The following is a 144,179-nucleotide window of genomic DNA, read 5'->3' as shown; positions in this document are numbered from 1 at the left end:
GATCCAGTCGGATACATCGTCTCTGGAATAATAAACGTTGGTTACACCTACTTATTAAGACGCGAAGCTGATTTCTTGCTCTATTGAATACAGAATATTATACTGTGTCGATCTGCATTAATATTCCAGGTCTTCAGAAAGCATCCTCAATTAAAGTAATGTCAGGGAATGTGTCTTTGGTTTATTTCTCAAGCAAGTGACAACACTCCAACACAATTAGCCATCCATTCACTCAGATATATATCGTTTCCATTATTTGATTGTATTTGCTTCAAAGCAGATGCAACAAGTACATAATTACGGCTGTAATTAAGCTGCAAAAAAACACAAGCCCTGCCACATGAGCACCTTTGAAACAATGAGTGCTCGATTCATTAGCATCTGTTGTAAGCTTATTAATCATCTAACAGGCAATTAGCAAGCTGTTACCATTGGCGGCTGGTATGTAAATATATTCCTGGGTTCATTTCTTTCTCAGATAATAGAGGAAACATTATGAAAATGAGCTCTTCCACTATGTAAATGATCTACGCCGTTAATTGCGCTGCACTGTTTCAACTTGGATTGGCAAATGGCAGTGTGATGGGCTGGCACTGAGGTTATATGCCAGGCTGTCGGGGGAATGAAACTGGTAGGCATCACGCTGCAGCCTGCATGACAATTTATGGGGTGTTCAAATGCCTTCCGCCAGCCCTTCTGTCAAATAGATAATAAACCTTGGCTAGCAGAGGTGGGCCCAGAGGGACTGGCCATGTGTGAAAGAGTGGGGGAGTAAAAGCAATATATGAAGGGAGGGGGGGTTCTAGACCTCATACGCACCGAATGAGACCACTCCACATGCTCACAACACCAGCATATATTACGCCCAAGATAGATATTGGGGAAAAGACAAAGACAGCTAAAAAAAAAAATACCTAAAAGTGGTAACTCTCACAAATACACCCTATTTTCCATTAACAAATGTGTCTTCACTGCACATGTGCACATGTCCCATGCCATTGCTACACTAACAGGATATCAAGCCATGCTGAGAGGATTTTCTGCCAATCTACTGCCGAATTCACAGCACAACAGCACTAATGACACTCGGGCCCGACATCCATCACGGCAATGTTCATAAAGCCTGTGCCAACATGTAGCTTCCCTTCGGCCCTTGGTGCTAATCTATGCAGTGCAGGCGCGGAGAAGCCATTACAGCTCTGAATACGTGATGAGGCTCACAGCTAATACTCCTCTCCACACCAGGGGGAGGTTGGAGGACGAGAGGCAATATAATTGAGGCCAGGAGGCAGATTGTGATCTATTGACATTAAGCTGCGGCTCTTAATCTGACAGTTGTCCCCTCAGAGATGTTGACAGACAGCTGGGTGGGCAGCCACAGCTTTTAACATGGTTGCGCGCCACGTAGCCCTGACTGTAATATTCACAACACCACCCCCTATCCCCGGTGTCAGTCGTCTTTCTGTTTACCTTGAATGCACCACGGGATTATTGACTGTGCAGCAACAAAAAACAAAGTGTTGAGCAAAAACCTTGACATATGTCTTAGCTTCCTGTGCTTCAAAGATGAGTAAATATATGCTTGAGCTACAAACAATTGATACAAAATACTGTCAATTTTTACACAAAATTCGTTCCAACATGGGGAAAAAACTGTAGTGACCTATTCAGATTAAAAATAGTCTCTAAGTGCAACCGATTGTTTGGAGTAGTTTGCCTTTTTCACTTATACCATTTCACTTTTTCCACTGGATGCTGAATATACTTTTGTCAATAAGTCATCGAGCATTAGAAGTTCTCGACAACACTGCAAGCACTTCATGCTCCAAATGGGCCACGCCCAAAACAGGTGTTGCACTGTAATAAAATGGCTGTATTATACTCTACATACACAGATACTGTATGCAGGCGGTGTGCAATTCATTCATTCTTAAAACTGCACACACACCGCTCTGTAAAAGAAAAAACACAGGTATACTTTCACATAAACCGCTCTGCTGTCTGTGGTGTGCAGCCAATTAGATTACGTCTTTGAGTCACACGCTAAATGGCTTCACCACTTAAGTGTTCCCAAATGGCAGCCATCTTTTCCACTGTCTTGGGTGCACTGCGCAGTGATGTGTGGCCCAATCAGCAGCAACACGGAGCCCTTGTATATTTAAATATCCGTGACTACAGGGCATGTTATTTTCCCCACATGTTCCAGGGTTTGCCTGCAGAGCGAACTGATTTATTGACGCTCAGTGACATGGGGAGGAGATAGCAGATAGCGTAGCGGGAATCCAATGCACCACAACTGATGTGAAAAGCAGCCCAGCGTCTGAAATCATTTGCAGTTGCACTCCCAAGGCCCCAGTGATTTAAAGAGACATACTTCAGAGGGCCTCGGTGCCTGGCAGGGAAATGAAGTCACATCACATTAGAACCAAAGACGGTCCGGTGGAATCAATCCAGGCACATCACTGTTTCAAGGTTTCATTTTCTGTCCAAGATACTTCATAGTGGGCTATTGAGTTTCGCTTTGCGCAGCCCTCACATTTATATCACAGCATGTTCGAACATCATATAATGGCACAAGTACCTTGAACTGTCAGGCTGAACCAGTCCACAGGAAAAATTCCCAATGTATCTAAAAATGGGTTCCTTTGTGACAGCCACATTGACGGAAACTTCGACCTCTCCTTTTAAAATCCTCTACCGTGCAATCAATGTGGAGTTTGAGTAATACCAGGCCCATTAGAGCAAACCAAATTGCTGCGGGAGGCAGGGAAAGAGTGTCATCTATTGTGGGAAACGATTGCTTAATATAGCAGCGGGGGCTTGAAGGAGTGCTTACCAGAGCACAATCCACTAAAATCAATAGCAACAGTCAGGCGATATTGTTTCAAACGAGGAAAAAGTGCGGCTACGATAAAAAGCACTCAATATTGGTGTCTGGACTGGTGAGACGCTGAGTCAGGAGTCAGGAGTAAGTAATGCAGTGCTGGAGGGAAAGATGGAGGGAGGGAGGAGAGGATAAAGGGGTAGAAACACTGTGAGCAAGATCCATCCATCCTGAAGGTCAGTCAACTTTTCAGGTTACAGACATTAAATCCATCCTTTTCAATCCATTTCCCATTAGACAATTAATGAGCTCATGTTTTGAATTATTTCGGATTTTTACGTTTTCAGTTTAGATGGGTGGGCTGACATCAAATACTGAAGCATAACAGGTCTCTAAAAGATAGGAATAGATGATTACCTGTAACAAAAGCAGGCCATTTTTTCTGATGGCTCATATATTGTTCACGTCTTCAAATAATCATGAGAAACTCTATACAGATTTTATTCTGTTAACAACTGCAATCCAATTTTTCTTGACATGAGCGTGTGCCTACAGTCACTCCTGTGTGATGTATTTTCTGGGTATTTTAAAGAAGCACTTATCCTGTGCCTTTAGGTTGTCTAAGCTTTTTGAAGTACAATGTGAGACAGGAGCAATTAGCCTCTACTCATCTCTACGGAAAACCCAGAAAATATGAATCATTTTTTTCCCACCTGTCTCTCCAGCACTGGTTCAGTTTGTAAGTCTAAACTGACTTTAAGTTCCAGGTGTCACAATGAATCTAAATAGTTTTATATTAAGTCTTAGATTAAAATGACAATTGTCATTGTCAACCTAAAAACACTGTATTAACCTGCATTCTTTAGTTTTCTTTTGCCCACTTTGGGGCAGCACAACAAGCTATAAACACAACACTGACATGTCAGCTCATAAAGATTTTATGGCAAACATGTTCACACACAGTAGAGGCAGAAAAGACATGTTTCTAGCCACCTGGCGAATGTCCAACATTCAATTTCCTTTTAGCTCTGGTTTGGTTTCCACCAACTCTTCGGGGAACTATGTCAACTTTGTCCGTCTGCTGTTTGGTGCTGAATAGGTAGCGTGCAGTTGAGTTTTTATTAGAGTTGTTTTTGCTTAAAATAGCTGCCTGTGGGGTGTGGAGGTCTACTTTATAGTAGCCTGACCTTCTTCCAAAGAGCTTTTGCTGAAACATTTGCTATTTCATCATTAGCGACTGAAAGAGGACAATCATTGCTAGCACGACTAAAAGGTTGCTTAACAGAAAACAACCAACTAACAATGTTGTTTTTCTGCCGAGGTCAGTCTTGTTGCCGATGTATAGCATGTCGTTTAAGAAAACTTCAGTACATTTTAATGGTGAAAAACTAGCATTCCTCCAACAATACACACTCTGGTTTGTGTGTTTTGACAGAAGGAGAATCTCTCTTTGAGCTCCAGCCTGGAGTCCAGCTCACCTCATCAGTATGTATGTGCCCTCTTCATCCCCCCCCCCACAACAACAGAGGCAGCAGGATGAAAGGGTGAACGGGATCCCTCAATAAAACAGAGCTGGATGGAGCCTTGTGAAGCCGCATTCCCTTCATTCTGGACCTGATATTTGTTGAGCGCAGACAGCAGGACTCTTCAAAGGCAGGGAACATTCCTGCAGGCCTCCTCAGATCTGAGACTAGCCTGCCCTCACTGCACCCACCATACATATTCACACATATTCACTCACTCACACACACACACACACACACACACACACACACACACACACACACACACACACACACACACACACACACACACACACACACACACACACACACACACACACACACACACACACACACACACACACATCAGTGAAAACAAACCTTCAATCCCTTATTTCCTCTCCGGCTCTGTCAGTTCATTAATGTGCATCATGAATGTGTGTCTTTGTTTAAAAAGACATTAATCTCTGGATGATTGGCAATTAACATTTAAGAATTTCTGCAGATGTGCAACTGTGCGTCTTCACACGACTGTTAATGTACTAGTCACCGACGGTGTTATTTCCTACCACGAAGCAACAAACACATTGATGCTTTTGGTGGCTGCAGTGTTAAAGCAATCACAGGGCTATAATTACACATATACTGTCGAAAGATAATTGTTTCACCACTGAGCATTTACACTTCAAGACATCAAAACAGTGGCCATAACATGTTCTTTGTTCATTGACACATCATCATACTCGATGTTCACAGTTTATTTAGGTTTGCCGTTGTCTGTTACTGTGTTAACGACTGAATCAGGAAACATACTGTACATTGAATGCAAAAAAAGAAGGATTAGAAGAAAAATGAACAGTATTAAAAAGACTCCCTCTGGGCATCAGGGGAGACACAATGTGCATTGTAGAAGATTGAATATAAAAGTAGACCAGACTAACAACAAACAAATACACAAAATACACGAAATGCACTAAAACTAATTTCCATCATTAGATCTGAGTGAACTGAAATACAATACTGTTTTTACCCGGATACCCTTTTAAAGGACTGATTGTCTGACAGGAGGTGCAACCTACAGGTGTTACATGAGCTCATTTTCACATTGACTAAATTCATCCTTGTTGAGTAAGACACCATTTGTGAATGTCATCTGAGTCATTTTCCACTTTTCATCAACTTCAATCATCACTGAGTAATTGTTTTTACACCAGATACTGTAGCTGTACAGTAACAGTGAAAAAATTAAATCTGTGCATAGCCTGAAGGTGCGGGACTACGTGCGGTTCACTTTAAGCAGAGTAGCAGTAGTTCTGCCGGTGCATGGACACGGCACTAACAACATATTAGCCCTGTTGTTTACCTCGAGGCTCAGCTTTCCTGGAGGCTACTAAATTAGCATTGGCCTGTGCAGCAATATGCAATTAAGTCCAGTCTGCGCCATGTCACAGGCGGATCAACACCATGCAAAGTCATGCCAATTGGCTTAGCACTAAGCCTGTTTGAAGTGTGCTAGGTAGTGGCGCTGGCTTGTGACTGATACACAAATCTGGCCACTTCAAAGGGACGCCCGAGCAGCCTAACCTTCGCTTTAGTAGTACATCAGTGATTGATTCATTCAGGAGCTACCCTACAGTTGATTACTGAGGTTTCTCAATGAGGCAGCATCATTGTGGCGGAGGTCTGCTGGTTCAAAATTCCAGCGGAAGAGAAACACTATTCCCTTCCTGAACAACAGCTGCCAAAGTGTCTTCAGGCAAGGCACAAAACTTCTGATCACTGCGGTGATAATTGACAAAAAAACAGCTTACACTGAGGTGTGTACTGCACCAATATGAAGCATTAATTTTATATTATTGGCATACATTCCACCAAACCGCAAGATATAATGCAGCATGAAATGAATGCACTACATTGTTGTCAAATTCAGGCAGCTTGTGGGGCATTTCTCACCCCCCCCCCCCCCCCCCCCCCCCCCCCCCCCTCAGCCTGTTAAGATATTTCAGGAAGACTTTCAAGTACATGAATTTGGATCTGCTTCTGTTTGACTGCCTCTTCTCCTGCTAAATTTGTGTATTACATTCAGCCTTTTTCAGAGACGGCAACACATCTGAATTTATTTGATGGGATGATGTGCACAGGTGTGACTATGGAGAGAGGAAACTCTTGCTTGATCTCCTTCAGTCTGCCAACAGGCTGACAGTGTCTCCCTTTCTAGGAACATATTAGCATTCCTGCAGCGCACACCATTCCCAATACACCGTGTTGGGTCAGAGAAATCAAAGCGGGGCACATCTGAGGAATATCAGAGAGGGGACGCATAGATTAGTGTCCACAGGTTGTATCGCTAATTACAGTATAAGAGGGAAAATGGTGCTTGGCCACTCTGAGGATAAGCTGTTGCCAAGTGATTGGCTGCAGGTAATCAATAGGCTCCCTGGGTGGGAGAGGCAGCGGGACGGGACCCTCACATTAATTTGCTTTACAGGAAAGGAAATGAAGTACTGATCTGAGTTTTGGGGGGTAAGAAATACTCCCAAACTGTTTTAAAAACCGTATAAAGATTTGTATTAATAAATCTTCAGTCTGTAAGTTAAATTGAAGGTTGTCTTTTACTTTACCTTCAAAATAAGGCATCTCAAAACAATCTTTCCATTATTTGATATATTTCCCACAACGATTCATAAACCTAAAAATCAAGAAATGCAGACAGTCCAATATCTGTGAGATGGAAGTAGACAGCTGTGGCAGCCAAAGCTGTGGATGATGACAGGAATGTTTTGTTTACAGACCACCTACTGCAACCACCCATGTCAGAAATGTCTGAGTCCTGTCTGCAGGCATAACAAAGCCTCTCAGACACACAAGCCAGCACCGAGGTAATACAATGGGAGCAGAAAAAGGACTCTTCGTAACCTCGACCCTGTCCTATTTATCCAACAAACCCCTTGCTGTGATCAGTGAACGTGTCCTCGGGGACGCCAGCAACAACAGAGCAGGTAATTCTCCCTCACCCCCCCCTGAGTCCATCATATCCACAGTGCAAAACAAGCCAGAGTCCCAACAGAATTGACCCTGATTTAAACCCAACACTTCAACCCTTTCTTTCCTCTGTAGAAAGGCTCTGTGTATTACCTAACACGCACTGATGGCTCTGCATGAAGGAGGAAATGCTATGCAAGGGCAGACAGGAGTCGAAGGAAAAGGATTAGCGCGTGGGTAAGGATCGGATACAGCCTTATTTACAACTAACAATGTTTTTCTGTGGAGGAGCCAGCCTTAATTTGCTGCTTAATAACTGTCTTCCACCACCATGTTCAAATCCCCCTAAAAGGCTTTTGTGGTTTGAATGCAAGATGTCTCTGCTGCCTGCACTGCAAATTAGCCTTTCGGAAAGGCACCTCACCTTCCGACCACAGTTTGCAACACACAAGGGGGGGGTTCTGTTTTTTTGTTTTTTTTTCGTCCTACCTTGTGCCTTTCTGCCAGTAATAACCTTCAACTAACCTTTAAACCATTGTGAATAATTTAAATCCTATTTTCATATCAATGGAGGAGTCAAGCCAGGCAATTATCTTTTATCTGTGTACTTTGCTGTCGGAACAAAGCATAATAAAGTCTCCCCAAGAGATAAAGGGAAAGGAAAAGAGAAAGAGAAAGAGAGAGAGAGAGAGAGAGAGAGAGAGAGAGAGAGAGAGAGAGAGAGAGTGTAGAAAAGCCATAGGCCATGAGGGCTTACTGGAGAAAAGATAGGAGAGATGGTTGATGAGGAAAAGAAGGCAGTAAGAGAATAACATTAAGAACTGTGTGGATGCTTGTGATGCTATCTAGAAGACTCTAATGAAAAGAATGAATAATTCACTAATGAGCAACAGATCTGTCATGGGAAGAAGTACTGCTTACATCTGCACTGGTTTCCGGGAAGAGGATGTGGCGTGTGCCGCATGTGTGGTTTTTGTGGCTGGTGGAAGACAGTAAAGACAGACGTGACAAATTGGCAGTTCAATTAGGAATTATGGGTCGATGTTTTCTCGGTGCGTACGGTAGCATATGGCCCCATTCTGTGAAACGCTGCTGTCCACGATGAAGACAGACTGTGTAAAAGCTAGGGGTGGGAATCGAGAACCATAAATTGTCCAATCCATTGGAGGATTACATTCGAAGACATGATGATAATGTCATAATTTACCTTTTCCAAATACCAATTTTTACTTAAGAGAGCTTGAACGCATCATAATGAAACTCAATGTAACCTCCGTTAACGTTAGCTTTAACCTTTGCAGGACCCGGTTATGTTATCAGGGGAAAAAATCTGTGCTAGTGTCCCCTAGATGTTCCGAGGCGTTTACTGCTCTCCTGGAATTTCTTCCATGCCCCCGGAACCCCCTCGAGGGTCCGAGGTCCACCCACTACAGTATCGCAAAGTCTTGTGGGAAACACTGAGGACTCATGGCGGAGAGGAAGAATTGGTCCAAAACGTGGCTTCCTCTCACAAAGAAAGATGACAACAGTGCTGCTTGTAATGTCTGTAAATTGATTCTAAATTATTATTATTATTGTTATCAGGCAGATATTCTACACTGTGTTCAGGCTCGGAGGTAATAAAACAGCTGTGTACACACTGAAAACGTGTGTAGGCCTACTTTTTTTTCCCAACACAGAAAATTAATCAGGAATCAATAAGGGAATCGACCGATAAGCAGAATCAATAATGGCATCGGTATCAATACAATCTTAAATGAATCAATTCCCATTCCTAGTAATTTGTGTGACAGGGATTTCGAGCCATGTAGGAGATAGTTGATCCCAGGGAAAAAAATGGAAAGGGAGCATGAATTAAAAAAGATTGTGAAGAAGAAATTCCCCTTGGAACTCATTAAAATTCAGCAGTAGAGCAACACCCCCCTCGCTTCTTCTTTCCCCTCCCTCTCTCCTTTTTTCCCCTCTCGCCTCCATCTGTTCCAACAGCTATCGTCTCGCCTCGTTGCCTCCCTGCATGCCTCCCTGGACTGTCCATGATCATTCTGATGAATTCATAAAACTTGCTGCATTCTTGATTGAGATGGAGCAGTGGAGAAAACAAGAGTGATGGAGAGAAGAAGAAAAAAAAAAAGCAATATCCACAACCCGTGAGGAAGGCAGAGGGGGAGGTGAAGAAGTGAATGTGTTTTGGGAGTGATGGGATGCAGAGATAACAAGAGAAAAGGGAGAGGAGATGAGGGTAGCAGCTATAGGCTTTGCAATATTAATCCATGGTGCAGAGATAAAACAGACAGGTGAGCCCTGCAAAAGAAGAAAGGATTTCCTTTATTTGAGACTGAATGCAGGGCACGTTATTGGAACCAAGACCAAACTTTTTCTGACTTGCATCTGCCTACTTTACCAAAATCCCTGAATAGTAGACCAGAGGCAGAGCTCACAAAACCCAGGATCAGATCACACAAGGGTATTCAGCTATTCCCTGAAGCCCCATGGTGGAGAGATGCAAAAGCACACGGCGTAGTGTCATTTGTGTGTTATACTGCGTGTTCACATGTATGCTAACAATTCAACGATAACAAATCCCAACTGACATCCATCGTACAATTGCTGTAAATCAATGCAATTTGCAGCTTATTTCTGAAATAACGGCATAGTATTCTGCAGAGCGTTGTGGTGGAGGCTAACATCCTTGCGACTCAGCTAACATCAGAAGAAATGATTACCCTTTCATGAAATACATCATAAAGCTGCAGAAGAAATTAGCAGAATGCCACATATCTAATGAGTGGGTGATTGAATAAACTGTCCTCTAGTAATTACATAGACAATGCAGACAATGTCACAAATATTATAATTCAACACAGGTTACAATGATTTATCGAGCACTTTGTACACACGCTTCAAGGAAATGATTGACGGTAGTATGCCGTAACATCATTTTTTTTTTACAAGTTGGTAATTTCGAGTCAAACTGCTCCATCAGGAAAATCTCACCGATGTTTTTGCTGCTCAGATTTAGTTTTTTCATCAATAAATGTGGAGAGTTCATTTTCAATGGATCTCTTCCTGTAGCTGAAATCTGCTATTTTATATAAACATACACACTCTTTTTTCCAGCTGCATTTGGATCGACAGCTTGATGGATCCACCTACAAGCAGCCAAGTGGATGAAGTGTCGGTGGTTCCTGGCAGCTTTGCCATGTTCTGCGTTTATACCCTCATTTTGTGACACTTATAATAAGATGTGACCACATCCCTCTAGTTGTTAAGCCACTTACCAAACACATACATTCTACTTACTGTGAAAATCAGGTTCTTACGAACCATGTAAAAGCTTAAATCTATAGTGTTTACATGAACATACTGAGTGACAGAAGAGCTCAGAGCTCATCTGATTTTGTCGAGCCCATTTCCTCTCAGCTACATCAAGCAGCTGCCACGAGCCCAGAGCAATGGCAAGCAGTTGCTGTCAAGCTTATTTTGTCAGAGAGCGTGCGAGGAGTTATGGGATGATATGAAAATTTCATGTCACGATCATCCTGGTCAAAATAATAGCAATTTACGATAATATCCCGATAATTATCTAAATTTGCTTAAAACTCTTACGGAGGCACTAAAACATGCAGCAATCACTTCATCTTACATTTACATTTTTTATTGCAGGTGATACAAATCCTTTTGTAGTGAACATCCTTTTTTTTGTGAAAAACAAACAATCTTAAATAAGATGATTATAAGTCGAAAGGACTCGCAGGATAAATAACGAGTAAATAATAAAAGAAATGTGTGATTCTGTTCTTTACATGATAACGTTTCATTTCTCAGATTCACTGCTTTGCTCTCTAAGTGCAGGTGCTTGAATCAGTATGTGTGCGCTACATGCTGTGCTGCGTGACATAATTGCATATGTATAATCGTATTCACAGCTTCTCAAATTCATGAATCCTTCTCACGTCCATGAGAAGACACAGGAAGTGTGGGAGTAATCATATAACAAGTGAAGGTCAGGTAAGGCCATGAGAGGTCTATTCTATCCAGGTATATTTTCAATGTAAAGAGATTCTACAGGAGTCTTACGTACGATGGTGCGCCCCTGTCTGATGTAGATTATATAGAAAGGCACACACACCGAATAAGGGATAAAAACATCTGTGTCTTTATAAAATCTACTGTATCAAAGAGAGCTCCTTATGGCCCAATACATTAAGTTGTAAACAATTGTTGAGAACATGTGAGCTCTGTCCTTACATAACAAACCCAAAAGTTCTCCGTTCGGTTACGAGGCTCGGTTCCGAATGTCGCAGAATTGACTTTTCATAAAGAAATAAATTAATTTTTTCGAAAAAAGTCTCCTTAATTTAATCATGTTAACCATTTTACACACTGCAAACACCATTATAAACTATTATACTAACTAACTAAGAAGATCCGCCACAATATCATGTATTTCATGCCACAGCCGGCAAGACAACAACTCAGAGAATGCTTCTTAAACCGGGGCCATTGCTTCTCCCTTAGCATATCACACAGCTAACAACATTAGCTCTTCACACAGATTTCAACGGTATCTTGGGGGCTGACCGCGGCACGGTTTGGGAGTTTTATTGGCTGAAAATTCTGTCAATCACTTCATGGAACACACGATTGTGTTCCAAATAAGCACCCGGATCTAACGAGTGGTCACATGACAAGATCTGCGCAAGACAGCCTGAGCAAGGGCTCCAGACAAACAGACATAGACGAGGAAAATGCATGGAGAGAGATATGAGAGGTCAAAATGGGCCAAAATGATGCCAAAATGATGCCAAACAGCTCTGTTATGATAGATTGTACAATATGAGTGATAAACAAAGTGAAATATAGTGAAATATATAGTTATATAGTATATAAAAGTACAATGGAACAGCTGCAAATTCTGGTTCGAAAATGAGAATTTGGCATGTTTTTCTTTAGATAAACACCTATAACTGGGTTTTGCTTCACTTTATTTACACCAAATCTTTTTGTGAGCCACCTGCACCCTTTGTGCTATGAATTGGGAATGTTTTTAGGCTAGCCAGGGCCTCATTTAATAAATTACAGTGCTTTTTCTTCAGACGAACCTGGGAATTTCCCCTGTTTGCTGTGTTCAGTCTTCAGCTACTATTAACCAGTAACATATACACAATATTTACTCATCTCATCAAATCTCACAATCCCTAGTGTTATTCAAGCATCAACATTTTTAAAATAGACCTTGTAGTTACAGAGTCGTAGTCTCTTTTCGAACAGACAAATGTATGAGCCATCCGTCCATCATCAGTGTTTTACCCACGTATAAATGCATGTACTTCATCATATAAATGTACAGAATACTCTCTAAAAGATAAGTAGTGTACGGTACTGGTCGGCCTATTGTTGTGTGTTTAGATATTTTGCTCATGTTGATACATGACAATCAGAGATTTTGCATATTTCAAGAGGCCAGATGTATTACCTCAAGGCCAAGCAACCATTAATCCCAATCTTTTTTCTTTTTTCTAACCTGCTGCCCCTTCACCACCACAACCACACTCACTCATACAAACACATACACAAAGCAAAAAACACAGTCTCCATTTCCCTCTGGTCGTTTCTCAGCTTTTGAATTACACACGCTGACTAATTGACCAACAGCTTGGTGCAGAATCTATCCCCAGAGAGAGAGCAGCGAGTAGGAGAGAGGAGGCTGGTTAGGCACAATCACAATGGGAGCGGACTTAATGATGTGCTGAACATCAAAAAAGAATTCCTTAATAAGCTGAAAAATTCTCTCCCTTGCAAACAACTTGTCTTCTAAATCATACTGTAGGCCTATACGTTTCTTTAGAATAGCACGATTAGACAATTACACTAAAAAGTATAAATATCATTAAGACATATTCGGAGCTAATTAATTTCGTGGGTGTAGCATTCTAGTGTGGAGAAAGAGATGGAAAATACAGAAACTACAGAGGCAGCAAATCCATTTTATTTTTGTTAATTTGCCGACTTCCCCACTGGGAGAGGTAAAATAACCCCCAGCCAGACTTTTGTCTTTTGCTGTTAATAATAATAGAGCTGCTTTTTCAAGCTAGGCAAACACTGAGCCTGATTTGCATAGCTTAGGATGTGCATCACTGCAGAAAAAAAGGGCCAACATGTCCTTAAAAGCTGCAGCAGCTTTAGTGTGTTTTTGTTTTGTTACCCCTTTTTCACTTTAATGTGCTAATATGTTGTCAGAGGCAGTTCCCTGGATTTTTGGCAGAGCCACATAGACACACTTTCTCATTATTCCTTCATCAGCACTGCCTTTTCACTACTCCTCTCTCTCAGTGCCATTCTCACCTGTCTCTCACCCACAGCCCCCCTCTCGTCTCCCCCTCCGTCTCCCAGGGGAAAGATGCCCAGGCTTCTCTCATGACAGATCTGTTCCCTGCAGATTTGAACTGCACATCCTGCCTCTCTTCAAGGTGACAGACTGTTGTACGCCCAATTCGCCCCTAAAGCACTCCCCGATGTCTTTCTCACAGTGTCTTCAGCACAAAGCACACACAATTCCCACAGATCAAACACCATCTTCTCCCTATAAACTTTATCAAAGAATAGCTGGGAACAAGCATGACGGAGAGAACTTGAAGAGCTGCCACAGGGTGCTGTGTTTAAATGATCATGTAAATATGCAGATGCACCTGTGTACTCCATTTGTATTTGTCAGAGATAAACCGATTGTTTTAAGACTTTAGATAAATGAGAGGTTGTGTTCAGGTTAACCTTAGACTGACTTCAAAATGAAGTCGGGTTGTGCGTTAGTATTTTGAGATGGAAGAGACTTGAATAAACACCCGGACTAGCAGCTCTGTGAAGCAGTACTAAGGCACAGAAGAGCTGCGAGATGAATGTTAACATCAACATGCTAACATGCTCACAATGACAATGCTAACATGCTGATCATCATCTTAGTTTACCGTGTTAGCACGCTAATAATCCCTAATTATAACTAAACACAAAGTACAGGCTAGCTGAGGCTGATGGGAATGTTATTAGTTTTTTCAAGTGGATGAAAAGTTAAGGGATAACCAAAGTTATTACAAATCTTCCATTGCTCTTAATGGCAATCCATCAAATAAATTGTGGAGATATTTCAATCTAGACCAAATTGGTGGACTAACTGACCGACCAACAAGAGTGACATTGTCATCCCTGATACACGGCGCTATCGTGGCTAAAAATGAGTCTGAAAGACAGGATGCCGGGATGTTAATAAGGAACCGTTGACACGGAGTTGTAGCAGTTATTCAGCAATAATTATTAAATAACAAATTAACTCATGTCACACTACAACCTTTTTTTGCTGCTTGATACAAGAGGAAAAGTCCCAGAGTTCTAATTTTCCATGTGTTTTCACCAAATTTAGGGTGAAAATACCTGCATTTCCTCATATCACAATAAAGTCGCAGAAAAGAAAAGTATTTATAAGACAGTTTCTTCCAATATCGTGCAGCCCTACAAGGCATCATCTAACATCTTGTTGGTTAATGATCAGTTAAGAGTCAGCCATCAGTCAGATAGCTTTGAGCTGTACTGTATGAAAGAAAACACCTCACTCAAAAAGGCCATGAGTCATTAACATTAAACGTTTTTGTTGGGAGTGGGGGTTTTATAATTAATGATGACAAATCAGTACACGACGCAACAATAAATAAATCATCTTAGAATAATTGTAATGGAAGAAGATTAAGGGCAACAGAGAGAGAGGGAGCGAGGGAGGAGAGCCTGGTGTTCATGATTTGCACTTGTGTGCATGTACAACTAGACACTTCCAGCAGAATGTCAGAAGAGAAAAAGTCCAATTCACCTGCAAATCAGACACATTTATGTGCCAAATGAGGCGCGCTGACAGCCTCACAATCCTCAGGCGGCGCTACCACCCTCCGAGTTTAACAAGATCTATGAAAGTAGCCGAGGTGTCCACTCTTCCTCTCATCCAATAAGAGGCGAGGCAGCAGAAGCTCAGGATGAGACTCATTTTCTGCCTTTTTCATCTCAAGCTAGTCAGAGCGAGTTAGCGTCCCACCCGATGTGTTCATAATTCAAATGGCAATGCGTCCGTCTGTCTGCCGTACTGACGTGCCATGCATTATTCAGCACAATGCTTTTCTCCCGCAAATAGACAAATAGAGCACTATTATGGCGGCACTAAGGCAAAAGGCAAACAATCAAAATGGCAGACATTAATTGCTTAATTAGGCAAAACAAATGGAGGTTGACAAAGAGGAAGCAGCCACTTTATACTGGCAGCTGTGCATGATTTTATAATTGGCTCAGTTTATCTTACAGGTACAACAGGTCAGGTGCATGTCAAGATTAAACAAATAATCAGACACGGGGCGGCACCTGATGGTTATTTTCATTATCGATTAATCTGAGGAATGTTTTCTCAATATACTGAGTAATTATGTGGTCTAAGAAATGTTTAAAGATAGAGGAATAAAATACACATCACAATTTCTCAGCGCTCCAGGTGACGTTTTCAAATTCTTTTAATGGTCACACCAACAATTCAAAACCTAAATATATTCAATTTAAAACGGAAAAAAAAAAAAACAGAAAAGCTGTTTATCCCTCAGTTTGTGAAGATAGAAAATATTTGGATTTGACTGAACCAGTAAACCGATTGTCAAATGTGTTGCCGTATAGTGTTCAGTTTAACTTAACGTAATCAGGGTTATTGGGAATACCAAAGACTCATGAATGAGAACAAATAGATGATGTTCTATTTATTGATCATTCCGGTCAAATTAGAGAAAAATCCTCGAGTCAAGGCTGAGTTGTTTAGTGTAAACTCAATCCATTGATTAAATCTGATTTACGGCTTAGAGGTCAGCAAAGATCAACTAATGTAATGGCCTGGGTGTGTGCAAAGACCTTTTGTTTGATAATCTGGGTCAATGCTGCCGATACAATCATGGGTAGAGGTATGAGGTGAGACAGAAGGAAGTGGCCTGCGCTCCAGGTTGATTAAAGGCTGACTATAATCCCAGACAGACTCCGAGAGTCTCAGTGGACAAACACCAGAGAATCATCGCTGCTCCACAATGATCAATCAAACAACGATCAAAGAGAGCGGTAGGGGACATTATTTTGCTCCCACGAAACAGGAAGCTTTTCAGCGTAATTTACAAACTGTTGAGCGGCCACATGCTGTGAGAAAGTCTCCTTCTGCCTTCGAAATGAATACACATTTCTTTTAAATCTCACTGCATAAAGCAAAGCAATTGAGTGAGAGCTTCCTGCCCGATAAGCTGGTAAGCATGTCAGTTCGTACCCAGTAGTGTGTGTTCTTGTGTGTGTTCTTGTGCGTGTGTGTGTGTGTGTGAGAAAGCCAGTAGGGAGGAGGGGATGTTGTTCCACCTGACACGGCTCGTCCGCCCACCTGACAAAGCGCTAATTTGGGGAGCGGTTGTTCCTTTGTTTCTCAGAGGAACAGAGCCACCAGGTGGCCGCTGAACCTTTCTGCTCATGTCTCGTCACACAAAACACGACACGGCATGGACGCTTTAGAGCATCTGCACACACGCACACGCACACACACACACACACACACACACACACACACGCACACCTACCAATCCACTTAATGCATTCACCCGCACAGATACGTTGTTGTACATGCAGAAACACACACACACAGACACACACTAGCCACACATGGAGTGAGCAGCAAAAAAAAAGAGACACTTGTTCTATAGACACTGATTTATATTCCAAAGTGCTCGTGTCAGATCCCGCCATGTAAAAAGGGCTCTATTACTAATAAATGAACATACGATAAAAAAGAAAAAAAAGAAAAGAGTCCCTTCAAATCTGCCTGTACAACGTGAATCTTTTATGCAAATGGAATTTCAAATGAGGTGGAGCTATCTTCAGAGACCTTGACTGTTTTTCCACAGCCCTCTATTAAAATTTATGCCACCGCTGATTTATAAATTTTATTAATAGCTCGCTGCTGAGGAAAGAGAAGCAAAAGTGATGAAACAGCTTCACTTCAGTCTTTCTTCTACGCGGTCCCTCTTTCCCATCGCTGGTCCAGCAGGTCCCTCGTCACTCTCTCAATCTTTTATGCTCCCTCTGTTTCTCTCTCTCGCTCTCTCTCTCTCTTACTCCTCTGTGGTGTCTCATAGTGATTTTATAATTGGGCTCTGCTCATTGTTATTCAAAACCCTGTAGAACCAATTAGTGGCAGACCTCCCGACCTTCAGTTGCTATGTAATGGTGGTAACTAAAGACTCTAAGTGAGGCAGCTGAGAGCAAAGGTCTGAATTTTCTTTAGTTCCTGATTAATAATTCTGTCAACCCTATCACATGCAGACATTAAACAGAATTGCTACTTTAAGGCTCTCGTCTTCTTCTTTTTTTCTGGCTTTCTTTTCACTTTTTTTACTGCCTTTTATTAATCTTTAAAGAAGCCCTGGATGCTCCCTCCCTGCTCTCTTGTCAGATAAATGTTGAGATAAAAGGATAATGAGACTTTGCAGGGAACCTGGTGCAGTGAGGGAGGGGTGGCAAGTGACCTCTGGACCATCGGAAAAGTTGATTTCTACTGAGAAATTGTTATTGCTGGTATTGTTAAAAAGCCTGCACTTTCACAGCTGATGTTGACTTATATTTAAACCCATAACAAACAACTATTGGCAGTGACAGATATGTCTGCTTCTCTGCAGTCAGACAGCTGCATAACCATGAACATGTGACTGGATTCAGGGTCACAGATTGCTGACGGGCCGTGAATTATGATGTAATGTTGTGACAAAAAGGGTATTTGGAGCGGTGAGATTTTGCGTGATTACAACAAATTCTAAAAATTCTGTGTACTACTGAGACCCTCATGGATCAAGTGGAACATTTTATTAAAATAAGCTTGCACAAAATGTACCTTAATATTTCAGCAGGATTTACAACACAATTGCCTTACATTAGGCTCGTATATTAGTCTTATGGGAACTGAACTAGGTAGTTAAGTCTGGTTAGTCTGGCTGGTTACAGTTAGCCAACACTAACAGGTGCCATTCAATTTCAGAATTCATAAAACTAAGTCCATACTGATATCACATTAATGTTCTTGTTGCGCTTTTATGTGTCATTATTAGTAGGTGTAAACCTGCCGCTGTGTAATAAAGTACAACATAAAATACTGAGGGATGCCACAATATAAAAATGTGTCTGTTCCCTCTGACATTTTTACAGCTCTTCTTCTCCAAGCTTCAGGTGAGTGGCACGACTCTCACACACAAACAAAGCAAACCGGCACATTCACAGGTAAGGGATGCACCGATACTACTACTACAAAACCCAAGAGGAAGGGCTTGTCACATAAAGGAGAATAGTCCACCTTAAAGGTCAGCCCGCCTTAAGTGTGCCAGAGCAGCCGGAGCTGTTGCTAACTTCGGGGCTAATCCCCTACACTTTAATCAGCAGCTGGCTGACACAGGACACGAGGATTTATCTTGTGCCTCCTCATGAGTCTTGAGGAGTTGAAGTATTTATTCACAGACAAATAAACTGTAAACACTGCACTGCTATGCACACAGCTATTGTGTTATAACAGCTACAACATCAAGGCTACGCTGTATCACCGCTACCAGTTAGTACTTGATATCACGGGCATAATGTTATGATAATAACAAAAATAGGTATCCAAATAGCTTGATCCTATGTGTTTTCGAACGCCAATTTTGGCTAATTCAGACAGCCCTAACCCGCAAGGAGAAGGACACAACAAAACATCTATGACCTGTGATGCATCTGAGCCGTATTACAGAAACTTCATACGTCAGGTTTAACTTAAGATCTGCTGAGCCAACATAAACTTTGAAATGCCTTTTCTTTCACATTTTATAAATTGCAAAATCAGGTCAGAAGTTGAATTCCCACAGTTACTAAATTCAGACTTATTGGTTCCCTGATTCTTATCTCTGTAAGGAACTTCCTCAAGTCAAATCCACTAAGCTGTTATTAAATGTTAGATAATGTGCAAATGCAGAAAAATAAAACAGGGATATGAAAAAGGAAGAGGGGAGGGAGAGAGAGAGAGAGAGAGAGAGAGCATACAAATTCAACTTCACCTCAACACGTCTTGAAAGTTGTCTTTTGACATCCACAGGGAAATGTCTGTATCAGTCGAGTCTAAACAAAGACAACCTGCCACAGTCTATACATGTCTGGCTGGGTTCTGGTCATGCTCCCAACAAACACAACATGAACTTTCTGCAACCTTGTCATCGCTGAGTCACAGTCGGGCAGAGAAGTCTTAGTTCACCTACAACAGTAAATACTGACAAATGTCATCAGACAGTCCGCAGTCACAACAGATAACTCCAATGTAACATTATGCTTAGCCAGATGTCACCCAGTAACACTTAGGCAGCAACTTGACAGTAGGGAAACATCTAACATGCAGAAAGAAAGCCTCAGGAAGTCCCTATAAATATATCAGCAGAGAGACCGACTAACAGATGTAATGCTGACTTATTGATGGACATGCAGAGAGACAGAGGCTGACTGACTGAGCGGTAATACAAAGACAGAAGGTGCACACAGGCTTTGTCTTTTTTCTGTGTTTCCAATGTATGCTTGTCAAGAGTTATGACACAAAATGAGAAATATTACCTTTTTTCACTGGATAAATAAGGGCTGATGTTTTACATCTGGACTCACGTAAGTGTACTAAACTTTAAAGTTGTATATGAGGCTTTTCAAACGTGGAAAAGAGTCCATAGCTGGAGTGCAGAACAGCAGAGTTTTAGCCTATTCACTGTGTAGCCGCAGAGCTATAACCGGTGGTGGTATCCATGCTAGAAGCTGGCATCAATACAGGCCGATATTAGCAGCCTGTTGCCTATCAGCCACCTCTCCAGAGCTTATTACTCACTTTTTAACATTAACAACTTAAACCTCAGAAATATGTTTTTGACATTATCGTTGATGTTAATTAAGGCACTTTGAGGTGGACATACAAATAAAGATAGGGGAAAGTGAGTACATCTATGTAGAAATGCATATCCTGTCAGGAGCACAGGCTATCGGAAAGTAGCAGCCTTATCATCCTGAGATACCTGTCAAACTCCTGCAAGTCCTAATTAACGCCACATATTAAATCCTGATAGACAGGACGGTGTCTACATGTTGACCAGATTGGTCCGAGAACCTGAATTTCACCTTCGTGTGCGCAATGATTGCAGGAGAAGAACCTTGAGCCAGATGGCAAATAAATGCTTTTATAATGTGCATTGATTGACAAGGACCGAAAAGCAAGGACTTTAATAATCTCACTTTAATAAGAATTCATGAGGGCTTTTTGCCTGATGTTCCCCTCTATGGTTGCATCTGTGTTTGTGTGTTTGAGAGAGAGAGAGAGAGAGAGAGAGAGAGAGAGAGAGAGAGAGAGTGTGTGGGTGCACATTTGTATATGTGCATGATTGAGATACTGCAGAGTATGAAAAAAAAGTGACAGAGGAGTGGGTGCAGGAAAGACAGACAGCACAACAACATCAAATATCTTATTTTCACTCGTGGGCTGCCAGACGAGAAAAAAAAAAAAAAAAGCAAACTAATGAAAAGCAGAAAAGACCTACTTTCAGTAATCCTGCGTACAGACATGGAGGGCTGGTGTAAGAGGAACTAATGACACAGATGAGAAAACAGCCCTCTAGTTAGTCCCATTAGCTTTACTAATAACAAACTTTGAGATCTGTTATGCCGCAGTCTAAAGTCTCTTTAGCTCAGGGTGCTAAGGGCCCTTTTCTGTGCATAATGCTAACACATTACGAGTCTACAGCTAGCCTTAATCAGTACTGGTTCCCGGTCTTGTGTAATAAATACTGGATTGTCTGATGCTACCTTTACCAATCAAACCACACACTCAAGTGGATTAATTGCTTCAACGCATGAACGCATGCTTGCACAAACACTAACAAACATGCTCCCACACACGTGCGCATGAAAAACACTTCCCCTGCATAACATCAAGACCGGAACTAATGAGTGCCAGATCAACACGACGAGCCAAAAGAGACGAGCAGGAAAGGGTGTATTGATAATTGGTGGATGTCATTATGTGAAAATGGTCATCTCCATCTCCCAGAATACATGTTGAGGCATCCAAACTTAAGATGCCAAAAATTATCTCTCAACAAGCAATGTCTGGAGCAGCTCCTGCCGGTCGCATTCCAGAATAGTTTACTTATATCTTCGCTGATATCAAACCAACCCATCTACTTTTGGCCTTGCTTTTATTGTAACCCCATCTGTTACAGAGAGATAGACATCAACAATTCCCCTTTTATGAAATTGCAAAAATGCAGCTGGATTCTTCACATGGCAGCCTTGTTTACTCTCTTGTATCACTCTCGGCCTTGTTTCAACGTCTTCTTTTTATCTAAATCGGAGTGCTCGTGTAGCTAGAGGAGGACGGATGAGCAATTTGTTGGCAGGAGAGGAAATGAAGCTTCCTGCTTTTTATTGGGACGCTGGAGGGATCACATGACACTGCAAGGGATGTGGGAAGAAGAAGTTTCTTCAGACAGCTCACTTACAGACATACATGTTTACCGTATGTGCACAATAGAGCTGCCACTTTTCCAGCCATTCACTGCTGTGGTAACACCACTCATGTTGCACATTGTGACACCAGAATTGTCGGGCAGCACTCTGCATTTAGCCGCTGCAAAAGGGTTTCCTGAAAGCCCACAGAACTATGAGAATAGAGTAAATGTTTTTGGAGAGTACGGTGTCACTGTGACCTTTACTTTGAAATGGCTTTTATCGTGGTGTGGTGTGGAGACACCAATGACACATGGTTTTTCACGGGTAATGGTGCTGTCGCAACAGAGCTTGGTTATGTGGCCTAAAGTTGTTGTAAAATGATACGGCAGCAGGCAAGTGGAAAAAAGAAAAAAGAGGGAAGCTGAGGTTTCACTGAGACATTTAGAAATAACTGAAAGTTCAGCGTGAATGACAGAGAAATGATGGAGTAAGGAAAGAGAGCGCAGGGGAGAGAGATGAACTCAAATGAAGCTAATGAGAGGGAAACGTTGAAAAGGGACAAAAACAGAAATAAAAAAAGGGGAAGTAGAAAGATGAGAAAAAAAAGTAGGTGTGAAATGCAACATGAAGTAGTCATTATGTCGGTTATTGGTTTAAGCATCATGTGGTTGTGGTGAGTAGACGGGCATCCGTCCAGCCGTATGGAAAGCAGGTTGTGAAAGACAAATATGCTGACCCAAACCCATCATGTTCCTCAAAAGTTAAGAGCAGTTTCATGTTCACACAAAAGAACATACAAAGGCAAGAGCTGAACAATTCAAGATGGCTGTCTCATGTCCCTTTTTGAACTTCATAAAATGTGCAGTGCCTGTATATAATGGTTTTTCTTCTTTTAAAGCATCTGCATTCCTCTTAAATTTAACTCCGCTAAAAAGCATTAACCTCAAATTTTCAAATTTTCAAATGCATCTATATAAACGTTGACTGGATAGACATGACAACCCATTGTCCTGGGGTTTTCCTCCAAACCCTTTAAACCACTAAACAGATGGCAATCCACAGAAGTGTTTTGCTCACAAGAGAGAAGGCAATGTAGCACAGGGAAATTGGCCCACATCATGATGCAACAACTCAACAGGAATATTAATCCAAACAACAAACCTAATTGCTTTCACACTGGTTGGGTGTGATGTTTGCATCAGTGAATCTTAACACTTATTTCCGTTTCTCAACACCAGCACCGGCCCTCTGTGGAGTATAGAGTGTCTGACACACGGTTCATAAGCCCCCCCCCCCCTCTCCATGACCACTTCTGCAGCCCACCATAAATCCTTAACGACAAACTCTATAAACTTCTCTGGGCTTGAATATTTATGGATGCCTGTGGTTCCCCAGAGGGCCGTTTTCTGTCTGGGGCTCAACACACGACACAAACTTCTCTGGCCTGTTACAGCCCTCATGCTGAAAAGAACTTGCGAATACAGACGTGGTGGTCTGCTCGGCTTGGGTCATAAACAAAATGGCCCCCTGTGGTATAAGAGGAGTAACATATCTGAGTTTATTCAAATCCATAGCACCAGCATAAACCAACCTCTCCAGCTGTCTGTGGCTCAGGCTCTCATTGCTCCTGGTGCTCAGGCTTCCTGACTTTAATCAAGCTGAAGTCTTTTTAATCAAACAAAGAGTTGACAGGCAGTCAAAATCACTTCAGGCTGTATCAACTCATCATCAGATCTTATTCAGAAGTCCAACTTCCTCCATGGTTCAGTGCCAAAACAGCCATTTAAGTCAAATTACTAAGATGAAAACCTGCCATTATTTGTCTACGTTGACACAATTGAAGTGTAGACACTGCTTAGCATCACCTTAAATATGCTTCTAATCTTTTAAATACAGTTCAATTTGAGCCTCTCTGCACCACATGACCTGAGAAAGAGTTTAAAAGTGAAATATTAAATTGCACGTACTGTTGCCAAAAGTTAATTCAAACGTTGTAATTGTTGCTTCAACATTAGACATTATGAAAGAAGTAACCCTGAAAACATCTCCCATTTTGCATAAGATTTTTTTTTTTCTTTGGTCACATCTAGACATATTCTTGCTTTGCTGGGGAAATGATTAACACAAAGTTCGAGACAAAATTACAGTTCAACAGTCATGTTAACTAACCCAACCCGCCTGATGGATCGTTGCACAGAACCATCTGAGAAACCGTCACTGGAAACTGTTTGGAAAAGGGCAAGCTTTTGCAAAAGAATACTTGGCAAGTGATTGGATGAACCATCTGTCAATCAAACTCTTGCCGAAGCGAGGTAGGAGAAGAGCGAAAACATCTTTTAACTTGAGAAAAGCCTTCAGTGCCATTCTTTGCTCTTCTTTAAATGAAGAAATACTCTCGAGTTCTAATATAACTCGTGCTATTGCAGCATCTACGCTAAACTCTTAGGCGCCGCCATTGTTGTTATGAACGAACAGTCGCTGCTAGTAGCTCCTCACAGGATGCTGCAGAATTTCGTGACCTCGCGAGAATCCAGTTGCCGTGCAAGGTAACGTGTTTACGTCCCTAATGCCAATAAACAAGTTTGCATTGAGATGATGAGAAAATGCTTTGTTTCAGGAGCATTGTTGTACCTTGATATGTTTACAGGCAATAAATCAATTCTGGAGGATGTGTTGAGAGAATAAAACTATTCCACGTCCTGTTTTTTCCAGTTACTTTCGCCAGAAATAGTTTTGCATCTGTAATTTACAGTTGGGTCACAACAGGTCAGGTAATTTTTAGTCGGGGGCTTCCCCAGGCTATACTTGGCATGCAAATTCACTACATATACAAACAGAGAGACAGAGAGACAGATTAAGTATTACAGTAAAAAATATGTCCTATACTGTAGACAGAATGTTATATAGCGTGCTGTTTTTCACACCCGAGACCAGGATAGGGATGAGCAACACAGCCTAAAATTTATAACACAGTATTTTGGGGGGGGGGGGGGGGGGGTTGCGGTGTCTGTATTCCATTACGATATTACAAAATGAAAAGCAATACTCCACTTAAGAAAGAGTTCGACACCGGTGACTGTGATGAAAAAAGTACGCCACAAAGCCCAAATATGCAACATCAGCTGTATGCAAACATCAGACAAAAATATACAACCACATGTTATCCAAGGCCCATAACTAAGTCACATGATATAAACTAAACCATCTCCGTGACAAGTGAGCAACTCAATCCACTGAGGAAGGCATCGACATGTAATTGAAAACTTTTTTTGAAAAAGATTTTTCTGTAAATCAATTGAGAAATTGCTAAAAGATAAAATAACCAGATACGAATGTCTGTTTTTTGACCAACCCAGTAAATAAAACACCTGAGATATCAAAGTACTTCATCACATCGATGTAAAAAACATATAAAACACAATATTGCTATAAGTCAGCCCTGTTAATTGATTTTCAACACTTCCCTTTTCCAAAATATTAGTATACGAGTATCAACAGTCTCCCAAAATATTCTGAAAGTATAAAAATGTGTTATATATTATTTATTGTGCTATCGTCCACTCGTATTTTACCATACCCAGTGGAGGTAAATACTGTAGCTGTAATTGTTACATTTTAAGAAATGTTTCATAAATATATTTCAGGGGTATTTTCTTACACCACGGTTCCTTTTCTTTTCAGGAAGTACTACTACTAGCCTACTACTTTACACCACTATGACACCACCTAATTATAATAATGTTCTCAGGTGCGTCGGAGGCATTCAGCGCCTTTGGATCGTTATCAGCACAGGAAGCAGACACCTTGCCATACCTCATGAAACTGTGACACAAAACAGAACCTACACATACCTTGCATTGTGTTCCGTCATGTGTTAGCAGAGGTGTTAACATGTAGTGTAGTGGAGGTGACACAGCCTGTGCTACTGTCTATGTTCTGCTCTTAAAAACAACCTCTGACCTCGGTGAGAAAGCTCAATAGTTTTTACGAGTCTCTTAGCACCCCTTCACAGCGGTAATGTTTCACATTTTACTTTTTCTAATAACTTTCACTCTTTCTAATAACAGTAATTCCTCCCTATGATTCATAAGTAATACGTCTTTAAGGGGAAAACACTTTTCGTGGAGGTCTGCCAAAACCCAGCTGAAGAGAATTAACTTGCATGTAATTTCCCCCCCAGAGTTGGATGTGTTGAACCAATCTGACTATGAATGTTTGTTAGATTTTGAGAGGAGAGTGGGGTGATGGGAGTGCATGTGTGTGTATGCGTGTGTGGGCAGGTGTTAATGTGTTGACATGATTACAATAACAATTACCTAGATGCTGAAAATATATGGCATTCCCTCCCAATATAATGCATTCGTTTCCCATAATATGTGATCGAGTGTTGAGTGACTGAGCTAAACTCTGTTCATTTCCATTTTATTTCTATTTCCCATTTAAAATCTTGCGGTAAGCGTGAAGAGTTCATCAACAGGCAGCGTGTCAGTGTCAGTGGGCAATTATGAAGATCTGCTTCGCTAAGCAAGTGGATTCCACCGACGAATCCATCCACAGACTGCCTGCAGCAACATGCTATATCTGACATCAAGCCCTCAGTGACATTAACCTGAACATTAAAGTGTGAAAGGTGTGATTGTACATTACAACAGGTAGGATATTGGTTGTTTTATAGGACTGCACTAGTTTTAGTAAAATAGCAATACCACAGTGAGACATTTAGAATTGTACTTCAAACACAAAAGTATCTAAAAATACTAAAAGTCAAAGTACTTTTTATGCAGAATGGCCCATTAAAAAGTAAAGTACAATACCTGGAAATCGTACTTAAGTGCAGTACTACTTTATGCTGTTGCATGTATCAAATACATGACTTACACATCTCGCTTAGGTATGATGTACAAAAATGACCTTTGTTTTGTCGTCAACGTCATCAACAGAGCAACTTAAAAGCAAGACATGGATAACAGAAATCTAACAACTAGAGTTACCACAGAGCCATAGATATAAAACAGAGCAAAGAGAGAATAATAGAGATGTATTCTTGACAACACCTACCGATATTTGAAGAAGTCGTCCTTCCCTGGTAGAAAATCCGGGTGACCATGTAACGTTGCAATCATTTCCTGCTGGGCTTCATGTCCTTCACAGGCGAGGATTTAGCTTGACATCTTGGATGACTGTGATGCAAATGAAAACATTTAGAAATATTACATAATATAATAAATACCTTTTTAGTCTTTTTTTTTCTTAAATATACAGAAGTATTATCAGCAAAATGTACTTAAACTACCAAACGTAAGAGTACTCATGCAGAATGGCTCCCTTCAAAGTGGAATATTGTTGTAGAATATTATACTATTCTATTGTTATCACTAATGGTGACACGTAAGATAAGTTTTAGTGTTGTAGTTGATCAATGTGGAGTCAATTTCCATACTGCTGGGTATATTGGTAAAATATCACTGCATCATATTGCGTAAGCATATCATGTGTTTTTATTAAATGTAAAAAATAAGTCACTCTAAATGTAGTGCAGTAAAAAGTCTAGATGCATAAACTTAAGTACAGTACTGTTTCTTGAGTAAATGAACATTCCACCACTGGTTATTTGGAAAAGAAAAGTCATGTCTTTATGACATTGACAGTAAGGAGCTGTATTTAACATACTGAACATGAACAAAGCAACAACTATTATACTATAAAGAGAATGAAGTCGCTCTCCCTCTGTGTGTGTTGTCATCGCCGGGCCGGCCATGCTTGTTTTAGTGCATGTTCATGTATGTGAGCTTGGCCCACTGGTTAGCTAATGGCCGCCGCTCTGCACTGCTCTCATAGGCCCGGTACAGCTGATAATGCCAGGTGGCTTCCAAAAGAAAACACCCCTGCAGCTGAACTCACATGGGATCGCCTAGACCAAAGTGGAGAGCAATTGAGTTAGATTATGATTCATTTAATTTACAGAAAGACAACATGCATGTACCTGGATTGAGCAAAGATGCAATAAAAGAAGATGTGCAACATCATGCGAGACTTAAAATAGTGTCTGCAGGAGCATATTTCAATAGAAAACACAGCTTCTCTCTCCCTTTATCCATGATTGGTCTGATAATGAGCAGCAAAAACCTGGTAACTACTAAAAATCAGTATTCATGAACACACACGTTTTCAAACCCATAAACGTATAATATCACAAAGCTTTACTCATGCATCGCTTACATCTGAGGTTTTCATTAACTTTCCAACAAACCAAACATGCACCGATTGCCTAAACATCAATAGACAGATAGAAAATAAAGGAGCTCCTTTGAAATGCAGCTAGGGTTCAGTACAGTCACAATCGACTTTTCAGCACGGAGGAGATCATCATCGCAGGAGTTTATTAGCAACCAGAGTATCTCTGCTAACAACCAATGGATAAATAATTTATAGCTTTTACCCAACTGCTGCCAAGAGCAAGAATGCAAAACAACTTGGCTAGTCTCTGCAAGGCTCTGGAACAGGGAGCTGTTTACACACCACAACAGCGAGAAAACAAATTTGTACTGAGACAATTTTAACCATCTAATAATCTGCCACGGCGAGGGAAAGGCTGCATCATTATCACATTTTTTTTTAAAGGCTCAAGCTGGAAAGCTGATGGCCATCTCAGGAAGAGCAGCTTCATCTCCCAAACAGTGTTTACTTCCACATATGGACGCTCTGATCCACGTGGTATTGTGAGTGGGGTTTTTTTTAACAATCATTTGAGCAGATGTTGTGGGACAGGAAGCTGAGGCATTGTGCAGTGATTTTATGTGCATGAAAGGCCGACGCAACACTGTGCTGGTAAATCATCAGTCACCTAAAAATCCCAAACAATGATTAGTACGTGGCACTGAACTGTGCACATGGCGATAAGGTGCAGGCAGTTGCAGAAACAGAGCTAATTACAGTTTCTTGAAACTACAAGTAGATGTTTGAAAGAAGCAACAAATAATTCATGTGATAACATGAGGTTGTGGCTGTCTCGATGACCTTTGACCCCTTCACTGTCCTGTTACCTGTTTTGGATTGATGCTTAACAAGCAGCTGATGTTTCCAGTGTTGATTCAGTCTCGTGGTCAGGGTCCTTTACTTTTCACAGATGGTCAAAATACAGTTTCCAAGGTTAAGAATAAACCTCCATGAGTTCACTTTTACCACAATCCACTTAGGAAAATGTAGCTGGAATCCATTCTAGAGAGCATAAACGGGCATAAACGGTACGTACGGTTTATCGGCAGATAAGAAAAGGTTAAGAGCAGCGAAACTGAACCAAGACAATAAAGTCGCAGGCCGGAAAACCAAAACATCGAGGTGAAAGATGCAGAGATGCTCCATAGAGCTGGTGATAATTCTCTGTGGGTTTGTCACCAGTGACCCCTTTCACATACAGTTCGCCTATGTGATCCATTGTTATTGTACAAATATTGATAGTAGCTGCATTAATATGAATTAAAATAGTAAAATATTTAAAGCGCAGAAAGTTGAAATGGTACAAAAGTAAGAGTAACATTCAGACATTTAAAAAATGCAAGAAAAAAAAGCTAAACTTAGTCCAGTAACTGGAGTGGTTTTACAGTAATTAGCTGCTTTCCAGCTTTGCACAGTAGTCTTTAAACACAGAGGTATAACTTCAACAGCTAAGAGTTAAAATACAAATGAGGGATTAAAGAGGCTGCGAAACAAAGGAGGCGAAGAAAGAGAGCCAATCTAATTAAGATCTCAATCACTCAATTAGACTTGAGCGGAGAAACAAATGGCAAATAAATTCTTTCATCATAACAACCGGTTTAATTGCTCCAAGAAGAAGAACTGACATCTGGCATGCCCCCTCCAGACTGCTGACACACACACACACACACACACACACACACACACACACACACACAGAGAGAGAGAAAGAGAGAGAGAGTTTGGTACAACAACATGAAGGGATTGGAAGGGCGGGAGTTCAACGATGAGTGTGCTTCCACTGAGCCCTGACTGCGTTTATGAGCGTGAAACTGCCCGAGTGCAATAGAGCAGCAGCCTGGTTTATCCATCCGCACTTCACCCACATGGTCAGCGGAGAGCGGTTGAATTAATAGGGACCAGGGGGCCGATTTTGTCTCACGAGAGCACAGTTTTTTTTCAGACAGAGAATGAGGCCACTCGCTCTTTGAGAAAGAGGGGATGTGGTTTAGGTCGACACACAAAACATGTCGGCCCGATCGTCGATAAGACAACCCGAGTTCGTGAGACACAAGAGGCGCAGTTGTGGCCGGAGGTGGCGTGCACAAAACAACGAACTCAAAGGGAACGTGCACTTCTCTCTCTCTCTCTCTCTCTCTCTCTCTCTCTCTGCCTCGGTTTCTCAGTACTCAGCTGCACCACGTCTTGTTATGAGTCTGTCTAACCACTTCCTCATGCTGCTGGCAGAGAGGTCAGGGGTCAGGCAGGTCCTCTGACAGGCTGCAATAACAAGAACGCTGCAGACGAGAACTCTCTTTTCATTTTCTCTCTTCAGCTACTACCTCTTTTATTCTGCCCACAGCCCCTCTGCTTCCCTTCCTGTATCCAGTAATCGCATTTTTTCCACTGAATTCGTCACAGGGATGGCCTTGTTATGTACCCCCTCCGTGCACGTCTGTGTCATCCTCATGCTGTCTGATCTCCGTCTGAAGCCTTTAAAAGGTCAAAAACAGCCGTCATCTGAAAGAATTTCTTAAATTAAGCAAAGAGTCATAGATTTTTGAAACCGCACTCATGCAAGAAGCAGGATGTGTTGCACAAAAATGATGAAATCTATGAAAAATGTGGTAAATAAATGAAGGGGGTTTAGTGCCTACAGCAGCACTGATGGATGGTGTTTCCACTGATCTCGACTCACTCATGTTAAAACACAATCTTCTCTGAGGGGAGCGACACCGTTAGTGATGACAGTCTGCTCATTTTGTTGCTTTGAAAGGAATCTTACCTCCGTGCAGCTCTGAACAGATGGGGATATGCTGTCCTCTGCTGGTGAAGACTGATGCTGCAGCTACAATACAATGTCTACAAAAAGCACATGTACATGAACTCGCCAAAATATGAAACTCAACCCACATATATAAAGTACTTAAATGTGCTATTTCTTTCTACATGGTTCATCCAATGTGGATTTGGCCACCCTTATATTGAAGCTGTAAATCGCCACTTTCTCCTCATTGTCACCGTTTCATTTCAAATCCAAGAGTACGGATACAAAACGACACTGTCATCATACTTTAGGGCTGCATTGCATTGGAACAAAATTACAATTTAAACATTCTACAGTTGGAGAGTTTCCACCATTTGAAAATGTAAACTTCAGTTCTGCCAAATAGCTCCTAAATAATAAACATTACTGAAGGTTTAAAATATGTCATCGCTTTGAAATACTGAGCACCAAACTTCAGGTAAAAATGTTAATGTTCCTTTAAACAGTTTCAAAGTTATAAAAAACAATGTTTTCCACGAGTTTTGACAATGTCACAAGTTGTTATAATTTGTATCTGCCAGGTTCATATTTCGTATAATATTTTTAAAAAGAAATCTTTAAATACCACACGAAGTTTTTTTATTATTCAACCTGAATTTACTTTCAAAATGTTGTGATAAGGTGTAGAATAACAAAAAACTATGAGATATTCTGTGTAGCTTTATTTTTTTATAAGACTATGGCACATACATGATTGACAGTTAATGTAATTGTGTTAACTGTCAACAATCTTCAAGCTAGTATGAAAATGTGTATAAAAAGACACACGAGAGTTTGCCATTTTTCAAACCATGTGGGCAGACCGTCTTTTTCTGGTTATAGGGTTGAAATATTTTCTCTCTGTTGTCCCACATATTGTATTCATGAGTGTAATCTAAAAATATTTACTCCACTATTTCGATATTGTTGCACTGAAAGCATTAAAATTATAACTCAAACAGGTCAAAGTCCACATAGACAGCCATACTAAATGACTAAAGACTTTTCAGCTGATTTATAGATATATATATCGATCAGGTGTACTGTAGCTCATCATCACTTTAAAAAATACCGTATTTACTGTCAGTGGATACAGACTTTTAAATATGAAACGTACAACACTACAAGCTTCTTTTCGGTATATTCTGCAGCAAATCTCAGTCCATCAGTGAGTGTGTTTACATGGATGAGTGTAAACACACTCACCGCGTGTTCGGGATACGCTGAACACATGCTGTAACATGTAAACGGGATACTTCTAAAAGCCTGGTCATTAACGAAACACTTGTGTCCGTGTAAACACACTCAGTGAGTAAAGAGACAATCTCTATTTTTCAATACAAAGCAACACATTCTGTCATCTCTCCATCGCATATGTTAAAACACAGTAGACTCGAATCGCTTCCATCCTTAATAAAAAGCTACGGATAATCCCGAACTCTCCACATCCAGCCAAAGATGGCTCATTTCATGATTGATAGCTTAAAGAAATCTAGAACTTCAGTCAATCTCCCTTTCACCTTCATATATTTAGGGAAAAAACGGAAAACCCTGAGAAGTTTTTGTTTGAGCTGCCATAACGAAAACAGATTTAGGGAATATAAAGTATCTGGTCAACAATAGAAGAAGCCCTCTGGGTTTACTTTAGGCACACTTGCACAGTTTGACTCCAAGAGCACTCTGCATTCACCTGGAGTTTACTAGCTCACAACCCCAAAAACACGGTCTTTTCTTTCTTTGTGCTTCTGTGAATATAAAGTCATTTCTTGCATGTTAAAGTTTCATTTCATGCTCATCTCAAGTAGAAATCGCTTACAGTGACAATCAGATCAAATGGGTCAGACAGCAACAACAAAAAGCAGATGCTGCATGGTGAAGAATGTCTGCTGGAAGTAGTTTTATTGCTCAAGTACCAGATGTTTACATTTGATCTTCCAGCAAGCAGCAGTTCACAATCCCAGAGGGAGCATGTTGGTATTAATAGGTCCGAATGGTGTGTGTGTGAGATATGTAAGTGGGTCAGAGATGTGGTTCCAGGGTCGCTCTGGTGGATCAGCAGGCGGACTCGGAGGTGTTTGCACATTTCTGGCAAAGGTTGTCCATCCGAATAGGTTTGACCTCTCAGGTCAAATTCAATATTTGTTGTGGGGATGATTTATAAATATTTCCCTTTGGTCTCGCCAAGGGCAAGATATCGTGCCAAGGGGAAGCTCTCTCTGAAGTAAAGCCAAGAGAGTCAGTTTTGTGTGATGCCTGCATGCTCAAACACACACACACACATCTTGCATGAATGTATTTACACACAAACACACGATCTACTGTCTCTCTCTTTCTCACACTCACACACACACACACACACACACACACACACACACACACACACACACACACACACACACACACACACACACACACACACACACACACACACACACACACACACACACACACACACACACACCTTTCTGCAGCTTGTCAAAGCCAAATAACCCTGATCAGGTGAACAGGAGCACTTCCCATGAGATTAAAAACTGGAATGCCGGAAACGTCCAATCATTGTGAATTTGCATCAAAGACACAAAGAGGCAGTCATCGCCCAACACGGCTGAGATCACAGGGAGGCAAACGCTTTGACACACCGACAATCTGAAGACAACACTCTGTGTTTAAACTTGCGTCTAATGAGAAGAAGGGGAAAAAAGGGCAGCAATTAAATCAAGTTACTGCACGACGGGGGTGGACGTTATGAGGGCGGGAGAGACGAGGCTTGTCTTTTTCTGCCTGAATATCAGAAGGTTAGAGTCGGTGATTAAAAGAGGATGCCATTTACTGTGTGGAGAACATCACCATATAGGATTTCTTCATTTATCTATTTTTTTAAGGTTATTTTTAAGGTAGTCTTTACAGAAAAGTAGAAAAACTGGTTGTCATATTCGGCCGACTACTGTCGGTGCATAATCACCAAGAAAAACATTTACATTTTTGACAAATTATATGTAAACAAAGACAAAAGGGGATGCACATTACAGAACATGTCTGGGCTGCATCAGGAATGAAAAACTAAAATGTAAAGACACCTTTTAAACACAGGATTTTGAAGACGGAGACGATTCCCAGCTTGAATCAACTAAGACTCCAAATTTCCAGAGGGGAAGAAGTGCACAGATCTTTAACTAAAGTAAAGATACCGCGGTGTAAAAATACTCACTTACAAGTAAAAGGTCATTATTCCAATGCTTAGATCAGTAAAAGTATGTAAGTACCATCTGCAAAACATACTTTCGGTATCAAAAGTATTGTTACAACCTGACAACCGTAATATAGTCAATAATAATGCAAAATTACGAAGGAATCATTTAATGGATATTTATAAAGCCACTTGTTAGAATGTGGTACCCAGAATGTTTGTGTTGATGACTGATGTTAATTTCAAATACTTTATAATCAGATGGACAATTCATTCAACCCAAGTCAAATCTCAATCTGCATCATAAACATATTTATGCTAAGTACCTGAAGTAAATGTTGCATACTTTCCACCACGGAAAAAGTCAAAGCACTTTGACACAGAACATATACTATACGAAGGTTCGGGGGTATATACTAAAGGCGCACAAATGCAGGCTTATTATTTGTATGCACGTGCTTTCAACTTGATCAATTCCTATCAAAACGTGGCTTCCTTTCAACCTTTACAGCAGATGATTTAAACATTTATTTGGCAAACTCTACCCTGGAGAGTTCTTGATTCTGAGCCATGTTGACTAAAGATTACCAAATGTGGAAGAAAGGGGAAAAAATGAATACAGATGTCTCCGTTTTTACAGCCTGTTTACATCTTGTGAACTCCTGCCCAAAGAAAAGAGTTTCCTTTTATGTGTCTAATGAGATGGTGTGACAATATCGCCTTGTGTAACTCGTTTAGCGCTTAACCACCGGCTCCGGCCTATGAAGTTGATTTGAAGTCAGACTGAGTTAATATCTACGATCCACGATAACTCAGCAACTGAGCCCACGGCCGAGACGGGAGAGAGGCTTTGAGTGTTAGACCTTTTGACCTCCTCGCTACTGAAATCCCAGCTCTGTGGAGGAAATGAACCCCCCTGAACCACTTTATCATCATCAAGCCACTACAAAGCAAAGCTACGAGCTAATTCATGTTGGGCAAGAGGCTGCAAATTAGGCAAAGAGTTGGACGCTCCAAATGAGTTTGTTGCTCAGTTCAAGAACACTGAACTTCTAAACTGTTTGTGCATCCTTCAAACACAAATCATTTGTCTCATCATCAAGTGATATATGAGGAATTGTGGTATTTATTGTGGTATTTCTTAAGCACATAGCTCTGAAAGACATACCACTCATGTGCTCTCTTCCCGAGAGTTTGATATGAAAATTGATCACTTATATGTCTGTGTGTTTAAAACTGGAGCCAGGAGGTGTCTAACTCAGATTATCTTCCAGCTGATGCAAAGAAATAGTTCAGTACGCACCCGAAACACCACAACATGCCGGATTAAACTAACAATACACTGTATATTGTGATAAGTGGACTTAGTTTCCTTTGGGCAGAGCCAGGCCAGCAGTTTGTCCACGTTTCCAGTCTTTATTCCAAGCTAAGATAACCGGCTGCTGGCATTAGCTTATTCATCCTAGTAAGTAAAGAGGAAGTTAGAAAAGTGTTCATTTTTCTCATTAACACCCACTGTGCACATTTTGATAATTAAAAGTAATAGTTTGACACTTTGGAGAAATATGCTTAATTGCTTTATTGCCAAAAGTTAGTCGAGAAAATCGATATGTGTGTTCTGTATGGAGTTGGTGCCAGGAGGTGATTAGCTTAGCGTCCCTGCTCCCACCTGTTGCAAAGAAATATCCCATCACCGTGAAACCCCAACTTAACGTTTTATTTCTTGTGGATTAAAGATATATTGTGTTAGTGAGGTTAGTGAGTGATGCTGTCGGTGGATTTTTCCATTAATCTTGTTGGTTAATTGTTAATGATCAGTTAAGGAGGGTCGGGAAATAGAAAATCTAAATTAGCATCCCTAGTATTCTAACTCTCTGCAGGAAAGCTGAATATTAAAGTGTTTTGAGCACCTTTCCCTGTGCAACATGACACTCATTACACCCACTGTGCTCTTTTTGCTAATAATAAAGTAATAGTTTGAGAGTTAAATGAGAAGATCAATGCCACTTTCACATGTGTGTGTTATGAGCTGGAGCTAGTTAGCTTAGCTTAGAATGCAGACTAGAAACGGTGAAACCGCTATTGGTTAAAGTGCCAAAAGGCTGTTGAGGTGAGGTATTCAAATACGGCTGGAGCTTTTCCCAAATAGAGCACTGCTGCAGAAAGTAAAATATCTCCACCACTCCATTCTCTATCTCTATCTTAAGCCTGAGTAACATGTAACAGTTAGTCATCACTGTAACACTGAGCCACCCTTCGTGTCAGTGGTCTGTTTCGGCTGAACTGGCTACCCAGCCAACATGCCATCCCAAGATACCACAACTGAAAATGGAGCGGCTCTCAAACGCCAACGTCAAATCAACGTCAGTCCTCCAGACTCGCAGCTTTTCATCCGGCCGTCATCATGGAATCAAACACAGCCTTTTCCAACCGCACAAACAAGCTCAAGCTCACACCCTCAGGCCTAACCCAATGTCTTTAAGATGATTGAAGCAGCCAGAGGTAGCCTCAGCCATGTTTCCAAGCACCAAGCAACCCCAAAAGCCTTATCCTATTAAACCACATACACCATCTCATGTGTTGCGCCACGAGCAGACATGCAAAACTGGGGCTATTTTCCGTTTGAGAGGGAGGGATTATTGTGAAAGAAGTGGTGGGAAGGATGACAGTCAGGAGGGAGAGGGAGATGTGGCGGTTTGGGCCCATCTGTTTCTTGCTAAGTCAATGAAGGGAGGAAGAAAAGCTGAGCAGATACTCTAAGCATTAGTGGTTAACCAACTACTAATGAGGGGAAAAAGAAAAACATTGAACTCAGATGAAACCATTTAGCATACAGTGGTGTACGATGTCCTTACCGGGTTTCAGGGAAAGATGGCCAACACTCATGTAAGCCTCATGTGCAATAACCAAAGGGATAAAAAGAAGTGGAGATCGGGCCTGTTTCTAATCTATCTGTGCCTGTGTGTTTTAAAACCATCCTCAGAGTATAGGAATCTGTTTAATGCATGTATCCCATACATGTACTTCCACACCTTTGATACAGCAAATGTCCGGGGCACTCGGCTCTGGTGTAGTCTTGGCATGTAAAGCTTGATCCTCCTGCCAGGGTTTGAGGCTTGAGGCTTTTCATTCCTCTGATCGCCTCTCTTCCCTCGTCTACCCCCACTGCCTTCCCCTCTCCAAGCTCTCTGGAATAAATCCTGGGAAATGAGAGGGCCTCCTGCCCCCTCGCCGCTACTCATTCCCAGGTGTGCAAACCCCAGGTCAACCCAGGATCAGACAGTTACACTGCCAAAAATGTTAGAGGGAGGAATAATAAATGACGGCGGATAAAGAGTTCAGGGGGATGCGAGGAGAGGAGCAAGACGAAAGGTGAGGAGTGGAGAAATAAAAAGAAGCGAGACGAAATAAAGGAAAGAGACGGAAGAGACAGCGCTTGCTTTTGGGAATGTGAGCCATGCTGAAACCATTCGACTCAAATCAGCACCATGTGTCCTCCAGAGCCTTATTATCCCATAAATGAACTTTATTGAGGCAACAAAGTGCTTTGGAGCTCTGCAAAAACATTAAAGGGGCCTCGCCTGTCTCGGCCTGGAGCCAAGGGTAGTCCGATTCCTCGGGGGACTAATGAAAAAAAAGAGGGGGCCCCTGGCCTCGTGTTCGCTGCCCCCAGTGTAGCCCCACGAGATGGCCGGCCAGCACCGCCTGAGTAATGGCCTATTAGTGACAGAGAAATAGTTAGCAATTACTCGGGGGAGACAAATATGGCACAGACCTCTTGACTGACCTGACCCGTGGAATTAACCAGGAAGGAAGGAAGGATGACAGACAACAGGTAAAATAGCAGGAAGGGAGGAGGCAGTGGGGAGGAGGCGGCAAAGAGAAGAGAGGATACGACAGTAAGGTCGAATAACTGGGCAAAGCTGCATCCCTGTCCTTTTTAGTCGCTTGATTACTTGCATATTTCGGAGAGAATTTGCACCACTGAATATCAACTTTCAGTTTATAATGTGCTCACATGGTGCATTTTCCTAAATAAAGTTGTTTAAATTACCACAAACACAGAAACTCTGAGTCAGAAAGTACCCCAGTATACGAGTACTGTTGGGTTGAAAAATATAATGAAACTGCAGTCTACAGTGTGCGCTGTACTTAAAAGGGGAACTCCACTTACACGTCAGTCTGTTTCCAGGTGATGAGGAGTACTCCCGCATATGTGGAAAAAAAGTTGTATGAAGCCTTTTGTGGGTCCAGAGGGAGCTATAAAGTACAATAAGTTTCAAGAGAAGACACGTGTGGCAGTGTTGGTTGAGGCCAAAGACTACGAGGAGGAAAATGAAAGCAATCTGGAGGTGTGGCGTTAAAAAGAAGTGAGTTCACTACGCAGACCTCATGTCAGCTTGTGGCTGGCAGCTGGAGGTTACATTAGCTGCACTAGCATCACACACCAGAGTCTCAGACAGAAATGTTGGCGGTCGAGTTGCATTGTGGGTAATGTAGGCCCAAAGAAAGAAGAATATGGGGAATTAAAAAAAAGGTGATATATCTGGTTGTGATGTGCAAATTTTGATCCTCGTGTCCATCATGAGTCAGGGGGGTGCAGTGGAGGTGGAGTACCGGAGAATTTGGAGGCAACATGGGGGCCCCAACAGTGAATATTCAGCGTGTGGCCCCCAAGCAGGTTAATCCGGCCATGTAGGAGAGAGAGAGAGAGGGTGAAGACAACCACACAGGTGATACAAGAGAGGGCAGATGAGAAAAGAGTTTAAGAACGCTATGTCATGTGTCCGGTGGTCAAAACCATAAGTTGTCACAATTCCTGTGGGACACGAGAGGGCCGCTCAGTTTCTGAACTCCTCCAGGGAAGGAGCGCAGCAGAGGTGGCAGACTGCTGTGTGAGATAACAAACGTTCGTGACAGCTCAAAGGACTGGAAGCAAAGACGTGGGCGTGTATCTGATGTGTGTATATAACCAACCAACCTGCTTCCTCCTCCAGTCTACCACTCATGAGGCATGCGGTGGACGGCCGGGGCTTATTCCAACATAAATAAAGTCTCTGATCCTTCGCGGGATGACGAATATTTACAAAGATGAATTCTTTGTGGCCGGGAAAGGGGTTACGATGGTAAACCAAATGGCCGCAAGTGGATGTATGGGACTGATTAGGGCCCTGGAAATGAGATTAAAGAGAGATCTACCAACAGATTGAATTGTATTTGCCATAATTGCTGAGAACAGCTTATTCAGTGCAGACCGCAAAAAAGAGAATCATAAAGCCAAGGAAGGAGGAGGAGAGGAGGGCTGCCACTTGAAACCAGCAAGCTTTTCTCAAAAGAAATCAAACCCAGGACAAGCCTTGTATCAATTAGAGGGTGTGTGCATGTTTGTGTGAACAGAGGATGGGATAAGGGATGGATTAGCTTTTGTTTATCTGTGTGTGTGTGTGTGTGTGTGTGTGTGTGTGTGTGTGTGGGGGGGGGGGGGGGGGGGGGGGGGGGGGGGGGTTTAGTAAACTTGCTTACTTTTTATTTTTTGGCCAAATCAACTGTACTTTAAATGGAAAAGTTCCCCCGTGCTCAGTGAATGTGCATGCCGTGAATTTATCTGAAATGAGATAATTGAAATAGCCTTGATCTCTGCATCGCGTCGAAAAAGAGCTTTAATGAAAAATAAATCTTGTGAAGAGAACACAAAAAAAAAGACCAACAGACAAATAAATAGAAGCACGGGCTCGAAGATAAAAGTGAGCGCCGTGTGCCAAAGAGCTCCTCGCTCCCATTCCTGGGTTGATTGTACTTAAAGTGAAACCACATGAACTGAACCGTTTCCACAAGGGAAGTAAGCGTGTGTGGAGCTAAAAGCACACATTTACAGACCGCCCGAAAGCCGCTGAACATTTGGTATTTCATTGTAACATTAAACATTCATGACTAAATAAGAAACCATCAATATCAAAGTGTATTAAAACAAACTCAGCTAATTTGCTTCATCAGGCTTTACGGGTGTCGTTTGATCGGATTTGATTCACAGTTGTCTGGCAACATAAGAAAACAAACCCGACAACTGTAAAATATTTTGATTAAAATATCGATAAATCCTGATTGGTGCACATAACTTTGTGTTAGCAGATTTTTCTTACAGAGATCGGACCACAAAACAAACCCCAGCCAAACAAAAGTAAGAACAAAAAGATGATGACAGAAATCTCTCATAAAATAAACCAAACTATTCTGCTTTTGGCAGAATATTCTGTGTTTATGTATAGTAGGACTTTTCTCATTTATTTTAGTAAGAAGCGAAAATAAAGACTACAGGGTCTACAGCCATGCTGTCTCACATGGATTACAATCATTACAGCTCCTATGGGACTTTACATCATTTAACACTTAAAATTAACCATATACACTAACTTTTATTAAGATTTGATATTGTACACACAGAACTATATGCCACTTCTCATACACATATATTCATGCAACCAGTGGCGGGCCGTGCATTTTATGACGCAGCGTCCCGTCATGCTCGTATTCATGTATCTGCACTCTGCATTTCGTGTTTTGTATGCTAGGTGTTGAACTTCATGTAACATTTTATTTCATTTGTCAAATGTTGCAGTGTTATGTGAATATGCGGCTTTTACACGAAACAAATAATAACCCGTAGCTGTGACGTCATAATGAGGTTATTAGAAGTGTAGAACAGCACTGAAGGCCCAGGTATAAAATCCACGGCCCGCCACTGGATAGCAGCTATATGAGGCTGTACTCAGCCACAAGGTGTTTTGCGCTAAATGCTAGCTCCAGCCTGCTAACATATTGATTATTAGCAGATTATGCTAATTATGGTAAATGTAATTAGCTTCGAAGGTATATACAGACAATTGACAGTTTGACCAGATGATGGCGCTACATGAAAAGTCAGTGAATCACCAAAGTCATTCAAATACATCGTGTGGGGACCATGAGTAAAATGATGACATTTAACAGTGCAAGGAATAACTTTAAACCTGATGGTGGCGCTAGAGGAAGTTAGGAAGTCGCCAAATACAATAGGATTCATCTTCTGGAGACCATGAAGGTCTGTACGACCTGTCATAACCACCCATCCAGCCACCAATAGTTGTTGAGGCATTTAAGTCTGGAAATACAAAAACACTGAACAAAAATGTGGTTTTCTATGTTAGGCACTTTTATTGATTTTGTATTACTGAGTCACAAACACAAAGATTATTGTCAAAGACAAAGACTGGTACACAGTATAGTTGTTTAGAGATTCAATTAACAGTCTATGTTAACAGTAGATGGAAGACAGTAAGTAATGATTCATAACATCTCCATGACAAAATGCAAGAAGTATTTACTAAACTATCTGTTGGTGTGAGTTTTTGGCCAAAATATAAAAACAGAGAGCGAGAATTTTAACTTGGTAAAGTTAAAATTGCGTCACAGAAATGCGTCACAGAAATAACCGTTAAGAGGTTTTGTTTATCCACATAAATAAAAGGGATCTGCTCTATTCGGATCACACTACAGTAAATGTTACCCTGAACGTGTTTTGTGCCGCTCTACTTCCAGACCTGCTGAATATCAGAATTATCACACTGTAGTACAGTAATTAAAGTAGTACAAAGCTATGAAAAATATATCAGTGTAAAGGCATAGGAGACTCGCTCAACAATCACAACACCACTACACCATCAAGAGTCACAAAGAGCTGGCCCAGGGGTACGCAGCCTTTGCTCTAGGAGAGTTCACTGCTGCAGAAATCAGGGTTTTGTATTAAGTCAAGCTTCAACTGGGACATATGCTGTCTTTAAAAAGAGGTATGGTATCAATGTAGAATTGCAAAGCAATAGATATTAGGAGATAAAGCTCTGTCAATTTAGTGTTACATTCACATTTCATATTCTCTCAGTTATCTGTGAGATTTAACACATTTGCAGATAGTCCAGCTTCCTAAAACAACAGCAGCCTACCCCTGGGCCACACTGATTATTACAACTTCTATCAACTTGGCCTGCCAAGTCTCTCCACTAGAGGACACTCTGGTTTCAACAAAAAAAGGACGTCGTGCCACTGCAAACTGTAGCACACAGCAAGAGGTCTCCACTCCCTCCATGACTCAAATCGAAGAAAAACCATGTCCAGATTAAAACGGGCTGTGTGAGTGACATGGTTCCCAAATCTATATTACCATCTACCATATTGCAAAAATGGCGAGTACAGATTTGGACGATTTTTTACACTCTTCGGGTTTTGGGATTATTCTGAAAACATGAGAGCTAGTTTGGACCTCCAGGAGACAATAACTGAGCCACAAAATGAGTAAAGAGAAAGAAGCTGACATGAACAAAGTCAAAGGATAGGTCCACATTCTTTTAAGTCGGTCTTAAAACAATTCTGCCAACATGTGCATTCAAAAAAAAAAAGTTATTGGAGGCCATTATCTTCTGTCCATGTGAGGGGTTTCCTTATAAACTATTCTAATGTCAGAGATGTGGGACAAAATCCACAGTCCTCTTTCTGTGAGACAGTTATTCAAATCATGTGGGTAACGTCCAAAATTAAAGAGATTTTAGTGCAAAATGTACTTGTTCTTCAGCGATGTCCTGACAAACAGGGAATTTTGAACAAAAAAAAGACAGTCGCACTTGCTACGACTACTTCATACTGAAGAAGCCAAATATTTGCAATGGTTAAACTTTGAAATGAGGTTTTGCAAAGAGCCAACATCTCTTACATTTTAATCGTGTTATGAAGAGATATTTTCACTGCCAGTCAGTTTACAGCGACCAGGAACTCCTAATATACATTATGTAAGAGCAGGTGAGTACTGCTTTAAAGGATAGGTTCACACGTTTTTAAGGGATCTCTTAGTATCCAGTATGAATAGGAGGAATAATTACAGAAGATAAGACCTATTTCAGTGTTCAGACTTGTAACATCGTGAAACTATCCTTTAAAAAGGCACAACGAGTACAATTTGTCGCTTACTGTTTGTAAACATAAGTGATTATTAAGAGGGATTCATTTTGTGTCAGTCTATATTGTTTTATAGGAAAATCCTACTTATTCTGCCTTAAAGGTTCACTTGAAAAAAATGTGAACGTATCCCTCAAATGCTAGCGAACACTGCTGTCCAACGGGAAAACAAACTGTATGAGAGCCGAACGTCAGGTGGGAATGTGAAGAGTGGTCTTTGCGTTCGTGTCCATTTTACATTTCAGCCGAGCACGTCAAGAGTGAGTAATCTATGAAAGGGTCCTACATGTCAAATAACTCCCCATATCACCGTTAAAGCGGCATAACGATGCGCTGATTTGCATTGTCATGGATAACAGATCCCACAGAAATGTACGGAATCTCATTTTCACACACCGCTCTGTAAGATGAAGTGAAAAATGTTCCTGCGTGTATGTCAACAATCTAATAAGTCTAAATGGTTTCACAGTAAGGATGTCACGATTTCAATTTTAGATCGAAATGTGATCTAAAATAATTTTAAATTTCAAACGATTCTCAGTATTATTTTTCCCTTCGCCTACTTGCGCTCTTCCCAAAAAAGAAAAGAAAAGAAAAACTCTTGAAAGATGACGCTGCGTAACTTACTGGTAGCCTGCAAATGCACTTTTTGCAACACTATGGCAACTGACGGAGTCGGAGAAATGACAGAGAAACAAGAGAACTGTAAAATGACACCCATATTTCACAGGTCAGTTTGATACAGAAATTGATACAATAACCTTTTTAATTAAAGTTTTCATTCGCTGGGATCTACGCAAGTTGAAATAATTTGTATCTTGATCTACGGTTATTCACTTTTACCCACGACATTGATTTTTGGGAACCAAAGTGCAGCCATACTACCAAAAAAGAAAGAAGCCTGTTTCGGAAATTTTGCAAAATGACAAACAAGCACACACACACACACACACGCACACGCACACACACACACAAGCACACACACACACACACACACCAGGCACCCACAGGGGCCACAGCAGGTGAACTCAGCAGTAGATGTGAAAATGGTGATTTTGAGTCAGCAGGCAGCGTTTCGATTCGTCGGAGGAAGCTTTAACACACAAACTCCTGCCTCATGCGGATGATCTGCATTAAGGCGGCCTGCACGTCCTCGTCCATGTGGCCCTGCGAGAGAGAAACAGTCAGAAATGAGCTTCAGTTAATCCATTTGTACCGTATTTCTCCCTAAAAGCTCTGTTGTCAATTACTCGCTCGCATAACGGTTAATCCTGCGCATCGGCTTCTGACTGCTGCGGTGCACTTACACATTCATATGTTCAGATAATTTGGACTGAGTCATACATTATTTTGTTCTTGCTTTGATAAATGATTTTGCAGCCGGCTCCCACTGGACGTCCAAACATTAGCGTTACCATTACATGTTCCCAAACCATCTGCACTGGCTGCCTCAAACAATCAGCAGACTTTCACACATTTTACCGAAGTGTACACATATGAGGTAGCATCTCTTCGCTTGAATGGCGACAAAGTGCTGAAAGTTGACTGATCTTGACCATGAATCAATAAAACAGACTTCATAACATCTTTTACTGGTTTTCTACCTATCATTCAATGATTGCGGCGGCCGTTTCTTGTTTTAACGTGCACTGCCAGTGTGTCGTACGAGCCTTCTGTGATTTGTTTCGCCTCTCAAAAATTGTAGACTGCATGCTAACTAGAGCCGTGCTGCAGCTGTTGCGACGGCTCCCGATGTCTGTCAATTACTTCCTTTAGCTCTCCGGATGGCAGAAAGTTATGACTAGCGAATAACATCTGTGAAGGGAGGTTTTTAGAAGTTTAGTTCATCAAAAGCGGAAAAGTGTTGCTGGGGAATGGCCAAGGATCGACAGAGCGGTCTGCCTTTTTAAGCAATTAAGAGTTTTAACGAAGATGATTCATCTCTTCTCCATATCAAGTTACATTGTGACTGTTCTCAACATGCTCATCATATCAGTACAACTATCTGAACAACAGAACCTAAGACCATTCATGGGAAAGGAAATCAGACGACCCTCACCCTCGCTAGAGATTAATGAGAGGAACGTACCTGTGCTGCACTGAGAAGATGAGTCCGATAAATGGAAACCACCTCTCTGTGTTGCCTCTCAGCATCCTTATGGAGCAGAAGAGAAAAGCATTAAGTGGTTATTGCACAACTTAATGTTACGACAAGAACAGCACACATTTCTCTCTACAGTTGGCTGTATTTTTAGATTTTAACGAAGAAAATCTAAATGGAGATGTTGAATTTGTATTTTCATCTCTATTCATCAAGTAAAGGAGGTATACACACTGTAATCACTATCATGATCACATGCTGAACAATCTACAGCTTACCTCACTTCAACCAATTTAAATCTTTCATTTCATTACTATTTCACTTCCAGTTATTCTTGTTTTAATCTGTCTTGAATCTTAACTGCATTATGTATTATTAAGTTTCTTATTTGTGTTTGTTGGTGCCTATTTCTTTACTCTCCTATATTGTAAATTCGGTCTCTGCATCAATGTATTTCTGAGTTAAAATAAAGGTTGAATGAATGAATTCTAAATTAGTCACTTAACGTAGTTTCCATATGTTGTATCCTAAACCAAAGTACCACATGGATTGTGAAGCCAAAATGTTGCAGCATAAACTTTACATTTTATTTATTATCTTAAGGAAAGTTTTTTAAATATCACTGTGCAAATAGCATTTAAATGAAAATGACCAAAAGACAGTTACTGTGCAGTAAATGGAATATAAAGCAGAATATGCACACGTCAACATCATTTTCTGTGTGTCCACTCACAGCCAGCTGTTGCTGTAGGGTCTTGATCTGGGCGTGGAGTGTTTCGATGTGCTGCGTCTGTCTCTTATTGGGCGCGTTGCTTGAGTATGCCAGCTGGGACAGACCGTTTAGTGCCTGCTTCAATCGCTCAACATCTGTCAGCAACTCTGTGATCTGACACACACACACACACACACACACACACACACACAAATGTTAATGTTCATCCATTTATCATTGCTTTATCAACCAGGCAACGAAACTGTAAGAAGAATTTCATCCCTAGAAAGAGAAACAAATCAGATTTTCTTTTAGAATGTGCATAATGCAGTTATTTTTCCCTTAGTGTCAAAACAGACACAAAATATTGTCAATAGAGGATTTTCACATTTTGCATTTATAGTAGTTATATTTAGCTAAAGTCAAACACACATACTGCCTGCACCAAATGTAGTTTGAATAATAAAACAATGACTGACAGCGAAGTTTTCATTTTCTGTTACCTTTTTGTCTTTGGCTTCAGTCTGCTGAGCTGATTTCTGAATCCCCCTTTGAAGATCACAGATGGTGGTGAGCGACTCATCGCATCTCTCCTTCAGATCCCTGATTTCTCTCTCGATGGCACGTCCCTTCTCCTGGACAGCCTCCATCTCTGTCCGGGCTCTGCTCTCACCCTCCCTCGCTTGCGTTGCCTCCCGGCGGGCCTCTTTGCCCTCTTCTGCTACGCTCAGAAGCTTGTTGCTCAGGTTGGCAGCCTCCTCCTCCAGCTGCTGCTTCTCCTTCTTCAGCTGGCTCATTTGGTCTTCTTTATAGTTAATTTCCTGGAGCGTCTGTGTGACCTGAAGGAGCTCAGATTGCAGGGCAGACACATCTTCGGCCCTCTGGGCGCCGTTCTCCTCCTCTTCACGGAGAGCCAAACGAAGCTTATTGACCTCAGCCTCCAGGGCTTCCTTGGCCTTGGCTGTTTGTTGCAGCAGAGAAGCCTGATCCCCGCAGCGCTCCTGAACTTCTTTCTGCAAGGCGCAAACCCTGTGGGCCTCCTCCTGCTGAGCCTCTCTTGCTTTCTTGCAGTCGGCCTGGGATTGCTGCATGGCGTCATGGAGCGCTTTAAGCTCCGTGTCGTATGTTGCAATCCGAGTCAACTCCGATTTCAGACGCTCGTGGAGATTCTGGATCTGAGCGTTGCCGAGGGCGTTCTGCTCTTGAAGATCCTCTTTCTGAAGCGTTACCTCCTCGTGCCGCTGCTCTAACTTGACCAACTTCTGAGTTAATCCCTCAAATTTATCCTTGAACTCCTCCTCCACATTCTTGTGCTTTTCCCCGGTAACCACAGCAGAGTCTAGCCTCTGTTGAACAGATTCAATCTCGACTTTTAGTTTCTCGTTCTCCTGTTTGATGCTCTCTCTTGCAGACGTCTCTCTGTTGTACTTATCATCCATCTCCGACAGCTTCACGGTCAACTCCTTCACCTGAGCGCTGTGAGAGTGATCTTTCTCCTCGGCTGCTGTCAGTGGAATAAACTTGGACTGAATAGCCTCCTGTATGGTATCAAGTTCTTTCTTCTGTGCTTCCAGTTCTTGGGTAAGCTTTACTGTTTCCTCCTGAGCCAACACATAACTTCCTGACACTTCGTTTGCTCTATTCTCTGCCTCGACCACAGCAGCATTCAACTTGTCTGCGATAGCTTTGTGGTCTTTTACGCTCACATAGTCCTTTTTCATCTCCAACTGGACTTTTTCCAACTTTTCTTTTAACTTTTCATTTCTTTCTTTCACATTCTTCAATTCTTCCACACTTTCTTGACCCTTGGTCTCCAACTTCAACCTCTCAGCTTTAACACTCTCTAAGGTGGAACTTAACTCCATCTTCACTTGCTCATGCTGCTGTCTGGGAACATACTCTCCCTCCAAGCTCTGCTTCAGAGTCTGGCTCTGCGTGGTCAGCTGCACACGCTTTTTATCGCTGTCCTCGCATCTCTTCTGCAAAAGTTCAAGTTTCTTCATCAGGTCGGCGTTCTGAGATCTCAGAGCGTCCATTTCGCTGAGGCGTCTGTCACTGGCGCTTTGGAGACTGCTGATGTTCTCCTGCAGCGCTGGCCTCTCGGATTGAAGCTGCTGGACTTGCGCCTCTGCTTTTCCGTAACGTTCGCTGGCTTCCACCAGTTTGTCCTCCAGCTCCTCCAATGCCGTTACCATGTTCCTCCGGGCTTCTTCGTGCACCGTCATGGGAACGTAGTCCATCTCAATCCTGCCGTTGAGCTCATCCAGCTGCTCTCGTAGTATATCTCTCTCCTCCTCGCTCTCCTCGACCTCCTGAATTAGAGCCTGGCTTCTGGCAGTCACATCGGTCAGTTTCCTTTTCAAAGAAGCGTTCTGCTCTTCGAGGGCTGCCCGTATCCTCTGCTGCTCCTCAGCAGACTTTGCCCCCGATCCTCCCTGGGATGACGGACTGTCCACCTTTCGATGGAGCTCTGCCACCTCCTCCAGCACGCGATCGTAGTCTTCCCTCAGCTCAGCAATCTGCCGTTCCTTCTCATCAACTGCGTTGCTCAGCAGGTTTTTCATGTTGTCAAACTTCTCAGCTGGCACTGTGTTGCCATGTTTAGTCTGGGTCTCTTTTAAGTGGCTTTCCATTTCTAGAAGGGTTTCTGCTAGTTCATCTCTGTCCGCACTCACAGAGCTCAGCTCTTGGTTCAGCTTTTCTGCCTCTAGCGCTAGCTGGTTCTCGCTGCTCTTGTACTCCTCCAAAGCCTTCTCGCTCTGTTTGAGGCGGTTACGAACGCGACACACTTCGGCCGAAGCGCCTTCATACTTGGCCTTGATATCCTGGAGCTGAGAGCGCAGCTCTTCTGTCGCCTGGCCCCCTAAGTGTTCCTTAACGGCGACGACATGGGCCTGCAGCTGTTTGACCTTACACTCAGAATCCAGCATCCTCTTCTGGACGTCCCCCAAGGCGTCCTCCAGTTCTTGAACCTGCTGGTCAGCCTGTTTCTGGATGGTTTCTCGGCTAAGAACCAGCTCTTGGCACTCTCGGTTCTTACGGTTCAGGGTAGTCTGAAGTCGTACCGTCTCTTCGTCCGCTGCCTGTTGTCTTCTCTTGACCGTCTCGAGTTCACGTAGGAGGGCGTCCAGTTCGCCAGAGACGTCCCAGCCTGCAGTGGGATGACTCTTCTCTGAAGGTCGAGACAGCGAGCGCGACAGGGCAGGATTCTGGAGCATCTGCAGAGAATGAGGAAAAACATTTTTAATTTGCATTATCATTTATTTCTATAGAAAACCAGACACTTTATTTGAGACTAGCAAAGAGTTGTTCATTGCTTTGTAATACATTTGCAAAAAAGATTCATCAGCTCCAATCAGGATCTGAATACTGTATAAACAGTTTAATTTGCATGCAGGTTCTACTGTTAACACAGATTGCTCAAATGCAAACTACTAACATTGTACTTTAGACTTTTGAAAGTCATGTGATTCCAGATAAAAACGTACCCGTTCAGAGTCCAGGCTGTGAGCTTGTTTGACCAAAATGTTTTCTTTACCTGCAAGAAAAACAGCATACAAACATAACATTCAGACCTCGTCATACTCTGCAAGTGAATATTTAAATAATTGTATCAAAGGTTTCTTTACGGTTCAAAAGATGAAGCTTACCTTTGATAACAGACTGTCCAGAGTAGTCTCCCTGTGAATACACACAAACAAATACTCATTACAAAACGGTCTAACTGAGACTTTTTCAGATAACATAATACAGTGCATTTACCAGGTCATGTGTTTGTTAGTTAATTAAGGTAACTGCAGCACTGATTTATTTCAATAACTTTCTGTATTTATTTTGCATTTTCTCAAAGCAGATACACAGTTGCCAGTTCGTTAGGTACACTTCGCTAAAACTAATCAGAGTTGAAAACAATAGTCCTTTTTGTCCGTACATTTTTGACGTTCGGTTTTGGTTGAAAATAGAGAGGTTATATTTAAATGTGTGATCACTTTGGGAGAAAGGTGCTTCTGTTATTTAGCCTGCCATCATTGAAGTAACTGGGGTTGACAAAATATTAGTAGAATAACGCTGTACAGTTCAAAATCATCAAACTACATCCTCCAAATTAACCATGAAGTTGAATCAACACATCTCTAAAACAGTACCAACAAAAACTGACCATTATAACCGTAACCTTGTTTTTGTTAGTTTGCAGGACTGTTATGTGTTCTGTGTTCGACTGCATTAGTTTTAGCTGGGTGTACCTAATAAACTATTAAGTCTGATTACAAATAAAAAATGTTTTTAATGCACTCATTTCGTTGAGGATTAAAAGCTCAAAGTAAAAATCGAATTAAGTGTAAAGTCACTGACCATAGTACTCCGGAGCTGAACCTTGACAGTCTCCTGGCCTCGAGCTCCTTCTTCTCTCTCTTTGGAACTGAGTAACATCTTCAACTGATCCTTCTGATTCAAGAGAAAGACACACAAAGATCAATAAATCACTGAATGATGGAAAATACAGTTTAATAATATAATTTATCAAAGAGAATATATACACTTTAATTGATACTAACTACTCCAAAATACATTTTTTTAACTTTTGAGAAATGTGCAAAAAATATCTGACACACCATTTTTTAAGGGCTTCTAAGACTATTATTAAAAACTGTAATTTTCTCATATATTAAACATAGTGTGAACCGTTTTGGTCTTTTAAAAACTAATAAATGTGTTGCAGTACTTTAGTCTACGGCGTGTATCTTTGTCACCACTGGAGGCGCCTCAAGTTTAAAAACATAATCAAAGGGGCTAGTTTGGAGCAAAATTGTGCAGTAAATATAATAATTTTTTCACTTTTATGAGTGAGTTATTATGCGATAGTTAATTATGTGTTTTAATTGTTGATACATTATGAAAAGAAGTGTTTTTTGATAGTAACATCTGACTCTCAGATGTCACTGCACATAATCATCAATTAAAAAGCAGCAACTTCTGGAAGAATGAACCTCCTTCATGAAACACACAAGAGCGCACAGCTTTACTTGTGTGCATGCACAATGACGTTTTTTGGAATTCATAGATTTTTGTTTTTGTTGATCTTTCTTTTCCGACTTTTAGACTAAAACAGTGGACCAAATTAGGTTTTGTTTTTTTTTTGTCTCAGGAAATTACAAAATGTTGAATTGCTACAGCACTTCACCTTGAATCCTGAATGTGTGGACCTGTTAGCATGTTATCAAGATCCTTTACGTCACAGCTGGACTGTGCTACCTTCCTTTCCCCTTCACCTCAACATGTACAGTTATTTTTAGGATTCAGAGGTCATACAGTAACGTAAGACGTCTGCACACTGCACTCATGATTGCTACTGCTGTATAACAAGATTCTTACAAACAAATGTAACCAAGAAAACAATTGAGAAAAGTGTGAATGAGGCCCACAATGTCCAATAAATCATTTCACTTTCATACCTCTTTTTGAGCATCTTCCACGGTGATCTTTTCCTGCGGATGAATAAAAAAAAAAATAAATAAATAAAATAAAAAAAAATAAAAATATATATATATATATATATATATATATATATATATATATATATATATATATACACACATATACAGTCAATTAAGGGATTAATAACTAACAACAAACCACTAAGTTTGTATGATTGAAAGTCCTTGTTATAATTCTGGCAGCTAAAATTGAGGAATCTATTATGCTCGCTGAATGAATAAGTCATCATTATTTCATATTAGCAATCACAAAACACAAAGCCTGCTTTGTGTTTTGTGATTGCCGAGTACATATTCCTTGATGTTCGGATGACGACATTAAGCCAAGAGATTTTGAATCAAATCAGCTTTTAATATTATCGTTGCTTATATTTGTCACCCAAAGCTATAGTTAAAGACTCTCAGATGTACCCACACAATGAAAAAACAAGCCAGCAGTAAAGGAAAAGCATGCTTGGAGGGTTGATCGAGCTGTTTAGCTATTCTGTAGCTAAGTAGCTCTTTGTTGTTGTGTTGTTTACCTGTGTGAGCTGTTGCTGCAGCACGTTGACTTTATCCAACAAGGCTCTCTGATCCTGGTGGTACTTCTTAAGACTTTCCTGCATGGTCTCGTTCTGCCTCTCCAAGTCCTGAAACACACACACACAAAACGATAAAGCTTAAAAATGTGAACCGACCAAAATACAATTACTGAATGCTAAAAACAACTAATAATGTATCACTGCTTTATGGACAAGGATGTCTTGATGATTGAATTTGACTTTGGATGCAGTGAATTCAAGCAAACACTCCCTAAATGTCATGAAGGTTGCTTGTGTGTGTGTGTGTGTGTGTGGAATAGGGAGGCTGACATTAAACAGCACTTACATGTATCATTTGATCCCTTCTGCTAACCTCAGCTGCCTCTGATCTCTCCACTGAATGCTGAGGATGAGATAGGATCTGTTTTACAACCATGTTTTGAAGATATAACATTACCAAAGGTTATGAAAGTGTACAGAACAACTCTCAGTTATAATCACTAGATGGCAGTCATGTACATCTGCGCGGCAGTGAGTAAGGCAACGTTAGATGTGATTAGAAGTGTGGAACCACTGGAAGAAAACGTACAATCTAAAGGATTCAAAGTGTCTTAGCATTTGAATGGCCTTCACCTTTAAATTTGCAATCTTTTAACAAAGAGACCTGCCAGAAAAAAAATGGCCACTCCAAATGTCAGTGTATAGTAGTATGGAGAATAAAGGCTGCTACTCTCTATAAGTGGGGTTTAATGGATGGTGTGAGCCAGTAAACTGATTGCTGCAGGATTACCTGTCGCTTCCACTGCTCCATCTTCGCGGCCTCTTTATCTGGAACAAAACGAGAAAACAGGAAGTTCAGATATACGGCTGTGTTTACAGAACAGTGTTTCTTCAAAACATGTTCAAGGAAAGGAATGCACTCAAGCAAGACAACAATATATCAGAGAAATACGGAATCAGGAAATAATCGTTAAAGTCAGAATTATGCCCTAAGACATTGTGGGATATTAAAATACATATTGACAAAGATTACAAAATAAAAATCAGACAGAATATTTACATTCTCCAATTACATAATTCTAGATTCTACAGCAGATCGAAATGTAAAATATGTCAACATGTGAAATGTGCCACACTTTGCTGTCGTTGCCAATAAGAGTAAGAGAATCACTGAATTAATTAATAAATATATAAATATTGTCATGCAGATAAAACAGAGCAAGGAAAACTCTAGAGACGTGTTGCTCTTCATTTAAATCCTCTTTCACCTTGAAAAATCTGTATGTAGATTATATTTTTGTGAAAGAAAAGGTGATTCTCAGCTTCAATGCCATGAAAACTATGCTCTTATAAACTGCAACAGAATTCTTTCATGTTTAGTCTCTGATGCCGTGTTTTGCCTTCTGACCTCTGGTTGCTTTGTCGAGGTAATTTTTGACCATGGCAACGAGCTCCAGGTTCTTGCTGAGGCGAGCGTAGTGAAACGCATCGTGACCCAAGCTGTCTACCGCCTTCACGTCAGTGCCGCTCTTCAGCAACACCTCCACTGCATCCTTACAGCTGTACTCGCAGCCCAGAATCAGCGCCGTCCTGAGGGAGTCAACAAACACCGTTTATGAGCGAGAACATGCACAAACTATCAATGGAACAATTGTGTCGGAATATGAGGATGTCGAATCAAAACATGTGGGGCAAAAAGCCAATTCACTGTGCATGTAGTTCCACTGCTGCTGAATAATTCAGAGCTGTGGGAGCGGAGCTGAGTGGATTTGTCCTTCTCTTGTCACCACATCTAGTTCTTTTTATTACATTTTTAAGAACCGTGTTTTGTTTGTGTTAGAAATGTTGCTCAGAAACAACAGTAAATGAATCAGGCAACACGTGTAATACATTATTGTGACGGTAAAAGTCATATTAAACTGAAAATGGAAATGTAAGACGTTCTGAGGGACTTTATTTTTAAAGTATCTAAAATATATACGATACTGTGTCACTACTGTAATCTATATAATTAAGCCATGGAATTTGTTTATTCTTATACCCCCAACAAAACTGGTTTATGTAGTTAGCCACGCAAATGTTACAGCATCGTATTACTGATGAAATTCTCAACATCTCCCTTTCAGAAATACCTTTTTAATTTATGATACATTTTAATAGCTGGCACAGAATTTACAGTATTTTCTGTCAGACACAAAAGGAAATCTACAGAGATTCAAATTATTTTAAGTTAATAGCCTACGCCACCTGTCAAAAGCTGCCTTTTGTAAGCAACACAGACTCCCAATTATTAAAATGTATATATGCCAACAAGCTAACCAAAGATCAACACCGTGATGGGGTGATGTTTCTTACTTGTTTTGTTTGTCCCGGATGGTGATGTCAGCCCCTCGCTCCAGCAGCAGCTGACAGATGCGTGGATGACACATCTGGGTTGCCAGCACCAGAGGTGTCCTGCCATCCTGGAGAAATCAAAACACATACACATAAATACACAAATGTACATCGAAAGAATCAATTTATACCCAACGTCAAAGCAAAAAGTGTAAAACAGAATTTAGAAAGCGCTCATTCAAGTGGACTAAATCAATATTTATTAAAACACCTTTTTGTGCTGCTCCAACTAACCTTTCATGAAATGAATGACCGTCATTGACAAGGAGCAAGCCAATCAAAACACTTTTCTACAGTGATCACTGAACTGAAAATATCTTAGAAGTGACCATTACAACACACAGTGTGAAATTAAGTGAAATAAATTCTCACGAAATCAGTGGTATTCACAGAAGCCCCACTGTCACAGAGAAGTTTCACACTTGAGGAGCAGCCGGCCATGACTGTGGAGAAAAAGAGAAGAAATGACATCACATGTGCAGCAGCGTGGAGCAGGGTTTTGTGTTGAAAAGCTATACTAGCACACTCTTTAAAATCAAGACAGCACGGTTTCATTATTATACTGGAATCTTTTATGTAACATGGTTCATATTAATGAGCATGTGGATGCTCTGCTCATCGGGGTTTTCATTTATTTTAAACAGAATAGAGTACAGTAAAGCCGTGACTACGATAATGTAAAATACAGTCGAGTAGAGTAGTTACTACGGTAAAGTAGAATAAAATAGAATAGAGTAGTGAGGGGTAGAGAAGATTAAAGTCGTTACTACAGTAAAATTGAATAACGTAGAGTTGTTACTAAGGTTAAAAAGAATAAAGTACAGTAGAGTAAAGTAGAGTAACGTCTTTGCTAAGGTAAAGTAGAATAAAGTAGAGTTAAGACTAGGGTAGATTACAGTAGAGAGTACACTCAGAACTAGAGTAGAATACAATCAGTGCAGTCAGCACTAGAGTAGACCAAGTACTAGAGTAGAGTCTGCACTTGAGTAGAAAGTCAGTTTTAGAGTAGACTAAGCACTATACTACAGTACTAGAGTAAAGTCTGGACACAAGTAGAGTAAATACTAGAGTAGCGTGAGTAGAGTCTTACCAGCATCATGAAGAGCTGTTCTTCCTTGTAGGTCCACATTTCCAACTGGACTGTTGTGCTGCAAAACAACAGAATCAAGTAAAGTTAATTATTTTACTAGTTATGAAATATCTCTGGATCCCTGTAGAGACATAATTGTGTGAAATAATATCTCGATATATGGTTTCATCACGTTATGATTCCATTAAAATAACAACGATAAATGAATACATTTGAATTATTGCTCGTCCCTATTCAACGCAGTAAGACACCTCAAAAGTATTTTTTGCAATCAGAGTATAAATAACCACGGAGTGTCCATAGAGAGAAGAAAATATGTAATATACAAATAAATGAATAAATAAATAGGGTCACAATTTACAAATGTGTGTGCACAAGATATCATTTGAAACCTCAATTAAATTAAATCATTCCGACGTTTTGTTTGTTCGAGGCCCAGTCATTCATTCCAGCCGCCACCTGCTTAATAAGGTCTTTGTTGTAGATAGCTGTGGATAGACCCTTTAATTAAGCTTTACTTCAGCTTCAAGATGAGTAAGCAGGACATGTTGACAACACTTGTTAATAAATCGTAGCCTCGATACATATTTTCCCTCTATGCCCAGTGTCTGCAAAAAAGGAAGTTACTGGATATGATGCTGTTGAGTCACCAGTACCAACTAGTGGTTGCCTTTCTTCATTGTAGCTGGATACAATGAAGTTAAGTGGATAATGAAGTTAGCTAAAAAGTATTTGACCTGAGTCTGGATTTTCAGTTATTCAAAGCCAGAAGAACTCAAAAGAATCTCAATAAACAACTCTATCAAGTTGGTAATGGGGAGCAAGTGGCTTATTTCACAAAGATGTTACATTTTGACAAATACTCCCAACAGAGGAGAGAACACTGGATGTTTCACATCAAATATATCCCTGGCTTTAAGTATTTATTTCAAATAATAGTTTAATTATGTTTTAATAGTTGTCGAATAACATTATTAATTTCCACTGGTTGGGCAGTGGAACCTGAGATCAACAGCAGGCAGGTCATATTAGGCTAAGTGGCGCTGTGCTGATATGCTTGTGACATCTCTACCCAGTCAGTCAGCTGGTTGGAGTGTACCACTGTGGTGATGAGGGCCTGTTATGAAAGCCTTGAGGACTCAATGCTAACAGGGGCCTGATGTTGCTGGGTAGGCTTGCCAGCGAGCTCCACTATAAAAACCCAACTCTCTCTAGCAACAAGGGCCAAAAATTAGCAGCCCGCTCAAATGACAAAGCGAAGGAGGCGGGGGTTGGCCGGGTGCTGGGGGGGTTGAACCGGCCATGGGAGCTGACGGTGGAGCATGGAGGGGGGATATCCTATACCTTGAGCGTTTGGTTGGGCTGACGAGGGAGATAGTGGAGGTGGTGGGTGTTGGCGTCCAGCTGCTATGTCTGGTGTGATGACGGCACCAAGAATGGGCGGCAGGTTTGCAGGAGGGTAGGCTTGTCAACACCACTGACAACCCCCTGCCAACAGCCGCGACCTCAGTTAGATCACTGCCATGAGAGAGGTGGGGGCAAGAGGAAGGGCTACAACACTATGAGAGCACAATATTGCAGAGATAGCCCCCTGATTGTAAACACATAAATCCCCCAGTGGGACACGGTGACTCAACAGGGCCTACTGTTGACCGATACGGAGTGGGCTCAGCTGCCAGAGCTGCTTAGCAATAATTATTTAAAGAAGGAAACTGCTCTGACTGGCCAGTGACTGGGAAGCAGGTCCGCGGAGCATTCATGCAGTAGAGTGTGTAGATGCACAACACACCAACATAAGGAGCAAGAAAACGAAACAAAGTTTGGCACGTTTTTTTTTTGGTTTTTTTTAAAGGAGTAAATACAACAGTCAGGTACAAATATTGTTGGAGGAACACATGGAGGACAAATGTACTTTACCTGCAAGAGCTTCTGCACACACAGAGAATGCCCATTTCTTGAAGCCTGATGAAGAGCATTTTTGCCTGCAAGCAACACAAACAACAATTTGAAAATGAAGTACCATCACAATCAAGGGGTTTCATAGAAACATATTTTTAGAGCCAAACTCAATCAGCATTTAGCACTTAACGACCCTGTTAGATGGGACTTGTACGTCCACGACCGCACTGTGGGAAACCGCACGAGCAAAAATTGCATCACTTCATCGTGACAGCGCCATCAATCAAATGTATTATTCTGTCACAAGCAACCGGAATACATTACTCTGTTGCTCTGCTGATGCTAAAAACCGAAAATTTACTGCATGAAGTGCCACTGATTGCACCACTAGATCCATCAGGGAATCACTTTGAGCTCGTCTCAGCTGGTAAAGCGGTCACAGCTTGACATAAATTATGCACAATGCATTATACGATTCAGAACGTCTACCTGATTTTACATTAAGCCAGTTTCTCTTCAGCTATTCTCCCAGGTTTGAATGACAAATTCCCCTCACAGTCCATGTCCCTGCAGTGTGTTAATATTTCTCAGTAGTGCCCTGACTGACCAGTACGATTTGATAGTCCAGCGACAAGGACAAAATATATCCAATTAAGTTTTCTAGAGTGCCATTAGTTCCTTTTCAATATCTTGATCTAAAAAAGTGGAATATGTGTCAAATATTCTACTTTGGTATTGATCCGTCTACTTTGTTGAAAGCACACTTGCTGGTATAAAAATCAACTTCTTAAGCTACTTTGTAATCTTTTCTTTGCTCGCTGACTGTGGACGTTGAATACCTTCCTTTTTATTGACCAATATATCATTTATCAGTTAGTCATGCAATTCTTAAAGAGAACCTACAATATATCAACCCTGAAATTGAATGAGACGACGATGCTGAGCAGCACTCTGCTTCTATTGATCTACTATACAGACATCTAATACGACCAATATTCTGGGTTTAAAAGCAGGAAACTGACTTCATCTGCCTTGATTTAAAATGTAATAATGTGGACATAAAAAAAATCACATGTGAGAGGCCACACACACTATTCTAGTTCTACTGCACGCATGCCCGGTTCTACAAGGGTGCAAAGGCATCCATTGCACCTTACATTATATTATATATTTTGAACAGATAATGAATGATAATAATAATGATAATGAGTGTGGGTGTCTTCATGTGCAACTTCTATTTTGGTTCATGTATGTGCAGCGGTGTGTCGTGCGACAGGACTGGGCGAAGGTGAATATAGATCAGCGAGTGTGGTGATTATTAAATACTCTCTCAGCCGGTCACCTCACTGGTCTAATAGCTCTGAAACAGCGGTGCCAATCACAGTTAAACGAGAAAACGACAATTTAGCAAACGGAAACCTTCACCTAAGGAAAGGTTTGGATGGTTCAGAGCGTCGTGAGCGAACATGAACACACATCACCACAAATCTGCACCCGAAGACACATGGGGGTATGATTTGCTATGAGGTAGTTATTATAATAAAAAAATATATTCATTCAACCTGAACTCACCAGTGGCATCAGTCGCAGTGACATCAACACTGTGTCCCAGGATGAGATTGAGACATTCTAGATGTCCTTGCGTTGCTGCCAAATGAAACCTGCAAAACAAGAACAGAGATGGAGGAAAAATTGAGAAAGGAAAACTGACGGAGGGAGATGTCAAAGAGTAGCCAGCACGGAGCAGAGAAGGGCAAGTGAAAAAGTGATAGGGTGTAAAGAGAAGAGGGGTGAGGGTGAAACTTAAGGACAAGAGAGGGACTGCAAACGGACGCCTGGCTCCTCGCTATCAGCAAGATCAGCATTCTTGAGGCAAATAACAAGAAACCTCAGGGTCCGTCGTGTCTCCAAAGCAACCAAGAGCTACACAAACACTGTATCAGCTTCACTGGTGTATACGCGATCATTAACATATTAAAATAATATAGACCACCCGCATAAAAGGCTGCAGCTTCTCTTTGGGCTTTCTGTGTCCCATGTTCTTTTTTGTGAAGGAAACCCGTCTAACACTATTCTAACTGAAGGATAATTATGTTTGTTTTGAAGTTTAGGAATAATTACACAATGACAATATTCATGAGAGTTCTGCCTCTGTGTTTACCATCTAGTTTGCATAGTATGATAAAAACTAAAAGGCCTGAATGGTAAACAATGCGAGTTATGAGCCACGCAATGGACCTAAATATTACTTAATTTATAAAACTTGGAAACAGCAGTAGAGAGACTTTTAAGCCAACAGGGACAAGAATTGTGATTGTCCTGTCAAATTTGTATTCATGTTAGATTGTCACAAAGTTTTCAGCCAACTCAATTAAGCAGTTTCCCACTGAACTTGGTTGCCAACATGTCTTTAATCATCACTTTGGACTGGAAACATTTCTGTTCCCCTTCTCTGATTAAACCCACAGCAGCACTGCCGCCACCAGCCATGAAGGTCTGCAGAGCACTTGCGTGTAAACCAATCTCAGTCTGTCACCCCTCAAGCCACATGAACCTGTTTATACACTAACCCTGAGGTATCTGCCAAGGAGACAGCTAGGCTGTCACCTCAACACTGCCGCGGGTATTAAAAGCCGCGTTGATGGCCTGGAGATGCGGGTTCTCTGGGGAGCAGTGGAGGCTCCTGGCAAACAGCAGACTGGGAGCAGGGCAGACCTATCCAAGTTAGGGGGATCCAAGTGTTCTGAACGACCAAGTTCATGAGCCGCAGCGTTCTCCAGAAGATAACTGGAGGAATGCTTCTGAACAGGGTAAAAAAAATACGTGATTGCAAGCTTGAACCGGGGGTAGAGGATTACCTCTAGACTTTGTGATGAGTCGTGTGACTTGTCCACTACCGGCTACCAGGATGTTTAACACTGAAAATCACATTTTTGCAAATATATATTGACTAAATGCAAGAAACTAAAGACAGACAGATTTGATGAGAGGAGACTTAAATCCATTAAAATAGCTGTAATCGGTCCAGCTTAGACTGCTAGCAAAAAAACAACAAACAAAACCGCTAAATGTAGGACACAGACCAAACACAAAGAATTGACTGTTTTGATTTGTGGAGATATATACTGCTTACCCAGCTGGAGACCTCAGTAAAATGGTTAAAGATACATTTTGGTTAACTAATGGGTCTGTCTTTAAGAGAGCACATGGCATTTCATCGTCACACCTGCTCCTTGGGCGGTTTTCAGGTCGACGGTCTACAGGATACGGTTGCTATTTTTAGACGAGTGGACAGGGGAAGAGTAAACCAGAGTGTATGCTGGTAGCTGAACCATATACAGCGTATGATAATGTGTGTCTCTAAAAGGCACAGCAGTCAAAATACTGTGGCCACTGCAGCTTCAAGTTCTACGCAATTATTTCTGTCACACTCTCCCAATCATTGCTGCACATTGTTTTAAGAAGTGTCCATATCTTCTGATGCATTTACGTGAGAACAACATTCATAATATCACAGCTAGACGTACCATGTGCATTATCAAAGTGGTCACTCAATGAACTTATCAAATTCTGCAGTGCGGTTTTCAGAAAATAAGCTTTTTGAAGACATTTTGCTAAATATTTAGTGAGCTAAAGACTCATATTGTTCTCAGGAGTTGGTGGAAAATAAACAACTAGAGGACTGCATGAATGAGTCCTAAAACCCAGATATGAGTGAGCACTTTTTGCAATTCTGCTTCCCTCGTCTCAAAGTCAATGTTTTTCTTTAAATGGGTTTTTGGTTAGATGCCTGAAACAAGGTCCGTGGTGAACACAAGCTTACGAGGATTTTAACATTTTGATCTAAGACAGAAAACATCTCAGTAAAAACCACTCTGGTGAATTTTGAAGCTTTTAAGTGTCTTGCCAACAAGTGGCTAAATGAGGCTACAGAACGTCATCACGGTGACTAGTCCGCCTTCACAGCCTCGTTGTGTCTACATCGTCCTCATGTAACCGTGGTGTCGCTCGTTAATAGCTTGACATTAGCTTTTTACTTGTGCCAATTGCACTCTCGCTTTAAAAATCATGACAGTGGTGTTCGTTTGTGTGAAGATTATCTTGCTGGAAAAAAACCTGCAAGTATCATATAGTTTTGTTTGCCACAAATCTTATTTTCTGCAATAATCCAAAGGAAATATCCCATTGGCTTTTTGTCGAGGGAACCAGTGCGATACCAACTTCTGAGGGTGGCCTTCAAAAAAAATGTCATCCCTGCAGAAAGAGACAGGATAGTGGACATGCTGCTTTAAAGAAAACACATCGGGGTTAACAGTTTGTAATTAGTTTCCCAACAGAGGTCCATGATTACAAGACACTGCCATCAGAAATTCCTCTGCTAGCTTTTGCAGAGGCCAGAAAGCCACGGACACGTGTTAGTCTGTGTGTGGCCCACTGAACTAAAAGTAGACCTGCTGAATTGAGATTGTGGTTCACTGTTGTTTGGGGTAGACTACACTAGCAAAAGCGTGACCCGTTTCTATAAATGTTCATTGTGTTGATTTCATGGTTAACTAGCTGTGTTCTGTCCGCCCTGCAGGGGAACACCAAATGAGGTTGTTTGTGAACAACAACCTCTGCAGTCACTGGATTTAGTTCGGACAAATTCTAGCACCTTATTATGAGACCAGGCATTAATCAGGTTATGTGCGTAATTATGCTTATTTACAAGCACGCATGTATACAATCATTGGTCTGTGCAATGGTGCCATGAGAGAATTTCACACACTGCTGAAAATACTCGGCACCTTTGCTGCCGGGATCTGTGGCTCCATAGTTTTATGCTTGAACAAAGCCTTTATCAAAATAAACCTGAAGCACAAGCCAGAAACCAGAGACTTCTTCATATATCTAGGATTAAACTGAGGGCGCCGGGCCTCCCAAAATGCTGGGGTTGGAATCCGGTTACATTTAGCAATAAAACCAAGTACCTGCTTTTTTAAACGGCTCAATGCATTGTTTTCCATTATGCCATTACGGACCAAAACAAAACGTCCTGAAATATCTATGGTCATGCAACATCAAAAACAATTGCTTGTACATGTTTCAGTTGGGTTGACCCACTTTTCTCCCTGCACCTTCCATTTACTTCCCGTCCTATCTTTCAGGCTTTCTAATGAAACCTTGTGTAGGGTGTAAATCCAGCTCTTTGTAAAACAAAAACAACCAAAACCTGAGGTTCCCACTGAAGAAAATCCTACCAAACAAAACATGGTCCTTAAAGATGTTGACTGATCCTGATAATAGCCTGCAGCTGGGCCAAAATGTATGACTTTGTGTCGCAAAAGCACCACAGTGGATCAGATCTGAATTTACAGGGAGTCATTTCCTGTGGGGACCACAGAAACAGCCTCCAGGCAATGTGGTCAGGCCTTCAGTGGCCACACACATTTCTTGTACCAACTCCCAGAATGACCTTGAGTCAGATGGATCCAAAAGACATTTCTGGATATAAAAATGGACTCATAATGATAACATGCAATTGCAAAAGTCTTAAGGTGGAAAATGTTTGACAGGGTCACCATACCCACGGGGAATGTTGGAAGGGGGCGGGATTTTGTTTTGTTTTTAGGGTTATGCAGGGAGACTTGGAGGCAAGAGGAACAACTATTTTTAGCAAGATGATCTAATTGTAATGAAATTCCCATCAATAGATGCTTTATCTGGGAAACAAGGTTGGGAAGGTGTGGTCAGAGAACCACAACAATGTTTGAAATGTGTGATGCTCAGCACTTTTAGAGTTGCAAGGGATGTGTCTGTAGATGTTTGTCTGTAGATGTTCAGAGGTTATGTTTACTTACGCCGAGCGTCCTTCCACGTCGAGCTTGGTGGGGATGATGCCCTTCTTGCTGAGAACGGCAGCCACCTTGTCCGCCTCGCTCCGTTCCACGGCCTTCATCAGCCGATCGTCATACTTATTCCAGTCTGTGTTCTGACAGTGAAGACAGTGAACTTTCAGACATGCAGGACATTTGACAGTACTTCCCAAACCAAATAGCTAAACAAATATTTGACCACACACACCTTCGTAGTTTAAAAGTAGTGTGTAACGCCTGCAATGTGTTTTCCAGTTCTTTTGTCTGACGAATAAATGCAACAGTGACATATGCATATGACACACTGGCAATGTAGTTTGTCCTTTTGTAGTACAATAATAGACTTAAGTTAAAGCAGAATGTGCCAAGAATGTGCTGTGCTGCAGTTTCACTAACCCCACCCCCTCATGAGTGATAGCTACAAAGCATGGGAACAGAGTGCTTTTCAGGCTTCTGGGAAGCACACTTCAAGTGTTTTATACTGGGAGTAAAAAATGAACAGAGAACACAAATTATAACCTTAACTGAGTTTCAAACACAAGCAATGTGTATGTACACAGCAGCAATGCACTGAAGCTACACAATAACAAAATAATGAAACCATACATACACCATTTTGACAACATCGTGTACAATATACTACAGTTGTGAAGCAATTAATGAGCCACTCAATTGACCCACCCATGATAATTCTCCCGATTTGCCTCGAGAATAACTTTTAGGTAACTCAATTTGTAGACAAAAGCATACCAACAGAACAGTAACCATAAACACAGATTGTGGTGACAAACTGAAACCAATGAATACCTACAAAGTGCATGGAGGTGCATTTCAGCCAGCGGCTCATCTTCGGTGAGTGGAACTGGTCCTTGCACCGTGCTACTGAAAAGGTTGCCAGGGTGCCGGTTTACAAAAGCAAAAACTGAGAGAAAAAAAGTGTATATAAAAAATTCCCTCAGTTTGCACTCAACCAGTGAGTGCAAAAAAAAAAAAAAACAGATGAGAAGACAGAAGGGTGACAGTCTATACGGTAGTGGAGGTCCTCTTATGGAAGGCTCAACCTCTCGAGTTTCGAGGCGGAGGAGTTTATTTGGCAGGATTTTCTGAGCATTCCTGTGTTGCTCACAGGCTCTGCCTGTAAGTTCATCACTGCACAGCAGTTTAGTTGATTGTTAAAGGGAGGAGAAGGAGGAGTAAGAGGAGGAAGGAATGGAGGTGGAGAAGCAGTAGGACCAGCCCTGCCAGCCCTGGGACCTGCCCTGGCCGGCAACTGCAACTCCTCCTCTGGGGGGAAAGTCAGCTCAGCCTGGCTCCCTCTCGCCTCCCCCTCTATTCTCGCCTTTATCCTCCGACCTTCTGTTCAGCTCAGTCTCCTTCTGTTTTGATACTCTTCCTTTTCTTCTCTGGATTGTTTTCTGTGTAAAAAAAGCTGCAAGGTACTTGCTGAACAAGTTGTAACTGAAGGGCTTCTCTCTTCGCCTCTTCTCTCCTCTATCAGTGGTCTCCAGCGTCTTCACCCCACCAAATGGCAAGTCGGTCAGGCTCAGCGGGATAAATATGTGAGCTCTCCCAGGTTTAAAATATCACCCCCTCCCTGGTAAACAGCGGCGGTGCAGACAGCGCTGTAGACTGGTTACCTCTTTATTTTTTGACCCTCCAACCTTTCTGTAGTGACTGATAGGAAGACAGGGGCTAAGAATACATTCTGGACATGCCTGCACTGTGAGTAATGGCTTTAGTGTCTATCACCACTGCCAGCATGAAACAAGGCCAGCCAAAAAGACCTTGCTTACATCGCCACCCCCCACCATGCTCCCTGCTTGCCTCCATCTGAAAATATTAATGTCAGAGGGGGATTATGGTTTGCACATTTGAAGTGGTCTTGGCACTGACCCCCACAGGACACTACTGGCCCAAGAGCTGCTGTTAACCCATCCATCTAAAGCGGGTGGTGTGGCTCCAAAGCCCCCTGATCCGAGCTGCACGGTAGCAAGGTTAAATGTCAGCCTTTTTACAACCAACTGCCCACCAAAAACTACAACTACACTGCCTGTGTACTTACAATCCAAAAACACTGCAAAAGCACAAGCTTCCCTTTTATTAGGGGTACAGAGACAGCAACCCAAGGACCCGTTTAATTTACACACTGCATCAGCTCCTTGTGGCCTCGTGTTACTGTCCGCTGCCAGACTGGCGTTAACAGAGCGGCACCGATATCCACAAACATGCAAAAAGACCTCCTCCGCATGACATGTCATATGAAGAAGTAGGTGTCAACTTACGAAAGCTGCTCAGCCCAGCATAGAGACAAAGGCGCCAAAATGGCACCCAGCCACGCAGCATACTGGTCACGTAAATCTCGTACATGGGCGTGCTGGTGTGTGTGTGTTTGGGAATCTGTTAATGTACAAGTTAATGATAGGGCTGTTAGCAAGTACAATTTGCCACTCCAGTAGACACTCACTTACTGACAAAATGAAATATCATGATAGGCTTTAAAGCATGACTTGATGTTTTAAAGTGATTTTGATTATTGGTGCCTTCTTAAAATATTTGGTCTAAGCTATTTGTGAGTTTTATGGAATATGATGCCCACATTCTTTTTACTCGGAGCAGTTCAATGATCTCAACTTGGGTCACTTGACTGCAGCCTTTAAGACCTGGGAGGACGATGACGAGAACACATGACGATATCTAGTTTCATATTATGTCGTGAAATGATGTCAATGTTATGTCCCTGCTTTACTTTCATACGTTGGAATGGTGGCAACGAATTTCAAGCATAGGAATACGTGCAAAGTTTATTTTTATATTACTGAGCTCAACGACATTTGATCTGAGGTGTGTGTGGGTCGGGATAAAATATGTTTTAAGCTTTAAATTGCACCAAAATATTTACAAATTACATTTTTTGTAGCTTTACATGTAGAGTAAAAAAAAGAATCTACCCATCTTTGCTCCATGTCAGACGAAGCATTTGTATTCATCGTCATTTTTTTTCTTTTGTCATTTTAAAGTTAGAAATATCTACAGCAGACATTTTTTAGCATGTTTTAATTTCATTTTCCCTTCAAGTGTGAATGTGCAACTGTCTGGACATGTAGAATGCGAGCACAAAAACCACAGGGGCATGTTTTCATTTCATCGTGCACTGAACAACCAATACAGATAATGAACGTGATTCGTCGTTCGATGTGAATCCGATTACGTGTAGATGTTTAGCAGGAACAGCACAATGTTTAAAATGATCAACATCATAGTTAAGTGTGTTATCATGCTAACATTTTTTAATTTGCACCAAACACAAAGTACAGCTGAGGCTGATGGAAATGGCATTGATTTTGAGAGAATTTGGTCATAAACCAAAGTATTGATGACAAAAACTTGAGGGGTTACCAAATTATCATAATTCATCCTGAGTGGGACAAAATAATTGTACCAAATTTCATGACAACCCATCCAATAGTTGTACAGATATTTCACTCAACAACCCCAAAAAAAGTCACCGTCATTGCGCGCAGGATTCATCCTCTGGGCACCATGAATTTAAAACAAAATCATATTTCAGTCTCTTTCAAAGTGGTGGACCGACCAACCAACAAACCTTTCCATCCCTTGAAGCATGCCACTGAGGGGCAACAAAAGGTAAAAGTATTATCTTATAATATTTGTGCACAAATGCTGGCACTAATGGGCAAAAAGGACTCAAACTGGCTTGAACTATTAGCGTCCCCTGATTGCATTGCATCGTTCACTGTGACGTTGGTGCTGAAACGATATTCAACCCTTGTTGCGTGCGACTAAAACAAACACATTACCTAAAGTTTCTATTTAAACACGGTGACCTTGAGGACAACACAGTGGATTAGCCAGTTCAGGCTTCTACCTGTCCACACAGATTATTCTGGGTGTTAGTTAGAGGCCGTTGTCATCTTCAGGTCACGTTTTCCATCACTGTCTACAGACTGAAATTCTTTCCAACACCTCAGTTTCCTGCCTCACTCAGCCCGTGGCCAGACTAATGGGTCTCTAATGTCCTCACAAATGAAATCACTAGCAGGAAATATCTCACCGGTCATCCGATAACAGACCGAAGCCAAGACCAAAACATAAAGCTGTATGCCAATATGTCAAGTGATAGTGGTGTCAGATGCCAAACTGCAGTTACTCGAGTGGTTTTATAGGATTATGATTATGGGGATGACGGTGATAGCCGTAGACATCTGCGAAGAGACGTTACGCCATGAAATGTAAACCTTTTGACATTTTACGGGCGAAGTGGATAGCTATCTGGTAATACAGACCTTTTGCAGCACTTACTTTTTTATCTATTAGTATTTTAAATTAGGGATGAAACCCAAGTTGACTGAAGGTCAAGTTATGTCATCGGTTGCTGAACTCACTCCTTCTGTTCATACTGACCACAAGTCCTGCTCATGTGAACAAAAATGAAATAAAAAATCTGAAGCTAATATGAGGTTTCAGCAAATCTCAAATTCAAATTCCAGCCACAGCACGCTGACATGATGTTTTTTTCCAAGTTCACCAACTTACTTAAGTGTGTTAAAATGTTATAAGCGCTATACAAGTACAGTCCATTTAACATAAACGTACAGCTGAATCTGATGGGAATGATACTAGTTTTGTCATATATATATATATATATATATTACTAATTAACAGTTTCACTGAATAACTACGTTAAATTATGATTTACTTTATTTAACTTTACTTTACTTTCTTTTTACTTTACTTTACTTTTTTATTACTTTATGAAGTGTGAAATGCGAGCACAAAAACCACAGGGGCAGACTGAAAGGGTGGCGGAGCAGAGAAAGAAAGAGAATATGTGTCAACAAATGTGTAAATGAACAAGTGGAGGGAGGAGAAAGTGACATGATGTAGCATGCTTGCAGTCGATCTGTAATTATGGGACACGTAAATTGATGCTTCGGAGTGAAAGGCCCTCTTGAATCGGGCCACGTCCCTGCTGATGGTTCAGGCCAGGTGTCAAGGGGAAAGAGGCGCTCTGTTTTTGGTATGTACACGAGGCACCCGCTGCATATCTGCGTAGCTGCTAAACACAGGACCACTCTTGCTGGGCAGAGTATGGACTGGATGCAGCAGGACAGACAGACACGCCCTCTGGTGGTGTACAGAAAAACAACAGGTCGAATTTACTAAAGTCTATTTGTATCCTGGACACAGAGGAGAAGGTGATCAATGGTCATCTTCAGCGTTGATGCTTTCTAGACAAGATAATCCGTTGTCTCTCTGCATTGGCCATATTTCAGTAGTCAAACCGCTACATGCTGTCAAGAGGGTTTGAAGCTCATTTTTATTATGAATAGAGTTGGGTTGATTTATGTTTTTCTGGTCCGGCCAGGTGTCTGAGCTTTAACCGTTTTGTTTTTATGGAAACCAGCTGAACCGGCATTTGTCATCATGACAAGCTCCGGTTAGAGTAGCCTACATCAGCAACCTGTGCCGACGGCTTTAAATCCAACTTGTATTACATTAGTATTAAGCAATATGACGATGTGATAAAGGGAGCCTCTAGTGTCTGACAGGGAGGATGCACATGGGGCACGTTGGATTTGTTGACTAGAAAGCTCACGTGTTTTTTGGGTTGATGAGACAGACGAACAGAGTTGTCTCAAAGAAAAATAAAACTACTCTAATGTAGCAACATTTTGGATTTGAAGCTGACCAAAGAGACAAACCAAGTGAACTGCAGTCAGGACACTCTCATTCATGGGCTCTCTCAGTATCATTTCACCGATCCGGTGTCTCGCTCATCATCAAACTGGTTTGAAAATGTTTACACCCCCTCAATTGTACTTAAAAATCAAAATTTGCAAGTTAAGTGCAAATTTGTAAGAGTAAAAAAGAAATTGAGTTTAAGGGGTCAGCATGGTCTATTCTCTCTGCAGCTCTGTGCCGAACAAAATTACAGTGTAAACACTTGCAGGAGTCGCGATCTCATCCTCGGGGAGATGCCATCTGCTCACCGACGATGTGGTGGGAGCTGTGGAAAGAAATCTACAGCGAACACACGGGAATACCACTGCTGGCAAAAACTACATATTACAAACAAGTATCCATCATGTGATTAGTGACAGGTGCCTATGAAGAGCATTAAAAGCCTGGGAATTTCTCATGTCTTACAATTAATCTGAACCTGACTCTCTGTACTGTGAACAATCTCAATCATCACCAGTGTGACCAATTGTTTCATGCCGTCGCATTATAAGAATGGTAGAAATTTGCTGACATGTGCCATTTAGAGAAGAATAGAGATTTCTAACCCAATACTGTGAGGATACTTCTCACAGTAAAGGAAGGATTGATTCTAAGGAAATAGAGAAAGAGCAGGCTGCCCTCAAAAACTGATATAAACTGATACCATAGGTCTGTTTTATGATACTTGAGTTAAGCCCGAGCCTGTTGAAAACACAATAAAACTGTGTAAAGTGGATTACTGGGAGTTTTCTGGCGACCGCCTCAAGAGATCTTCACTTGTGTGGCCCAGAGATTAAAAATGAAGAATAGCTGGTCCAGCTGCTGGGTCACACCATTTTAGATGACTTATGACCCAGAGGGCAAAGCCCTTCTCGCTATTTTCTTCTACTTCCGACACCCGCTGCCAGGGCAGGAGATCAGCTTCCCAGTTGCCCAAACCCGGTGAACTTTGCCCCGGCCAACTCCCCAGGAAAGATCATGAAAAACAAAAAGGCCATAATATAGTTTCTGAAAGACAGGTCTAGAAAGACAATGTTGGTATGGATGCGAGATATCTCAAACTATTTCATTATCAGTTGATATCTGAAAAGTCTATTATTGAATCTGGACAAAGCCCCTCCTGAGGTAATGCTTTCTCATCTCTACTGCCTTCATCCCAAAAGGATCCGGAGGATTATACCGGACCACAAATGTGTTTTTCAGACCTTTAAAGCTTATTGAAGAACAGTATTAAGTTTCTAAAGATAATTAGATTAGATAGATTTATTTTGATGTAACATTACAAAAAATAAAAAATAAGATTAATAACCAATAAAATTAACAGAAAACATACGGTATGCAGGAAATGTAAAAAAAACAATAAATAAACATTAGATGAAACTAAGATGGTGAACATTAGACTGGCTAAACATCAGCATGTTACCGTTGCCAATGTGAGCATGTTAACACACTGACATTAGCATTAAGCCAGAAGCATTTTTTAAAGAAACAAATAATTCCAAAACAATTTAGAGCAAACATAATTTTGAAGGCACCAGATCCGTATGAGGTTAAAATATCAATTTCCTGTAAAATGTCGGCAGCTTAGCTGACGCATTTAAAAAGCCATCATTGAAACAACAATGTCTCGCGGCAGGAGAATTAAAAACAGCAGGGTTGTGGGCTTTGGCTGCTGGTGTGGCTGATATTATTCCAGCTGGTCAGACAAAGTAGAGATAGAAGAAGAGAACAGGGCAGAAAGAGAGCCATAGTCAGGAGCCATTTAGATCACTAATGTAGAAATACTACAGTAAATTAACACTTTTCTAAAAGAGCTGCTATATATATATATATATATATATATATATATATATATATATTAAAAAACACCATTAAAATGAGCATTTTCAGTGTCATGACAGACGGTAAGAGAATACACTATGGTATAAGAGACGCAGACAAAGAAATGTGTGTGTGTCTACCACCCGTGTTTATACATGCGTCAGTGGTACTTTAATGTTAATGTGGCTGAAGGGAGTATTGCGAGGAATGAAGGCCGTTCTCATATCAAGAAAAGCGATGAGGCAACATGAGGGAAAATACCACAGGAGTCTTTTGTCTTACACGGCCATATTTGGTTAACTGTGGAGCTCTCTGGGCATGTTGGTACTTGGGCACAAACAGAGGTGATGATGCTTGTTTGGCCGGCACTTGCATGTCATCACACACCCTCACACAAGGAATGTTACTGGAGGGTTGGTCAAATGGACAAGGCCTCGCAAAAACATGCATATACTAAAAAAAAATCTATTTCCCCCCTAGTCTTATGGAATGTGTTAAAACAATGGTTGCTCAACATCTGAAAGTTACTTTCATTGTTTATGTGGTAAGAATTCAGTATGCCTTTAGTCATGCAACACACTGCATCAGGAAACATAGTCCATACGATCACATCTGCCAAATCTTATATGTAAAAAATGTCATTTGAGCTGCTGTATTAAATTCCTGAAAACAACACCGTGACTCCAGTGGTGACAGATAACAATCAGGTAGACACAGAGCAGGTAGTGACTCGTCCCTGCGATAAGTCTTTCCTGTGACCAGGCAGGTCTTCCTGTAAAAGTCTGCTTCCACATCACAAAATGCCTCCAATACATGTTGACCTTTAGAAGTCACATCACCCTCTTCATTATCAGTCAACTCTGCTGCTCGTTGTGTTTCTCGGCAAAACTCAGTGGACAGCAGAAGCCAGCGGTGGAGTTGAAAACAAAAAAAGGCACCAAGTGGCTCCACCAGTATGCTGGGGGCACTGTGACTTTTTGGAAGTTTTACTGACTTCAACTTCCTCATCTGCAGAGAGACAGAAGAATACAACCACACACGGAGCACAGCTTGATGAGGATTACAGTCTGAGCCTTTTCACAGCAGTTTGTCCCTCATCAGCAGAATCTTTGTGCTCCTGTTGCTCAGCATGCCTGACTGTACATACGTATACGTGTGTGCGTGAGTGTGTGTTTTGGCTGATATCAGCTGCAGCCCACCCAAAGTCAGTCAAGAAGCTCAGCCAACTCTCACATGACAACCTCCCTCATCATTGGTAATCTCTCCATCACTAACCCTACACAGTTTACATGACACATATACAGTCAGCCAACTGCATGGTCCCCCTGTAGTCACACAAGATGCAAACACACAACGACATGCATTGCCACCACACACACACACACACACACACACACACACACACACACACTTGGGGTCTTTCACAGAGTGAGCTCTCTGCCTGGGAACACAGGCGGGTAACGCTGCGGAGATGACCTCATGGCTGCCCCCATGGAGCCAGACTTTAATCCTAAAAACACAGACTGTCACGCTACCACCTACTCTACAGCCAACACAATGTCCAGCCTAAAACAAACTTCTGCTGATCCTGTCTGAGAGTTGGCCTCCTACAGTGAATATAAGTAAAATGGCCGTGTGAACAAATGGATGTTACAGGAAGACCCGCTGAACGCTAAGGAAGAAAACGGATTATTTTTAAGAAAAATACAGAAAGAATGGAGGTTTCCGTTTAGTCCTAAATAGATATCAACTAGTACTATAGACTGCTATGAAATGTGATATAGGTATTCTTTGACCCCTTCATCTCGCCAAAATTTCCAAAAACAATCAAAATCAACTGTTACAGGCAGATTGCCAAGATATTAAAACTCTATTTATACTAAGGCGTGGGTTCTGTAGGCTCCCTGCTGTTTTGTTCAGAGTGAATAAAACATAAGCACATCTAGCAAAGCCATTTCCACCGCAACCATTCTGCTTCATTTATCAGAGTGAAGGGAACATCTTAAATACAGGGACAGCGCGGAATAGTCTCAACATGAACCTCCCCACCGTCACTCCAATCACAAAAGTAAATGAATGAACGGCCTGATCCGTTTAGTGCTTGGTCAAGAGTAAAACGGGCTCCACTGAGCACATTCATGCTCCCCAGAGGATGAACCATTTTCAATTTAAACACTCCACAAAATTTCCTCTTCCGCAACCATCTGGCCAAAATGTCAATTTCGCACACAAGATAAAACACATTGTCAGATATAAACCCTAACAATATGTCTTTTCTATGTTATTTTGAGGTATAACTAACATTGCAGCCTCCATGAGCCACCAGGGGAGCTTTAAAGTAGTCTTATTCATACCGAGACAATCATTTACCACCTCAGCCCATTTGATGAAGGGACTGTCGCCATTTTCGTCAATGCAATGTATAAACACAACTGAATAAAATGATTAATGCAATTTTAGAAATGAAATCTTTAGCTTCTGTGCCATGAAGTTAGATAAGGAGCAATTATATGACTTAACAGTTCACTGTTGTGGATGAATAGGAAAATGTTTTTCAATGACAGAATTGGGTATACAGTGTGATCCCTTGTATTCATGTGTGACAGCAGTCTTTTGCTTCATTGTGTAGCTTGAACATCTTCAATGTTCAAGCTACACAAAGCAGACCAGCAATTTAGTCTGACAGGAACCTGTCAAGAGGAAGATTTGAAAAGCCTCGTCATATGACCGAGGATTAACTCAAATGAAACATTCAGTCTTTACCAACTCAAGCCCAAAAAGCAAAGCAACACACATGCTTTGAAAATGAGGGAGGAAAGGAGGATTTGTTTTTTTCTTCCAAATCCAAGACCTTCTCACCCCCACCAGCAGAGGGGTAAGAACGCCTGCTGGGTGTTTTTTACCAAGTTGGAGCCTAAACTTGATAATGTTAAGTAGGTACTCGGGGCTTTATACGCTGCTCAACGGCTTGTGAAAGATTCCTCAGGGGTTCAGCAGACTGCGAGTTCCCTCCCCAGGGTAGAACGGTTATTAATATTATAAATCAACGAGCGTCCCATCTTTCTAGAACACTACAATTGTGGTAATACTGCTTCTGCTTCTTGTTCAGATGTCATTTCTCTGATGATGTGAAAAGCCGTCTTACATATAGCGGAAAACATTCACCGCTACGGTTGACACCTGCATGATATTGATAGACATGTTACAATGTCCATGATTAAAATGAAGTGCAATTCTCAATTTAAAAACACTGAATCTCTGTCTCTGCATCACAGACATTGGTGCAGTACGACAACAATCGCATTGCCTTGCTGAGAGGATACACCGTCCTCCTCCTAACAGGATTTACAGGGGAAACTGGAGCAGTGTACAGTCCTGGGGTTGAAATGGCAGCAGCAGAACATCACAGAGCTCTCCAAAGAGCTGCAGTGGATCACACGTTTTAAAAGTATGTAGAAGCAGAGAAGAGGGGGATGGAACAAAACGGTTTCAGTTCTGATGACTGACACAAACCAAAGGTTCTCCGTTTATAAAATGTCATGTTAATGCCATACGCCTTGCGTCCACACTACTTCGGCATTTTTGGAACCCCTAAAACGGAGATGATTGGAAACACTGCTTTAGCCGTTTTAGCTTGAATACCCCGGGTTTAGTCTGGACGGGCAGAAACAAGAGACCCCTGAAAACGATGATGCAGAAAACCACATCAGCTTCGATCCTGGATTCAGTGCTTGATTCAACACGGATAGAGAATTACAGGCCTTGTTGTCTATGCTAGCGTCTGCTGTGCAGTAAAGCTTTACGACGGCCTACATGCGAAGGAGGGAAGCTATAATTCGAGCGCTTTGCGCCAATTCCCGTGTCTACCTGCGTCATCAGCCCTGGTCATGTAATATGCGTTTTCAGGCGTGGTAGAATGGACAGAGATTATTTCTGAAACGGCATTAAAACACTCACCTGGACAGGGTTTAAAATGAAAAGCTAGTACTGTGGACACAACCAAAGCAGCAGATATTGATCCCTCCCAAAGGCTTGGAGCCATCATACGCCCCTTTTCACAGCCCCAGACCAACTCTCCTTTTGTTACGACTTCCCAACAATACAGCCGAACTCCGTCTGGCTCCACTATGCTATTATCAACCACTCCCATAACAACACTTCATACCGATTTTTTTAAAAACAGCCTTGCTGCCATAAAGGCTGTGAGTCACGCATGCTGTAATATAACAACGGTCAAGCACAAAGTTATCTAAGAGGCTGCAATCACTTGAATGTATGCTTAATCCTTGATTCAGCCCTTTCATTATACTCTGCTGTGTCTGCCTGAAGAAAGCGTCTCATTACGTGAGGGTTCAACCCGACACTGATGAAGGCTTCGGAGTTGCTTTGATGATCAGCCTTGATCTGCCCTTTAAATTGGGTTCAGATCAATTTAAAGTGGTTTGGCATAAAAAGTAAAGAAAGTATAAATAAAGATGTATACCAGGCTATTTCCAAGGTAGCAAACATGTCATAAAATGTGTATTGTTTGTGCGTTTAACAGTCCCAAACTCAAAAGATAATAACTTTAAAATTTCATGAGAAATAGAAAAGCATCAAATCTTCTCATTTGAGAACCGGCAGCTCAAACGGCTGGAAATACTGCCTAAAAAAAATGACTTAAATTGATCCCTAAAACAGTGGCCGATAATGTTTTATGTTAATTGACTAATACAATTAATCGACAGCTCTAATCCTCACAGAAAATAATGTTTCATGTTTTCAATGCAAGCTGGACTAATTCCACTAAACACTGGAACATTAATGGAGCTGTCCATCAAGAAACTGATGAAATCATCTTAATCAGAATAATTTGTGTCCGTTTTTGCCATAATCACATTACTACACGTTTGAAAACGTAGTCAGCCATCAGAGATCTTTATCGTCAAGACGTCAACCGACATGAATGAGTTTTTTTGCTCCACAGGGAGTGCGACACACACTCAATCAAACATGTCTTTGATGATTAACTCAAAACGCCAGCAGTTCATATGGTGTGTGACACTGAACGATAACAGTTTCCTTCACATTCCAAACATTTATCCAAACACTAAACCACGACCCAAAGTATCAGAGCTCTATAAGTATATCATAGGCCTGGTATTGTTGGATGATCACAGATATATCAATATTTCTCTACCCTCTGTACACATGTTTAAAAGTACTTACTGAAATCAGTTTTTACAGAACAATATTGTTGCTTTTAACAAGTGCCATAATTTGCATTGACATCTTTTAGTTTGTTTTGTGTCTGTTGTTTTTAGTCACATCATCTGTCCCTGTTTGTACTTGTATATGAAACTTATTATTCTGCCCATCTTAAGGACTTCCTGGCAGAAGAGGTATTGTATTGAAATGGGACAGTTCTGGTTAAATAAAGTGTAATTACAATTTAAATCAATAACCAAGTTATAAAAATATATAAATTCATATTTTCTCACCGTATCATCATATCGTCCACGATTATTAGCTGACATGGTCAATTTCCCTCCACTTCCACCACGTTACAGAAAAATAGTATTTAAAATGTATCCTGTGTAGTTTTATTGAAAACATTCAGGGTTCTGCAAGGCATTGCGTGCATCCTTGAGGTCAAACAAACATGTTGAGACAGAATATTTTGGGGCATTTTATGTCTTTATTCCACAGCAACAGTGGGGAGAGACAAGAAATGTGGGGAAAGAGAGAACTCAGTGAAATAAACTAGTAGAAAACATGTATCGCATAGCCCGTAGGCCTGAGCAAAATACTAAACACATCTCACTCATATATAGCGAGACTTGTGTGTGTGTGTGTGTGTGTGTGTGTACGTACACATACACACACACACACAAACGGAACAAATCAATATGCTGCATAGAGAATCAATGCTGAACATGACAGAACTTTATCTTCACGCTCCGGCCAGCAAAATGCAACTAAAGAATTGAGATCTTGAGAAAAACATTCTGAAATGACACAACACAAGGCTCCTATAGGTGAGCAGAAAGACCTGAGTTCGGGTGGGCTGCAGAGTCGATAGAAGATAGAGCGTCTCTCTCCTTCAATGTATGAACCAGCCTGATTTTAATCTCCTTTGAATATTGCTCCGCAATTTACAGAAGAGATGTTCGCTGTGACAGCAAACTGTGCAACAACTCAGATTATAATCTCAAAACTAACCAGGAAATCCAGTTTTGTATTCTCACCCAGGAGCTCTCCTGTTTCAGTAGATACTGAAGCTGAAACATTTTCAACCAACATATTGCTTTAGACAAACATAGATTGTCTTAATCTTGCCGAGGACAGCCTTATTTAGACATTTTTGTTTGCTGTTATTTTCACAGGGGATCTGCTTGATTATATCATTTATACGTTATTGCTAAAATCTATCAAAAACTAATGATTAAATACGAATGTTTCTGTCTATCTAATGGGCTAAATGAAAAATAAATAAGGAATCTTCTTTTACTTACGGCTGCAACAGTTAATCAATATGTTAAAATTCATCAGCGTCTATTTTAATAATCAATGAATCGTTGGGAGACATTTTTAAAGGAAAACATGTAATATATATATATCTGGTTCTAACTTCTCTAATGGGAGAATTTGCTGCTTTTCTCTGTTTTATGTTTTGTAAACTGTATATCTTTGGGTTTGAGGGAGTCATCTTGGGCTGTGGGAGACTGGGACCTACACTATATAACAATTAACTTATTCATCTAGAATCTAATGACAGATTCATTGATTGAATTACTTTAAGTCCTAGTCATACATTTGTCTCTGTCAAACATCATAAATCCTTGTTTTCTTTCCATTGAGAACAAATGGTAATTATAAGCCTCCGTGACAATGCTCGTCATGAGAAGCCTTGGAATTCAAAGAAAACTGTTTTCCACAGAAGAGAATGACTGAAACTGAAGCCCTGCCTAGAAACTTGAGCCCAAACTACAGACCTTAGCCTACAGCTGGTATTGAGGGAATGTCTTGGCATTTTGTATCCTGGTCACCAAGTTTGTTTTTCAGCTACCTTAAAATGGTTTAGTTAGCATTCCTTGGCTGAAATAAGTTCTTGTCAATATTTGATAGATAAACCAGATTGATGAATAATGACAGAATTCAATAAAGAGGACAATGTCAAGTCTGAATAGGCAGTTTGTGGCTTCTATTTTTAGGCAGTTCAGGGCTTCTTTGTTTAAGAAAATCAAAGTAAATCCATATATGATCACTTGAGGAGACAATAGAAAAGATAGTGGAAAATGCCGGAATTCAGTTACAGTGTGTTCAAATACTAAAAACAATCCTTTGGATCCCCCCCTTGCCTCTCCTCCTCAGAAAACAGATGAATTTTTCTTAATTATTAGTCACCCCACCAGGAAGTTGTGAGTGAGTTCACCTCCTGCACATTGTGTAGCAATGAGGAAAGCATGCATCCAAAAACATTTACAGTAAGATGAGATGCTGTCAATCTAAAGCCTCATTAAATCTATAGTGATTTTTGTAAGGATACTACCATCTTCTGAAGTTACTGTGAGGAACTATAAACTGGTTATGAAACCGTCTGAGTTAAATACCGCGGACAGACCCAGATTCGGCTTTGCTGCCGCCTTCGACCTGCAGTCGGAAGCTCCGGCGGGAGGAGGAGAGCTCAGCTCCCGGCAACAACGTCGTCTCCTCCTCCTCCTCCTCCGGCCAGGAGCAGAGCTGCTGGTCTCCGCTGGGAGCCGACACCGACACCACGCTGCTGGAGGGCCAGGACATATTGCGGGGCCTGGACACGGATTGGTTGTTTACAGTGTAACATTATCACACTGTGATGGTTAATGTTAAAGTTTGTAAATAATCCACGAGGGGGGATCTGTATGGATCAACAGTGGTCCGGAAACACTACCACTTTCATCCACAGGGACCGCCAAAACCAACACAAAATGAAAGTTCCTTGAAGTAGCTTTACGTTTTTCCTTTGGTACATCTGCCTGCACAGAGGAATGCAATGGGAATGTTATAGAATCATCAATCAGACGAACCTGCGTAAATGTCACGGGTGTTTCCTCAACACGGCTTACTGTAAGCTGTTCCTGAGGTAGCTTTAAAACAAAACAGGACAGAAAATGCTGAAGGCGTGAATATTAAATGGCTGCCTTGGACGGACGGACGGACGGAGGGAGACAACCATCAACGTGGATACAATACCATTTCGTTGCCGAAGGGCTTTTTTCCCCTCCCTTTTAAAAAGACAGTTTACCGCACACCGCTCCTCTGGCTTTGTGCCTTTCTCATGGTAATTGCTAGGAGCTGAAAACAGAGTGCAGTGCCAAACACCCACAGCATGTTGAACTGTGCAGAATCGTAATGACTGAGTTCATAGGCTGTTGCTGGACAGTGAGGAATGAATACAAAATGATGGGCTATTGTGTGGTCACTCTAGCTGAGAAGCATAGACCTGCCAGATATTCAGTATACAGTGTTATTCATTCAATACTCCGGTCTGTAACACATGCAGACTTATCTTGGCAACAAAGTCACTGCAACATTCCTGAGGGGACTTATGGTGTATCCACGGAGCCATGATGGCTGCCCACAACACATTCTACACAAATACCAGGATTAGATGAAATATTTCAAGTTTTCTGTATTTTGTGCCAGGATAACTGCATTTCCTTATTAAAAGATATACACTCAGTTGTCAGTTTGTTAGGTACACCTTGCTAAAAAACAATTTAGTCTCACACAACATGCAGTAAATCTGACTTTCATGAAGGTTACAATGTTCAGATTTTGGTGAAAGAGAGACATTGATTCTACTTTGTGGTCATTTTTGAGGCTGTAGTTTGTGGTAGAGCTGAAATGATTCACTGAATAATCAATGAAGAAGTATTATGATAATGGTTTTATTGTTTTAGTCAAGCACAAATGCCATACAGTCTTTGGTTTCAGCTTCTCAAATGCGAGGATTTGCTGCTTTTCTTTGACATACATGATGGTGAACTACAGATGTTTGTTTCTGACTGATACAAGAAAATGTATATGAAGAAACCACCTTGGGCTCTGGGAAATTATAACATACATTTATAAGCAAAAACGAATATTCCAGAAGATTATTGGCAGATTTGACGTGCTAATGTGGACAAAATAATTGAAACGTCTCTCAGTCTAACTCAATACAACTCAACAGCAGCACATAGTGATCATGAAGCTGGTTCAACACCTTTTCTAAAACAGTTTCAACATAAACCGAACTTTCTATCCGTTATTTACTGCAGACCTACTGTATTAGCAGTGTTGGAAAGTAATTGTATAATTTTACTCAAGTACTACACTAGAGTAAATTTGAGGTACTTGTACTTAACTTGGGTAATTTTCATTTTACTTTATACTTCCCCACTACATTTCAGAGGCAATGAATTGTAGTTTAAATGATGTACAATTATGGATTAAGCTCCACAGCTGTGTATATAAAGTCATTCAAATCAGCCCCACCTTTACAAACTGCAACATTAAAGTGACATTAATCTATTCATGAATGGGCTATTGTGCGTAATGAGCACTTTACTTTTGATACTTTAAGTATCTTTTGATTGCTTAACTTTTACTCGTAACAAGAGTATTTCCACACTGTGGTATTACTACTCGTGGTCAAGTAAAAGATGGGAGTACTTCGTCCACTACTGTTGTATTAGGATGCATTCGTTTTTAAACTAGGTTTACCTAATAAGCTGACAACCGACATCCCTCAGAAAACTTCACAAGCATCTGACATCTGTTGGTGAGCTGCTGCGTTCAAGAACAACCCAAATGTTAAACCCCAGCTTCCAGGGGTCTACAGCGGGGTTATTTGTGTGCGTTCGCGGTGATAACAACCAGACGAGGAGGCGCTTTGCTGCACTGATTTAATGAGCTTTTGCGAATAATAACAACAACAACAACAACAACAACAACAACAACACCGTCAGCTGCTCCTGATTTAGGCCAGATCATGAACAAACCTGAACCCGAATGGATGCAGAGTAATACAACTGTGTCAGAGGCCACATCCACCACTCGCGCGTGAGGTTGCAGGTGCGCAAAGTTACTGGCGGCGTGTTTTATTTCCGTGGGAACATGACCGCGGTTAACGTGGTTGTTGGGGACAAGAGGTCAGGTTAACAAACAATAAAGCCCACCCGGTGTTTAAACCGGTTAAAACATAACGCCATCGTTGATAGACACATACTTGGTTCAATAGTAAGAGTCCGGGGATGTTTTGCAAAACGTGCGTTATTCGATACAGAAAAAGACTTACTGTGATAGTAACTTCGTGCTTTTTCAGTCGATACTTGAGGCTCTTCATCTTGTGGCGTGTTGGTCTGCAGTATTAAAAGTTTCCTTTGGTTAATAAGTTCATAAATAGCATAACAAAACTTCCCAGAAAGTTCAGACGAAGTAAGTTTTATATATCTTTCCCCCTTTTTCCCTCACAGAGCGAGTTTCACCTGACGCCTGACCGCAGATTCTACTCGCCCTCATTGAATTGACAACCAGCGGGAGCCAATCAAACTGAAGCACACGCGCGTTGTTACTTTTGAGCCAATCGGTGACGTGGGAAAAGGCGGGACTTCCTTCTAAAGTGTCAGTTGGGAGAAGTGTGAGACATCCTGGGACAGGGGAGGGAAAACCTGGAATGACGTCATGCGTACCTGAAGATCGAAACACCTTGGGGAAAGAATATATATTTGAATCTGTGAACGATCTGGTGTCATTATCTGTTGTTTACAGGGAATACCTCAGTGGAAATTATTTCGCGTTGCGGTGTAAATTTCACCTGCTATTAAAATGATCTGAATAAACCGCTCAACCTGTCTGTCACCTAGCTACCCGTCTGTTGTGTCACGGGTGACCGAGCTTACTGCACTGTGGTTGGCTGGTCTTTATGAACCTTACACTCAATAACCCTGTTATACATTTTAGGAGGAAATATTCAATTTTAATATTATTCTATTTCATTGTATATATTGTGCATTTTTATATTTAATATGTTTTACTCTGTTATTTATATTGCTTTACCTGTACCATAAATGCTGCTGTAGCGAAAAAATGTCCCCTTGCGGTAATAAAGTAACTATCTATCTATCTATCTATCTTAAGTAAAAGTAGTAATACCACAGTGTAGAAATACTTTGTTACAAGTAAAACGTCCTGTATTCAAATTCTTACTTAAGTAAAAGTACAAAACATTTACATTTTGGATCTCAATAATCTGAATACAAAGTTGCTAAAGCTGTCAAATAAAAGTAGTCGCCTAAAACTTACAATATTGTAGTGAAGAATAAGTATTAAGTACCATAAAATGGAAATACTCAAGTAAAGTACAAGGACATTTAATGATGTGTTTTTACACTGAATTATTAAATCAGTGGATAATCTGAGTTTATTTACTATTGGTACTTAGAATAGATAAATGGAACGTGTCAACAACCTCCAAGAATAAATTAACTTTCCACTGCTGCATTTATTACCTAATATAAACAGTTATATCTATCGGCATCTAACTATAAACACCAGTGATTAAACCTATTTACTTAACAATACTGCACAAACAGTATTTTATCTGTCTTGTAATAATGTGCCTCATTTGTCTACATTTGCTGCTTTAGATAAACAAATGAAATATCTCAAACTTATCTACTTCCTCGGCCAAACATTGGACTATCTCTTATCCTCAATACACATCTAGGATAAAAAGTATTAATCTGTGAGAACATTTCCTAAAGTGTAGCATGGATATAGTGAGACTATTAATTCACTGTTCGCTGCAGGTTAGGTTAGAAAAGCTGATGGTATTCAGTATAATATTGATTTGGCTGTTCAGCATAGAAACATTGAGTTCAAGTTGTGTAAATGCAGAAGAAAATATTCAGTTTCTGGACATATCCTTCTTCCTTGTTGTTTATATTTGATTAATATTTGTTTTATGCTTTGTTGTTATAAATATATAAGCACAAACCTACATACAAATTAACAGGGAAGTGGGCAGGTGTGGAATATAATACTGTTACTCAATGTATTGTTGGAATACTAAAGTACAAATTTGAGGTACTTGTAGCGTACTTTACTTACTTACTATTTCCATTGTATACAACTTTGTACTTTTACTTCACCACATCTCAAATGCAAATAATGTACTTTTTACTTTATTTTGTCTGACAGCTTTACTTACTTTTCAGATTAGTTTTTTCAACCCCTTCCTGTCCAGATTTTGAACGATTGTGATAAACTGAAGGATGAAGTGTTCCTTTATATGTTGAGAAAAAGCATGGAAGCTGAAAACAGGGCTGTTTTTCTGAGCTCGTGAACATTTTTGCCGTTTAGAGATACGTGGTTCTCACAGGACAGCAACGCTACAAACATATGATGATCTCATAGAATATGAAGTATTGCTGTATATTAAACTAGCCAACAGTTAACAAAGTAGGCATAGCTAAAATCAGCACAACCTTAAACAGCTACAGCAGCAAAATGCAACATAGGCTGCATCAATAATATTGACCCAAAAGCATCATATATAAAGCACTGACAGGGACCATTTTACTGCATATTGAGTACTTTTACCGTTGGTACATTTAGCTGATAATACTTACAGACGTATACGTTTAGTGATGGAAGGTTTTCAATGCAGGCCCTTCGCTTGTAAGACTCGTGGAGTATTTTCAGTTAGGCCTTTTTCGTCCACTAGGTTTAAACATCAGGTAGACAGCAAGATTTTAAAAGAAATATACAAAAAGGGGGGAACTCTGCCCCCTTGTGATGTCTAATCACACAATACTAAAGCAATGAGTCAATCAATAAATGAATAGATCGATAATAAGTAGCCCACATAAACTGACAGAATCGAGAGAATAAACTCTCGTGGAATCTAAAGTGGCGATCTGGTCCTGGATGGTTTTTAATTTCTTTGAGTGAGAACAACGTAGTTGGGCCTAAAGTTTAGCAGTCTGGAGAATTTTTTTGTCGATACACGAGCTTCAGGTTTTCATAATTGTGTGCATAGTTCCATTTTTGTGTGTGTATACAGTGGAAGAAACGGCAATGTAGCATTTTCCCACAGACACCCTGTTTGTAATACTGCAAATACTTTGCAATACTTTTATCAGCGGGCCATAGATGGTGTTACCTCCTACGGCAATAGATTGCCACTTTAACATGAGTTGGACTACAACAAACTTTAACGCTAGTGATTAAAAAAAAAGGTTTAACATTTTTGCTTCAATCACCGTCAAACATTTGGATTCATCAATAAAATGCAGTGGAATGTTATTATCTCATATAATGTCGCATTCTTCACTTTGAGGAACTTTAACCAACTAGCATAAATGCTACCTGCCGTTAAACGTGTCAGTGATGACAACAAATAATTCAGATTTATATGATAAGAATACATTTTATAAGAAGAACAACACAGTAAACCATGTCAATTGTGTAGAAACATTTTTTTTTTTTTTTTACAAATTGATACAAATGAACAAGATACAGATACAAAAACATCAACTGCTGAGTGATGACCATGTGGTCCAGCATTAAATTGCACCTCGTGTGGCAGAACGAACACTAATAAATACATACATGCAACAGTAACAAATATCTAAAAACACCTAAGTGCTGCTTGTGGAAACAGTAACTTGTCAACAGAAAAAAAATGAAAGAACAAAGAGAGAGAAAAGTGGAGAGAGACTCAACTAAAAAATACTTTTTTTGTGTGACAAGCTCCTGAGACCTTTGTGGAGGGAGCGGATCAGTTCAAGGGAAAAATGTCCTCCAAGTCTGCACTCACAGGGGAAGTATAGGTTATTCTACATGTGGTGTAAAGAGGTCTCTTAATAGGAGCGCTGCGTGCTGAGAGCGCTCACACGGCCTTGCGGTGGTACTCTGGGGGCGCAACCTCGTAATCGGTGGCATTCAAGAGGGTGGATGAATTCTTCACCAGGTACCTGGAGAAAATGTCACAATGGATCGTCATTGTAGAGTGCGACAGAAAAAGGTAATCGCAAAACAACATTTGTTCCTCAACAGTTGTCGTGTCCAAGACAAAGTATCTAAGTACGTTTTAGATACGATGGTATCTAATGGGGAGTGGACAACTAGAAAACAGACAGAAAAAATATAATTTTGTGTTTCTTTTACTTTTGTATGGAATGAAAAAACCTGTAGAAATAGAAATGACTGTACTGTGGCTATGGGATGAGTGAAATTATCATATTTCTAGGATGAACCCTGAGTGTTTGCCTCAATAAATGTAGCATTCTATTGGAAATCTGTTGGATTCAGAAAACGTCACACAGCTCAGGAGATCCCTTTTCCCACTATATTTAGACAGCGGTGTGTCCAGAGTCATTTTAACAAGATAATCTTCCTCAATGTTTTATAAATATGAATATATAATATATATATATATATATATATATATATATATATATATATATAAATATGAATGCAGCTATGTCTGTGACTTTTGGCCTGAAAAGCAGACTGAATTAACACGGATCTCTGCAAATGTTTGTCTGGTGTGGTGCCTCTGGTTTAACAGTATGAATGATACTGGTTGATAAATTATGTCAAATCTAAATCAAAACAAACATGACACATCATCTGTGAAACCATTTTAAACAAAAGGAACCCAAACTTTAGAGCTGTACGTCATAAAATGCATCCAGGGCAAAACATCGATTTCATGCTTTGAGCATTTTCAACAACCTGGCTGCACGAATGAGAACGTGGATGTAACATGACACGGAGTCTCTGTGGAGGCAGTTAAACCTTACTTGAGGAAATCTTGGAGGTAATTGAGCAGCAATGCCAGACTCTTCTCGTCCAGTGGAGTGTAGGCCAGCATGGCTCCAATACGAACTGTTAGGGGACACAGACGGAGAGATAAGGAGACGTGTGTGAGGAGCAACGCAGAAAGAGACATGAGAGGAGCAATGCAGAAAGAAACATAAGGAGACATGTGTGAGGAGCAACGCAGAAAGAAACATGTGTGAGGAGCAATGCAGAAAGAAACATAAGGAGACATGTGTGAGGAGCAACGCAGAAAGAAACATGTGTGAGGAGCAATGCAGAAAGAAACATAAGGAGACATGTGTGAGGAGCAACGCAGAAAGAGACATGAGAGGAGCAATGCAGAAAGAAACATGTGTGAGGAGCAATGCAGAAAGAAACATAAGGAGACGTGTGAGGAGCAACGCAGAAAGAAACATAAGGAGACGTGTGTGAGGAGCAATGCAGAAAGAAACATAAGGAGACATGTGTGAGGAGCAACGCAGAAAGAAACATGTGTGAGGAGCAATGCAGAAAGAAACATGTGTGAGGAGCAACGCAGAAAGAAACATAAGGAGACGTGTGAGGAGCAACGCAGAAAGAGACATGAGAGGAGCAATGCAGAAAGAAACATGTGTGAGGAGCAATGCAGAAAGAAACATAAGGAGACATGTGTGAGGAGCAACGCAGAAAGAAACATGTGTGAGGAGCAATGCAGAAAGAAACATAAGGAGACATGTGTGAGGAGCAATGCAGAAAGAAACATAAGGAGACGTGTATGAGGAGCAACGCAGAAAGAGACATGAGAGGAGCAACGCAGAAAGAGACATGTGTGAGGAGCAACGCAGAAAGAAACTGCAGACTGAAAGAGTCTCAGCAATGTTTTTTTTTTAAAATACTGTGTGAATGTAAAATGGCTTCATAAAAATTGCATTAAACTAGAAAGCAATCTGCACCAAGTGTGTCTTCAATGAGCACTGTTGTAATGTTGGATTGAATGAATACAACCCATAATTGGCTGACCCGCCGTTCAGACTGCAAGTGTATCAGATGTGTTTGTCACTCAATCTCAACAGATACGCTCTCATTTTACTCTGTGCAGACGTTTCCACCGGCTCTGTGCGTCTCACGGGTGTAACCGCGACTTGAAGCGTTTATATTTAAGCTCCAAGTCTTTTTATTGACGTGCGTAAACGTGAGGTTGATGCCCAATGAAAAAAAGACACAGAATTAACAGTGTCTTTAGGTGCGGAACAGCTGCAACGCAGTCAGCTGTGTGTGTAGTTCCGTTTGCTCTTAGCCAAACACACAATCAAAGGGAGCAAAAATATTTTGTCCAAACACATACAGTCTATGGTCTTACCCCCCACTGTGTCTCTCTGGCTGCAGAGTAGCAGCCATTGGTGGAGATGCAATGTGAGTGAGGAGTCAGCAGGCGGTCCATGGCAGTACAAAACCATCAATCAAAAAGGTGTTTTGAGGAAAAAGTGAGTCACTGAAACCACGAGAGGTCCTTGAGCATTCAGCCGTAACAATATGCATTTTGCTGCAGCAGAATGAGAGATTTACAGTGGACGGACACACAGGTGCACACCTTTTTTTAAACACCGTGTGTGTGTGCGTGTGTGTACTCTCTATGACCAACACAACAATGGTATGATTGTCCTGGACAAAAGAAATGTAGATAGCAAGGTGATCATTTGTCTGTGAAGTGTTCAAGCTTCTGTGGAGAACATTTCACAGACAAGAAGTAGACAATTCAAAGAATCCAATTCACTGGTTTGACAGCACTTATAATACAGGTAGGTGCTTGAGATTCTGCACGATGTTAGAAACGATCCATCACTCACTCATTTCAAAGCGATGGTTCAGTGTTCACCTGTGTGTGTGAGCTGCGTGTGGAAATGTAAATGTGTGTGTGCGTGTGTCACAGTGTGTCCAAGGTCCGTACCAAATAGACGCAGCAAGTGTGGAGCTCCGTACATCTGCGACATCGGCATGTCTGGGTGTTCAGCCAGGATCTCAGCATACTGCGGCCTCTCAAACTTGTAAAGCAGCTGAGTGCCCAGCATGACGTTAAAGTACTCCCGAATCCCCGACACAACTTCGTTTACTGCGTACTCCCTGAGGGGGGGGGGGGTCAGAAAAGCTTTTCTTGAGACGGCAAATCAATCAATGCTCATTTATGTCAACGCTGGGGTTTAGTTGTGCTGTGATGCTGGTTAAACAGATAAGAGTCTTGTGTGTTCATCTGCTGGAAACATAAACTATGATGACGGACAATCAGACCCAAGAGAAAATCAATAAGTTATCAGGAATGATGTGCAAAATAATAAGAATGTGAATTTCATTTCTTTAAGTCTATGAAAATGAGTCAAGACAGAAGAGGAATATTGTTTCCCTCGTTTGTTAGATGAAACTGGAAGTGCTTTTGTGTTTAAAGCAAGTATCCAACCATAGCAAGTACATTTTCACAACTTACTGAAATGAATCAAATCAAATTGTAGTCGTTGTTTAGGAAAATGGCCAGCAGCATGTATGATTTGCTGTAAATGTGCTAAAATTATTTAAATATTTCCAAATTCAGCAGGGCGTCCAATCGTGTTCATAATGTGGTACCATGTGGTACCATGCTGGGTACATGAGGCATATCATCTCAGTTTCCTCTGCCTCCTTTTAAGTCCTTATGGAATTCTGTTTAGCTGTAAAATGAAACGTTTGGGACAAAGTCGCCATGTTGATAACAGTCGAGCCACAATTGTACTCATTTTACAGCTAAACAGTACACTAAATATATACATTAAAAGTTACTGCGTCAGTAAAAACAGGGGAAAACAGGGTCCAGGTTAAAAAATACCAAAGTTAAACTTTAAGAACTTTAATGGGGAGGACGACATGAACATCATTTGAAGAAATTCAGGGTGTTTATTCTTACTTGTTGTCCGAGTTTCCTTTTGATTTCTTATAGTTTGCATAGTCCTCCAAAACAGTCTCTATATTCTTCTTAGCAGGCAGATGAAATAACTGGAAGCAACAGAAAACCTTGATTCAGACATTGACAAAATATCAGTGTTCCTCACTTTCAAGCATGTTTTGACTCCACTTATCATTCTCAGTTTAATTGTGACACTTCCCGTCAGTGCTACATTGTACAGATCGGATGTGCAGCTTGCCATTCTACCACCTATTGAAGAGCTTTCATGGCAAAGGATGGTCAGTAATGTCATTGTACGTGTCTGTCATCTAAACAACAGATCTGATTCTACACACCAGATGAGATAAGGAATCAATCTGCTCTCTGAGAGGACTGAAGCATTCCTTGACAAAAGAGTTGAGGATTGATTGGTTTTGACACAGAGGTTCAGTCCAAGATCGTTAAATGGTTGATAAACAGGAATGTCCATCATTTCATTTGTCACAGGTGGATTTGAAAAGCAGGATGTCTGTAAGAATGTGTAACACACATACTACAGCTAAGCTCTCAGCTAATCGTAGCTGAAATTAATCAAACATGAACTTCTTCTGGTTTGTCCCCCCCACCCCCCTCACCTGTTTCTGTCGGGTGATGAGGTCCCAGTCGTCCACCAGCCAGGGTTTCAGCTCTTCAGGAATCTTTACTTTCACCTCCACGCGGTTGGTGAACATCTCCTCCTGGACACACATGGTTGATTATTGATTATTATTAAAAATGTGTGTTTGGGAGCAAGAAAGCGTCATAAAAAAAAATGCATTTCTTATTTCAAATGCCGGTATTCTTTTTTTCATATTCATGTTAATATATTTTCTTTATTATATTTACTTCAACATAACTGAAATATATCAAGATCTTGGGACTGTTAAATGATACAGGTGCAAGACTGTAAAGATCTTTTTTGAAACTATGGGTAGTATGCAGGTCATGATTACATGTCTCTGCATGGGGCCAACATTTAAAGCTATTTCTTGCTCTCTTTGGGAAACTGAACAATTTATCACACCAGAAAGAAATCAGCGGTCAAAGACTCCAGACAATGACCTGCTGTGGCCCACAGGGTGCATCGTTCAAACTCACACACAAACAACTTCTCAAGCAACTTTGTGAGCCAGACGAAATGAGAAAGAACAGGAACGGTTTTTATTTAGAGCTCTTCGTTTGAAATATCTCATTTAAAAGGCATTTGAACCCTAACATCTCAATATTTCATCACTCTGCTCACAGTTTTATAAAAGAATCTTTTGATTAAAATGCTCAGTTGTGGTTTCAATCATTGTCTGTTCAGAAGCCTAGTGATCAAAATGACTCCTTAAAACAAAGTCATTACATTTTCCCAGCTTTGTACATAAACAAAACGCCATGCTGTTGTTTAAGCTCTACATCATCAGGTATGTCTGTCTTCATGTGTGTCCACAGGGTTAATAGCTGAGGATACATACACTCTCCACAGTGGGATCAACCCGAGCCCTCTTCTTCCGTGGTCCCAGCGGCGTTTCTCCGCTGCTGGTGCCTTCACCCGGCCCCGGGGCTAAAACCAAACATCAAGTTACAGCTCACATATTATGAGGAAAATAAAGGTGTTCATAAAACACGTCTGGCAGGTTGTTGCAAACCCATAACAAGTTTCCAAAATAGGAGAGTGCTTTCAGGCACGACGGATGAGCAGGTAAACATCAAGTCTGTGTGTCGTCTGTAGAACGTGTAAATAGAGCAGCGAAGTAGGAAAAGTGGTGTGAAAATGTGCTTTATGTAACATAATTATAAATGTATTACCTGATGTCACCATATACACAAAAGGAATTTGTTTCATGTATTTCTGATACGGATAAAACCACTATCAAAGGGAGGCTCTTAAGGTGTGTCCATAAAAACTGATGGGACATCTTTACCATTTATTTTCTCTATTGTAATCGGCTAAGAACATTTCATTGTAATACTTTAACGCTACCATTTTAATGAGTAAAAACTACTTTTGTTTGTCATTTTTAGATTAATATAAAGAAAGAACACGTGATGCAGAAACTTTACACTCACTCTTCTGCTTTGCCTTTTTCACTTTCCTAGGATGCAGAAAACAGTGAGTCAGTAAATAAGGACGATATGATGTGACACATGCAGAGTGACTACATTCAGTACATACATGCATACTTTACTTCAGTCAATATATATGTCGTTAGGCCAACATTATGTCTGCTTACATGATGCGTTTACAATATGTGGAATTATTGGAGATGGGAAAACAATGTGGATACTTACAGATCAACATTTTTCTGCTGCACAGCAGCAATCTTCTTGCTTGGTGCTAATCCCCTCATCTTTCCCTCAACATAATGGTCCCTGGGGAAGAAGAAGAAGTAGTGAGGATGAGATAAATCCACGTAAAATGGTTATTACTAACATTTGTCCATATGTAGAAATCACTGTTTCATCTTGTAAAGGAAATGATGCTGCTATTTTGTTAATGTTGTTAATGCTATTTGGGGGGAAATGACAAAAGATTTAACATCAGGGAGTGTGTCTCACAAGAAAATAACTTCTTCATCGTCTCTTCAAACTCACTGATTGGCCTTTTGAAGCTCTTTTTGTTTCGCAAGGTTGCTGTCCACATATTTGAGAACTCTGCTTTCAGGAACCCATTCATCCCAGCTGCAAGAAAAGAAACATCAAACCGTGAAACTCCATCACAGAGAACATAAAGAGGAGTCCACACTGATCATATTCACAGCAGATGATCTGAGATAAACAAGCAAAACAAACTGTATGAGATGCTCACTTTTTGTTCCATCCGCTGTAATGAATGAAGTATTTAATCAGTTTATCCTTTATGTTGATCTTTACACACTGTTGAAAAACAAGAAATCACACACACACACACACACACACACACACACACACACACACACACACACACACACACACACACACACACACACACACACACACACACACACACACAGGTCTGCGTCAATCGTTGGCTCACATTTGTGTTTTTGCAGTTTAATAATCATCTAATAAAACACGTGTAACGTTAGTATTCAAACAAACCTTTGCCTCATAGAGCAATGGCCCATGAAAGCACAGGACTCTTTCACCTGCGACGAGAGGAAGACAAAATGAGAAGAAAAACAACAAGAATACCACAATATATTGAAGTATAAGTACTCGTTAGGCTACCATGAGACTCCTCAGATGTATTTTAAACCGATATAAACTGGCCTGACTGTATTTCAGAGACTCTTTTGTGTGTCAGTGACTGGAAAAAGGTTTAGCTCATAGCATAAATAACAAGCTAGCTAGCCGTTAGCTTAACGTCAACGGCTGTTTTACACCTTAAGCTTCACTTTAGGGTGCTAAGCTTTGATAAGTGTCAATGTAGAGTGTGTTTTAAATGAATTCTCCACATCTACGGACGATATTAAAGGCTCTGTGGGCTATGTCTACTCCCTGGAGACCACTATTGTCGAGCAGGACCAGCAACATCAACAACAACAAACCCGCCCCCCTCCAGGCATCATCATCATCATCATCATCTCTCTGTAACGTTTACCGACCTTCTTGAAATTTAGGTTTAGGGTCCTGTTTTGGCGCCATTCACAGACTCAACTGATCGGATCTCTGAACGATCAAATCCATATAGCATTGCCAGAGTCCATTTCCTCCCGGCACAAACACCTCCGACATTGGTGCCCAAAAAAAGCGAAGGAGAAGCTGAGAATAAGCCCGCCTGCCGCTGGGGTCACGTGACCAACATGGAGACCTGTGGTGCGTTCAGGGGACTCGTGCTGAAAGTCGGAAAAAGTAAACAAATCAGACGACAGATCTTACAGACTTAGCTAATGGTATTTACATGCTAAAATATTTTATCCCTGGTGCAATTAGAATTTTAAACATATACTTGTTAGTTTATTTAAATGTATTCAATTGTATTTTCATTTGCGGATCACCCCCATGGTTCACACAGTATTCCGATCCTTCCAGTAAAAGTACTAGTACAACACTGTAAAAATACTCTGTTCCAAGTAAATCAACAAGGCCCGGGACCCCAACTGACAAGGACTCTTATCACCCCCACCCCCCATACACACTACACATTACATTGATGTCTTAACATCTCTATAGATGTACATTAAGAGGTTAATGCACACCTTTTGGGAATATTATCTCTGTACATTGCATATTCTTTCTATTTTTAATACCGGGTAACCTTTGTACCTTTGGTTTTGACATGACATTGTACGTGAGTGTAAGATCACCTTCTTCCAAAGGTTTCCACATTACATGATTACCTTTTAGTCTGAGAAAACTTAGCTAGGTTGTTGAGAAACAGACTGAAATAACGATGACATTTTTGTGGAGTCACCACACCAGTGTTTCTCAGCCTTTTCTGGCCTGTGGCCGTGGGTTTTTTTTTGCAAAAAAAAAAAATTCTCATGAACTCATGAACTGAGTTTTGTCATTGTCATGTGAATTGGATATTTGAAGTACTTCTGAGTTGTATTTTTAATTGCACTGACAAACCACCAAATGGCTCAAAGAATGTTAAGTAGACAGCATATGTAGCCTTAAACTGATGTCTGTGAGTCTCTGCAGTATTAAATCCACTTTAAGATCCAAGCACGGATATATTTGTCACTTTTCCCATGTTTTTCCATTGTAAGACAAATCAAAGACAAGCTCACTGCATTAGCTAGGTCGGAGATTTAGGTTCAATCTCATGAGATGGACTGTTGCTGTATGTGCAAGATAAATGAAAAACCCACTGAGTCCCTACCAGCTCTAACAAACATAATTAATTGCCCCGTCCAAGACTAATAAACATCTTTTCAACAGTTCAAATATTGTGTATTTATTTCTGGGGAGGGAAAGTCAAGTTTATATCCTACACTTTATCAAATTATCCTGAAAGATGAATCAAGAGGAACTTTGTGAGAAAAGGCAAATAATCATTATACAATGTCAAAAAGACTCAAGGGAGGCAGACAAAATATCTCCAAAGCATTTTAGGAGTTGGCACAACTGTCAAATAAAGTTTATGAATAAACCCATGACTTACCCCTATTTTGCTCCATACGACCATAAATGAAATATCCAGATTTTTGCATTGCACAAAGTGCCCAGATATTTCATTCAAATGTAAAGATTGAAGAATATTCCTAATAATATCATTCATTTCACAACTCGACTAAATAAACTGTACATAAAGTTTAAAACTAGCTCCATCTTGACCAGATACATGCATCAGTATTGACAATCTTACAGCTATTTTTCTGTAGAGTGTGTTTTGTACATTTTGCTGAAAACCCTTCTATTCATGTAGAGATTTAAACGCAGGACTATTGTCTGTAGGGCAGTATTTTTAGATTGCTATTCAATATCAATCATGAATTTCAAGGGATTTGAAATTGTTGTATATTATCTGCCAATCAGCTAATAGCACTTGAAAAAAGCAAAGCAGTGGGAATGATGTTTATTAAAGAAACAGTTTTAGATTCATGGCCAGGAAATTGTTTCTTAATGTGAGCAATTTCAAGAAAGCAAGTGCTTTCTCCAAAATGTCACCATTTGTGATTCATCCACTAAGTGCCCTCGAGCTGACCTTTACGAGACCCACAATGTATCATGATTGAAGCGTCAGCAAAGACTAGTTACTCATTTAAGTAAACATACCAATAAGGAGACGGAAAATTAATCAAAGTTGAATAAATAAATACAAATAAATTAAAAATACATTTTCTTTTCCGAATTTCTGCTTTGTTTTTCAGAATTACGAGATAAATTTACTTCTTTTGAGTCTCACAATGCTACTTAGAGTTGCTAAGTTCAGAGCATTTCTATGAATGAGGTAGGTCCCAACATGATATTACTCAAAGAGGTCTAGTAGTAACAGTATCTCAGGTAAACAACTGGTCCCTCAGAACTGTACTCAAGTGCAGTACTTTAGTAAATGTTTATACTTTCCATCACAGCCTTCTTCTTTGAGACCAGTGAAGGTAAAAGGAAACATGTTCTTTTCATAACAATATATTCACAGATACAGTCTATGTGCCGTGTGTGTGTGTGTGTGTGTGTGAGAGAGAGAGAGAGATGAGGCCACCCGCGATATAATTGCAAACTTGACCAATAGCTATAATAACTATCAGTTCCTAAATACAAGAAAACTGAATAATTGTTCCTCTAAAACAGGGGTCGGCAACCTTTACTATCCAAAGAGCCATTTTGCCCTATTTTCCACCAAATACAATTTGTCTGGAGCCGCAAAAGCTATTTGATGTCAAAGTCCTCGTCACATATCAAGCATTCAGGTAAGCCAGCATCGTTGGCAGTGAAAGCAAATGAATACGTCCACGCAGAATTAAACTCTCTATTTTCCTCCGTGACTTTTCTTCTTTTGGTTATCCATCGATTGGTTAACGAGGGTGGAGGTCTGCAAATCATGATCAGCGACGTACAAGAAAAGGCGCAATATAATGTAAGATTCAAGTGGTGGATCGCGTAGTGTGGCCTTTTTTGGATATATTATTATTTTGCTCGACAGGGTTCAAATCCAGGTTGATGCGATCTTTCCATAAATATATTTTCTTCAATGTATTTCTTCATACGTGGCTGTGATGTAGTGCTACACTTATACAATCGTAATCCCCGCAATATATATGAGATGTGGCTTTTAGATCTCCAGCAATATGTTTGTGAATGTGTGACGAATCTGGCAACAGAGGCAGAAAACAGCTGCTGCTGTTCCTCGAACACAACACAGGCACGGAAGAGAAACCAGTAGGTTTGAAAACCAGTAGGACCGGCACCCACTGCATGCCCAGTGTACGTGAATAGTCACGTGATATTTGTTTTCAGGCGTTTAAGTCTGGACGGAGATCATCTCGAAAACAATGCTTCTACACCTGTGTGGACGGAGGACTCAGGGAGCCGCAACAGAAGGGCCAAAGAGCCGCATGCGGCTCCGGAGCCGCAGGTTGCGACCCCTGCTCTAAAAGCTTCTTATAATAAACTATTTATAAAATTGGTCGCCTTTCAATAAATTCAGCGCAACATGTTTCATGCAGTTCAATTCAAATTCACAGCTACAGCCAATGCCCATGCTGTGAGACGCCCCTAGAGCTTTCTGTTATGAAAATCACTGGACACTCAGCAGTGTGTGCATGTACGCTGCATCTCGCAGAGACATTCAGTTTGGCCTTTGTGCACTCGGCTCAGAGATATTTCATGCAGTCAATTCCCCTCTGATGTGGGATAGTGGAGAGCTCCCGGTGTTGAGCAGAAAGGCAATCATAAAGTCTATTCTTTCTGCATGCTTTGTATGTTGATGATGGTTTAGCGGACGTCATATTCAGGGGAAAAAGTGAGACTGACTGAACTTTGTATCCAGAAAAAAAATCCCACAGACCCCCAGGGCCCACAGACTGCTGATGCATGGGGTCCAGGATCTCTTGCAACGCCATTTCAGTTATTGAGACTCATCATTTCTTATCATCTGCACATCAAAGGCCTCCACCTGTTGAATCGTGCACAATCAGATATTATTATAGAGAAAAACTAAGCCATGTGAGTCGACTTGAGTACATTTTTATTATCACACGTCGTGGATACAGTTTTCTTTTGGTTTATTTACAACAATCATATTTTACACATTTTGTTGTTTGGCATGTTATATTCAATAACTTAAAAAATGACCTGTAACTAATCTGATCTCAATCCCAACTCGTCAAAAACCGTCTGGTCAGTGTCCCTCGGTGTCTGATAACGACGCACCGCGGTGCTTTCAACTAACTCCAATGCAAACCCACCTTCCTCATTATTAGACAGAACGTAGACAAAGCAGACACAGGACCAACACTGGTTGGTCCTGTGTTCATGTCACGGGCAAAACTAAAAGGAAACAAGAGTCATTATTGACGCTCATCACTTGAGTCTCGAGAGTCGTTATCGTCAACAACGCTCTTTTCCGAACCCTAAAGGGTCTAAAAAGTGAAGGCAATGCTGAAGTGCCTTACACCTGCATTCTTTTCAGCAGGGGGCAAAACATTGTAAACATGAGTTTATGGTCTTTATCGCTAGTTTCAAGTCTTTTTCAATACAGCATGATGTTCTTTTAGGGTCCCATTTAGATTAAAATAAACTATAAAGCAGGGTATACTTTAGGGCGTGGTCATCTTGTGATTGACAGGTTGCTACCACTTGTTGTGCGGTCTGGGAGTTGTCCTAGTTTTCGTCTTACAACTTTAACCCTTTCAAAGTGTGTTTCCAGTTCATGAAAGTAAATTGTTCCATTGTTGGTTGCCTAAAAATATCTTACTCACCATTCGGTTGTACTCAACCCTCTCTTTTTATTTTCTGGTTGCAGAAACCAAGAGGGCGACGGACAAAAACCAAGATGGCAATTGCCCAAATGCCAAACTTGAGACCATAAACTCATATTTACATTGTTAATAGTGAGAGGTAGGATCATTTTCTGATAGACTTCTATAAAATCGGACTTGCAACCAGAGGAATCGCCCCCTGCTGGTCAGGAGAAATAATGCAAGTTTAAGTCACTTTTGCATTGGCTTCTCTTTTGCCAGGAGGTTGCTGCCTGTTTATTAAGAAGTGGAAGCTGACACTGTCCATGACACGTGCAAAACCCAGGCTAGAGGGGTACAAGAGCTTTACTCCTCCGTTTTCGGTGTTCGAAAACGCCTGCAGACGCTCAGTGTAAACGTAGCAAAACATATGCGTTTTCAAATGGAAACGGAGTAGTGAGGACATGGCATTACTCAGTAGGCTGTCTGAGGAGTTGAAAGTGAGAATCATGAGTATGTGTGTTGGTAACTTTTCCTCCTTTGCTTCAGAAGAGGTGAAGTCTGCATCCACGATTTTCTTGTAAACACACTTATTGCACACTGGTTACATTATTTTCAAAGACATTCACAGATGGATGTAGAAAGCACTGTTTCACTGTTCAACTACAAAGCAAGCTGTTGTTAATTATAATCAATTCAATTACACACTTACTTCGACTGAAGAGACACACCACTAGTAGTGGATATTTAACAAGCAATGCCACGGTGGACATTCAAGTATAATACTTAAACACTAAATTAGCACTTCTAATGCATAAAGCCCAAAACCAGCTATATACAAAAGCCACATTACGCTTTAAAACAAGAAGGGCGGAATGAAGTTACATTATTCCATAAGCAGAATGAGGTAAATACTCCTCATATATATATATTGTTGCTGGTTCTTATTGTGCTTTCTGACAGCTGATCTCCTCTCTAGCTCCATGACTGTCACCGTGCGCACTCGGTGCGTCTTGGTTACTGTTTGTCAATTCGTTAAATCATTCACAGAGGTCCAACAAACCTCATCCTCTGTGTATCAGACTCCTCAGTTTATTCCTGAACTCATTCCTCATGAGGCAGTAAATAATTGGATTGAGACAGCTGTTGGTGTGAGCCAGACAGACAGTCAGAGGGAACACATACGTGTGGACAATGTAATACGATTTGTCCCAGTTTGCGACGTTCAGTTTGACCAGTACACTCCACAAGGTGATGGCCTGGTTCGGCATCCAGCACAGGAAGAAGGACAACACGACGATGGTGATAGCTTTTGTAACTTTGGATCTCCGTTTGGGGTTGTTGGTTTTCATACTCCGATTGCTGATGAAACGCAGCAGCATGATGTAGCTGATGGACACGATGGACATTGGCAAAACAAAACCTACAAGCATTTTCTGTATGTGATAAAGTGCCAACGAGTACTGGCCACCTGGAAACCTCAGCAAACAGAGCTTTTCTCCGGTTACGTTGCTGACAGTTGAGAAAATCGTCGCCGGCGCAGTCGCCAGAGTCGCCAGTGTCCAAATGATTGCGCAGGTCCATTTGGCGGAACAGGACTTTCGCGCGGTTCTGTTTTTCAGAGCCGTGGCGACTGACCAGTAGCGGGTCACACTCATGGCAGTGAGAAAAAACACGCTGGCGTACATGTTCATCACGGTGACCGAGAGGATGATTTTGCACATGGCGTCTCCAAACGGCCAGCTGAAGTCCAGCACGGTGTCCACGGCCCAGAAGGGCAGAGTGAGCACGAACTGGAGGTCCGTCACCGCCAAGTTGAGCACGAATAAGTTCACCGTGGACTTCTTCCTCTCTTGCTTGACCCTGATGAAGAAGAGGACCAGCACGTTGCCCACCAGACCCGCAGCGCAGACAATAAAATAAACAAGGCAGATGAGGAACCTCAGAATCGGGGTCCCGTCGCCCGTCACGTCGATGTCCTCCAGGTTGCTGAAGTAGTCAACCTCAACTAGTGAACTGTTCAAACAAACGCTCTCATTTTCCTCATTCATGGTGTCAGCAGCTCACGGACAGTTTAAAGATGTCTATATTCAAGATAGATCAAATCTATCTGTCCAAGTAGAGCTGGATCTTGGAGTGACACATTAGTACATGATGCCAGCCCAACCCCTCCATCTGTATCCAGCCCCCAACCCTCCTGTGGTGTTCTGTCCCCTTCTCTCCTCTCTGCTGCCAGCTCCGACAGGAATGGCGGGGTTGAGGTGTCTATTGGCGAACATTGGGTTTGACGCGTCCATCTGTCTTGTGCGTAACGTAGCCTCCTCGTAGCTCGAGGCTTCCCCCTCACTTTTAATCAAAAGTTAAAACATCTTCATTCATTATTTTATATGTTTATATTATATATAGCTCGTGTCAGAGCCAGGAAGGCAACGGCTGGAGTCCAGAAAGCGTGCGTAATTGGTTTTGTGCCATCGCAGCAAGGGACACGTTGATGAAACCGTCTCTCTGCTGCCACCCAGTGTCCACTTCTAGGCGTAACAGGCAGTTTAAAACTGCATTTGACAGCAACCTTTTTCCTCCAGAAAGGATAAATCCCATCGTTTAAAAATAAGGGAAAACACAGAGAAATAACAGAATGCATTTTATTACATCTAAAATGTTCTACATAAACAGATAACATTCAATAAGTAAACAATGTCTTCAATGCAGGTAATAAATATTTTTTTTTCACTTGGTATATTTGTACAAACTGACAAGGGTCTACTGTACACCGCCTTCTCCTCGCCCTCCTCGAAAAGCCTTTTTATGATTTTTCTCGGATTGGAGCCGTGAAACAGAACCTGTGAATGTTTTAAGGCAGTGAGTGCAGATATCGACTTAAGTCTCACGTTGAGATCATTTCTGCTGCGTAAGACTCTTTATTGGCCACAGTCCTTTTTCTTAATAACAGAACAGCTGTCATTTTCTAAAAAATATATAAATTAATTTATTCTCTCGCTCTGAATTGACACACAAAAAGCATACAAACGGACATCAAACACCGAACGTTTGGATCTGAACTTTCGGGTTTCCATACAGACACAAAATACACACGGTTGACTTTTCCCTTTTATCGACGGTGAGACGTCATGACAACCAAAGAGTTGAGCTGCTCGGCACCGTTTCGAAAACACCTTTCCGAGCAACTACAAATAATAGTGGCCTTATTCCCAGTGACCTCTCACCAGCAAACACAAAAGCTGCTGAGAAAAATGCTCTATAGATACTGCGTGAATGTTCACACGTGTGTGACTCAAGTCGGAGAGGGATTGAGATGGCAACAGCCCTGTGCTTATCCATCATTGCCTGCAATCTGATATTTTATAACGACAACAAAAAACCAAATCCCCCTGCTCAATAATGACGGTTTCTCCCTCAGATATCTAACAACCGGGCACCACAGGAGGCCGCTGTGCCCACTTGACGCTATGAAACAATTCGGCAAATCCCATAGAGACCCCCAGTGTGTGGAGCACTTCAACAGAAACACAGTCAACACGGTCTGGACTCTCACTTCATGTGCGTAATCTGCTGCACCGTGAGGACAGAAGAAGTTTAAATAAATTAAATCGTGATCTAATGAACTGTGACCACCTTGTCAGGCGTCCAAATACTGGTGATTATTATTCAAACTACCACGATGGTATAGGCTCAACATCTTCAGTGTAGGAAGTGTGCATAACTCTTCATAAGAAAAAGGTACAAACACGCATGCTTTAGGAAATGCTTAACTAATGCATGAGTCATGATGGTTTGATGCATGAGTCGACCCAGGGTGTGTTAGGAATTATGTGATGAGTTAACGCTTAATGAATATTCCGTGAATGAGCTCAAAGTTACTTCATACATTCATTAATATGCCCTGAATGAGCTGGAATCCAGTTACATAAAGTAGCATCGCTGGTCTGTGAAAACCGTGCAGCCCCAAAACTATATCTTTACTCCAACTCTTTTCATGAGCAAAGAAAAACTTGTTTTCTGCTCTGTGCTCATGCATGTTCAGCTAATCAAGAGGCTTCTTTAGCGTGATAAATAGGAGATTTCTATAAACCCATAAAGGTCTAATTTGGATACACGGTTTACTTTGGACAGGGATCAGAGGATATTTTGGACCCATGCATTTAATCAGCCTCTCTGAAAGCAGAACAGTCGCTGTTCTAATAGAATAATCAATGCTAACGTCAGGATGCCAACATGCTGATGTTTATCAGGTAGAATCTTTACCATCTAAGTTCAGCATGCTAATCAGCACTAAACACTAAGTACAGCGTAGGCTTTTTGGACAACCTTTGGCCTGATGGTAGCACTAAAGGAGTCAGAGGATCACCAAAGTCAGTTGGGTTCATCCTCTGGGAACAATGAATGTCTGTACAAAGTTTCAAGGTAATTCATCCAATAGATGTTGAGATATTTAAGTCTGGACCAAAGTGGGTGGAGCAACCGACCTGAACTGATCTAAAAACAATACTGGAGATTATTTCTGACAAAAAGTTTGATAAAACAACAAAAACCAGCTTCGTATTTCTATATCAATACTGCTATTTTTCTATGTAACTGGATTCTAGCTAATTCATAATGACATCATCATGACTCATGCACGATGTGCTTTGTATCCTTTTTATATGTTACGCATGTCAGCTCCCAAGAAAATACACAGAGGCATTTATACGACGAATAACTAAACCGTACCGACAAATAATAAAATACATATTAAATTAAAAAAAATAAAACAAAAAACTCAACAGCTCCCGAGTGACAGTGACTTACACGCTCACCCATGGAAATTAATAACGATTTGTAAAAATATAATATATAGAAATAAGAATACAAAATAAATAAAATACTGCACAACATAGGAAATACAGAAGACTGGCTCCGGTTCAGTGTGAGAGCCGGAGGTTGGTTCCCAGGAAAAAGAAATAAAATAAAAGACGTCAAGAGAGAGCGAGGGAGGGAGGGAGGGAGGGAGGGAGGTGTGGGGGTCATTTTGGGTGAGTCTCCCAGTTAGTTGAAGGACAGGACAGGCTGTCAGGTGATGCTGTCAGAGGCGATTATCTCATGGTGGTGGAGATAATTAGACTTTAAAGTGAACTGAACTGCCTCGGACGTCTGGGAGTGGATAATTGAGGAGGAACTGGAAAGACGGGAAAGTTTCAAAGACACCCAGACTGGAGGGGGGGGGGGGTACCAGGTCTACTGTATGTCACTGGTAATGTGACCTCTGCAACATCTATTAATAACTGAAACAAAAACCCAAAGTGTGTCCACTCTTCAAATTCTACGATACATTCATGAGCGATCTCTGCGTTTTCAGCAGACTCGAGGGACTCCTCCTCGCTTTGACACACCGACGAACTCTCAGGGTTTGTTGAATTACAGACGGGTCGTGTCTTTTTTAAACCAGCTGGCTTTGTGCCCAGTCTAAGTTGGCATGCTGAGATCTCCCTCTTTCACACTGCTTCCACGCTTTTCCACAAGCAGTTTCCCCCAAAGATAAACTCCCTAGATAACCTCTACGCCGTCAAAGCTATCGGTCACAAGTCAAGTCTTCAACAGAGGTTGTCGGGTGACCCTTTAAGACATTCCTTTGAGTTTGACCACTCAAACATCCCAAACACGCTGTAAAAGCATGCACACAAACAGGCACTAGTTTAAACTTGGTCACATGCCGTGGACGCCGGTCTCTTTAAAAGGCTGCTACAACAGCTTGACCGCCATCGCGTTTTCCCTTTGTCAAGCAAGAAAACGGTGAAACTGAAGGAAATTTTAAGAGTCTGAATAACGACCAGCTGAAAGGGAAGAGGTGGAAACCTGGACTGGAAACACTGTGGCACACAGATTCAACTGCACTCTGATTATTGTGTGAATTTTCAAAGGTACCGTATCTTATTTTTGGCATTGTGCAAAAAAAGAAAGAAACAAAAACAAACTCTTCCAGCTCAGAACTGTAAATTGGCAGCTATAAATAGTCTAAAAGTCTTTGTGAGGAGTGAAAATGAATAATTTCCACATACACACTCCCACAGTATTAACCTGAAAGTCAAAGGGAATGCATATATATATATATATATATATATATATATATATAAACTGTATATATATATATATATTTATAACTGTTTAAATATACATAACTTAAAAGCTTAATAAAATTATTAGTACATGAATAAACTCTAAATTCAGTGTTCTTGTCATTGGACAGAGAAATAATACATCATGAATTTAAAAATGAACTCGAGCACGTGAGAAAGAGAAAGAATTGAAGTATATATTGTAGAGATGCAAATAAAACGACATGTAAGCAGAATAAAAGAGAAGAGAAACAAGAGGCATATGTATAAGCTTTTGTGAGAAACAACCCCAAAACAACCTCAGTCCTCCACTTAAAAACAGCGATTGAAGCAGCTCACTAGACTGAAAATGTCCCGATTCAACATACAAAAGTAAAAGAGGAAAATATATTTTGTTCTCTGTACACGGTGCCAGTCCTCGTTTTTGTAAAAAAGAGCCTTCCTCCTTTATGTTTTTTGCTCAGGGAGCGTCTTTGCTGTTCGTGCCGGGTTGGTACCAGTATCGCAGTTACCGCGGGTTCACATGCTGGACGGGTTTCTGATCTGAAGTCAGTATAGAAACAGAATGTCCACCGCTGACCCCTCTTAAGTGATGACTCTGTACTGTTCTCAGGTCAGGCCTGAACCCACTCCTAATATTAGTGCTCTCCTTGAGGCGGTCTCGTCATTACGACTCCACAATCGTTCTGAGTTTGAGGACTTGGGGGCCAGTCTAGTTTCTGAATAAAAACTTTACCCTGCAGTCAAGAAGTTTGTCACTGGATCGCAGCTGGACCCAAAGTGTAGTCTTGACCCTTCTCGAGTCAGTCCAACGATATAACGTCGGGTATCCCGCCGTAAATAGCTGCCACCGCTGCTTCGGCGCTGCTCCGGCTGGCCACCACCCCGGGGTGTGTGTGCGAGGAGTGTGAGGACGAGTGCGTGGAGTGAGTGTCGCGGAGGCTGCTGGACGACACCAGGCTGCTGCTGCTGCCCGAGTTGCTCGCCCCGTTGGTCGGCGCCATCAGCGAAGCGGCCGAGGAGGCTCCCGATTGGTCGAGGAACAGCTGTGAGGAGGAGGAGGAGGAGGTGCTGTAGGGCAGGAAGCGGTTGAGAAGCAGCTCGTGGTCGTCCGAGGCTGAAGCGGCGGCCGCGGCTGCCATCACCATGTTGTAATGCTGATGCGGCAGAAACACAAGAGAGGAGGAAGTGTTGAGTTCACATTTAGAGGCTGCGGAAGTTACCGGGACAAGACAAAAAGAAGCTCCTCACTGGCTGAGTTTGGATAAACTCCTGAAGTCAAGTGTGTGTTTTTAGTTGAAGAGTAGTTCACAAATCAATCATGCACTAAAAGTGAAAAAATAAATAAAACATGAATGAACTTTTAAAAGCATATTATGATGGAGTCCGAGGTAATTAGATTCTACTCAGCTCACTAATGGTGGTGGTGAATTATAAAAATGTTATTCATCAAACCAAAAGTTTGCTGTTCAGACCCCAATCTGTTCATTAAGAGTACATTAAATACTCACCGGCCGCTATAATTAAGTAAATAAATCTGATCTCCACTGGGTAAAATTGATGCTATATATAGAATTACTTTGTCAAAGATTTGTTCAATCAGCTGGAAAAAAACAACCTGATTACACTGCCAACATGAGGACGGTGTTTAAAGGGAAAAAGCTGATGTTCTCTGTTTCTCCGCTGGAAAATCTGTTGTTCTTTCTGCATTCAGTGACGTCGTCGGAGGCAAAGAGGAACTACAGAGTGCTACTTTATTTCTTGTTCTCTTCACTTGTGAAGCAAACTAGTTACGTTACGTACAGCGGAAACGGCATCCCACAATATGAGTGCAAAGGATGTTATGGACGAGGATTTTTACGATGTATATTTTACAGTGTTTTGGCTGACTCGGCCGTATTAGGACGGAGAGAGGCCGCTGCAGCAGAGAGGAGGGTATAGCCGGGTTGGACCCTCCAGAATCTGAGCTGACGGAGGATTTTGCTCAATTTGTAATTTGGGAGAACCAACCTTTTTAAATGTTAATCTCAAATAATATAACTCAAACAGAGCAGAATGAAAGATTCTGAATTTCTGTTCAAGCCACCAGTAACCAACATTTGTCAAAAGACTCCAGCAGGTTGTGTGACATTTTATGTCCAATTCCACCAAATATAACACAAATATGTGTTTAGTATTTGACTCTGCACGAGAGATCTTTGCTTACTGCAGAGAGACAGTTTGTCATCAAGCATGCTGTTTGTTTGTTTGGTGAGCACAAGTAGAATATTTGGTTACTCGTAGTAGAGTCAGAGACGTTTTATTATTCTAAAATGAACCATGGTCACAGGCTTCAAGGACTTCACTGAAAACTAAACTGTTGACGTACCTGATGATTGTCACCTTGAAGAAAAGAGAAGAAGTTCAACTCTGGAAATCAAGCACAGGAAGAGTCAATGGAGAATATCGACACAAATCTGCGACACAGACGCAAATACATAATGTGTTTTAAAGTTAAGGGCATTAGACCTTTTATAGAAAACTAAATAATAAGAACAAAAGTCCCTTTGACATTTTAAACTTTTGGTTTTCCTGATAAATATCCCCAGGAGATCATTAATACCTTTTTCACACTCTATGACTTTCTTACATATTGTTTATCTGCTTGTTTTTCGACTCTTTATGAAGTCACTAATTCTTATGGCTATATCAGTACATTCAATAATAATTTCATCATTGTATACATAGAATTTGGGATTAGGAGAGTTGGCTGGGCTGCATACTATTATTGTAAAGATGTTAATATGTGTTTAAAGGTCCTATCAAATCATCTCCAGGCCGCGCGTGTTTGTCTTTACCCGACAGGTCGTTGGGTGTGTGGTAGTAGGGTCTGTAGTCCTGGATGAGTGGGGGGACAGGAGGGATGTAGCTGGTGTCCACGGCTGGCATGCTGGGAGTGCGGCTCACAGGAGAGGCCTGGTGGTGCAGGTTCAACACTCTGAAGGCAGACACAAAGGAAGAGGTTCAGAGACGAGGAGTTAAAGAGGACGCTTACTCTATAATTAGGCTTTTATTTCATGTCCTATTTATTTGGTAAGTCACAGGGCGTGCTGTCTCCTCCTCTGACCTCGAAACACAAACCTCTGAACAACAACAGGATTCGTTAAAGTCAAATGAAGCAGCACACGTTCTAACACAGATGCACATAATGAATTTGAGTTTGTCTTAAAACGTAGCTGTTAAGAGTTTCAGAAAGCCTTTCTTGCAACAATACCCCCTCGTGTTGTTTGAAGGCAGAATGAGGATTTGTCGGTTGCGGGTTGTAAACACAACGATCGAGGTTGGCACTAACACGTGGTTAGGGTGCACGCAAAGCTGCAATTGTGCTTACGATCTGACACCTGGTCGCTACAAGCTTGACCCCCCAGAAATGTCCCAAACGGGGCAAAATGACAAGAAAAAAGAAAATACAGGCAGAGGGCAGGGTCTATAGGATACAGACACACATCTAGTGGGTCATAAGCGACGAATGAGACGGATTACTTTTTAAATCTAAACATTTATTTTAGGAAAATCCTGCTCATTCTGCCTTTAACATAGAAACACAGGACTCAGACAGATGACGTGACGATCATGTAAGTTTACGTTAAGACTCTGATATTTATGTATATAAGCTTGAACCTCAAATGAACCATTTTCTAACATTTAGGCCAGATGAAAATAGCTCCCCCCGTTCCACATCTCTATCAGGTCTGTTTGTTAGCTGAGTTACCAAACCTTCCTGATCCTGAGAGAATCGTCAAGCATTAAACTGTCTTGAGATTGTATATAAATGTGGAATTACGATTGGCTTAACTTTAACCATCTGCTTTTGATGCTTGTGTGCAAAAAAAACAAACAATTTTCAAACCCATTTTCTAGATCTATACATCCAATTTAAATTTGAGTTAAGTCTTTCTCAGTTAGCACTCTCTGCTTTCTTCGGTGAGTGCTGTAGATGTGAAATGGTAAAAGAAACTTGTGTGTCGAGTGCAAAGCTCATGAATCATTTAACTTCTAGATACATAACTAACTACCCGTCTGAGCAGCTAAAAAGGAGCCTCGTGCCCACATTTAATGAAAGACAAAACAGAATGTGGAGATGAAATCGGACGGTCTTGGGTGGGTTTGTGTGTCTGACCCTTTGTTGATGATGGGCGGCGAGGTCGGTGACATAGAGGGACACGCTCTTTGGGGCAGAGGAGGCAGCGGTGGCGGCTGCGAAGGCGGCGGCGAATCCTGTCCTTCGTCGTCCGAGGAGCTGTCCAGCGTCAAGTCGATCACCTCCACCTTCTTGCTATTGCTGCTGTCGCTGCCACCGTGGCAGGACGACGAGGAGCTCAGCTGATCTGAGCCTGCAGACGTCCGACATGAACCTGCAGAGCAGCAACAAAATATCAGTTGGTGTTTCTGAGGCTGCAGAGTGAAAATCAAAGCACTGCTGAATCCGGTGCATGTGCTAAAATGCACACATACACATTTGCCCTTCTCTCATATGAGATACAGGATGTTTGTTACCAAGGAGACAAGCACTTTGCTCAGTAGCATCATGATGGATGCCTCAACAAATTAAAACTGACATAAACAAAGACTTCTTAACACGTCTCTGTAATCCTATTTTAATTACTTCTAAGCTTCTCTCGCTGCCTTCATATAGAGCTTCATATAGACGCAGCCTTTCTGTTTCCTACCCACCCTGCTCCCCTCATAACATGTCTCACCATCCAGTCCGTTATAGGAAGCAGAGGAGACCTCTTGCACTTCCCTCTTGGACCTCATGGGGGCCCAGCTGCCATCCTCCTTGAACTGGATCTCATCACAGTCCATGCAGCTGTTGAGGATCTCCACGAAAAGCCTGAGAACAAACAAACACGTCATAGACGAATCCATCCCAAGAAAATGTACACACACACACACACACATTTTTTTTTATCAAAAGCTGACTGTAGTGGAAAAGACCTTCCACTTCTAAAGACAAGAAATATACTCTAAACAGGCTTAGGTGAACACTGTGATACAGGGAATACCTCAATCCTTTTATATTATAGTCAGTGAGTGAGTGTTTTGAACATACTGAACATCAATCAACAAACAGAAAAATGGATTCTGCTGTAAGGGTGCTTTGAAAAGCTGTAACGAATACGTTTCAATTGAGCCAACTGCTGTGAATCCAAACTGACTATACGTGTAGCTGCTGTCCTCCATAAAGAGGAAAGCTACGAACGTTTCAGAGCCACCTTCAAGCCTACCATATGCTCATGAGAGGGATTTTCAACCCTTTTAAAAGGCCTCACATTATGATTTAAATGAATCATATAAACAAGTTGATCAACTGATTCTGTGAAGCTCTAGATTTTGAGATGAGGGTATATAAATCACGATGTATGAGTGCAGTATTTACTTTCAAAAAACACAAACTCTGTAGAGACTTTAGTCATGAGTAAACCCAGTTGTAAAAGTATTAGTCAATATGAGTAAAAGTTGATCTGTAGCGTAGCATAAAGTCTAGCCTGGTTTCTGTCTTACCAGCACCTCTAAAGCTTACAATTTAACCCATTATACACCCTGTGCACCATTTCCTGACAGGTCATTTTACCCGTCGATGATGAGGAGCTCATGGGGGGCCTTCTTGTCACAGACAGGACACACCCAGGTGGGCTTCTTCTCGTTCATCTGGATGTACAGTGTGGCGTCAAAGCACTGCAGGTGGGAGCATGTCAGCGCCCGGCATGGGATCATCAGCCGCATCTTCCCCAGCTGCACACCACACACACACACACACACACAGTGAGGATGAAGGGTGTACGGGATGCGTAAATGTCACAAACATACCAAACCCACATGGAAAAGTTGCACGACAGGGGTTGAGAAGACAAGATGGACAGATTGACAGATGGATCGTGTACACAACCCGAAATAAAGGGTATGTGGGCATGTTGAGGCACATGCAAAGAAAAGAATGGACGGACACGTCTTGGCATGAATGAATCTCTAAACACTGGCGTAAATTCATAAAGAGCAGGCTGTTTACCGGGCAGAGCAGCGACACTCGAAGGCTGGTCGTGGCTATTTCACTGTCTGGGTCTGCTGTTAGCTTCTCTTTGACTGCAGAAGAGAAGTAAAAAATACACACACACACACACACACACACACACACACACACACACACACACACACACACACACACACACACACACACACACACACACACACACACACACACACACACACACACACACACACACACACACACGGGAGAAACAAACAGGAGACATGTTCAGTTTCTCAATTCAGACTGCAACTTCTTTAAGTGTTTCACGTAAGTGTTTAAGAGCTCCTCATGCTGTGTGAGGCTGACCGAGCCCCCTCCACAGCTGAATCTTCTTATATCACTTCCCGTACAGTATAAAACACATGCACATAGACAATTGATGCGTCTTAGCTTATAACAGTTTCAAACTCTGCTGCAGACAAGATCAAAAGAGAGTATTATGGAGCAAAAAACACATTTCACCACCAGCTGCTTCAATTTTGCTCATACAACAGACAAAAGATTGCATTAAATATACACTTATTAAATATACACAAAAGAACTAAAATTGTGAAACTTCCATGCATACATTGGCCAGCTAATATTAGATTCATAAAGCCGTAAACACAGACACAGTTATCTTCATAAGGAGTTGGGATGATATTGCCCTGATATTGATCCGGCATGCTGGATCAGTGGTTCTCTAAAGAAAGAGGTGGCCCGTTCTTACTGAGGGCTCTGGAGTGGTCCGGGTTTCTGATGCCTTTTGCTCGTAGTCTCTGTAACAACACTGTGGACGACTGCTGCTTCACCAAGTACACTGCCATGGAGTAGCTCTGTAGACACACATGAATACGTACAACAATGAATAATGTGCAAACCGGTACTTTGAATCTCACCTGGTGACTTTTTTTGTGAAGTTCTGGGCCAGTTGCACAGAATGTCCTTGAACAGTGTTACTCAAGGAAACTTCGGCAGGCGAGATGTTTAAATATAATGTAATTATCATGTAATGTTAAGTCAATCCTACTACTCTGAGGCAAATGTGTGTTCAGCCATGTGTGAAGACGCACCGAGGGAAGGAAGAATTTGAGGCCAGTATGTACTCCCGTTGTGAGATGTTTTCTTCACTGCCCTCTACTGACACTCAACTAAATATAACTCCTATGAGATCATGTACACTACACTAAATAAAATGTACTTTTTAAAAGTCAAATGAACGGATTAATTTGGTCTAAATAAGGTGATTTTGTTATTTACTGTAATCCGGCTTCACTCAGCCTGTATTTTGACCATACAGGGTGATATGTTCAGACTTTCCCTGATGTTCTGGTTATCATCCAGTAGTTTAAAAAAATAAAAATAAAAACGTCATACAAAAATAATCCCTCTCGATCTTCACTTATGACCCACTACATGTGTGTGGCGGTGTCTGTATCTGCCCTCTGCCTGTATTTACTTCTCATGTTGCTGTGTTTGGGACGTTTTGAGCACTGGGTGTGTAGCCCCCCATGCATGCACAAGCACGCATCCAAGAGGAAGCTACAAAAATAGTGGAAACGATACCCACAGCACACAGATATAGGGAAGTGTAACGCCAAGCGGAAAAAGACTCTCTCCAAAACAAGAGTGAATCTGGGGTTGGCTTTCAGTTTCGCTGCTGTGTGTGACGCTGCAGGTGCTGCACCGGTCTGTGTTCTGGTAACAGCAGTCAGGGGACGTCTGCTTCTAGTGTCGTTGAGCCGGGGGGAGTGGACGTTGAGTGTTCCTGCATAGTATGCATTCAATGTTTTCCTACTCTGCTCCACCATTTAATGCTGTTTGGGCTGTAAGAGCTCGGCTCAAAAATCCCACTTCACACTGCTGCTCACACACACGCATGTGATGCACACAACACAAGTATTGCAGGCCGTGGTGTTGCATAAAATGGAAGTCGGCTTTAAGTCGACATTCACTTCAGACTAAACTGTTTTGTCACGTTTGTAAAACGTTCTTGTTGTGGCGGTGTGTCGGTCTCATCCATTTAAACACAATAACTCAAGATCAACATGGGACCAAAACAGTTGCAGCCACTTGTATAAATTGGCATATTAATTATAACAATCATTTTCAATAATATTATATAAAGATGAGTAAGTGCAGACAGAAGTGTGCATAAAAGTAAGTCCTATATTAATTATTGTCGAGCATAATTGGATAGATTTGATTAAAGATGATAAACTGGGCTGCAAATAAATATTTGTGCAATTAATAATTCGTTAAACACGAAATCTTAGATTTGACAAACAATATATCATAGCCATCATAACTCACCAAAGCCTGATGTGATATTTACAAATCTATTCTGTCTCCATAAACATAATCAGTTTACAAAGACAAGAAAGCATTGGAGAGGCTTTCATCAGCAGATGTTTGGTAACATCACTCGATGGCTTTATTACTTATCAAAACATTGATTATCACAGAGTCCCTTGTTAGAAACTGTGACACTTTGGTTCTTACCCTTCCGATCTCAGCGGTCCACGACACCACAATGGTATTGGGGACTGTGGTGGACAATCTGACCAGTGAGGTAATGTTGATGGGCCGGCTGGGCCGCTTGGGCTCGACGCCGTTTTTGGTTGGAGGAAGATAACCCTAGATGTCCGACATGAATATCAGAGGGAAAAGGAACGAAAATGAGCCTTTTTGTTGTGAATATTATGAAGTTAAATGAAAATGGGTGCAACAATAACACGAGGGACGAAGGGCAGAAACTCTTCAGATCCAGTTAAACAAAAAGAGCCACGTTTCGCTGGTTGTTTCTCTGATTAATGCGGAGCTCTTTACCGGCAGGTTACATGGCTTCCCGTTGACTTTCACACACAGATTGGGTGGGAAATGGTCTTCCTGAGGACAGCTGGTCTCCGACAGGCAAAACCGCAACTGGACTTGAACTGAGAAATCACATTTGGTCCCCGAGATGTCCCTTTGAGCACAGAAACAAATTTATCACCCCATAGCTGTAGAAATGATGTACATCTATGAATTATTCATGAGCAGCATCCTGCGCTGACAGGGCGGTGTTCCTCTTACATCGAGCTGCTGATCTGCTGGACTTGTTGTGGCGTTAACGCAAAGGCGAAACACGTCTCCTGAAATCGCTGGCTGTTGTCTGAGGCTGCAGAGGCAGGGAGACAGAGGAAAGGGAGACATTTTTAATAACCAGCAAAGTTACATGCATGCACCAAGTTTCAAACAGCGGACAAACGTCAGTGACACCAAGACAGCGTTACAGTAAAGTACAGTAAACGACTGTTTTGATCTACAGACGAGCATAAAACAACGACAAAAGGAGAAGTGTGTGTGTGCACAGCAGTGTATCAGTGGGTGTCTCCTGTATAATTAGCATTATTGGTTAGATCTTGTCGGCATGAAATGAGCAAAAGCCAAAGAACACCTGGACGTCAAAACCAGACTGCCTCACACGAAGGTGAAGAAGAGGAGTGAGAGTGTGTGTGTGTGTGTGCACTTTATTTATAGGCCCACGGAGAGGTGCTGGAAATAACTGGTGCTACTAACCCAGCCTCCATTAAAGAGACAGAAAGTTGGCAAAGAAAAGTGTGTGTGTACGTGCTAGAAAGAGGTTTTTACATGAAACAAGGAGCTATGAGTGTGTTTTGTGTTGGACGCTAAAGGAATAATTACATTTTGGAAATATGCTAGTTATGTCCGAGAGTTGGATGAAAAGATCGAAACCACTCTCGTGTCCGTGCTCAGGATGAGCTAGAGTTGGGAGGCGATTAGCTTAGCTTAGCATAAAAGACTGGAATCAGGGGGAAACAGCTAGCATGGCTCTGTCCAAAGGTAATCAAATACACACTGCTAGAGCTCACTTATTTACACGTTGTACACTGTTTGTGTAATCTGTAGATCTGTACAAGCCACAACTATTTCTGGATGTACTGTTTTTGATAGAACAAATCCTGATGAACCCTGAAACTCAACACTTTAACAGGTCGTTATCGGTTCACACAGTAACGGGGGACCGAACAGACAGTTCTGCAGATTTACGTAAGAACTCAACCCAACCCGCCCCAATTTCATGGGCTTAACTTTCCCTGATAACGATCAATAAAATCCTTTTTTTTTTCAACTGAGAGACAGATGTCTAAACTCAGTCCCTGCAGGAAACGGCTTTGTTGTTTGCAAAAGGGAAACCAACTGCAAAAACGTGTAGCATTCACCACAAGAGTGCTGCGTACACCGGTGAGTTAGCATGACAGACCAGTGGAACCTTTACTTTATTTTTATTTTTTATAACAGAACTCCTTTTGTGTGTGCCTGTCGTATCTTGAGTGACATGCTGAATCTCAGCGGGAACCTTTTGGCCTGAAGGCTGCGTAAAGTGAGGGGGAAGATAAGTTACCGAATTGAATCATGATTGCTGCTTTAATTACTGAAAATGTCGGAGAGTGGCAGTTAAAAACACATGCAGAGAATCGGTGCACACGCATGAACAACACACACCCAGCAGGAGGATTCACAGGTCGGTAATTTCTCTCCATGTCGGGAACAACGAAGTGGACGATTACTGGACCAATCATGTAATTGCGACACATTCTTACCACCAACATGGTATATAATTTCAATGGCATTTTTAATGATACACCTTCTTTCTGTTCCTGCATCTTAGGAGCGGCAGCCTGTGTACTGCAGAACAAAATCATACGCACCAAGTGTGCTTTCGAACTACTGTGTTCCTCCTCTCCGGGCACACGGGCTATAAATAGAAAGTGCTCTCTCACTCTGTCCTCTCTCTCTCTCTCTCCCCCATCATCTCTCCATCGCTCTATAACTCACTCTCTCTCTGGCAGCGGGTTTTTTTTTTCTGGTGTTTCAATGTGTGTGGTTGGGAGAGATATGAGAAGGGTTGAAATGAGCTTTGATGGATGTCTTTCTCTCTCTCTCTCTCTCTCTCTCTCTAACACACAAACTTACTTTTACCCCGACGCACACACAAACTCCCACAGTGGCTTCTTTACCTCCAGTGATTTAAGATGCATGCACAGTGTTTCTATTTTTTGGACACATTGTGATATTAAAACTGAGGCTTGATGTCAGACTGTCATACTTTTCTGGCATCAAACGCTCAGATTATACATATATATAAAATGATCAGGCAGGGTCTGAGTTAAATCAACCTTTTGCCAAATGTATCCTGTATCTTATTTAAGCAATGTTCTTGTACGGCTGATTATGCTTGACAACATTTAAAGGAATAGTTTGACATTTTAGTAAATGTGCTTTTGTTTTTTTTGTTGCTTTCCTGCAGTTAAATATGAAGCCATAGCCAGCAGCCGGTTAGCTTAGCTTAGCATAAAGACTGGAAACAGCTAGCCTGGCTCTGTCCAAACGGTAACAAAATCTGCTTACCAGCTTCTCTGAAGCTGATTAATTAGCACATTAGATCTTGTTTGTTTAATCAACATGACAACCAAAGGGACGACAAGTTGCAATTTTATAGGGTAGCTATGTGTCAGACTATTTCTTTAGCAGTTGTTTCCCCCTTTTAAAGTCATTATGCTAAGCTAACAGGCTGCTTGCTACAGCTTCATATTTAGCGCATAGAACTTGCAGCAAAAAAGCAAACAAGGATATTTCCTAAAATGTCAAACTATGATTTTAAATTTGAGAAGTTTGGCTTCTTATGTTAAGTCAAAAATACATTCCTCAGCGTAAGGTTTGTGAAACACTATCATTATGGTATTGAAACAGTATCAGTATCGAAAAATATAAAACCATACCCAGCCTTAGTTAAAACTGAAAATACTGTCATATGGAGGAAAAGATTTGGCGTCTTATGTCTGTGTGAGTTAGATTAACTGAGAAATGACGGACAGTTTCAGAACTAATGTTAAAAAATGACTCCACTGACACGTGAAACCGAAATCTATCATCAAATCTAACTCCTGCTGGTGCAAACCAAAGGTTATGTGAATAAAAGCAGGCTTCAAACATGAATTATCTTATTCTTATTCTGCTTTGTCTCTTTCTTCTCTGAGACAAGAAACCCTGATAGAAGCTGCAGTCTTATCAAATATGAAACATGTATATCAGTGAAAATATAAACCAAGCGATGAAAGCATGTTTGACTTTGGATCATTTGATAAGTAGATTTTGTAGATAAGTGATTTTGATCACGTTTAGTCGAGGCAGAAACTCTGTAGTTGAGGACAGAAGCGTCATTATGAATAATTAGTTGACATCAAATACAGAATACGCTTTCAATGAATAAAGTCTCTGCTTAACTTCGCTGAAAGAAGAAGACACAAATAGGATGACGCTATAAACAGACTTGTAATTACTGTTATTGAGCCCATTTCTGTCCCTGCATGTAATCGTATTTCTGTTTATTAGAATGTGAACATTTCACTGGGACATTCATTTTGAGACACGAGTGTCATTACAACAAACAAATCGGAGCTTCTGTCGGTTTGTTCCCACTCAACACCACAGCTGGATATTACAGAGCTCATAAAAGTCTTCTTTAGTCGTCTTGAACCATCAGGAGTAACGTTAAACGTGCCATAAGAGAGCATACTGTATGACATTAAACCTGCAGACTCTCCGTCCTTCATGGTACACAGTCTGTGTCCCCCGCTGTCTGCTGTACCAGCTATCATGCTGCATAAGACTTTGTTTAATAATGTAAAATGTATGTGATGGAGAGACAGATGGTGGTGGGCAGAGTGACAGATGGGAAAATGATCTCCAATGGGTTGATGTTTACAGTGAAGATGAAATTAACCAGGGAGGACACAAAACATAGTTGGCTGCCATTTCACTAGGTTTGGTGATTGAAACTATAGTGTGAGAGGTTTCTTATAGTTTCTCAATTACAGAAGATAAAGGCTAGTTGAAGCTTTAGTGTGTAGGGCTGGTGAAGTGTATTCGGGATAGTGTTTCTAATATCTAATCTACCCTCACTGATATGAATGGGGTGGACAAAATAATAGAAACACCCGGCAGTACAGCCTCACGAACTACAGCATCCAAAAGTACCATATAGTAGAATAAACAACTTTCTAAAGCTGTTCTGACAAAGACTGAACATTACAACCTTTATGGATTTATTGCAGGGCTGCTGCATTAGTGTTTAGCTTACACGTCATCAGAGTAAACACTTGACAAAGTGAAATTGAGGCACATTTGCAAACCTTCAAACATTTGCTTAACACAGTCCATTTAATCACGTACAAATTCGAGGTACTTGTACTTTACACGAGTACTGCGTTTCTATTTTATTTCACTTATACTTGACGAAAACGAACCTACTTTTAAAGATGGATAAACTATTTAAAGTTGAGCTGGAGAATGCATCATCACCAAGCTGAAAACTGTTTCTATGACCTCATGAAATGTGGACTTTTTAGAGATTTGTGGTTCTCAGCGACGCTGCAGACATATGATGACCTTATAGAACATGATGAATTGCTGTAGATTAAACTACCCAACTGTATACAAAATTAGCACAACCATAAACATCTACAGCAGTAAAGTGCAACATACTGTAATATTTATCCAAATTTAAAACATCAATTGTACTTTTACTATTCATACTTTAAGTAAATATGCAGATATTGCTTATAAATTTAAACTTAAGTAATGTTTGTACCTTTACTTGGAATTGACTGTTTTCATAGTGTGGTATTAGTACTTTTACTGCAGTAAAAGATCGGAGTACTTCCTCCACCACATGCAGAAGACTACCATTACTGGTCACACTGGGAGGAAGGGAACTATATGCTTGTCATTTACATTTTTAGGTCCAAATCAGAGAAATATAACAAGACTTTGTACCCGGCACATTTATGTCCAAACTAGATTTATGTTCCAGCTCGGACTAACGATGAATATGAATACTCTGTCAATGCTGACTGTGACCCGACAGTCAGTAGAAACCTAGAAATCCCTCGGTGCTGGTTTAGTCCTGGTTTGAAGAGAAGCTGTGTGAGCTAAGCTGCAGAGAATGTGCTCAGCTCTGAAGCCCGTCTTCAGCACAACAAAGCCCAGCTGGAGTTTATTAACTTGTTAGTGGCTCTGCTACTTTTTCTCTGTTTAGTGCACCACAGGGGCGCGCACACACACACACAGACACACACACACACACACACACACACACACACACACACACACACACACACACACACACACACACACACACACACACACACACACACACACACACACACACACACACACACACACACACACACACACACACACAAATCCTTTCAGCGTCACTCAAACTCAAAAAAGACAATGTTAGAAGTATCTGAAAACAAAAAGGCCAGATCTGGATGTTACACCCACACTCGCACACACTGTCAAAAGAACATTTTCCAGAAGTGTTACTTCCCCTCCCCCCTAACAGCAGCAATTATCCTTTATTATATGCATAAGGGTGTGCAGTTATATATTGACAGCGCTCATTAAGGCATTCCAGTGTGCTTGCAGGACTGCTGAGGCTGGCAGCTGAACCCTGCTCTCCCTATCAATGTATATACTATAGCAGGCATTTCACAATGTCTTTAGAGCTCGGCTTCATGCAGTAAACACCATGCCCTTGTCATTACTTCATGGAGCGCACTAACAGTAAGGTTAAATGGAAGGAAACAACGTTGCTTATGTTAGAGACCAGATAAAATGAGCGAGAACTGTTTAGAGTTACAATCAGGGCTCGGGTCCGTCTAATCAGGGACGACGATGCGCCGACTTAGAGGAAAACAATGCCGGTCGTATACGCTCTGAGAGAGGGAGGCCATTTTGAGCAGCGTGTTTATAGTTCAGAGCAGCCAGAGCTCCTTTGTTGATGTTCATTTGTTGTGAGAAGGCAGAGTTGTTTACAGAGAGATAAAGATTTTTTTGCTCGGGATCACGCGGCGGCCAGAGCGAGAGCGGGTAAATCTCAGCTCGCGTTTCGATGTCGAGTGAAGAGGTGCTTAAGCTGATCATGTATATTTTTACTGATTCACGCAGGAGACGTACGTGAATGTACTTTATGTGTGACGCGCTGATCCAAGGGAAAAACAAGAGGTACAGAGCAACCTGGCGAAGTGTGCTTGCTCAAGGACACTCCGGCGGGGAGGATAACTGCTGCCATGAAGAGAGCAACGTCTGGATGAGTCTAATCTGGTGTCCCACAATGATAAAAACTAAAGTCTTTGTTAATGATTGGGCTGTTGCCTAGTTACTCTTGGATGGGGTTGATTAGATCTATTAATTAATCTAATAACAACACACTCTGAAGGATTCATTGCGTCTGAACCACTGAAAGGGTTTCTATGTGAAACAGCAGAACGAGCACAGCGAAGGAGAGCAGATCAGAAAACAGAGCGGGTCCTTCGACTAATACAAATAAATATATTTAATTAGAGGTAAAGGCTCGTCTCTACTGGCAGCTCTTACATAAAGGCCCAGTTCTCTTCCCCTTGTTTTCTTTTTTTGGTTTAATGACAACTTTAGATAAAATACAACGTATCGTGCTTTGTCTAGCATAGAAAGATTAAGTGCTGGACTTATTCACATTGTTGTACGTTGTGTTTACCCCGCGACCGTTATCAAGACAGAGACAGGCATTCAATGTCTGGAATATCAGAATATAGGAACCGAAAAGAAGGCAGAGGTGCCAAAAAACAAATACTTCTCACTGGTTGTTCTCTATGTTACGGACAACTTCTAAACGCAACACGGATGAGTTCAGATTTTCATATTTATTCATTCATTTCGTGGCAGCTCAAGAGGTACTTGAGCTATAATCAACATGATGCATGGAACATAACTAGTTATGCAAATGACATCATTCATTTTGCTAATGAATATGATAATTAGAAATGATCTGAAGCAAACATACAGAATTTTACAAAACGACACGTAGCTGGTCTTAATGTGAACTTTATATCTCATGACTGTGTTCCAGAAAGTTTCCCTTCTAGACAAAATACAGCTGCAACAATTAGTTGACTGATCGATTACAGACAGAAAGTTAATCTGCAACTACTTTGAAAATCTATGAATTGCTTTAGTGATATGACCAAATATTGTTGGATTTACTCAAGAGCTGTTGAGCATTGTCGTGTGACAACAGTTCATCAAAGGATGCAAAGCTGTGCAAAAAAGTGGGAACTCTTCAGACAAATTAGTTTGGTATGACGACCTCAATAAGATCCTACACGCCTAGAAACCCACGATGGGCCCGGTAGCTGTTAGTGAGTCGTACGAGGAGGGGGACAGCATGCACCAGTTCATCGCCTTCTGGCCTTAAAAGCTACAGTTCATGGCTGATTCAGGGGACTCAGATAAAAATGGTAAGTTTAGGTTAAATTGTTATTTTGGCTGTGCAGGCATTGTTATATTATAACACCGTTTACACCACATAACTCAGCCCCATAAGCCGCCCTTAGACTATTAGTTGGATGAAATAAGCAATGTGAAAGCACAATGATGAATCAAAAACAATCTGATCACAGAAAATACTTGAAATCCTCCGCTGCATAGAGGCAACCTGCTTTGTCAGTGTGAAGCTTGTATCAGGTATGATGAGTTAATATGTTACTGTGTTCACAGCGGAACCGACAGATGGCACCAAACTGTATGTAGAGCTGAAGATAGCTTCCTTTAGTGACCTGGTACTTTGCCGAAATGGGCGGGACATTTTTTTATTAACAACTAAACCCAGACGTGACGTTTTTAAAGATGATTTCAAAGATAAAATCACGGACCGACGACTCATCTTTGTTCCAAACACTTGATGAGACATTTTCTTTTTTCAAACCACACGATTTTTCCTCCATTGTACGAATATCACAGCGACCTCCTCATGTAACAAGCCATTATGCACGAAACGCTCATCAAATGCGAAACGGGCCTGTATCCGATTCCTGAAGATATGGTGATTAAATCATGTATAATGCATGTGCACCACAATGATCTCCATAATGAGCACAGAGGCCTCGTTCTCCGCCGAGGACGAGGTAATGATGGAGAGTTCAACCAGTGAGGTCGCCATGGTGATAAAGGAGAAGCTGGTGCTGACCAGTTTGGAATGGGAGAGACGAACAGTGGCCTGGCTCACCTGCAGCCCCCAAACTGAGAAGACTCAGCAGGGAGGGAGGGGAGAGATGAGGGAGGGGAGGTGTGAGGGAGATAATAACTACGATCACGTGCACTAAAGAAACGAGGCTACTATGAGGACTCGGGTTATGCTTTTACGTTCATTAATGATACATGCTGCTGCAGCTTGAAGAGGTATCACAGTGAGAGAGTTCAAATGTGCAATACTGTACAAGGCTTTTCTTAAATCAAGCTACGTTACACCTTACATTGTTGTCCTATGTAGTAGACGTCCATACACTACTTACTGTGTGAAGTGTTGGGAAATGCACAGAAACCAACAAACCCACAGCTTATTCTATTAAAAAGCTCTAGGATCTAGGGCCTTGGGAAGTCTTAAAATAGTACCGATTGTGCAAAAAGTCAAAAACAAATTACTGCCCGCAAGCCGACAAGAGAGGAATATGCATGTTGGAGAAACAAAAGGTCAGAACTAATGCGCAAAAATCCTTATATCTCAGCTGAAGGGATGAATCACCCTGGACTCAAACTGTTCGTGCCCCTTCCATCTGTCAGGAGGCAGCGGTCCATCAGGACCGAGACCTCACGACACATGAACAGTTTCTTCCCATCCGCAGTCGGGCTCATTATCAGAGCCCGGGTCCCCCACTAACTCTGTCATCCCCAGGACAATTTCCTACCAGTCACTCCCCTGCACATCCCTCCTAGGTTCTTATTTAAATACACTCGACACTTTTACATTACTCTTACATCTCACTTGTTTATAGTCCTGTTATCTGTTCGTTTGTGCACTTTATTTTATATTTTACTGTAAATTGTAATATCTTTCTACTTTGCGCTGTGTTGATTGTTAAATGTTATGCACCTCCCGTCATGTCAAATTCCTTGTATGTTCAACATACGATGGCAATAAACGGTTCTGATTCTGATTTATGGAACTGGTGTGTGTGCTGAGGAACTGAAAATGTGTGGCAGCATATGTGTAAGTTAAAAAAAACACAAGAATGTTTAGGGTTTGAACTTCTCCCTTCAGGAACTCTCTTATGTAATTCTTAAAATAATGAATTCTGTCACTTTTGCTGTGGACAGACGAGAGCAACGATATGCATGAGTCTTCCAGGAGAGACGCTCTGAAACTATCCCCATATTTAAACAATTAAATACGAGGATAATATGCGTCTGGCATGAACTAACCGTTATGCTATGCTGTTTCTTACTGCACTGTATATTTGGCGTTTCCTTAGTTATTTGTGTCTTTTTTTTTTTACTTGTATGCTTGTGTATAGACAACAAAAACTATTTTCTGAATTTTACAAATAACCTGCAGTCCAGCTGTGGAAAAAGAGGTACTCTGATTTATTTATTCCAATTTTAGATGCAAAGACGCACCAAACAAGTCTTAATCTTTCCTTTCACTGCACTTGTAAAAAGCCTGTCGGAATCCTGGTTGAGCACATTCATGGCCAACAAAATCAGCTTCCACCAGCAAAAAAAATAAGAAATCCAGCAAACCAAGAGAGCAAGTGGGGGAAGGGAGAGAGCGAGGGAGAGAGAAACTGGAGGCGAGGCAACAGGAGAGGCAACAACAATGGGGGGGAGAGAGAGAGAGAGACAGAGAGAGAGAGAGGGAGAGAGAGAGCAGTAATCAGAAGATCAGAGAGAAGTAAACAAGCAGAGAAGAGGCAGAGTATGAAAAAGGGTTTGAACAAGGAGAGAGGAGACTACAGCAAAGCAAGAGAAGAAAATCTTCTATTCTGCCCATGAGGGGCGACTCACAATTAATCAAGTGGTTCCATTACTGCCCCCCATTATTTTTAGGATAAAGAGAATCGTTTTTTGAAGCAAATTAAAAATGTTCAGCTTTGTGAAACGATGTGCACCATCTTCCTCCGACTTTCCTCTTATTCATCCCTCCGCGCTCTCGCCGTCTCTGAGAACAATACGATCAGCATGCATTATTTATTGGAAAGTACGTTTGTGTTTAAAAGTACTGTATATGCAGACGTGTGTGTGTGTGTGTGTGTGTGTGTGTGTGTGTGTGTGTGTGTGTGTGTGTGTGTGTGTGTGTGAGAGAGAATGATGTGAATGTGCGATTCAGATTCAAATGAAGGGAGGGTGTGTTCTGCGGGCACAAGTGCACGACTATATGATTTCATCACTTTGCATGCAAATTTTAACCGATGATGGCCACAGAGACAGAGTGAGAATGGAAGACGGAGTGGGGGGGGAGAGAGAGGGAGAGAGAGGGAGAGGGAGAGGGAGAGGAGGCCGAGAGGGATGGGACATGTTCAGGAAATGGATGGAGTGAGAGAGGCCGAGGGAAGAGGAGAAAGATGGTGTGATGACAGAGCTGCAGGCGCTGTGTTTGTACATGCATCTGCAGGCAAATTAATCATGAGATGGTCTCTTACTCCATTAAAATGCTAATGTTGGAAAATCTAGACATTTCCATAAATTTGCAATACATCCCTGAGCCCAAAGATTGTTATTATGCTAAATGCAGTCTGGGTGCTGGATGCACACTTAATGTAATATGAAATCTGACCAAGACAAAGATCAAAAGTCTCTTAAGTAGTGAACTAAACGGCAGACTGGATAGAAGATTCTTGATATTTGTACTCATTAAAGTAATTGAATGAACACACTATTTTCTGAAAAAGTTGGAACAGTTATAGTTATGTTACATGAAAGATTTGTGTTTTCTGACGCTTTAAGCTATTCTTACACTTGTTATCTGACCTACCTGTTACACCATTACAATATAATTATGTTTGTGAGTATAAACTACTTTTGTAGAGCTGTGCGAAACAAGAGACTAAATCAAAATATTACATTTTAAACTTATAAAGGATTCATTTTTGGACTCACTACAGCTGTGTATCCAGGAAAAAATGAAAACTAAAGATATGATTATTTGTTTAATGGTGGTTTCAAGCTTTTGACTAAACTAGGGACAACGACCCGACTATTACAGTCCTGATACCGATACCTGGGCTTTGTGTATCGGTCGATACCGAGTACCGATCCGATACCAGTGTTTAATCAATAAGCTGTAAGCCTCACTGTGCGGAAGAGACTGGGATCAAACATACGAGTCAAATATCAATCCAATAGACTAAACTCAGGCTCTCTTGCTCATTAATAGAAATATACAGCTGAGCAAGTACAACCACTATCAGATAAGTAGTAGAAGAGGTAGTAGAGGTAGAATCTGAGAAACTCTTCATCGTTTATTTATAAATATTTTCACTGACACCTCTTCTGAACCAACAGTGGCCTCTGTCTACTCTGAACTCTCGGGGGGGAATCTGCAAATGATATCTTTTTGCAGCAACATTTTTGGTGCCGTGTCAACGCGTTAGCAGGCAGCACAACAGCAGCACTGGCAGGGAGCCTCTCCACCACAGCGGAAACACAAATGTCAATGTTTTCTGTGACGGCTGCCATGATTATTATGGGAATGTCACACTGACATAAATATCCACAACCTTGCAGATTATTTGTTTGGCATTTTCAGTCCGACGGCGAAGATACAGACAGGAAACATATGGAGAGAGAGGGATGACGCGCACTAAAGTGTTGCGTCTCAGTTGCAGTTACCGTAAATATATCTGTGTCTGCAACCTTCCGTTTTATAGTGTTTTCTTGCATTTTCTTGCATTTCTACACAAAGTTTGTCATTTCCAGCAGCCATGTGAATTCTGGCTTTGTGAAGCTACACAAAACAAACATATCTCAGTCATACACTTTTTTCTGAAACCAGGTTTGACGCAATACCAAATGCTAATCTGTCTCTCCATTCAACGTGTACACTCATGCATTTGACCCTGCATTGTTATGATATATAGTGCAAATATAACGTGCATACATAGTGATTAAATGCATCATTGCCTTTATATCCCCCTCTCACTCAACACCCACTCATCAGCCCTCACCTAGACTGGTTGGCTTGATGAGCTCGTCCAGCATGTCGTAGAAGGGCAGCCTCTGCAGCTTGACGTCCGGGTGGACCGGGTGCAGCGTGGCCGTGCCGGACAGGTGGTGCGTCAGCCCGGTTAACTCGTGCTTCCCGGGGCCGAGCAGCGAGAGGGGCAGTAAGGCGGCGGGCGACGGGGCTCCGCCGTGACCGGCGTGGCCCTCGTACGCCAGCTGCGTCAGGCCGGCGGGCAGTGCGGCGCCCCCGCCCCCGACCAGGCCAGCCGTGGCCGGGTGGTGCGGCCCGGGCATGGCCAGCTCCGAGTGGGAAACCATTTTGGCGGGGAAGCGTCGTCGGTAGAGCTCTTTGACCTTCATGTGCACGGCGGGGCTGCAGCCGGCCTTCAGCAGATGCAGCGCCTTGGTCAGCAGCTCGTGCTTTCGTCCGTGCTTGTTGCGCCCGGCGTATCCCAGCAGCACCTGCAGCTCCGACACCCGCAGGCTCATCACCATTTGCTGTGATGATGAGAAGGAGGAGGAAGAGGAATCAAGTTCTGAGATGCCACTCATGACGGACGCACAACTGGTATGAAGTACCAATCACGTTTACAATTGAGTTAGTTGGCAATTTATTTTAATCAATTAGTCGATTTATTACGTTGCAGCTCTACTGTTTTTAATGTGAAATGAGCAAAGTAGAGTAAATAAAAAGCATACTGTTGTGTGTGCACATCTGGATGTGTGAGTCTAACTTGTTAAGCTTTTATTTTACAGTATCGAAAGACCAATGATGAGGTTTCCCTTATTTACAATGGTGTTGGGGTATAAAACAATGCTTGCAAACAAAAAAAGCAAACAATAAATCCAACAATGTATGATAGCTAAAAGTAAAAATACAGGATAACAAACTTTATGAGGAGTAGATCATATAATAAAAGTATCAAAACAGAATCAAATAAATAAACCAGGTCAAACTACAGTTAAAAACCTTTTTTTATGTCCCGTGTTATAGACGGAAATGGAAATTAAATGAAAATAAAATGATGGCTTAGTTTAGGATTCGGCCATAATTCATTTTTGCCCCTAAATAACAGTTTTAGGCGCATTCTGAGATTTCTTGGGGCATTTTTGTCCTTTGATTCCCACAGAAACTGAGTTTTTTTACTCCTCCGTGGGGGATCGTCTCCAGCTCAGACACAGGACCGCTCAAAAACTCAAAAACGCATAATGTGTTAAAACAGACAAAGCTATTCTGCATTCTGGAAACGAACAGGAAATGAAAAGCATCCTGCATAGTACGGCGGCTATGTCAGAAAACAGTTCAGTCCAGAGTCCTGTCTGTAAATTAGAGTGAATTATGCGTTCAACGCAACACACCCACAGAGCTGCAGATTTATGACAAGCCAGAGAGACGGACTACTACTTTGTGTGAATGCAGCGCTACTCTTAGTACGTCTCACAGGGAACAGCTTAAGAAGAAGCCCTCCTGCCACTATCAGCCTGACCACGTACCAAAATAAACGGACGGATTGAATGTGAAACACATAATTGGATGATTTGCAACAATATTCTGTGCCTTCATCTGGCTCACTGCTGGTATGTTGCCTCTAATACCAAAGTCTGCGCCGAATCGCTCCCTACATTGAGATGCCTTAGCACGGCACAGCTGGCCGTTTGCCTCACAGATGTTTAACAAAAAAACTACACACAGTGTAGAGTTTTCCTTCTGGCAGAAAAGCATTTCATTGCACTACAATGCATACCACGAGAACAGCTTCATTTCCTTACACATGCAAGTCGTCAGCTGGATCATCTCCTGTTTGGATAACACAGACACCACCAACAGTAGGAAGCAGTGCACTCGATGCAGACTTTCTGCCCGTGTTGGGAGTGATAAAAAAAACAAACACTAGAAAAGGATTTTTTCTCTGGCTGAACGCGAGGCTGAGGCTGAACCTCACAGGGGGTCGTGGGATGGAGTAGCTGCAGCGTGAACATGGTGATAAAAGTGTTGCCTGCACTGACTTCAGGTTGGACCAAAACTACAGTGAGCAAGCAGCTCTTCATCTCACCAGAGCAGTTGTCCAACTGTGAATGTGGACTAACCTGTTGTTGTTTTGGTCTTAGTCGACTAAGGTTTCATGCTGAACATGAATATTAAACTTATGACCACATCTCTGCTAAGCACAAGATTCAAAGTGGTGCTTGTGTGTGATTCTGTCGGTTAAAACGACTGACTGACTTGTTGACAAAGACGTACGTGTGAATTGCTTTGGTCGAGGACAGTTCTACAAACTTCAGGTGAAACTTAATAAAGAAAAGCAAAAGTAAGTTGTACCCTCCGTGAATGTTACTACTCAGCACTTCCTGCACCAGTTTAAAGGCCGTGATTAATTATCATATGACTCCGCTGCACCAAATGCTGGAATCCCATTACTCAGCTCAGGAAATTAAAATAATAAACACAGGCCAGCGTAGATTTATATAGAGAAACACAACTGCATGCATTGTACATGCACAGTTATTACCATTGAAGGGTGCCCTTGAGCAAGGCTCGAATTGTTTGCTCCAGGTGACTGAGGAGAGGTTCAAAAATCTCACCTCTAAAACACAGCCATTGGCCTGAAAGGGGAAACTGTTTCGACCTCAAATTTCACCAGAATTGAATCGTCAATCGTCGTTTAATGGTGTAGTCAAAGGAAGCACAACCGGCTGGAACTTAAATAGTCGTCATTGAGAGGCTTTGCAGTTTGAAATAATCAGCTACCGACAGTCTTAGCGTGTTTCGAGGCTTCAGATATTAAACAAACTAAGAAAAATAAACCAATCCTTTCTTTAATTGGAGTGTTGTTCCGTTGTCCCTTGATTAGAACAAAGATACAGAGCAAATGGAAACAGGACAAATTGGAAAGAGCAACGCATAAGCTCCTCGTCTGAAAGTGGAGGTGGGTCAAAAACAAGAAACCTCAGCTCAGTAACTAGCAGCCAGTATAAACATTCATTAACCACGTGGACAAAGTATAGCAACGAGACAGACCTCAACGTAAGCAAAGCTGAACTGCATCAGACAAATAGAGACACGGACACATATGCATGTTGGAATCTGCGCAGTCTTTCTTGTAACACACACACACACACACACACACACACACACAGAGGGTAGCCTGAGAGAATGTCTTGGACAAACATCCTCCCCTCATCTCCTTTAATGACAGAGCAGGGATGAAAACAAAAAGCGCAGACGCACACAAACACACGCCCATTAAATGAGAAAGCACACAGGGCTGTTAGTGTTTCCGGCTAATCAATTATATGTACACAGTTATAATCGTTATGTACAGAATATGTGTGCTGTGGTGTCCATATAAAGGATTAAACCTTTAAGCCTTTGAGATTTTCTTGTTGCTTTTGTATAATGAGGCCGATTCCTCTTGGGCGACACTGGAGTCTTGCATTTAATTGACATTTTAAAATGACATATATGAGCGCTGTAGGCTATTTTCTGTGGCCTAAACATAGCAGCTACTTTTTAGACTTGAAAGACACAAAGATGCACCAACACTAGAGATGTTCCGATACTCCCAACACCTGAAGGTGCGTATCCGTCAATACTACTGACAGGTCTTAATTCCCTCTAGAATATCGATTTTATTTTCAGGTTCGCCTGAAATAAAAGCACTTTTATTGTTATTTTGTTCTTCAAATGAGGCCCTGGCTAGCCTAAAAACTCTCCCAAATCAGAGCAGTAGTCATGTCAGTAGTCTCAAAAAAAATATTGGCTTTGATAAAGTGAAGCAGGCCAAAGTTATAGAGGTTTCAGTACGGAGAGATCACGCGAGGTCAAGCCAAATTCTCATTTTGGAACCAGCTGTTGCAGCTGTTCTATTCTATAACTATATATTTCACTTGTTTTATCACTAATAGTGTTCAATCTATCCAAATACAGCAGGTTGGCATCATTTTGAGAGCCAGAATCCTCTCTAAGGCTGTAAACCATGGATGATTCTCGGCTGAGCTCCAGTCTTCATGTGTGTATTGGAAGCTCAGCAAGCCTACGATTGTTCAATTTTAGAAAATGACACCTCTTTAGACACGTCAGAGTCTCAGGAATGCGGAAGTAGAAGCCTGGTGTTGATTGAGTCTTAAGCCAGTAAAAATCGAAAAAACGCCGCCCACCTCCTAGCCTAAAATTCCATTCGCCAAAAGTCTGGGTCCCGGGGGGAGGGGGTCAGACTTTTGGCGAATGGAGTTAGGTTGACCCCCCCTTCTCCAGGAAACAGAGGAGAGAGACACAGGACATGCATAGGAGCAGTGTTTAGCCAACAAACGGGGAATAATGCCGGTCTTTTCGTGATTCAACGTAAAAGGTAAGGTCCTGCTTGGAATTCTTTGTTCTCTGTACTGGTTTCATGGAGAGAAATTCTGAAGATATCTCTGGATTCTGTGTCGAATTCTCATGCTCGGCGATGTATTGCTTGGTCGTGTAGCCATTAGCTTTGTGATGGAAAATCTAAGCGGAGTGCATAGCTCGTCGACTCGTGGCGACAAATACGTGATATTGTGGTACATCTATAGTTGCTTATAATAGTTGTGTATAATTGTGTATGAGTGTGTAAAAAATGACTTACATGGTAGTGTTGCCCAGATGTTGCTGTTTAATCTGGTATATAGCATGTGTGTAGCATTCATTGTATTCGTTTCTGAAAAATGCATTCTACGACACTCTCTTGCTAAACTGTCTCGCTGGAAGCCCAAATGGTCCTCGCTCGGTACCCAATGGTTACTCAATTTACCTGCATGGAGCTTGAACGCCTCATGTAACCCAATCTCCGTCTCCGTTAAAGTTAGCTGTTAGCTCTGTTATTTAGCCAGTCAGGACTGTGCTGCCCACCAGTTAGCTAACAGCTAACTTTAACTAGCTCTCCTCCTGCAGATTTTCTAGTGTATTTTGTTTATTTTTAAAGGAATAGAGCCAAGTCAATGTGTCGCTTGCAATGTTGACGAGGATAGAACTGAAACTTAGTCTACCGCTGTCCTACTTTGCTATGAGCATCATTTAAATGCACAAATATAACCAAAATCATCTTACAGGTCCAAAACTACTTTCGTTTTCAGCACCAGTGGCCCAGGTGTGAATAAAACCTCTCACTCTAGTCCCACCACAGAACTGCACTGTTTCACTAAAACATGAACGGTACTTTTGAAAGGAACCTCACAAGTGTTGCACGATACGGTCACTTTTGCACATCTAGCTTTCAGTGTCTGCAAGTGCAACAAACCAATACGTGCGTCAAGTTACATCTCCAACACTTGAAACATAACATAAGTCATCCATAACATACTTCTTCTTCATTAATCGAACACTGAAATCAAGACACTTGTAAATACCTTCACAGAAGACATGAAGAGAGATTAATTACCAACAGGTATGATTCGATTGCTCGTGACAAAATGTACAGCATCTCTCATTAACTGTCACGGATGTTTTAAGCTTCAGATAATGACATGAACATCAGCCAGAGGAGGCTGTTCTGTGGTGATCAAAGAGAAAGAAGTCTTTAAGCTCTTTTTCACTACAGGAACTTAACAACACAAAGCTTCTGGAACAGACTCAGCCTTCATGTCCGCTGTTCTCCTTCCACTTTGGGTTTGAGTTGTTGGAGGACGAACTAAATGCAAGTTCCACCTACTTTCAGACAGATTACACAAAAAAAAAAGGATCATAATATGTGCAGTGGAACAAACCGCACAACTACGAGGTGCTGGACGCCGACTGACCAGCTTCTAGTCGCCAAGATTGCCCTTTATAAGGCTTTATCATTTTCACATTATTGTAAATAAGTACCACTTCTTCCAGTGACGTCTATACTGCAAACACTTCACTAGCACATTAAAATAATGAGGTCAGATCCCGTTGTAGCCCCTTTTTAAACAAGCTTTATGTGAATCACAGTGGAAACACAGTACCAAAGCCTCACAAGTAATGATTGCGTCTATTATTGATCAGCAGTCCACCAAATATTCACATTCATGCCGCAGCTTGTTTTGTTTTGAAAATGTCTTCAGTATTGTTGCAGATTAATGTTCTGTCAATCGACTGATCGTTAAGTGTTGTTAGATTCCCGCATTGAGAGCAAACCAAACCAGCTCCACTCAGCTCAAAGTGAGAGAGCAGAGGCTGCTGTTTACAGACCAAACACTGCATCTTGTGTACAGCTGTCACTCTCACACACACACACACACACACACACACACACACACACACACACACACACACACACACACACACACACACACACACACACACACACACACACACACACACACACACAGCAACTAACAAAGTGGCCGATTTATTCAACATTCAGACATATTTACCAGACAGGACAGAGACTTGTCCTCGTCCTTTGTCACTACAAACCTACATTGAAGGCACATTCAATGAGGGGAAAAGGAATAAAGGAAGTAATTGTGACGCCTCGGGGCTGAAGCACACTGCAGTAATAAAAACACATCAGTCAAACGCAGACGGCTCGTACAGCAGGAAGCTCTATCACAGGTGCAGCACGCAGGCAGCAGCTGTCTGTCTGCGGATTCCCAACATTTACAGATACTTTTTAAAAGAACGATTATTCAAATAATTCAATAGTGTTCAGTTTTAGTATCCCCACACTTGGACAGCACACGCACGCGCACGCGCACGCGCACACACACACACACACACACACACACACACACACACACACACACACACACACACACACAGGCAGTGTATTGGTTGAGCCAAGAAACTCTCCTGCTGGCGACATAAACGAACAGTTCCATGAAATATGCATGCTGTAGGGAAGAGGGTGTAAAAAAAATGATGACACTGGCTGCCCACCATTTCACATACGTGTACACACACACACACACACACTCTCTCTTTACAAAGCAAACACACACTAAAGAGAGACAAATACACACAAACACTGGCTCAAATAAACAAGACACACACAAAATGCACACACACTCTTTCAGCAAACTGTGGATGTGTAACATTCCTCTGGCTTCAAAAAAAAAATGGGAAATGGAGAGGAGAGACAGATGAACAGCTCTCACTATCTCCTCTCCATCAGCCAATCATTCTCCTTCCCAGGACAGGTGGCCCCTAAACACCTCCATCAGGAGGAGGAGGAGGAGGAGGAGGTTTCTGAAGCTATTCAATCAGAACATTCTGAAGGAGTATAGTCACAGCTTAACAGTTCAAACACATGAGATATTACGTTTACTGTCATATCAGGCAAATAAAAGCTGCAAATCCTCACACTGTAGCTTGCAAATTTGACTCAAAAGATGAATCAATTATTAAAAACTGTTGCAGAGAAAGGCCTTATTTGCTTCTCATGATTTGGGTGAAATACGGAGCTGTGCTCCAGCAAACCCTCCTGCTCTTCATGAAGCGTTAAACGTAGTGAAACAACGTGCTGACTGATCTCCAGACGACATAGAAGGAAACATCATCTCAGCTGAATGGCTTAAAATGTACCCGTTGGCTCAATTCACACAAAAATCACAGCGTCGCAGATTTGACCGCATTTGAAAAAGTGGGGTTTGGGCAAAGCATGTTTGTGTGTGAATGTGTGAGTGTGCTCCATTGTGTTGTTTTACTGAAACAACTTGACACGTAGGTGCAAAGGGAAGCTGCAACAAAGGAAGTCGGGTGAAAGAGGGAGAGAGAGGATGCAACACAAAGAGAATAGCTGGTGGTAACAGGGGAGTTTCTACACACACACACACACACACACACAGCATGCAGACCAGTGTGTGGATTTAAAGAGGAAGTTCCTGCCTTTAAATCTACCAGCCTGTGACATTTTGGTTTCCAAAGAAGAGATGAAGATTCGCCGTGTCCACCACAGTGATATTCTTGACGGACTGGAACGGCCCATAAAACAACATTTTGACCGACGCGTGACGCTAAAACTGAAACCCACAAAAACCAAAGAATGATGAAATTGTTCCTCAGGCAAGTAAAACCACTGCACCAAAACTTCTTTAGAAAGAGCAACATGCTACGACAGCTGTGCAAAGAAAGGTCACTGCAGAGCTCTAGACGTGAAGAAGAAAACTCCAGAATATCAGAGGAGGAGGACACTAACTACCAGAACTACTCTGTAATATACCGTATACACCTAATTCTACTTTAACTTGAACATGAAGCCTTTTCAGCTTCAGCAGCATTGTTTCTAATTTGTTTTAATACGGGAACTTTTCCTGTAACCTTTTGGGGAACTCAGGAATTTTATCTGCTTTTCTAATCAAGTTTCAGTTTTGCTTCCTGGGCGTTGTTACTTGTCCCCCCCCTCCCAAAAAAAAAAGTCCCTCCTGAGGTTGTACGTTCTGATGACTCATGTCACATCCAGGTGGAGTTTGCAGTGCCTGACCAGCTGCTGAATGGTGTAATACAAGCCTCATGAGTCATTCAGACTGCAAGCGAGCACCTAATGCATGTCATCACTATAATAATAAAGATTAGAACTTGGTATGCAAATTTCTTGTAATGAAATTGAATCAAAGAAGCCTTTATTAGACATTGTTCGAAATGAGGAAGAGGACAACGTGCAACAAATGGTCGTGAACTTAAACCCCTTAATTTAACTTTCAACAAAGTTTGCTAATCGTCAGTTGCAAGGAATCTGTATATCTAATTGAATTTATCAAACATATCTAGGCGTGTGTATGCACAGCAAATTCATTATTAATTCTGGTAACCCTGCTACCTGCAGAAGAAATGACAAGACTCTCAGAGGAGCAGCTGTGAAGTGTTTGAGTCAACACAACTAACCTTTCCACAAAGTTCTGAGCAAAGCCGGAACAGATGGAATAGGATGAAAATAAAAGACGGAGCGGTAAACATTACAACACTCAGTGGTCCTTCTCATAAAGACAAAATACATTGTTAGAAAACAAACTGACTGAACATAAACCTTACATCTCTGTGTCTCTGGTTCACATATCCGCTCTGAGTTTTGGACTAAGTTTAGATGTTATTTCTGCCTCATGGTGGTTCGTTTTTATGCTTGCTGAGACTTGTTCTTGCTTCCCTTTTCTCTGCGTCCACACTGGCCCCAAAACGTTGAGAAAACATTGTTGGGCCATTTACAAACCAACAAACCCTGATATCAAGGAGCTCTCACAGTTAGATTTCCATCTCTGTTGAATCCTTCACAGAAAGTTCTACATTACAATCACAACACGTGATAAGAAGCAGCTAGTCGGGATGCAGGACCACTTTGAGAGAGAGACAAAACAATAACAGGGTAGCAGTAAAACTGAACGTCCCTAGTTCAAGACTACATCCATCCAAAGACAGATAAATGTAAAGATGCATCACTTAGCCAGCGATCTTTGACACCTCTCGGGCGAGCTTTTCCGGAGTGAATAAAACCAATCAGGCCTTTTGGTGTAAGCAAGGAAACGGAGCTTTTCCAGAAACCTAAACTCCTTCTATTGCTCAGATGTGTCCAGGTCTGTATGGCCGTCAAATCCTTTAAACTGATTTTATATCGTCGATCACAGGTTGCACGATCAGATCCCTATTCCACACTGGTGCAAAGAGAAACAGGAGGAAGATATTTCACCATATCCTGTCATTTTGGTGTTTAAAACCTCTTCACAAAATACGATTTCATGTTTCTTTATAAGCTGGTTAGCTTTGAGCTTAAACGATGGTGACCACAGCCTCATCTCTCTCTTATGTTTGGTATATTCTGGTCAGATGGAGGGAGGTGCTGTGTGGGGCGATCATTCGCTTTGTCCAGAGCTGTGGAGGATGATTGATGGAGGGATAAAGGGAATAGGGGGATGGGGGACCGAGAGAAAGCAGCTGAGCCTCTGGACCAAATTAAATTCTCCACGGCTCCAGGTTTTTTTGACCATTAGTTTGGTTTGGCTGGTGACTTCACTGTACGTAAGATAACGCATGAGCCTCATCCGCCGCTGCTCTGGAGAAGAAACCAGGCAGATGCACCAATCAGAGCTGAACCAACTAGATGTACTGACGCTGACATCGGTCCGATACTGACTCAAACAGCTGGATGGATCATTGATATGTTTTCATTTGTTACATTCTGTTTACAATGTTAGAAAAGCAATGCTTAAGTCAAGCTCGATGTCGTTGAGGCATTAAAACAATGACCTCAGTCACTTCAACTCAGTGAAGTTCAAGCCGTTTGTTAATTAAACACAGGTATTGGATCAGTACTCAGTACCTGCAGTACCCAAAGCCCAGGTAAGGCTTCGTCATTGCAACTGGGACCAAAACACCTCACCGTAGATGCCAAAATCCTCCAAAAAGGATTCAGAATCTGAAAGTGATTCCCTAGATTAATAATTTGACCGATGAAATGCTCGAAAATAGTGAGATCTTCAATCGCCTTGTTTTGTCTGACCAACGACCGAACACTTAAAGATATCCGGTTAACAATTATACAACAAAAAACAAAAGCAAATCCTCATATTTGAGAAGCTGAAACCAGAGAATGCTGATCCAGATCGATTAATCAACCAACCGTTGCAGATCTAGTCTCTATAAAGCATAATCTTGAGCTTCTACTTCTATTTTTCTGCTTGTTAATTGAATGTGTCTTAACAAAATGCACCTTGGGAGTTGTAGTTCACTTCTCTCCTCAGGCTTTTATCAAAGACTGCCTGTCCAAGCTTTGAACATCTGTCATCTAACATTGTCTAAGCATAAAATAAAGAGGACTTTTACTTCCAGGACGCCTAAAATAACGCCTCCCACTTCTCAACTCTCTGACAGTAATATTTTAAAAACAGAGCACTAAACTGAAGGTAGCTTGTGTCCATGTCTAATGTGTGCGAGAGAGATTCAGAGTCACACTACTGCATCCTTCAGAGGCTTAGATGTTATTAAAACACTCGTGTATATATACACACACACACACACACACACACGCACACACACACACACGACTGAGCTTACTGCAACATGCAAAAACCAACCCTCGCATGCCGATAGACAATAAGATTATTTTTCCCTCCAGCTGATATCAAGGAAGTGAAATGTTAGGTAAAAATAAATCCTGGAATCAGCACCCTACTGCGTGTTTACACCTCCGACTGTGAAATGTCAAAATGTGTGCAGTGAAAAGGGTCTATAATTGTTTTACCAGTGTGTTTATCTTAATTAATCTAATCAGGGGAAAGCAGCTCATTCACAAATGTGCCAAAACACACAACAAATACAACAATACTACACGCAAAGATCATTAACCCTCGCAATGATCACGTGTGCTGGCCAAATACCTCACATGCGCCGTTCAGTCACATGATTATCATATGACACACGTTGACACCGTCTGCATGTGTGTATGTGAAACATTTCGGCTCAAGTAGCTCAAAAGCTTCCTTTTCAGAGGGCCGGGGAAGATAACGAGATATGTTTGCTAATGATTAACTTCACCTGAGCTCAGGAATAAAACGCTTGGATTCAAGATAAAAAAGTTCCAGAACAAATTGTGCCGGCATAGGAAGACAAATTTAGGCAAGCTTTTCTTTTTTTTTGCCTGAGGCGACACAGTCCGTCATAAATATTTTCCTCCCCTCATGACGACACTGAGGAGTAATGCGGTGAAACAGGAGTCTCGAGACCACACCTCGATTCTGACTCCAACTCGCAGCCTTCAGTAGTATCATGGTTTTACATTTTAAAGGCATCTTCAGGAGCACCTGAAACCTCCACGTTCTGCTTCACCTGTATTTAGTGATTGAAGTCAATGCGAGAATACTTAAAAGACAAACTGTCGCCCACTTTTCTACAACAGCAGCCCTGTGGTCAGTTTATAGTATTTATTCAACCGTATCAAAATATATTGTTTTGAAAAGGAAGTTGTTGGCATATCTAACTTCTGTTTTTTTACTACGTTGCAGTTTGCACAATAAGAACGGTTTACACCCTGCAACTGTTTCATGCATCTGATTTCTTCGTATATTATATAATTCAGTGCGACATTAAAATGTTTCTCATATTCTACTCCTGACTGTAGAATAAGCCACTATAAAACCTGTATTAAGTCATAATAATACGACATGTCGTAAAAAAAACGCAAGAATCGCTATCAAAACACTGATGTAGACTTTTGGTAATACTGCAGTACTATATGAGAGTATAGGAACAGGAACGTAGGACTGCAAACCACAGAGATTCAGGTAGAAGCTCCAACGATCTGAACACAGAGACTTGCCACAGCCACACATCTGTACAGATGTGTGGGCCGGTGATGTCGGCCCTGCTAACTCGCCGATTGGTTTGGCACGGTGTGGCCCGACCCATGCTCGTGGAAAGCCCCTGATAGAAACAGGTAACTTGGCCATGGATGCAAACGAGACCATCGAAACAGACGCGCTCGCATCTGTTCCTCTTGCTCTCTCTCTCTTCAGTGAGCATTTGGTTCAAAGACGCTTAAAAGTCAATATGATTAGACGATTTTGATCAACAACAATAGAAACCCTGTCGACCGAATGCTGCCAGTGTCCGACCCGAGTTCAACCCAGGATGGAGAGTCACAAACAAACATCAGCTGACACGTTCAGATCAACCGTGACGCAGCGTCCGACTGAACAAGTTACAGTAAAAGTCTAAACACCTCCGCTAGCTGGCCGATGCACCTCAACAGACCAAAGTAGCAGCTTTAAGCGACCGACATTCTTCCCCTTTTTTGCAAGTGGAGCTAAAAAAAAAAAAAAATGTCCGCTGCACTTTACATGGTTACGAGGAAGGTGAACAGTAATGCAGTTCTTTCGGGTCCCAGGAGACTGGGAGATGGTGAGGCTAATAATGTTGTGCCAAGCAGTTTCTGCAGGATGTGTGTGTTTGTGTGTGGGTGTGCGGAGGATGTGTAGGCAGATTAGGGGGGTGTTGCACACTACCTGGCCATTATATAAAGCTCCCACTCTCGGTGAGAGGGCTCTGTACTGAGTGCCAACTCCCTCCCCATCCTCCTCCCCTCTCTGTCCTCCCATCCTCCCATCCCCCCACCTCTGAGCCTTCCAGCTACTCTGACTCAGGCTAAACTCCGAAATACCTCCGCCTGTTGTTTTCTCTCCCTCCTGCCTCTGTGGTATTAAAATCACGGTGCGCACTGTGGATCAAAAAAACAAGACGGAGAGTTCGGGACTTAAATATGGATCGAGCCGTTCCTTTCCCCCCCACCCCAAGCACGATCAGTCACTGCAGCCCAGCTGGGCCGGGTTCACAATGATTTCTCTTTGAGTCATTAGCACGTTAAATGCTTTGCCATCGCACACCCGAGGCTACAGAGGTCTAGTCCCAGCCTGCCACGGGCAGATGGTGGATCTGAAACCCGTCCCCCCTTGGATGCTGAACGCCACGAAGATGGGATGACAGGGGAGGCTTGTAATCTGGTGCCAAACCAGCGCAGGTACAAGCTGCTGGTAGAGACCAAACAACACAGACCTGCTGAAAAAAACTCTGACTAAGAAGTGCGATGGCAAAGTGGCACAAACAGAGCGGGGACAAAACACCTGTTAGATCATCACTGACCGGAGGACAAAGACATCAGACACTAAAACCTCACTGCACCGGTCTGGTGAGAAAGTAGGCAGACACCCATTCACTCGTCCTGTGCACCCCTTTAATCCTGCAGGGTTGGCGGAGGTCTGCAGGCCGTGCAGCAAACATGTTGCGGGTATAAAGAGGAAAGAGATCCCCTGTTATCAGTAGCGTGGCCTCTCTGATGTTGAGCTACATGTCAGGACCGAATGGGAACTGCAATTGCTTTGCTGGAGTCCAGTCCTGAGCTTCGTTAAGCGAAAGAAGGAAACCTAGACGGGCGCACCGGGCCGGTCTGTGCTGAATTAAAAAGTCTCCCAATTCAATTTCTACTCTGCCTCACATCTCACGACAGCTGCATGATGGGAGGAAAAACATGCTGTAATTAGTTTTTGCAGAAATCACAACTGTGATGCAGAGAAAACTATTTCGATCTAATTCAATTTTCTGAAATGAAACATGACAAACGAGAACAAAAGATGCTCACACGATACATAACACCTCGATGCTTTCATCAGCTTCTGGTTGCCGGAACTGAAAATATGCATTCCACTGTTAGTCACCTTATATTTAGAGTAATTAAGACACTTTCGGGTCGTACGTCAGCGAAAACGCACCAACACACATGCAGCGTTGTCTGGGTCTGACTGTGCCGTCAATATTTAAATGCAAAAATATTAAAAATGTGTTTACTTTGGGGTGCATGTTTAGCGGCCCCTATACTTTATATGTTACAGTGGGGTTCCCACTGACAATCAAAGAACAACAATTGGTTGCCAATTTCTCAAAATGGTTTCATCACTTGTGAAATTATCCAAAAAAACATTTTCATGTATTTGTAGGTAAGTTATCAGCTTTATTGTGATGAGTATTAGTGTTGTTGCTGTCACCTTAACAGGCATACGTTTTAAATGAACATTAACTCTGATTTAAATATATTCATTGATACTTGCATGTGTTAATAGTAACGAGCTGTACGGCAGACGACAGGCTGCTGCACAGCCTGAAATAGTTCTCCAGCTCTTTGAAAACGAAAAGTCATTTCTGAAAATACTTTGCCTCTGAGGCAAAACTATTGATTGACAGTAATGATATTTTACTACAATGGTAAATTGTCTCATAATGACTTACAACTGTATAAATGTGTGACTAGGTATGGGTTCATGTATCATGGCACGACAAATAAACGCTTCTACAGTAAGAGGTGTCGTAATGCACACCAGTGCTTTATACACGACTATTCTTTTGTAATTAAGCAAAATAGACCAAACTAGTAACATTTATCAGTTTTAAATATTATCTTGACCTAAATGTGACTTCTATGACTCTCCGAGCATCATCTCGCCTTCCTTCACTCCACTGTCACTGCACACACTGAACTAATGGATGAGTCAAAGAGAAGAAAGCAAAGCCACAATCGTAGGAAATCAATTCATTATTATCTCGGGCGCTGTTGTGGAAAATGGCCATTTTTTAGTTTGGTTCCCTACTATCATCTGCTGGTATCACACAGAGCTGATAACTTATTGTATAAAAAAACAGCTTTATTCTACCGAGTACCACAACGTTTTCTTTTACTCTATCCTCCAAGCTTAGAACATACAAAGCTGAGGCATGTTCCTGCTGGAGGCGGGCTACTTCCTGAAGAATAAAGAGCGTTTTGGTGAATCAGTGTCTTAAGCTGCCGTCCCTCAGGTCACAGGTCGCTGGCGAGGCCACGGCGTGCGCTCACTTCTATTATTAACCATTAACCCTTTCAGGACTCTTTTCCAGTCGGCGTCATTTTCCCAGAGATTCACAAACACTCCGTCGACCTGAGACAAAGCACTGTGGGGCTGCAGGTGTCGTGATGTGACGTTAAGCGAGGAAACCACTCGCCAAGGAAGACTAAAACCTGATGGAGAGCACAAGTGTCTTTCTATTCTTTCGATATATTAAATATTTATCTTCAAACGTAAGACAAAATACTTCTATATCTCAAAGTGACAGATACATTTGATGTGTTAAGACAGCATCTCCCTTTAATCCTTGTTGTTTCCTTGAGACCTTTACCTGCAGTCACATCTGGACAAACACCCCAGAACACACACACACACACAACCAGTGATGTCAGCCAGACCGTCCATTAAGTGACTGTAAATTAAGAAATCTGATGACAATATGTCTATTTTTATCCCTCTTGATTCCCCCTCTCTGATAGTCCCACATTCAAACACCGAACAGTGAAAGGCCCGTCTCTCTCTCTTCCTCCGGTTGGAAACACGGTCGAGCTTCAAACTGCTGCCTGCCCATGTCTGTCTCAAATGTGACATGTTTCCACGACAACGGGAACAAAATCGCCACAGGAGTGAAGAAACGGCTCCATCGCGCCGAAAGGCGAACAGAAGTCGGTGGCTGCAGACGAGGCGTGCTCTCACAAGGGCAGAAATATCCAACAAGAATAAGAGCTCAAATGCTGGTTTGACCTGGCTGAGCATAAAGAATATGTACATATATACGTATATATGTATATATGTATATATGTATATATGTATATATATATGTATATAATGCAGCGTGGTGTGAAGTGTGAAAGCATGTTTCATATCTTTATCCGGCAGCCGGTCTGCTAAACTTCACTAACTGCAGAGAACGAGGAAAAAGGCAATAAACTCTCTACAAACCTCAGACGAGACATCTGCAACATCTGCATCACGTTTCACACTGTGAGCTTTTTACATTCTGCTGTTCAGTGTCATACATCCACCGATCATCGTCAGTCTGATTTCTACATTTCCAGTACTTTCTTTTTTGTCTGAGATGACACAAAATCGAACTCCTAATCACCGAGAATGAGCTTTAAATACACCGACAGTGATCGTTCACTCCGGTGACGTCTAATTCTCCTTAAACTGGAAACGAACTGCAGTGATAATGACAATGACAAACAGAGCAATAGGCAGGTGTTTGAAAGGATGTAGGGGAGCAGAGACGAGGGCCTGTATCATTAGGGATTAACCTCGCCACAGGCTCTACAAATAGACTGTCTCCACCTATAAGCCGCCAGCGCACAGACGCTTATTTGTAATGCCAGGTTGCTGCTGCAGCAGCTCCACAGAACAGAGAAGACGGTTCAAAGGAGAGAGAAGACTCCTGTGAAACAAAATGCGATGCAACAAGGACACATTTGGGAGGGATGGGGGGGGAAACATCAGAGGCTTTCACATCAATAAACTGGCAAAACCCACAAAGAGTCAGACAACCAAATGCACGAACTCCCATCGTCAAAGATGATGACGTCACGGTATGTAGCAACGATTGAATACAACTCAAGTCAATCACATATTTCTCAAATAAAGCGAGTCAATAATCTCATGTAACTCTGTTTGTGTATTTGACAGTATAATGACAGCTTGTTTGGTAAAATTGTCGGCATGATATTCTTTAAAAACCCTGCAGAATGTTGACCTACTAGCCCAACGCTATTGTTCCCAGAGCAACTTAATCAGAAGTTGCCCAATTAGGCGGAAACCAGCTCAATCTGGCAACAGTGAGTGCAAACCAGAAGATATTGAGAATTAAAACCATTTATGATCATTAGTTTTTACCAAACATTCTCTCGTTTTAGCCTCTCAGCTGTGAATATGTGCTGCTTTAGTAAACTGAATGTATTTGGGTTTTGAACAGTTTGTCAGATAAAACAATCAATTTGGGTTTTAGGAAACTATTCTCTGACGTTTAATAGGCCAAATGATTAATGGTGTTTCTGGACTACGTGCTTAATTAGATCATTTTGCCCAAACCTGCACTTCTAGAGGACAATCAATACTACAATCAGAACAATAAAGCAGGTAAAGACAAACTATCATATCACTAGAGCTCAATCAATCACCTGATAAACTGGAGCTCAATCAGCAACTATTTTCATAATAAATTTATCATTTCTATCATTTCTTTCACGCAAACTCTGTTCTGGTTTCAGCTTCCAATACGTGAGGATTTACAGACTCTTTGCTTGTGGATTTAGGATGGTCGGACAATACAGAAGTATTTGAAGGCATCACGTGATTAGTTTATAGAAACAAATATGAATCTATTACGGGAGGAAATAAACAGCAGATTAGTCAATAAAACTTCCATTTTCATTAATATTCTCTGCATCCACAGCTTCTCTCTCTCTCTCTGTCTCTCTCTCTCTTATTTTTCTCTCTGTCTCTCTCTCTCTCTCTCTTTCTATTCCCTTTGTTGGTGCATCAGTCTTACTGGTGTAACCACATTTAATGGCACAATAAAAAACTGAACCATGGAGCTGAAAAATGGATTTTAACTAAATCTGATCAGTTACGACTCCAAAAAAGCAAACAGTTTCCGTTTGCAATAAATGCAAAAAACGGAATAAAGACGATATGACGACAAATGTCCATCACAACTTTCCAGAGCTCAAACGTGTGTATTTATCTTTTTGTTTGACCTGCAGTCCAAAAACTCCCAAGTTGGACTGAAACCATCAGAAAATCAAACTGCCGACTATTTAGATGATAAATGAATTGTTAAAAACTCAGATTGCTGCTTTTCTTATTCGTATGTGATAATAAACAGACTGTTGATCAGAAAAAGAGCAATTTAGTCAATTTGTATTGTCTGACATTTTATAGAAAATAATTTACTGATTAACCAGCATTTAAAATAATTGTCGCCCCCCCTCCCCCACCCCAAATAATATGTAGCTGACATTATGAAAATGAGAAGTTCAAGGGGCTGTAACCATCTCTCCATAAAGAAGTGCACTTTCATTAAGAGGGGAAAGTCTTCTTCAATAAACTATAGTAGGACCACATCTGGCTCTTCAAAGGAGGCGGTATAGCAGCAGAGCAGCAGCTGGCACAAAGAAGGAGCATGTATAGATCCACTGAGCCCGAGCAGGCTGAGGAAACTCAGCGGGGAAACGTCTAAAAATAGCCAAAGACTCTGATCAATAACTGCGAGATATTTTCCAGCTCTGCTTTATAAAGACAAATTAAAAGAAACGGTGTTTCAGTGCAGCTACACGGCAAACACATTGATGTAGAAGGCAAGGTGCACCTGGGATCAATGCAAAGTAACAAAGTACATTTACTCTCAAGTACAGATTTGAGCTACTTGTACTTAGTATTATCTGCAGCTTTACACTCACACCTCAGCGGTAAATACATCACCATTGAGTCCACTGCACTTGTCTGACAGCTTTAGTTGACTTTCAGATAAAAATGTCTGAGCTCATGATGAGTGATGCATGGTTCTCACAACATATGATTTTATAGAATATGATGCGTCGTTGTGGATTAAACTCTCCAACAGTAAATAAAGTAGTTACAATTACCACAACTTTAAACATCCAAGTATAATCTTCTAATAATACTTGTATACTTTGACGTTTTTTTTTAATGCTGGACTTTTAAGTAAATGATGAGTCCACCCGGACACGTTGCTGATTATAACGGTGAATCAACCAGTGCACCGTTACACGTTTATTATGCACGTGTTCAACAGGTAGCGCGCGTCACGCAGGTTGTAACGAACAGCGCAGGTAACGTTACTTCAGCTGCAGACAGACTCGAGCCTCTGTCAGGTGGCATGGACTGTATGATCAGTCATTAAAGGAGGAATAATAATAAAATGATCAGTCCATGTGGGCTTGTTTTCAAGCCGCTGTCACATTCAAAGACAGTCTGCAGGCTGTCGGCGCCACTAAGTGTTATTTCTAGCGCTATTTTCTCATTAAAGTATAAAACAAAACACACCGGCATGAGGCAGTTATGATGCCCACAGGTGAGCCGCTGTCTTCTGCGTTAAAACAACACACAGAAGGTGGGTTGTAAAGTAAAAAAAGCCGCCCTGCCAGCTGCTGCTGCTGCTGCTGCTGTAGAAACGGTCCCGTTCAGTCAAACCAGCGCGTCTCAATATCAACATAAACATGCTCGTGCAAGCTTTGGCGCTCGCGGATTCAATTAAGTTGTTTGAAGGATAAATATTAAATTCTGACAACGTCTCATCCGCCCGAGGCTTTAAAATCCCTGACGCGCTGAGTGACTTGAAAATCAGACGCTCGGTAACCGAGTTAAATTTGTAATGATTTCAGGCTGCGCCTCTTACCTTCAGTTCCGCACTCTCCGCCATCTTGTATTTTTTTTTTGGCGCATGCGTGCTGAGGTGCTGTCACATGACTGGGACGCGCAGGAGCTGCTGCGTGAACGTGCACAGAGCCACAGGGAGGCGTTCAGGAACACAAATGAAGGGAGGAAAAAAGGGTTTCAATTTTTGTTTTTTAGAATGTTACAAAAAGTAATATAATAATAATACATAATATTGCAACACAACAATCATTCTGTCTGTATATATAATATTCTAAATATTGTGGATTTTTTACTTCTTTACGGTTTTATATAATACTTGTTTTGATCTTGTATTTTTTACTATGTCTCTTGTTTGCACTATTCACTATGCTGCTGTAATCCTGTAAATGTCCCCACTGCGGGACTAATAAAGGATTATATTATCTTATCTTATCATCATCATCATCATCATCATCATCATCATCATCATCATCATCATCATCATCATCATCATCATCATCATCGTCATCATCATCCAATGTACTCACATTTGGTTTCTTGAGTCCTAACTTATTGAAAGCCTATAAATGTCAGCTAGAAATTTAACTAAAGTTCATGCAC

The 144,179-nt window shown here is 41.4% G+C and overlaps 4 protein-coding genes across 5 annotated transcripts; all 4 read right to left on the bottom strand.

Moving 5' to 3' along the window:
- Nucleotides 1–41,222: 41,222 nt before the first annotated feature.
- On the bottom strand, nucleotides 41,223–81,133 carry uacab (uveal autoantigen with coiled-coil domains and ankyrin repeats b). 2 transcript variants are annotated; one of them, XM_079158487.1, is made up of 19 exons: nucleotides 80,950–81,133; nucleotides 63,072–63,202; nucleotides 58,804–58,892; nucleotides 57,250–57,314; nucleotides 55,333–55,390; nucleotides 54,615–54,685; nucleotides 54,204–54,310; nucleotides 53,257–53,438; nucleotides 52,639–52,676; nucleotides 52,195–52,251; nucleotides 51,849–51,956; nucleotides 51,286–51,318; nucleotides 50,186–50,278; nucleotides 49,483–49,513; nucleotides 49,321–49,370; nucleotides 46,336–49,050; nucleotides 45,854–46,006; nucleotides 45,109–45,174; nucleotides 41,223–44,186 (listed from the first exon to the last, which is right to left on the bottom strand). In XM_079158487.1, exons 1-19 carry the CDS (start codon nucleotides 80,995–80,997, stop codon nucleotides 44,115–44,117), a joined length of 4,167 nt encoding a protein of 1,388 aa, XP_079014613.1. In that variant the 5' UTR covers nucleotides 80,998–81,133; the 3' UTR covers nucleotides 41,223–44,114. The 2 variants fall into 2 exon arrangements, with proteins under 2 accessions (XP_079014613.1, XP_079014614.1); XM_079158488.1 differs by lacking the exon at nucleotides 80,950–81,133 and adding an exon at nucleotides 63,898–64,760.
- A 3,062-nt stretch (nucleotides 81,134–84,195) lies between these two features.
- On the bottom strand, nucleotides 84,196–92,122 carry LOC306696003 (mortality factor 4-like protein 1). The gene is made up of 12 exons (XM_079159475.1): nucleotides 91,983–92,122; nucleotides 91,477–91,523; nucleotides 91,205–91,272; nucleotides 90,991–91,077; nucleotides 90,688–90,768; nucleotides 90,466–90,491; nucleotides 89,871–89,959; nucleotides 89,007–89,108; nucleotides 88,393–88,481; nucleotides 87,409–87,581; nucleotides 85,463–85,547; nucleotides 84,196–84,631 (listed from the first exon to the last, which is right to left on the bottom strand). Exons 1-12 carry the CDS (start codon nucleotides 92,020–92,022, stop codon nucleotides 84,547–84,549), a joined length of 972 nt encoding a protein of 323 aa, XP_079015601.1. The 5' UTR covers nucleotides 92,023–92,122; the 3' UTR covers nucleotides 84,196–84,546.
- Nucleotides 92,123–97,786: 5,664 nt separating this feature from the next.
- Nucleotides 97,787–98,773, bottom strand: LOC306713086 (relaxin-3 receptor 1-like; the record flags this gene model as incomplete). The annotated part of the gene is made up of 1 exon (XM_079182660.1): nucleotides 97,787–98,773. The coding sequence occupies one exon, from the start codon at nucleotides 98,771–98,773 to the stop codon at nucleotides 97,787–97,789; it is 987 nt and encodes a 328-aa protein (XP_079038786.1).
- A 4,118-nt stretch (nucleotides 98,774–102,891) lies between these two features.
- On the bottom strand, nucleotides 102,892–143,619 carry LOC306710487 (E3 SUMO-protein ligase PIAS1-like). Its single transcript, XM_079179074.1, has 13 exons — nucleotides 143,599–143,619; nucleotides 123,932–124,427; nucleotides 111,957–112,041; nucleotides 111,711–111,849; nucleotides 111,384–111,518; nucleotides 109,612–109,717; nucleotides 108,882–108,955; nucleotides 108,447–108,607; nucleotides 107,572–107,705; nucleotides 106,992–107,226; nucleotides 105,670–105,809; nucleotides 105,201–105,241; nucleotides 102,892–103,989 (listed from the first exon to the last, which is right to left on the bottom strand). Exons 2-13 carry the CDS (start codon nucleotides 124,422–124,424, stop codon nucleotides 103,636–103,638), a joined length of 2,097 nt encoding a protein of 698 aa, XP_079035200.1. The 5' UTR covers nucleotides 124,425–124,427; nucleotides 143,599–143,619; the 3' UTR covers nucleotides 102,892–103,635.
- Nucleotides 143,620–144,179: the final 560 nt, after the last annotated feature.

The sequence above is a fragment of the Pholis gunnellus genome (assembly GCF_910591455.1).
Source record: "Pholis gunnellus genome assembly, chromosome: 1".
Classification (NCBI taxonomy): domain Eukaryota; kingdom Metazoa; phylum Chordata; class Actinopteri; order Perciformes; family Pholidae; genus Pholis; species Pholis gunnellus.
This window is presented reverse-complemented; position numbering and strand designations above follow the sequence as displayed.

Coding starts and splice junctions, on each gene's coding strand:
- uacab (XM_079158487.1), bottom strand. CDS start 80,997: ATGAAGAGCCTCAAGTATCGACTGAAAAAGCACGAAGTTACTATCACA. Junction 49,371..49,482: donor TGGACAGTCTGTTATCAAAG/GTAAGCTTCATC, acceptor TTTTTCTTGCAG/GTAAAGAAAACATTTTGGTC. Junction 44,187..45,108: donor ATCTTCTCAGTGCAGCACAG/GTACGTTCCTCT, acceptor TCTCTCTCGCAG/GGCCACATGGACGAGGACGT.
- LOC306696003 (XM_079159475.1), bottom strand. CDS start 92,022: ATGGCGCCAAAACAGGACCCTAAACCTAAATTTCAAGAAG. Junction 90,769..90,990: donor GAGCTTCAAAAGGCCAATCA/GTGAGTTTGAAG, acceptor CTTCTTCCCCAG/GGACCATTATGTTGAGGGAA. Junction 89,960..90,465: donor GAAAAAGGCAAAGCAGAAGA/GTGAGTGTAAAG, acceptor GTTTGGTTTTAG/CCCCGGGGCCGGGTGAAGGC.
- LOC306710487 (XM_079179074.1), bottom strand. CDS start 124,424: ATGGTGATGAGCCTGCGGGTGTCGGAGCTGCAGGTGCTGCTGGGATAC. Junction 107,227..107,571: donor TTCCTATAACGGACTGGATG/GTGAGACATGTT, acceptor GCTGCTCTGCAG/GTTCATGTCGGACGTCTGCA. Junction 105,810..106,991: donor CCGCCCATCATCAACAAAGG/GTCAGACACACA, acceptor GTCTGCCTTCAG/AGTGTTGAACCTGCACCACC.